The sequence below is a fragment of the Lagenorhynchus albirostris genome, chromosome 4 (genome assembly GCF_949774975.1).
Source record: "Lagenorhynchus albirostris chromosome 4, mLagAlb1.1, whole genome shotgun sequence".
In the NCBI taxonomy this organism is placed as follows: domain Eukaryota; kingdom Metazoa; phylum Chordata; class Mammalia; order Artiodactyla; family Delphinidae; genus Lagenorhynchus; species Lagenorhynchus albirostris.
Genome location: NC_083098.1, coordinates 84424963 through 84555515, shown reverse-complemented (window position 1 = coordinate 84555515; position 130553 = coordinate 84424963). Strand labels below are relative to the sequence as shown.

The window sequence follows — 130553 nt, the reverse complement described above, 5'->3', positions numbered from 1 at the left end:
CAACCACTTAGGGTGATAGAATTAATTTAAGGGATATGGCATGCTACTGTAAAAGGAATGAAAGTTAAAATATGGTTAAAATTTAGAATGTATGGGACTTCCCTGGTGGTCCAGTGGTTAAGACTCTGCACTCCCAATGCAGGGGGCACGGGTTCGATCCCTGGTTAGGGAACTAAGATCCCGCATGCCGTGCAGTGTGGCCAAAAAAAAGAAATGTAGAATGTATGATTTTTTAAATTTATGTGAAAGTATCACCTCTATCTGAATGTATAATTGGTGTAGTTATGTTTGAATGGAAATTTCTCCTCTATTAGGTAAAATTTAAAAAGAAATGATACATTCATCGACTTTTTGGCCAACACTAGTTGAAGATGCAAAATGGGAGCCTTTAGAGTAACCTACACCTGGCTTTGCCTGCTGCTGTTGTGGAATTGGGCCCCTCAATTCAACCAATTTTTCAAGGATATTAGGCAATTTGCCTGGTTCACAGATAGATGTTACAGAATTGAAGATCATGGCTCAGTAAGGAAAGCTGTGGTTTGGTGTCCAGCAGATAGTAAAATTCTCATGAGGGAAAATAAGAACAACTTGGTCCGGGGAGCTAAATTATAGGATGTATTCCTGTCAGTGATAGAAGAATTAGATACAAGTAAATGTCCTACTTTTTGAGTGTGTACTGACTCTTGACCAATGGATATGCAATTTGGTCTGGCAAGTGGGCCATAGATAACTGGATGATAAAAGGGGTACTGCTCTTTGGAAATCTTTATGTAAATTCTAAGAGCAAACCAAAGTGGGACATGTGAATGCTCAGCACAGAAGCCTTATGCAAGGAATCAACAAGTTGATGACTTAGCTTGACCACTTGAAGTGGCAACCTGGGTCCATGAAATGAGTTGACATGGGGGAATTCAAACCATGCATCGATGGACCAAATGACAAATATACCAGTGCCCCTTACTGAAGCTTAAACCATTAATAATAATTATTCTGTTTGCTATCAGAAAAGCAGTGTTTGCAATTAGCCCTGGGAAGTATTCCCAAGGGAAAATGTCCAGTTCATAGCTGGCAAGTAGGTAATATTGACCCTTTATCTATTGCCCTAGGGGAACTTAGATGGGTATTGACAGAATCTGATTCATATTCTGGGTTTGGCTTTGCATACCCAGTGACTGAAGCCAATGTTTTCAATACTATCAAAAAGTTAGAATAGGGCTTCCCTGGTGGTCCAGTGGTTAAGACTCTGCACTTCTACTGCAGGTGGCATGGGTTCAACCTCTGGTCGGAGAAGTTCCACATGCCACGTGGTGCAGCCAAAAAAAAAAAATGTTAGAACAAAAATATTGTACCAGTTTGGCCCTCCTAGTCACATTTCCTTGGATCAAGACACTCACTTCTCTGCCCACATGGTACTAAAATGGGCAAAGAAACATCACGTTCAATGGACTGGACTTATATTCTTTATCACCTTCAAAGTGGTAGATTAATAGACAATTGAACTAAACACAACTGCTTAAAAAGATGTAGGGGTGACGATGGATTGAAGGATTGGTCCACAAACCTATAGTTTGTAGTTTGCAACTTAACACGAAGTTGACAAATGTCATGTCTCCATTAGATAAATTGTTATGCTTTTACAGTGGAAGTAGGGAAAAGAGAATGAGGAATGATGCAGGAATTTAAATACAAGTCTTCCATAATTTTCTTGATTTCAATGCTGTCTTAGTCTGTTTGTGCTGCTATAACAAAGTGCCATAGACTGGATGCTTTATGAACAACAGTTCTGGAAGCTGGCAGTTGGAGATCACGGTGCTGGCATGGTCAGATTCTGGTGAGGACCCTCCTCCAGGCTGCAAACTGCACCTGCTTATATCCTTACAAGGCAGAGAGCAGAGAGCAGCAAGCTCCCTCGTGACTCTTATAAGGACACTAATTCCATTCTTGAGAACTCTGCCCTCATAACCTCATTTAATCCTAATTACCTCCCCAAGACCTCACCTTCTAATACCATCACGTCGGGAGTAGGGGTTAACATATTAATTTGGGGGGGTTACACAAAATTCAGTCCATAACAAATGCCAAATTCGTAGTCTCTAGACTAGGTGTGTAATTAAGAGCTCCAGAGGCTGATAATGTAAAACAAGATACTGTAGCTATTAATTTGAACATAATGCAAGAATTCCAAAGAGATTGGTGGGATAGATTATCCCTTCCCCCACTTTGCCACATTGGGGGTAACTGTACCAATGTTTTGTTGCTGGTGGACAGGATAGCTCCCTTTTCTCTACTTACCCAATCTGACCCCCTACAATTAGGTATGGACTGAAAGGGAAATCCAGCCATGTCTCATCTTGCTACAAGTCAAATGGACTAGCCCAGTGGTTGAACCACAGGGATCCTTTCCTCCCTGAAAGGTTTGGATTTAAATTAATGATTAATGAAAGAGAGGTGAAATTATTGCTGAGAGGAAAGGAGCCAATAAATGTGTTTTACAAAAGGGAAAATCCAGCAATTCTGATGAGGCTTAAAACAAAAGAATAATATTCTTAGCTTGGACTTCAATGCCTGTTGGGGAGAAAGACCCTGAAAAAACCTTTTCCATTTTGAAGAGCCAAGAAGTGAGCTGAATGAAAAACAAACATCCAGAAGTAGTCTACATTCTCAAAATGAATGAAAAAGGAGATCTCTAACTATGACTACATAGAAAAATACTAATGTGGCTATGTCTTTTGATTTTTGTTTCATAGGACATTATTCTTATGGAGAAGAATTAGCCTAAGGAAGATGTTAACTTAATTAATGGTAGATTGATCATGGTTCTTAATCATTCAGCAGATGTATTCCTTAAAGTTCAGATAGCTATAGATCAGGGAGGCAAAAGAATTATAAAATCATTATGAAAGTATGAGAAAAGTTATGCTGTTCTTATTGAATGGTTTAGTTTCTGTTTAAATCTGTACCAACTCCTCACTGATTATTGTAAATGTTTAGAATCTGTGTGTGCATTCTGATTGTAAGGCAAGTTAATTTCTATCAAACTAAGGATAATTGTTTTGTCGTAGAAAGGTCTTGACCACAGATTAGGGTGGTGACCCTTACTGTGACAGGTAAACCTTACTGTGAACCTTACTTCCAACAGGTCAGGAATCAGCCTGAACTGTTTTGCTAAAGTTCCTGCATGGCACTGACCCTGGTCAAGGCATGAAACATATTCATTAACAGTGTTGTTTTGTAACCATGGGTCAGAGGAGTTTCGGGGTAGTTGCAGTTTGTACCACTTTGTCAACATTGATTATTAATATCAGTGACATCAGTGTTTTACACCTGGTTTCAGCTCTGCTGTTGAGACTGGTTATTTGGCAGGAATTTGTCTATGTGACCAGAAAATACAAAAAACTCCACCTAAGACTCCATTTGGGGCTTTCTGCTTTCAAGGTATTCTGTGTTCACATCAGTGGTTCCCAACCACCACTGCATCTGACCTCAACTCTTAAAGAAGGTGAACAAGGCAGCAAGACCTGGCCTCTCTGGACCCCTTACAGTGAGTCAGCATTTGCAGGGATGCAATCCTTACTTTAATGTCATTGATATATTCTTTTCCTGTAATAAACTGTAAATTTATATTTTTATCTTTTTAAAAATATTTATTTATTTATTTGGGTGTGCTGGGTCTTCATTGCGGCATGCAGGATCTTTGTTGTGGTATGTGGATCTAGTTCCCTGACCAGGGATCAAACCTGGGCTCCCTGCATTGGGAGCGCAGAATCTTAACCACTGGACCGACCAGGGAAGCCCTTAAACTGTAAATTTACAAGCATTGTCATTTTGAGTCCTTTGAATCTTCTTTAGCAATAAAACTCTATTTAACTACTACTGTTAGGGCACGTATAGATATTACACATTAAATAAAGTATTCTAAGACAATAAGCCCATACAGGTTAGGTTATTATCAGGGGCTCTGTTTAAAAGATAAGAAAGGATGACAAAAGGATATAATATTACCTAATTAGGAGAAAAAATAATAGGCAGAATATTTCGACTCTAGACCCGCCACTACTTAAGAGGAGAGTCAACACTGGCTGCTCCAATTCCAGTCAGAACCATCTTCAACACACAGAAGTTTATTTGAAATTAAAATACTTGGCTAAACTTTCAACTGCTATGATATCACAGTGTGGTTGGCCAAGAGTATGGTCAGATTCCAACAAATGATTTTATGATATTTAAAACATATAATCCTACAGTCTCCCCTAACTCCGAGCTAAGGACACCATGGTTTATGTCTAAAATGAGACTCTGATTGGAATTCCCTGGCGGTCCATTGGTTAGGACTGTGCTTTCACTGCTGTGGGCCGGGGTTCAATCCCTGGTCAGGGAACTAAGATCCCACAAGCTGCATGGTGTGGCCAAAAATAAATAAATAAATACACGAATTAATTAATTAAATTAAATGAGACTCCAGGGAAGTTTAAGGAGAGGTATTCATGAATAAGTTGGTATGTCTGATGAAATACTTTGTAGCATCCAACATGAATTGAAATGGGAAGAAGTTGGAAACAGATACCTCCCACAGAACTCTCAGTTCTTGAATGTAAGTTATCTAGGGCTAGGGCAAAAGTTTTGAGACAGCATAAGATCAGTCAGATCCAAATGACAAGAATGAAAAAGAGATTATATGGGCAATAGTTTGAAAGTACAGTATAAGAACAAAGAAGTCTTACTCTAAAACTATAAAAACCAAGGTATTTGTATTTGAACCAGGAACAAGATCTAGGATGCAGTTTTCTGAGCAGACGATCTATACGGGCGGAGGCCTGCTTTCTCTACTGGAAGACTGACCTGACTTACAAACATAATTTGGGTCCAGATATCATTTTCAACAATTAAATCATAGATACTGAGTAATATAAGGCCAAAGACAAGACACTGTGGTTACTTAATGACTGAATAAACATGACACAGAAACAGAACACAGAGTCCTTGGCTTTGATAAATAGTTCTCCACCCAAATACTGGAAATCACATAAGCAGCAACTGCCATTAAATTATGGATGACCATGTCCACGAATTACTTGCAAATGAAGTAGATAGATCATCAGGGACAGTCTAAAATAAAACCTAACAGTCACTAGCCAGCAATAGCTGAACATTTTTGATGTCCGGCTTTCACGCTGTGTGTAATTCTCACAATAATGCAATAGAGAACATTATTACCTTTTTACAGATGAGGAAACTAAGAAATTTAAAACTGGAATTTAAAACTTCCACTCCAACTTTCTGACTTCAGAGCCAGAGCTTTTAATCTCTGTTCTCTAAAACTCTTGTCTCTACATTGTTTCAGGCCATTGTTTCATGACCTGTGCTGAATGGCTAGGGGCAACAATGGAGAAAGAATTTCTGAAAATAAAGCAGCTTACTAGACTTTAGTTACCCAAAAGTGATTACTTCAAATGCAGAATTCATCATAAAGAATTTATTCTACCTCTTTTTTTATATAAGTTGTGCATAATTTATAGGTAACAGCACCAATTAAATTTCCACTTTTATAAAATAGTTTCTTCATCATCATCATCATCATCCAGTGTTAATTGTAAACTGTGCATGGCATAGATGCTAGAATCTTAAAGAATCAATCAGTCAATAAATCAAAAGTTTCATTAATTCCCAGTGTGATTCCTGATGCTTCCTAGTGTGCTGGGGATTTTATCAGGTGCCCATTCCCTTCAATGAAGCAAAACAATCCCTGCCTACACAAATGTTGAGAAGGCATTGCATGATAAAATTAGATAATGCAAAATAAAAGTTTTTAAAACAGAGGCTGAACTGTCCGATAAAGAGGTGCTTCTTTGCCCTTATCTTACTTATATGCAAAATGTACACATTTAAACTCATATTCTGAGAGGAGAAAAGCAACAGAAGAACCACTAAATTCACATTACATAAGGTGGACTTTTTTCCAAATGCAAACTTTTACATTTTAAACAATTTTGTCATATTTTTAGTAAATGTTTTAAACAATGTTTCTGAAGACAGCAGTATACTCAGGAGATGCTTCCTAGTGGTTTTACTAGCACAAAAATAACTTTTAGTTTCAAAAACAATTTTTTAAATATGACACCAATGTTTGAGTTTAATTAAATCCAGAGTTCTTCAAATGTTCTTGCTTTTGGTTACACTTTTCCCTATACATAAAATGTGCTTTCTTAGCCAAATTTTCCATCATAAAAAAAAAAATCAATCAACAGATAATTACTGAGCATTTGCCATATATATGAGACTTTGAAGGACATTGTGAGAGAGGAAAGGAAATAAATGACATGGCATATTTGCTTATGAAGAACTACTGAGTTGGAGAGGTAAGAAAAAACAAATGAAAAATAAACTCTTTTGCCTCTCTCATGGCTACAGAGAAGCTTTTACTACCCTGGTTCCACAAATACCTGCCTCTCTGGCCACGCCTCACTTTTTTTGCTGGCTGCCATCACTAAGCATTGACCCTTTAATGTAACTGCTCCTCAACGTTCTCTTGTTCTTCTTACCATACAATGTCACCCTACATGATCTCAAATTCTGCCAAGTCTTCAAATTAACATCAGTGCAAATGATTCCCAAATCTGCAACTCTTTGTGCTCTGGAATCACATTTCCAATTGCCTACTGACTCATTCCAGTGGACTTTATCTCCTCTATATCCATTACACCCTAGTTCCAGAGGCAGGTTTCATTGGTCTAAGAATGATTCTATGGTCTAAGAATCCTATCCAACCACCTTGCCAGTAACTGGTTTACATGAGCACAAAGAATTCTTCTGGCCTCAGGGACTGATTAATGCTGGACATGAGATTCAATCTTGGCTTTGACAAATGAGGAAAGACCAATTCAGGGGGAGAGATGGCCCTTTTTTCTCCAGTATAGTCATGTGCAGGTGTGAGGCCAGAATAGTTGCAGTTTTCTTAAAAACCAGCCTAAGGAAGTAGCTGACATAGGGAAGAGAGCAGAGCCAAGAGAATCACTGGGAAATGGAACTGGAGACACTTTAGGTCGACCCTAAAGCCAATCCCACCTCTGGATTTCCAATTTGTGAGACAAATACTGTCTTTATCATTTCAGCCATTTTGAATAGGGGTTTTTGTTGTTTGTGGCCCAAAATGTGTTAATTGATGTATTCATGTAAATAGGCTCCTTACTGTAAATAGGCTTACTTACACAAAATTTCAAGATATCTAGAAGTGAGTTCATCAAAGCTTCTCCCAAACCTGATCCTCATTCTGTATTTCCAATGTTAGTTAATGGACTTATTATGGTCCTAATCACCTAAGCCAGAAATCCAAGTCATTTTGGATGCCTCCCTCTTTCGCAATCACATTGTTCTGTTGTTTCTGCCTCCACAATATATCTCACCTTGGTTCCTCCTTTCCTCCCCAATTCCCATTCCCCACTTCCATCACCTCTCATCTACAGCACTGTAAAACCTCCTAACTGGAATCTCTCTAACCTTTCCTCTTCCTTAGATTCATTCAGCATGTTTCTTTCAGTAATCTTCCAAACCATAAATAGATTCATGTCACAATCTTGTAGAAACTCCAATGGATTTCCATTACCTATAAAAGCATTTCCTAAAATGTGTTCCATAGAATAACAGCCCCAGGAAATTATTATTTTCAAAAAAGATGTTATGATCAAATAAATTTAGGAATTTCATCTGCGGTAGCCAAATTCCAGGCTAGTCCCCAATAATCCTTGTCTCTTGGTATTTACTCCCTCTGTAATGCTTTCCCACAATGCATCAGGGTTGGTCTATGTGACCATGGCAGAAGTGATGGTATGCCACTTCAAGGTTAGGTCATAAAGGCTCACTTCTTTGTTGGTCTTTCTTGGATCACTCACATCATGAGAAGAGGTCCACTTGGCAAAGATTTGAGGTCTCCAGTCAACAGCCACAGTCCACCTGCTGGGCTTATACCCTATCTCTACTGGAGTGCTTAAAAAGAATATGGTAGAAGAGCCCATTCCTTCTCACTACCCTGTCCCTTCAGCCTCCACATATAAATACAACAGACTCTGCTGGAATAGGAATTAATTAGTTATATAGAAAATCATACTATAGTAGAGGCAAGAGTTAACATATCAACTAACTTCAACTTTCCTTTGCATTCCAAAAGGGAAAGCACCCAAAGATTTCATTAGGAGGGAGTCCTCTTTGGGCCCTCCCCTCCATTCCTAACAGGAAATTCCAGGCTCTGCCCCTTCCCCTACCCCAAGTACCCCCTCTTTAAGACACTCAGTCCTACAAACTTTACCCTATTTCTGGGGGGGGTGAAACCTGCTCTTGTTCCTTCCATAGGAAGAGATTCATCCCCTGGACCCTTCTCCCTTAATCTTCCCTAGTCTAGCCCTATGGTCTCAAAGAGGGACTACAAGAGCAGAAGAAAGGCAGCACAAATCACTATAAGAAGGCTGACTATATTGCACATCAATACTAATTTTCTCTTGCTGGACAAGAACTTTCTGAACTTCAACTAGGTGAGCATTAACACTGCCAGTCCCTTGGTCATATATGAGGTGAGAATATCTCCCAAGGACTTGCATTAATGATTTTTCTTGAAGGCACCAAAGTCTAAATTCATACTGAAGAAAGAATGTGTCCTCTGTCATCAAGACCCCCAGTTGAGTTAATAACTTCCCAATTTTTTTTCCTACTCCTCCAAGGAACTTGAGGGCACCACAAATTTACTTACTGGCTATTAACGTCTCCTCTCTCCCTCTAACTCAGAGATTGGCACCAGTCTCAATTATGTTCTTTGGATTCAGACACTCTTCCTGATAAAAGGTGAGAAAGAGATTGTTAATTAATACTTTCCAACATAAGAGCATGGTTCAATGAAAGCAAGGACAAAAAAGATTGGAGGAAAACAAAACAAAACAGTTGATAGCCTGAATGCCTAACTCCAGGAGAATGTTTTCATGTTCATTCATTCAACTACCATTTATTGAGTGCCTGATATATACTAGGCTTTGTGGGTACAAAGACAAGTTGAGGTGTATAAGATGCAAGACATGATTCTCTGAGAGCTCATAGCTTAACAGAGTATTTATTGCTGAGAAATTTTTTGGCCAGGGGTTTTAACCTCCAATCTAAATGTGTTAAATGAGGCACTTCGATTTCCTTGTTCTCAAAGCACAGTTAGTAAAATTTCCTGAGTCTCAATCAAACATGATCGCCTTGGCCCTTAAATGTACAATACTTGATTTGACAAATGTGACTTTCAGTTCCTGTTTACTTTTCTAAGTTGATTTCAAAGATAGATTAGTAGAAGCCAACCTCAAGATCACTCTTTAAAACTAGGTCAGATCCTCAGCAGCCAGGCAGCTCTGTGCTGCCTCCTCCTGGATTCCTTTAATTGTCAAGAATTAAAAGGTGGGGATTTCCCTGGTGGTCCAGTGGGTAAGACTGCAATCCCAATGCAGGGAGCCGGGTTGGGGAACTAGATCTCGCATGCATGCTGCAACTAAGAAGTCTGCATGCCACAACTAAGGATCCCGCACGAAGACCCAGTGCAGCCAAAATAAATACATAAATATTTTTTAAAAAACAATTAAAAGGTGAAGAAGGCATCCTTTCAGAGGAAGAGAGAAAAATAAAACCACCACCACCAACAACAACAAATGAACCTCAAGCTATTGTGAAACCTTAAGTCCCCAAAGTTAAATTTTTAAAAAAGCCTCTAACCAAATAGTCCAGGACTGTTTAGTTCTCCATTATTCACAATCCCCTCAATTTTTTTTGTAAGTCTGAACCAATTGTTCAGACACAATTTTTTTAGGGAGGGGTAAGTAGGACATTTGTCTACTTTCCTTCCTACAAGCCAGTACTATCAAAACAGCACTCACATTTCCACGGTTAATTCCAAACCCCTCAGTCACTCTTGTCTTCATTATAGATTCTGATGCATTCCCAGTATCCTCCCTGCAAGGTGCAGTTAAGAGAAAAAGGATGGGTGAGAAGATTGGGAAGGGAAGACAGCACAGACCTAGAGAGCCACTGATTAATTATAAATTAGGGTTTTTAAATATAACATGACAAAGAGTTATGACATGGAAAACCGTTCCCATATTATATTGTATAAAAGAAACTTGTTTTGGGCTCCCCTGGTGGCGCAGTGGTTGAGAGTCCGCCTGCTGATGCAGCGGACACAGGTTCATGCCCCGGCCCAGGAAGATCCCACATGCCGTGGAGCGGCTGGGCCCGTGAGCCATGGCCGCTGAGCCTGCGCGTCCGGAGCCTGTGCTCTGCAACGGGAGAGGCCACAACAGTGAGAGGCCCGCGTACCGCAAAAAAAAAAAAAAAAAAAGAAAAAAACTTGCTTTGACCTCATTTTCTTCTCATAACTGTCTTCCCCTTTATTGTCTTTTGCAGCTTTTTTGTTTCTGTCTTCTTTTTATTGGATTTACGTTTTTTTTTGTTGTTGTTTTGTTTTGTTTTTTTGCAGTACGGGGGCCTCTCACTGCTGTGGCCTCTCCCGTTGCGGAGCACAGGCTCCGGACGCGCAGGCTCCGGACGCGCAGGGAAGCCCTGGATTTACGTTTTTTCTTTGTGTCCTTTATATCACTAGTTCTCCTTTTCCCTTTTCTTTACACTGCTTAGTACATTGTAGAAATGTATATTTTAAAGTTTCTCACACTGCATTTTTTGTTCTTGAAAAGGAAATAGGCAAGAGGAGGAGTTTAGGACACAAGAAATTTGTGGTAGAACATTTTCTGCCTCAGTAGAGAAATAGTGCCTTCTAGTGTTTGCAATATTTTGTGTTTGCACCATTTCAACACATCTGAAAAGTAAAAGTATTAACTTATAATACTTTATAATGTTTTTACTTTTTATAATTTTCCTACCATATTTAAAAATATATAGATGGCATTATTATTCCTATTTTAGCGATTTAAAAGCCAGAATCATAAAACATTGATTTAATGTTGAATTGATGATAGCACTTACACCAAACATATGAAATGATTAGAAAAATGTGTTCTATTTAATGGATTCCCTATCCAGCTGCCACCAGTCACCAACCAGTGAAGAGACAGATCATGAAAATATGATTCATGATATTGCCAAGTCCACTAAAAAGAATGCCATAGATAGAGCATTGCAAAAGCTGGTTGCTTGAGGCCACCACGAATAGGAAAGGTTAAAAAAGAGTTGCTCAAACTTTCTATCCCTCAAGGTAACCCTCTTAGGAATGAGTTGATTGACATGTATTCTTTGGTTCTGCTGCTCCTAAGTCACCTCTACTTCTCCTGGAACTAGCCATGTTCTTCTGGAGAACAGCAGTGCTCTCAGAGAGGCGGATATATTCTTAAGAGGTTTATCAGATGTGAGACGTTAACTGTTGCTCAGTATTTCCCAACTTCTTGTGGATTTGCATAAGCATTCCTTGAAATGGATACTTACTTGTTGACTATTATGAAAACGTGAGGAATAGGTATGTGCACGTGTATACCTCTGGTATGATATTAGTGCTCTGCTGAGAAACAGAACCGTTAGGATGTGTGTGTGTGTATAATTATTTATAATTATAAAGAGACTTATTACAAGGCATTGGCTCATGTAATCATGGGAGCTGACAAGTCCCAAGATCCGCAGGGTGGGTGAGTAGTTAAACTGGAAGTCCAGGAGAGCTGGTGTACTTCCAGTCCACGTTCAAAGGTCTGAGAACCAGGAGAGTCAATGTCTCAGTTCCATTCCAAAGGCTGGAAGGCTAGAGACCCAGGAAGAGTTGATGTTTCAGTTTGAGTCTGTAGGCAGGAAAAATTCTCACTTACTTGAGGGAAGGTCACTCTTTTTGCCCTATTCAGGCCTTCAACTGATTAAATAAGGCCCACTCTCTAAATTAGGGGGAAATCTGCTTTATTTAGTCTACTGATTCGTATGTTAATCTCATCCAGAAACACCCTCACATACCCAGCTAGAATAATGTTTGACCTAATATCTGGGCATCCCGTGGCCCAGTCAAATAGATACATAAAATTAACCATCATAGGTATTATCAATATATATAAATTAAAATATGGGGACTTCCCTGGTGGTCCAGTGGATGGGACTCCACGGTCCCAATGAGGGGGGCCCGGGCTCGATCCCTGGTGGGGGAACTGGATCCCACATGCATGCCGCAACTAGGAGTTCACATGCCGCAACTAAGAAGCCCACATGCTGCAGCTGAGGGATCCCACAGGTTGCAACGAAGATCCTGCATGCTGCAATGAAGACCCAGAGCAGCCTAAATAAATATTTTAAAAATAAGAATAATTAAAAAAAATTTTTTAATACGTTTAATTCTTTGTCCTGCATACTCTTTAAAATGTTTCCAGCACCACTGTTTTATAACAAGGGTATCATTTCAATATTTGAGTCTTACAAATTTCTTTATTCAAAGCAGTACACTGTACAATCTCTACAAGTTATAGATGGTGACCTTGCTTTGCAAATAACCAGAAGGAATTTGAAGATAAAATTTATTGAACACCAACTGTCTATTTGGGATTAGCTATGTACTTATACATTTAATTCTCACAACAATCAATTGCAATAGGTAAGATTACTATCATTTTGAAAATGAAGAGACTGAGACTCTGAGAAGTTAAATAACCTGACCCAAAATTTGCACAATTAGGGAGTGGTGGAGCCAGAATATGACTCTAGAAGCCCATGCTCTTTCTACTCCAACTTGTTATAATTAATAAGCTATGTGACTGGAGGCAAACTTTTCCAGGCCTCAGTTTTCTCATTTGCAAAATGAGTATGAATTAGATAATTTCTTAGGTCTCAATTGCTAGGCAGAGATTTCAAATTGTCTACCCAATATCAATTAACCTATTCTTTCTTACCAATAGAATGGGGATAAACTCATTTGGCATTCATACTTCCTTTTGCTTTTCACCTTTACCCTTATTCCTATCTAGAATGCATGCATGATGTTAGAGAGAAGCATTATGTCCCAATTCCTTGGTGCAGTGTTTGTTTTCTACTGTTCTCCTAGTTAATGACCTTTTCAACTCAATCCCAGAATGCAATGTTGACCTTCAAAATAGAGTGTGTCCACCCCAGGGTAGAAGCAAGACAATTATAAGTGTAAAAAAGAAATATACATATATTTAAAGCTGTAGGTTTTTCCTGAATACAGGGAATACTTTTTCATTGAAGTAAATTGAAAAAAACTGAAAAGTAAAAAAATAACAATCTTGTTATTCCATAACTAAGAGAAAGAGAAAATCATTTTTGAAATGTTGCTGTATTTGACTTCCCCTTCTGGTCATAGTGAAGAATATCACATAGTGCAGTGAAGATCCCGAGTGCTGCAACTAAGACCAGGCGCAGCCAAATAAATAAATAAATAAAATATTTTTTAAAAAGTTAACATACGTAAAGCACTTAGAATAGTTATTGTTACACAGTAAGCACTATAAATGTGCTACCATTTTTTTTTAATTAATTAATTAATTTTATTTTTGGCCACACAGCTTGCGGAATCTTAGTTCCCCAACCAGAGATGGAACCCAGGCCTTTGGCAGTGAGAACTTGGAGTCCTGACCACTGGACTGCCAGGGAATTCCCTATGCTAGCATCATTAAGCAACATCTACAAGCACATTATTAGTCAAGCATCTTTAGGCCACACCACTAAAAACTACATTGGCCATTGCCATTTCTTTGGTTCTACTACTTAACTTCAGGCAAGTTTCTTAAACCACTCTGAATTTCAGTTTCTATAAAAGTAAGGATTAAAGAAGATAGCATACTTGAAATAGATTAGTATAGAACCTGACGCATAGTAGACATTCAACAAAGCTTAGTTCCTGTTGCCTCTCCCTTTTTCCCTAAATTATCACTCCAGGCTGACTTTCCCATCTACATCAGCTAACCAGTTTCAAACCTTACTTCCCTCAGAACCAAATTCTCTTTGTGTGGACATCAGTGTTCCTGAAGTCCAGCTTCTCTGTTATCCTCATGATTTCATGAACCATTCTTCACATTCGGAGAGCCTATATACTTCCATTTTACCTAAAATAATTTTAGTTGGGTTTATATCACTTATAACCACTAATATATCCCTCATATCTAAAGTGGCAGTTAATCTCCTAAGGTAAATTAGTTTAAATTACTTAAACTACTTGAATTAAATAATTGAAATTGAACTTCACGGCCAGAGTTCTTTCAGAAATAATTTAGTCCAGGGGGCTTCCCTGGTGGCACAGTGGTTAAGAATCCACCTGCCAATGCAGGGGACATGGGTTCAAGCCCTGGTACGGGAAGATCCCACATGCTACAGAGCAACTAAGCCCGTGCGCCACAACTACTGAGCCTGCGCTCTAGAGCCCGTGAGCCACGACTACGGAGCCTGTGTGCCACAACCACTGAAGCCCGCATGCCTAGAGCCCGTGCTCTGCAACAAGAGAAGCCACCACAATAAGAAGCCCACGTGCAGCAACGAAGACCCAACACAGCCATAAATAAATAAATATATGTAAAAAATAATAACAAATAATTTAGTCTAAACTTTCCTCCCTACTTCTCTTGAATTTCAAGATTAAGGAGCTCCCAGAAAGGTTCACCAACTTGCCAAAGTCACACGGGTAATGATTGCTCGGAGCCAAGACTAGAAGCTGGGATCTTAAGGCTATGACACCACTATTCTATGCTACAGGAAGTGGGAACGTAACTCAAAATCAGACACCTCTCTTTGCATTCTATTTGTAGGGCTGTAGTTGCTGTTTAACTTTCATACAATACTGAATGCTCATTTTGATCTTGTAGTCAAGAAGACTTTCCTGGGTTTTTTTTTTTTTTTTTTTTTTCACTTGATATACAAGTAAATCCAAGCCTCACCATTCTGTTTTTAGGCAGCAGGGTTTTTTTTTTAAACACGCAACTCAGTTTTACATTAACCCGTATTAAATTACCTTTTGGATCAGCCTTTTTAGATCTTCTGGATTCTTCATTCTGTCATTTAGCTTATCAACTATTAAACACTCCCCATTTGGTACTATCTGTAAACTTGATAATGAGCTTCCAGTATGCTCATTCATATTAAGTGATTCATGAAGATGTTTAACAGGATGGGGCTACGGAGGGCTTTGACAAACTGCTGGACACTTCTATTTCACCCTTGTAGAAATCATTTGAACTTCCAACAAACTGTGCTATCATCCAGCCCTCCTTATTTGTGAAGATTTGTCAAATGCCTCAAAAACCAAGGTTCAGACCATTTTCTTGATCTACCACAGTAGTGAGAGTAGTGATGAAAAATAATAGTGATGAATACTTACTGAGTGACCAGTCTAAGCCTTTTTCATATATTATTTTAAATATAGTCCTTTCAAAAACTCTGTGAAGTAGGCATTATTATTTTAATTTTTGCTGTGGTAGAATAATTCAGGCTCCCCAGGGCATACATGGATGTAGTTTGGTTTTGGCTAACCACGTATTTTTCTAAGTATTGTTCTTTTACTGACTGGTGGGAAAGCAGATGTATAAGTGGAGAAGCTGTGGAGTATCTTTGTTGTTGTTGTTCTTTTGAGGGAGTTAGAAGTGAAGGAGATGATGTAGATTCCCTAGGGGGAACTTAGGGAAAGGGCCAGGTTAGATAAGGGGATTTTTATGAAGTTTTTGATGTGTCATATATAATATAATCCCCATTATTTACCAATGCCTTCAAAGTTTGGATTGTTGTTGTTTTGTGGTATGACCATGTGTGTGAGATTGGTCTCCAAGAAGGCCCTGGATGAGAGCAGAGTTAGCCCAAAGAAGCTCCATTACATTTGGGTTACATGACAGGCTCAGAGAAGTTGTGTCCAAGCCTCACTTTTGGTAAGTGGTGGAGCTGTGTTTGGAAATTCAGCCTCATTCCACTCCAAGGCCCACTTTCTTCCCTTGTACGACCATGCAGGGGTCAGACCAGGGAGAGTAGGAAACCTATCAGCAACATCCACCTATTTCTTAGTGAATTCAAGCTGGGCCTTGTTTTTACCACTTTTCTAAAGATTCACAAAGCATTTGCTTAATTATCCGTTCCAGAATTTTGCCAAGGAAAAATGTGCTCACGGGCTTACAGTTTCTTTTTTTAGAAAATGAGGGGAATTCCCTGGCGGTCCAGTGGTTAGGACTCTGCATTCTCACTGTAGAGGGCCCAGGTTCAATCCCTGGTTGGGGAACTAAGATCCCACAAGCTGCATGGTGCGGCCAAAAAATAATAATAATAATTCCCTCTTTCCCATGTAGGTCCTACCCTTTCCAATTTGAGGATAGTTCTCAGTGATGGAAAATGAAAGCAAAGTAGGAGCTGATGAATTCTGCTTTTTCCTCTGTCATCTGTTATCATTACAACTTCTGTTCCTCGTTCTTCTTGCTCAGAACATCAGTTTTCTGTATTAGTGCTGTTAAACACTATTATTACAAGTTAGTATTTTGGGATTAATTTATTAAAATACATCATAGGCAGCTTAGTACAAAACCTTGCTTTTAAAAATATTTTACCTATTTCAAAGCATTTTTATAGCTGTTCTTTTATGAAATAATAACTATATTCTATTTATAACATTTTCTCTAAAATGTAGAGTATCAGACAGCAATTCAACAACTTTATTGTTAAAATGGAGGCCTTTTTTTCCCAGCTTTATTGAGATATAATTGACATAGAACTCTGTATAAGTTTAAGGTGTACAAGCCTGATGATTTGATACATTTATATATTGCAAAATGATAATCACCATAGTGTTAGCTACCACCTCCATCCTGTGCCATAATTACCATTTCTTTTTTCTGGTGAGAACACTTAAGATCAACTCTCTTAGCAACTTTCAAGTACATAATATGGTATTATTAGCTATAATCACCATGCTGTATATTAGATTCCCAGAACCTGTTAATCTTATAAATGGAAGTCTGTACCCTTTGACCACTATCTCCCCATTTCCCATATCCCCCAGTCCCTGTTAACCACCACTCTTCTCTCTGTTTCTCTGCATTCGGCTTTTTTTAGATTTAAATGGAAGCCCGTTTAAATGGTAGAAATAGAAATTGAGTTCCATCTCTCAGAAAGTACAAAATGATAATACAGGAAAAATAAGAAATACTATTGTAGGGCTTCCCTGGTGGCGCAGTGGTTGAGAGTCTGCCTGCTGATGCAGGGGACGCGGGTTCGTGCCCCGGTCTGGGGGGATCCCACGTGCCGCAGAGCGGCTGGGCCCGTGAGCCATGGCCGCTGGGCCTGCGCATCCGGAGCCTGTGCTCCGCGGCGGGAGAGGCCACAGCAGTGAGGGGCCCACGTACCGCAAAAAAAAAAGAAAAAAAGAAATACTATTGTATATTAATAATAGAAATTTTGTTTAGACCATTTTCCCCCCTTGCAAGTTATTCATTCTCTCTGGAGAGATAAGATAGCCTTGCAATTTAATACTTGATTTGAATATCCACAGGTTTTCTATTTAAAAAAAGACATTTACATAATTTTGTATTTCCCCAAATAGCTAGCAAGAAACCCTCTTCAAAGTAAGTGGTTAGATTCTACGTTCAGTTGCTTCATTTATGTGATTTTTTAAAAAATTATATATGCTGGTCATACAAGTTTTTTGTTTTTTGGGTTTTTTTTAAATTTATTTTTGGCTGTGTTGGGTCTTCGTTTCTGTGTGAGGGCTTTCTCTAGTTGTGGCAAGCAGGGGCCACTCTTCATCGTGATGCACGGACCTCTCACTATCGCGGCCTCTTTTATTGTGGAGCACAGGCTCCAGACACGCAGGCTCAGTAGTTGTGGCTCACGGGCCTAGTTGCTCTGCGGCATGTGGGATCTTCCCAGACCAGGGCTCGAACCCGTGTTCCCTGCATTGGCAGGCAGATTCTCAACCACTGCGCCACCAGGGAAGCCTCATTTATGTGATTTTGAAACTCAAAAGAGGTGACTCAGAGCTGACTCTTTGGGTGGGCATCTTAGGATTCAGCTACTGCAAAGTTTATGTTCAGCATTTTATGTCTTCTCTGCTTTTCCTAAATTCTCTTAATATGGCAGGATTTTCAGTTCACTTCAATGAAGTGTTCTAGAACAGCTGCCACACATATTGCCTGTCCTTCGCATCGGATTATAACTATGAGTCAGTCTCTGACTTTAAGGCACTCAAAGCCTAGTTGGGAAGATAGCCTTGTCAATAAAAAATACAACAGTGTGTGATGTGTGAAACAAGTGAAGCATGTGCAAGGGAGTGAAATAGTGCAAAAGAGGATATTCTCATTGTGAGGTTCAGGAAAGTGTCACAGAACACCAGTGAATGTTGCAGTCACAGATATGAAAGAGTGAATAAGTATGCAGCAAGAAGGTGGAAAGGACATTCCAGACAGCAGACACGCCATGTAAAGAACATGATGTGTGTAGAAACAAAGATGACCAATGTTCTAGTGCAGTGTGCAAATGGAGTGTGAGGTACAGATCATGATGCCATATATGCCGTGTACACGAATTTGAACCTTGCCCTGGATGAGAGGGTTTTGAGTGGGGAAATGACTGGTCAGAGAAAGATCTCTGAAAATCATCCTGGCAGCAAGATGAAGGATGACTTGTAGAGAGCTTGACTCAAGGCAGGATCACCATTTAGGAGATTATTAGTCTAGGTCCTGACCGAAGTATTATTACTAGATTTCTGGTTTGTGATTTGGATAGCTGTTTGAGACTTCCTAACTAATACCCCTGCTTCAACTCTTCCCACTCTACTGTCTCACATAGCAGTCTGAGTGATTTTTTTCCTCTATTCTGTAAATTTCAGTTGAAAGACTAGTACCATTTATACTGACATAGCTTTCCTCTGGATGCACCATGTGCTAACTTTTTGCCACATTTGTGTCTCTCCTCCCCCCGCACCCTCTCTCCCTCTGGTCCTCTGCATTGGATTTGTGTTGTCAATTTAGCTAAGTTACATTTCCCAGAATTCACCTCTGTGCATAGTGTTACAAACTGTAGAGGCTCAGATTTTGCCCACACAGTTCATGGATCTAGCAGAAGACATGAGACTCCCAGGTTACAGAGGATTTTATTACTCACAGCATAGCAGGCTGCATAGCTTCTTGTTCATACAGCTTATTTTGTACCCCACCCCCCAACCAAAACAGAAAACAAAAAACCCCTCCCAATCTTTTATAATGGGCTGCAAGCAAATCTGCCCAACCTTTGCCTTGGAGAGTGACAGTATCATATTATTGTCTGATTATACTGCAGAGGAAACAAATCTGCCCTCTGCCCCAGAGGAAGACACTATCTCTTTCTTCCAAGGCTGTTCACTATACAAATATCTTTTAAAAGGTATTCTTCCCATTGCATGCGGGATCTAGTTCCCCGACCAGGGATCAAACCCAGGCCCCCTGCACTGGGAGTGCGGAGTCTTAACCACTGGACCACCAGGGAAGTCCCTGTATGTTAACTTTTTAATAGCTTTTAATTCTGAAATAATTGTAGATTCACAGGAAGTTCCATTACAGAGTCCCACATATGCTTCACCCAGTTTTTCCCAATGGTTACCTCATATAATTATTGAACAACAACAAAACCAGGAATTTGACATCAGTACAATGTGTGTGCATAGTTATATGTCATCTTCTCACACATATGGAGAAAATTTATTGGTGTTGACATTTTACCTTACCTCCCTTTATGTACCTTTATTCTCCCCAGTTTATAATTGCCTTAATGATTTCTTCTACATACATTGAGAATGACATTAGACAGTGTTATAATTTTTGCTTCAACTGCCCAACGTAACTTTGAAAACCCAAGACAAGGAAAGTCTACTGTATTTACCTATATTTTTGCTCTTTCAGTGTTCTTTTTTCCTTCTTTTTTTAAAATAAATTTATTTACTTTATTTATTTATTTTTGGCTGCGTTGGGTCTTCGTTGCTGCGCATGGGCTTTCTCTAGTTGCGGCGAGCGGGGGCGACTCTTCATTGCGACGCGCAGGCTTCTCATTGCGGTGGCTTCTCCTGTTACAGAGCACCGGCTCTAGGGCGCAGGGTCAGTAGTTGTGGCGCATGGGCTTAGTTGCTCTGTGGCTTGTGGGATCTTCCCGGACCAGGGCTCGAACCCGTGTCCCCTGCATTGGCAGGTGGATTCTTAACAACTGCACCACTAGGGAAGCAAGCCCTTTTTTCCTTCTTGTTGTTCCAAGATTTTTTCTTTTATCATTTTCTTTCTGTTTAGAAGAGAACTTCCCTTGACCATTGTCTTAGGGTAGGTTTAATTTGGTGAATTTGGTGTCATATTCTATTGGTTTTCCTTCATCTGAGGTTGTCTCAATTGATCCTTCATTTCTGAAGGATATTGTCTCTGGATGCAGAATTCTGGGTTGACAGTTCTTCTCTTTCAGCACATCAAAAGTTTTGTGAGCCTTCTTTTTGGCCTCTGTGGTTTCTGATGAGAAATCTGCTATTATTCCAATTGTTCTCCTCTATAGGTGTTTCATTTCTCTCTGACTGCTTTCAAGATTTTTCTTTGTCTTCAGTTTTCAGAAAATTGATTATGATGTGCCTTGACATAATTTCTTTAAGTATCCTGTTTGGAGTTCAGTCATATAGTCATGAACTGCATGTTTATGTTTTTTTGCCAGATTTGAAAGATTTTCATCCATTATTTCTTCAAATGCTTTTTTAGCCCTATTGTCTTCCTCCTCTCCTTCAGGGCTCTGATGGTATGAATGTTAGATTTTTTGTTATAGTCTCACTGGTCCTCAAGATTCTGTTAATTTTTGTTGTTATTGTTGTTTTTCATTTTTACATCTTTATTGGAGTATAATTGCTTTACAGTGTTGTGTTAGTTTCTGCTGTATAACAAAGTGAATCAGCTATATGTATACATATATCTCCAGGTTTCATCTGTTAATTTTTTTAAAAATCCATTTTCTCTGTTGTTCAGGCTAGGTTATTTCTTTCAAATTTCCATTCTTCTGTTGAGCCCATCCATCAAGATTTTTATTTGGGTTATTGTATTTTTTAGTTCTAAATTACCGTTTGGGTCTCCTTTATAACCTATTTCTTTTCTAAGACGTTCTATTTCTTTGCTGAAACTTTCTATTTTTTCATTTGTTTCAAGTATGCTTATAATTGCAATTGATGGCCACTTTAAAATCCTTGTTAACTAATTCTAACATCTGTGTCACCTTCGTGTTGGCATTTGTTAATTGTCTTTTTCTCATTCGCTTTGAGATTTTCTTGGTTTTTGGTATGATGAGTGATTTTTTTACTGAAACCTGGGCATTTGGGATGTTCTAATAAGACTCTAGATCTTATTTAGAGCTTGTGTTTTAGCAAGGCTCCTCTGACGCTGCTCTGGTGGGTAAAGGAGATTGCTACCTCATCACTGTCAGGTGTGAGAAGAAGTCTTGGCTCTCCTCTGTGATACCCTCGGTGGAGGGAGGGGCATTTCATTACTGCTGAGTTGGGGTGGGAGTTCTGGCTCCCTCTGCGGCCTCTGCCAACTCCGTGGAGGGGCATATGGCATTGTTACCACTGAGAGGTGGTGAAAGTCCTGGCTGTCTACTAGGCTTACTCTGACATCACTGGACAAGGAGGAGGATGGGTGCCTTGGGTGCGGATGAAAGTCCAGGCTCGCCATAAGGTCTCCACTGGGAGACCTTAACTATGGGGCGGGGAGGATCTGGTGCTCTTTACCACCAAGCAGAGATGAAAGTCATGGCTCTCCATTTGGCTTTCTCTGTTACTACCCTGGCAGGGGGTGTGGAATGACTCATTACAGCCTGGAAAGAGTGGAAGTCTTGGCTCCCCACTGGGCCTTTATGGGAGATTGTGTGGGTGGAGCCTCAGTTCTTTTCTGTGATGTTTGCCTAAAGTAAAGCAGTTATTGTTTAAAGGTTTTCTGTTTTGCTAGACTGCCCCTTTCCTGGTCCTTTGGCTGGAGAGAGCAGGTTTCTCTTGGGGCTTTTTTTTTTTTTTTTCTGTCTGAAACCATTGGTGTTTCCAGGCTGCTGGCTTCTCCAGTATCCAGACTGGAATATATTTGGTGAAAAGAAAACCCAAGGAGCTCACCACTATATTCCTCCTTGGGTCCTGACATCTTTAGCTGGTCTGCTTTCCCTCTACATTTCTTAGAGTTTCCTTATATTTTGTTTTATATAGAATATCCAGGGATTTTAGTTGCATTTAGTGGAAGGAATAGGGAAAAGTACATCTGCTCCATTTCTCCCAGGAAGGAGAAGTCTGTGCTAGATTTTAAATCTTCATAACAATCCTATAAGGTAACAATTATAGCAATTTCAGATGAGGGAGCTGAAATACAGAAAGGTTAAGTCATTTTGTCCAAGATCACACAGCTAGTAAGTGGTGAGATGAGATTCAAACTGAGGTAATTTTGTTTCAGAGCCAATGACCACGTGGGCTTATGACAGCCATTCATTTATTCGTCACTTCATTCACAGAGGATATTTTAGGCCAGTGAAACTATTCTGTATGATACTGTAATGGTGGCTTCAGTTCAGTGTGAAAACAAATAGACCATGACTACAAATATATTTATATCCATGAGAAGGAGGAAGTTGTATGAAATACATTTGCCAGAACTTGAATGGTCCATCGGGCACTTCAAAATGTCTGGGAGCAGTACAAACAGACTTCATTGGGTTGTACTTCGGATAAATGGGACAAGTGAGTCAGGCACTTTTTGTGGCCCTGTTAATGTTTTCCCATCAATGGTGATTCAAGAAGGCTGTCATGGGGCTTCCCTGGTGGCGCAGCGGTCGGAAGTCCGCCTGCCGATACAGGGGACACGGGTTCGTGCCCCGGTCCGGGAAGATCCCACATGCCGTGGACCAGCTGGGCCCGTGAGCCATGGCCGCTGAGCCTGCGCGTCCGGAGCCTGTGCTCCGCAACGGGAGAGGCCACAACGGTGAGGGGCCCGCGTACCGCAAAAAAAAAAAAAAAGAAGGCTATCATTTTGTCAGTAGACCAATGGTTTAATTCATGTCCGGTGGTGAGGAGTGGAAATTTTAGAGTCTCTGATAGGACTGGGTTGTTATTTAGTCCAAACCAGAGCTTTTTCTTTTTTATCAAACCAACAATTGTTGAATTTCCAATCTTGTTTTTCCTTTTCTGAGGCCAATTGCTGGCCTTTTCTAGCCAGTTTTTCGAAGTTATCATTTGGGGTAATATCCCTATGGACAATGACAGAGCTTTGGCTGCTGTTGGTCCCTTTAAGGGCAGCATTCCTTGTGGAAATATCAGCAAGGTAATTTCCCTTAGCTTCCGAAGAGTTAAGTTTAGAATTCCCTGAAATGTTAGTAATTAATAGCTAAAGGGGCAAGTAAAAGTATTGCATCTAATAATTCCTGAACTTAGGGACCATTTTTATTTTTGTAAGGAAGGAAGCCACATTGCTTCCACAGCATTCCAAAATCATGAGTTACTCTGAAAACATATCTACTATAAGTATACATACAGGCAGTTTTATCCTTGGCTAAAATACAAGTCCATGTAAGAGCATATAATTCAGCGTGTTGGGCTGAAGTAGCCTTAGGTAAAAATGCTGCTTCAGCAACATCAAAGGAGTTGCAATGGTATACCCAGCACAACATTTGCCATCATTTGACCTTTTAAATAAGAACCATCCGTGAACTATAAAAAGTCAGCATTACCTACAAGAGTTTCTTGTAGATCATTATGAGGAGTCAGGAGGTGATCCATCAGCATTAAGCAGTTGTGAGGGACTTCATCAGTGACAAAGGGGAAAATAGTAGCAGGGTTAAGGTCACTACATTGTAAAAGAGCTTTGTGAGGAGCAGTTAACAAAAGGACCTCATAGGAGGTAATGTGGTTGATGAGAAATGTTGAGTGTGATAAGAATTCGGGAGAATTTCTATTTCATAAGGTATAAAAATAGTTAAAAGGGATCCCACGCTGATTTTCTTGGTCTTAATCAAAAGGGCGGTGGCTGTAATTGTTCTAAGGCAATGAGGGAGGTATCCGTGTGTTCCCTATGGCTGGCTATAATACTCTACGGGTTGATGGTGGTCCCTGTATTTTTGGGTGAGTACCCCAAGGACATTACTTTATTTTTCTTTCTTTTTTTTTAAGTAATTTAATATTTTATTTATTTATTTTTGGCTGGGTTGGGTCTTTGTTGCTGCACACAGGCTTTCTCTAGTTGTGGCAAGCAGGGCTACTATTCATTGCAGTGCATGGGCTTCTCATTACAGTGGCTTCTCTTGTTGTGGAGCATGGGCTCTAGGAGCGCAGGCTTCAGTAGTTGCAGCGTGTGGGCTCAGTAGTTGTGGCTCGTGGGCTTAGTTGCTCCCAGGCATGTGGGATCTTCCTGGACCAGGGCTCGAACCTGTGTCCCCTGAATTGGCAGGCAGATTCTTAACCACTGCGCCACCAGGGAAGTCTCTACTTTTCATATACAAAAAGGAAAAGGGGAATCTGATCATTGGGATGCCCAGGGCAGGTGGGTTCATCAAACTCTCCTTTAAGGCCTGTGGTCCCATTCTTCCCATAAAATTGGGTCGAGGTTGTTATTGTTCAGTAAAATAGAGGTTTTGCCATAAGAGAAAAATTTGGAATCCAATTTCAGCAATAACCAAATAGCTCAAGAAAACCTTGCAGTTGGTGTTTAGTTTTGGGTTTGGGGACACTTAGAACACCATGAAATCTATCTGGATCTAGGTGGAACCCTTGTTTTGATTTCAGATGCCCTCAGTATCAAACCTGGGTTTGGGCAAACTGTAATTTTTCTTTGGCTATCTTATGTCCCTTTAAAGCTAAATTTTTTTTGTTTTTTTTTTAAGGCTAAAAATTTTAGTAAATGGGGCTTCCCTGGTGGCGCAGTGGTTGAGAGTCCGCCTGCCGATGCAGGGGACACGGGTTCGTGCCCCGGTCCGGGAAGATCCCACATGCCGCGGAGCGGCTAGGCCCGTGAGCCATGGCCGCTGAGCCTGTGCGTCCAGAGCCTGTGCTCCGCAACGGGAGAGGCCACAACAGTGAAAAAAATTTAGTAAATGAATGCTGCCTTCCTGTGAGGAGGCTTGAGAAGGAGAGCAAATTATCCACATACAGCAACAAAGTAGGGCCTCTAGGGAACTTTATATCGTTGAAATCAGCCTTCATGATCTTCGAGACATAAGTATTCTCAGTAAAACCCTGAGTCATCACTGTCCAAGTGAATTGTTTTTCTTCCCAAGCAAAGGCAAAAAGATATTGGCTAGCTTCATCAACTGAAATACTAAAGAATGCACTGCATAAATCAATTACAGCAGAGAATTTACATCCTGTGGGAATGCAAGTTAGTAACAGTATCAAGGCTGTGAAAAACAGGGTGTTGATAACGATGTTGTTTATTGCTTGGAGGTCCTGGACAAACCTGTACCCTCAGCCCTTAGGTTTTCTCACTGGTAAATTGGGAGTTGTTACAGTGGCTAGTACAAGGGATAATGAGGCTGTGAGCCTTAAAATCTTCTATTATTGGCTGTATGCCTTGAAGGGCTCCTTTACACACAGAGTATTAATTAATTCTGCGAAGAGGTTTTGAGGGATCTATTTGAATGGGGATGGGAAGTGAGCTATGAATTCTGCCAACATCAGCTGGAAATTTTGTCCATTAGGAAGGTGCTTCCAGAATCTGTTCTAGTACTGTCAGAGATAGAACAAATTAAAAATGTCAAAGGATCATTTAATTCACCTGGTGGGTTATTTTGATAACTACTGTCAAATTCTAGAATTATTTCGCACTTTTGGGAGAGAGAAATTCTGGCACTATATTTCTCTAAGAAGTCTCAAGCCTAATAAATGGGTAAGGGTGGAGAAATTAGGAGAAAAGGGTGTGTATCTCTCAAAGGGCCTAAACAAATGGGAACAGGTTCAGAGACAGGTATCTCTTGAGGTTCATTAGTGATCCCCACTATTTGAACTGTTTTAGTACTCTGAGGCAGGGGCTGTTTTATAGCAGTGGGGTCAAGCATCAAGAGTGTGGCTCCAGTGTCAGTTAGAACTGAAAGAGATTAATCCCCAATCTGGAGAAATGTTTCTCCAAGCTAATTAAAAGGGAGAATTGGGAAGAACCCTTGTAGTTCCTCAGAACCCTGTCATTGAGAATTGGGAGGATGTTGGAAAGGCTGATTAGAGGACTGAAGACACTTAAAGTGCTTACATTTGTAACACTCTCTTTTCCAAAGTCCTTGCTCCTTGCAATAATAGCAGAAACTAGGAGGGTTTGGGTTTCATTTAGAAGCATTCATTTGCTGCAGTTGAAGATTAAGATTTTTGGTGGTCTTCCTTTCAGGTGACTCATCTAGAGTGTGAGAGAGCTGATTTGACAGATTAACTAAATATGGAGTGGATATAGTTTTCCATTCCATCCTGGTCCTTTTTACTAGAGGGAAAGGTCCTGGTTTGGCCAATTAATAAACATAGAATTAAAAGCTACCCAGGTGGAATCAACATCTGATGGAAGACCGGATTTTCAAAAATAATATGAAATCAATTGTGATAGACATGAACAGATTCATCAGACTTTTGTGTGCAAGTCTGAATTTTGTTCCAATCAATGGGCTTTGGAAAAGTTCTAGGAACTGCTTGGTGAAGTTGCCTAGCAATTGCCCAAACCTGATTATATAGTAAGTTAGCAGACTGGTCTCCTGGTTGTAATTCTAGAGAACTTTCAGGATTTTCCCAATTAGCAGTTTTCATCTAATTGCTGGGCCTGTCCTTCACCAATAAGCATATGAACTAGCTGATATATGTCAGAAAAACCAGGTCAATAAGTTTGAATGACAATATTAAATTCCTCAGCAAATCTGTGAGGATCTTCAGTTACTTTGGGAAAATATTTGACTATGGCTTGCAGTTCAGTTTTAGTCTAGGGAATACAAGAAATGAAGGATTTGGCATTTGGATCCTCAGAAGGCTTAATTTTAAAGGGATAGGTTCTGACAAGTTCAGGGAGTCGGAAAAGTTTCAGAGAAAAGAGGAAGTTTGGTGACAGAGTTTGTGTGGGGGAATTTGAGGGTATAGAGGAGGTATAGGTGGCATAGAAAGGAAGTGGGAAGATGGCACCAGAGGTGGAGCAGGAGAGAGACAAGACGGCACTGGAGGCAGAGCCTGAAATAAAGAAGCCAAGGAAGAAGGGCCTGAAGCTTTGGGAGTCATTTTGTCTTTAATTGTTTGCCTTATTTCATCTTAAAATTTTATTTCACCATCACCTTGATACCAAAACCAGACAAGGATGTCACAAAGAAAGAAAACTACAGGCCAATATCACTGATGAACATAGATGCAAAAATCCTCAACAAAATACTAGCAAACAGAATCCAACAGCACATTAAAAGGATCATACACCATGATCAAGTGGGGTTTATTCCAGGAATGCAAGGATTCTTCAATATACGCAAATCTATCAATGTGATAAACCATATTAACAAACTGAAGGAGAAAAACCATATGATCATCTCAATAGATGCAGAGAAAGCTTTTGACAAAATTCAACACCCATTTATGATAAAAACCCTGCAGAAAGTAGGCATAGAGGGAACTTTCCTCAACATAATAAAGGCCATATATGACAAGCCCACAGCAAACATCATCCTCAATGGTGAAAAACTGAAAGCATTTCCACTAAGATCAGGAACAAGACAAGGTTGCCCACTCTCACCACTCTTATTCAACATAGTTTTGGACGTTTTAGCCACAGCAATCAGAGAAGAAAAGGAAATAAAAGGAATCCAAATCGGAAAAGAAGTAAAGCTGTCACTGTTTGCAGATGACATGATCCTATACATAGAGAACCCTAAAGATGCTACCAGAAAACTACTAGAGCTAATCAATGAATTTGGTAAAGTGGCAGGATACAAAATTAATGCACAGAAATCTCTGGCATTCCTATATACTAATGATGAAAAATCTGAAAGTGAAATCAAGAAAACACTCCCATTTACCATTGCAACAAAAAGAATAAAATATCTAGGAATAAACCTACCTAAGGAGACAAAAGATCTGTATGCAGAAAATTATAAGACACTGATGAAAGAAATTAAAGACGATACAAATAGATGGAGAGATATACCATGTTCTTGGATTGGAAGAATCAACATTGTGAAAATGACTCTACTACCGAAAGCAATCTATAGATTCAATGCAATCCCTATCAAACTACCACTGGCATTTTTCACAGAACTAGAACAAAAAATTTCACAATTTGTATGGAAACACAAAAGACCCCGAATAGCCAAAGCAATTTTGAGAACGAAAGAAGGAACTGGAGGAATCAGGCTCCCAGACTTCAGACTATACTACAAAGCTACAGTTATCAAGACGGTATGGTACTGGCACAAAAACAGAAAGATAGATCAATGGAACAGGATAGAAAGCCCAGAGATAAACCCACGCACATATGGTCACCTTATCTTTGACAAAGGAGGCAGAAATGTACAGTGGAGAAAGGACAGCCTATTCAATAAGTGGTGCTGGGAAAACTGGACAGCTACATGTAAAGGTATGAAATTAGATCACTCCCTAACACCATACACAAAAATAAGCTCAAAATGGATTAAAGACCTAAATGTAAGGCCAGAAACTATCAAACTCTTAGAGGAAAACATAGGCAGAACACTCTATGACATAAATCACAGCAAGGTCCTTTTTGACCCACCTCCTAGAGAAATGGAAATAAAAACAAGAGTAAACAAATGGGACCTAATGAAACTTAAAAGCTTTTGCACAGCAAAGGAAACCATAAAGAAGACCAAAAGACAACCCTCAGAATGAGAGAAAATATTTGCAAATGAAGCAACTGACAAAGGATTGATCTCCAAAATTTATAAGCAGCTCATGCAGCTTAATAACAAAAAAACAAACAACCCAATCCAAAAATGGGCAGAAGACCTAAATAGACATTTCTCCAAAGAAGATATACAGAGTGCCAACAAACACATGAAAGAATGCTCAACATCACTAATCATGAGAGAAATGCAAATCAAAACTACAATGAGATATCATCTCACACCAGTCAGAATGGCCATCATCAAAAAATCTAGAAACAGTAAATGCTGGAGAGGGTGTGGAGAAAAGGGAACCCTCTTACACTGTTGGTGGGAATGTAAATTGATACAGCCACTGTGGAGAACAGTATGGAGGTTCCTTAAAAAGCTACAAATAGAACTACTATATGACCCAGCAATCCCACTACTGGGCATATACCCTGAGAAAACCATAATTCAAAAAGAGTCATGTACCAAAATGTTCATTGCAGCTCTATTTACAATAGCCCGGAGATGGAAACAACCTAAGTGTCCATCATCGGATGAATGGATAAAGAAGATGTGGCACATATATACAATGGAATATTACTCAGCCATAAAAAGAGACGAAATTGAGCTATTTGTAATGAGGTGGATAGACCTAGAGTCTGTCATACAGAGTGAAGTAAGTCAGAAAGAGAAAGACAAATACCGTATGCTAACACATATATATGGAATTTAAAAAAAAAATGTCATGAAAAACCTAGGGGTGAAACAGGAATAAAGACACAGACTTACTAGAGAATGGACTTGAGGTTATGGGGAGGGGGAAGGGTAAACGGTGACAAAGCGATAAAGAGGCATGGACATATATACACTACCAAACGTAAGGTAAATAGCTAGTGGGAAGCAGCCGCATAGCACAGGGAGATCAGCTCGGTGCTTTGTGACCGCCTGGAGGGGTGGGATAGGGAGGGTGGGAGGGAGGGAGACGCAAGCGGGAAGAGATATGGGAATATATGTATGTATATAACTGATTCATTTTATTGTGAAGCTGAAGCTAACATACCATTGTAAAGCAATTATACTCCAATAAAGATGTTAAAAAAAAAACATGCAAAAGAAAAAAAAATTTTATTTTACAGAGGCAAATTTAGACTCCTGATAATGTTGGGAAGCCTCAAAATACCAGATGAAATAACCATTCCACTCAGTTCTTGAAATTTTTGAGCTATTTTAATTAAATTTGGTTTTAAGGAAATTAAGTTTGAGAATTTCAAGAGCTCTCCATAATGGTCACTGATATTCTAAATTGCCTTTGGTCAGGTCAGTCCATTTAGTTAGAAATGAGCATGGCAAGGACCATTGTTCTTAAACATAAAATCAGCTGGAAACCTGTGGAGGGAGCACCCTCAAAATATTTAGATAACTTGGATTTCAATTCTCAGAGGTTAATTTTATTTTTTTTTAATTTATTAAAAAAATTTTTTTATTATTTATTTGGTTGTGTCAGGTCTTAGTTGTGGCAGGTGGGCTCTTTAGTTGCAGCTCACCAGCTCCTTAGTTGCAGCATGCATGCGGGATCTAGTTCCCTGAACAGGGATTGAACCTGGGCCCCCTGCATTGGGAATGTGGTCTTATCCACTGCGCCACCAGGGAAGTCCCTAAAGAATAATTTTAAAACAGCTCAAACACCTTACAGTTCAAACAGCTCAGTTCAAACTGTTTGCAAGTTAATCACAGTCAATTCTAAGGAAACAGCTTGGTCCTGGAGGAGCCAGACCAAAGGCTTTTTAAAGCCAGTTTCCAGCTGAAAAACCTGGCACAGTTTCCATGAAGCAGCCCCTGTTTCCAAAGGAATGGGCTGAAGGCATTGTCAGCCACCTTTGATTCAAACAGTCTGATCTAAAAATCAGAACAAAGTGCCAAACAAGTACTCGAATACAGAACCAGGACTTAACTTGGAAGAAAAAAACCTTAAAAACCTGGGGACCTTCAAAATGCAAAAAGGGTGTGAGCTTGGATCCTGGAGAAAGATGTACCTCCAAGCTTCAGGGTCGGTGACAAAAGCAGTGAGTACAATGGGCTCAATTTGTAGGAACTGCACCTCTTTGCTCACCAGCCCCAGAGTCTTCTGGGGTCTTCTCTGGTCCCTATATGGGCCACCAAAATGTTAACCTAAAACAAGTATTCTGCCAGATATCTCTTCAGCAAAGATGGGTTTATTTGGGATCAGCAGAGGATTGCAATTTGGGATCTGCAACCATATGCAGTCCCCCTCATGGCAAGGGAAGAACACTTTTATAGGATGCAAAAGGATTTGGGAGGGTTGTAGTAAACAGAGAGTCCATAGCTTTTCACTGGCTGAGTCCTTGCCGGGGGGAAAAAAAAGGAGTCTTCCTCCTTCCTGTTGGGTTCTGTTATCATTGCAGGGCGTGAGAGTTCCCTATTCTGATCTCCCAGTTCTAGTTAGTTGAGATTTACACTAATTAATTTTTTACATGTACTGAATTCAATATTTCCAAAAAATTTTCCAATTGATACTTTTTCTTTCTTTTGTAAACAGTCAGAGCATGTACAAATAATTATAATCTTGTCCCTTGTTTTCTGATCACTGTAATTTAAGCATTGAAGTTAAGGGTGTAGGCTCTGGAGTCAAAGACCTATGGGAATCCTGTCTTTTTCACTTCCTAGTATTTAACTTTGTGTTGGGCAAGTTACTTAATTTGCCATGTTTCAGTTTCCTCATCTGCAAAATGAGGTTATTATAGATTAAAAGTTAATTTACATTTTTTTTTTTTTTTTTTTTTTTTTTTTGCGGTACGCAGGCCTCTCACTGTTGTGGCCTCACCCGTTGCGCAGCACAGGCTCCGGACGCGCAGGCTCAGCGGCCATGGCTCACGGGCGCAGCCGCTCCGTGGCATGTGGGATCTTCCCGGACCGGGACACGAACCCGTGTCCCCTGTATCAGCAGGCGGACTCTCAACCACTGCGCCACCAGGGACGCCCTAATTTACATTTTAATAACATAATCACATGTGTAAAGTACCTGAAGCATGCCTAACACTAACTAAGCACTCAAAATGTTCCTTTTATTCCTTGGAATTTTGAACTGTTTAGAACTTCCAGATCACTGTTAAATAGTACCCTCACAGTCATGAGTTCCACCTCAGTGTTATAACCCAGAGGCAGGGAAAAAGGAATGACCCTGCTTTAAGTCCTTTTGAAGAAAGCTCCTTCTATCTCAGACCCCCCACAGATTTCCCTTCATTGCTCACTGGCCAGAATTATGGCACATGCTTATGCCTAATCTAATTAAGATTAGGTCGCCGTTTAGGTCTTAGGAGGGACCTAGACTCCCTTGAGCACACGGCTGCGTGGAGGATGAACGCTTGAACAAAAAGGGACTTGGCTAAGAAGGAGGATGGGGCAGGTGAGGGAAATAAATTTGGATAGGCAATTAACAGTGTTCGCTTCATAAATCAGCTCAGAATGTAAACATTTGAACTCCCTGTCTTCTTCCTATACCTGCATCTCTTTCTCGCCTCCTTATTTCTGTTAATGATACCAAAGGAAATCTGTGAATTTTCTTTGCTTCCTTCCTTCCTCTTGCCTTTATTTTCAAATAGCTGGCTGGAAATATATTACCTACACATCATAAGCTTTTCTTCATTCACATTATTACCACTTTCTTTCAGATACCCATTACTTTTCTCCTAGAGCAGAAATATTCTCAGTATTTTCCTGCATCAGAATCACCAGGAGGATTTATTAAAACACAGATTGCTGGACCCTAATCTAGAGTTTCTGATTCTAGCTCGGAGGTGGGAACCAAGAATTGCATTTCTAACAAGTTCCTAGGTGATACGGACACTGTTGGACAGAATTTGGAAACTACTGTTCTAGAATATTTTAACAGCCACCCAAGCAGGCTTCCCTCTTCCAGTCCCTCTCCATTCCAGTCCAGCCTACTGAGAGCCGCCAGTATCAATCTTCCTAAAACACAGTTTTAGTATTTCATTACCTTAATCAAAAACTTTCAATAATTACTCATTGCCTCAGATATTAAAAATTCACACTCTTTTGCACTGTTTCTGATAGGATTATATAAACCTAAGAGAAACAGGTCATCTGGCCCAGACTATAGTTCTTTCTGGATTACTATCTTTTCTTTCTTTTTTATTAACTGCTTTATTGAGATGTATATGATCTCATATGATAAAATTCGTATTTTTCCCTAGAGAGATGTGGTTGGTGAGGTTTTTTATTTGTGTTTATTTTTCAAATAACATCTTTATTGGGATACAATTTGCATACCACACGATTCAACCTACAATCACCATCATAATCAGTTTCAGAATATTCTCATCACCCCCAAAACAAATGCCATGCCCATTAGCAGTCACTTTCCATTCCTCCCTTCTGTTCCTCCACTATCCTCCATACCTAGGTAACCAGTAATTTACTTTGTATGGATTTCCCTATTCTTGACATTTCATAAAAATGGAATAATACAATATGTGGTCCATTGTGACTGGTTTCTTCCACTTAGCATAATGTTATTAAGGTTTATCCATGTTACACCATGTGTCAGTACTTTCTTTCTTTTAATTACTGAATACTATTTCATTGTGTGTATATATATATCCACATATTGTTTATCCATCAGCTGATGGACATTTGCATTGTTTCTATTTTTATTGGTTGATATGAAAAATTCTGCTATGAACATTTGTGTACATACTGGTAACTTCATATTTAAAATCCATTCCTAAAACCACAACCTCTGAACTCTCGAGACATGTAATTTCTGTGTCATTTATTTTAAAATTAGCATGTGCTATCCTGTATTTGTAGTTGTCTTTTAATGAGATATTCTATCTTCCCCAACAAATTGATAGTTTCAGGACCAGAGTCCATATCTTATTTCTCCATGTACCCCTTGTGTCATAGTTACTTGAGCATCCATAAATACTGATAATTATAGTGTCATTTCTTCAAATATATGGCTTTGCCTGGGAAGAAAGATAAGAATAACCTTCTGTGGTTAAAAGCTTGAGATGATTTTTGACAAGTCCAAGGCCCTTCAACAGGGAAAGGACTGTCTCTTCAACAAATGATACTGGGAAAACTGGATATCCACATACTATAAAAGCCTTGGAAGAAAACATAGGGGAAAATCTTATGACAATGCATTTGACAATGATTTTTTTAGATATGACACCAAAAGCATGGGTGACAAAAAAAAAATTGGACTTCATCAAAATGTAAAACTTTTTGCATTAAAAGACACTATCAAGTTAGTGAAAAGTTGACCCACAAAATAGGAGAAAATATTTGCAAATCATATATCTGAATAAGGGATTAATATCCAAAATACATATATATATTTAAAAACCTCCAACAACTCAACAACAACAAAACAAACAACCTGATTCAAAAATAAGCAATGGACATACATAGACACTTCTCCAAAGAAGATATACAAATGTCAATAAGCACATGAAAAGATGCTTAACATCACTAATCACTAGGGAAATTCATATCAAAACCACAATGTGATACTACCTCACACCCATTAGGATAGCTATTACCAAGAAAACAGAAAGTAATGAGTGTTGACAAAGATGTAGAAAAATCTGAACCCCTGTGAACTGCTGGTGGGAATGTGAAATGGCACAGCCACTGTGGATAATGGTATGGTGGTTCCTCAAAAAATTAAATAGAATTACCAAACGATCCACCAATTTTACTTCCGGGTATATATTCAAAAGATCTGAAGCAGGGTCTCAAAGAGAGAATTGGCACACCCATGTTCATAGCAGCATTATGCACAGTAGCTAAAAGATGAAAAAAACCCAGTTGTCCTTTGATGGATGATGAACAAATAAACAAAATGTGACATATATGTACAATGGAATCTTAAATTTTTCAGTCTTAAAAAGGAAGGAAATCCTTATACATGCTACAGAGTGGATGAAATTTGAAAACATTGTTAAGTGAAATAAGACAGACACAAAAGGACAAATATTGTCTGATTCAACTTACATGAGATACCTAGAATGGTCAAGTTCATAGATACAGAAAGTAGGATAACGGTTACTGGGGGCTGCAAGAAGAGAGGAATGGAAAGTTATTTTTTAATGGATGTACAGTTTCAATTTGGGATGATGAAAAAGTTCCAGAGATGTATGGTGGTGATGGTTACACAATGTGAATGTATTTAATGCCACTGAACAGCACACTTAAAAATGGGTAAGAGTAAGGCTTCCCTGGTGGTGCAGTGGTTAGGAATTCGCTTGCCAAAGCAGGGGACATGGGTTTGATCCCTGGCACAGGAAGATCCCACATGCCATGGAGCAACTAAGCCCCTGCACCACAACTACTGAGCCTGTGCTCCAGAGCCCGCGAGCCACAACTACTGAGCCCGTGTGCCACAATTACTGAAAACCACACGCCTAGAGCCTGTGCTCTGCAACAAGAGAAGCCACGGCAATGAGAAGCCTGTGTACCACAACAAAGAGTAGCCCCCTGCTTGCCACAACTAGAGAAAGCCTGTGCACAGCAATGAAGACCCAACACAGCCAAAAATAAAAACAAATAAATATTTTTAAAAAATGGGTAAGAGTAAATTTTATGTTTGTATATTTTACAAAAATTTCAAAAAATAAAAAAGCCTGAGATGAGGGGTTGCAAGGAAGCCTAGCAAGAACCTGTATAGAAATCTGGGACTTCCCTGGTGGCGCAGTGGATAAGAATCCATCTGCCAAGGCAGGGGACATGGGTTCGAGCCCTGGTCTGGGAAGATCCCACGTGCCACAGAGCAGCTAAGCCCGTGGGCCACAACTACTGAGCCTGCACTCTAGAGCCCGCAAGCCACAAATACTGAAGCCTGTGTACCTAGAGCCTGTGCTCCACAAAAAGAGAAGCCACCACAACGAGACAACCGTGCACTGCAATGAAGAGTAGCCCCCGCTCGCTGCAACTAGAGAAAGCCCACGGGCAGGAACGAAGACCCAATGCAGCCAAAAATAAATAAATAAATAAATTTATTTTAAAAAATAAAATAAGGGGCTTCCCTGGTGGCACAGTGGTTGAGAATCTGCCTGCCAATGCAGGGGACACGGGTTTGAGCCCTGGTCTGGGAAGATCCCACATGCCGCAGAGCAACTGGGCCCGTGAGCCACAACTACTGAGCCTGCGCGTCTGGAGCCTGTGCTCCGCAACAAGATAGGCTGCGACAGTGAGAGGCCTGCGCACCGCGATGAAGAGTGGTCCCTGCTCACCACAACTGGAGAAAGCCCTCACACAGAAACAAGGACCCAACACAGCCAAAAATAAATTAATTAATTTAAAAAATAAAATAAAATGACAGAAATCTAAAAATCTAATTATCCAGTGTGAAGAATAAGGCTTTGTGTTTTTAAAAAATAATTCTATTTAGCAGTAAGTGTGCTCAGTCTACATACTAGTCTACACATATTTGAAACTCTAATTGTTGTAGTAGCTAAGTGCTTTCCTGTACTTTTCATTTGGGAAATGTAAGAATGTAGCTTCCTTAATCAAGAATACAAAACTGTGGAATACTGGGACTTCCCTGGTGGTCCAGTGGTAAAAAATCCACCATCCAATGCAGGGTACATGGGTTCGATCCCTGGTTGGGGAACTAAGATCCCACATGCTGCAGGGCAACTAAGCCCGCAAGCCACAACTATTAAGCTTGTGCTCCTCAACAAGAGAGCCCACATGCTGCAAACCACAGAGCCCATGTGCTCTGGAGCCCGTGAGCCACAACTTGAGAAGAGAAAACCCACACACCACAACTAGAGAAGAGAAAACGTGCACACCACAACTAGAGAGAAGCCTGGTGCTGCAAGAAAGAGGCTGTGCACTGCAAGGAAAGATCCTGCATGCCTCAATGAAGACTCGACGCAGCCAAAAAATAAAAATAAAAAATATATATATTAAAAAATGTAAAAACTTATTAAAACAAACAAACAAAAAAGAAACAAAACTGTGGAATACTAAGTTACAAAATGCTACTTTAAACTATTTTTTCTTTAACTTCCTTCCTAATGTCAACTTAATAAAATGTTATGCTAATAGGTTAGAGATGTATAAGAACTCATACTACTGTTAACACATCAAAATCACTTTTTAAAATTAATTATATTAAGACTTTATTTTTATTTTTTGGCTGCACCGTGTAGCATGCATGATCTTAGTACCCCAACCAGGGGTCCAACCTACACCCCCTGCAGTGGATGCGCAGAGTCTTAACCATTGGACTGCCAGGGAAGTCCCCATCAAAATCACTGTAAAAAGAATAAAATGTAGTTGCATCAAATTCTGAGCACAGAATCCTGCAGCCTGTGGAACAAAAACCACATTCACAGAAAGACAGACAAGATGAAAAGGCAGAGGGTTATGTACCAGATGAAGGAACAAGATAAAACCCCAGAAAAACAACTAAATGAAGGGGAGATAGGCAACCTTCCAGAAAAAGAATTCAGAATAATGATAGTGAAGATCATCCAAGACCTCGGAAAAAGAATGGAGACAAAGATTGAAATGATGCAAGAAATGTTTAACAAAGACCTAGAAGAATTAAAGAACAAACAACAGAGATGAACAACAACAAACAGAGATGAACAATACAATAACTGAAATGAAAACTACACTAGAAGGAATCAATAGCAGAGTAACTGAGGCAGAAGAACGGATAAGTGACATGGAAGACAGAATGGTGGAATTCACTGCTGTGGAACAGAATAAAGAAAAAAGAATGAAAAGAAATGAAGACAGCCTAAGAGACCTCTGCGACAACATTAAACGCAACAATATTCGCATTTTAGGGGTCCCAGAAGGAGAAGAGAGAGAGAAAGGACCAGAGAAAATATTTGAAAAGATTACAGTCGAAAACTTCCCTAACATGGGAAAGGAAATAGCCACCGAAGTCCAGGAAGCGCAGTGAGTACCACACAGGATAAACCCAAGGAGAAACATGCTGAGACACATAGTAATCAAATTGGCAAAAATTAAAGACAAAGAAAAATTATTGAAAGCAGCAAGGGAAAAACAACAAATAACATACAAGGGAACTCCCATAAGGTTAACAGCTGATTTCTCAGCAGAAACAATACAAGCCAGAAGGGAGTGGCATGATATACTTAAAGTGATGAAAGGGAAGAACTACAACCAAGATTACTCTACCCAGCAAGGATCTCATTCAGATTCGACGGAGAAATCAAAAGCTTTACAGACAAGCAAAAGCTAAGAGAATTCAGCACCACCAAACCAGCTCTACAACAAATGCTAAAGGAACTTCTCTAAGTGGGAAACACAAAAGAAGAAAGGGACCTACAAAAACAAACCCAAAACAATTAAGAAAATGGTCATAGGAACATACATATCGATAATTAGCTTAAACGTGAATGGATTAAATGCTCCAACCAAAAGACACAGGCTTCATTAATGGATAGAAAAACAAGACCCATATATATGCTGTTTACAAGAGACCCACTTCAGACCTAGGGACACATACAGACTGAAAGTGAGGGGATGGAAAGAGATATTTCATGCAAATGGAAATCAAAAGAAAACTGGAGTAGCAATACTCATATCAGATAAAATAGACTTTAAAATAAAGAATGTGGGCTTCCCTGGTGGCACAGTGGTTGAGGGTCCACCTGCCAATGCAGGGGACATGGGTTCGTGCCCTGGTCTGGGAAAATCCCACATGCCGCGGAGTGGCTGGGCCTGTGAGCCATGGCCGCTGAGCCTGTGTGTCCGGAGCCTGTGCTCTGCAATGGGAGAGGCCACAATAGTGAGAGGCCCACGTACCGCAAAAAAAGAAAAAAAAAAACAGGTAAAATAAAGAATGTTACAAGAGACAAGGAAGGACACTACATAATGATCAAGGGATCAATCCAAGAAGATGTAACAATTATAAATATATATGCACCCAACATAGGAGCACCTCAATACGTAAGGCAACTGCTAACAGCTATAAAAGAGGAAATCGACAGTAACACAATAATAGTGGGGGACTTTAACACCTCACTTACACCAATGGACAGATCATCCAAACAGAAAATTAATACAGAAACACAAGCTTTAAGTGACACAATAGACCAGATAGATTTAATTGATATTTATAGGACATTCCATCCAAAACCAGCAGATTACACTTTCCTCTCAAGTGCACACGAAACATTCTCCAGGATAGATCACATCTTGGGTCACAAATCAAGCCTCAGTAAATTTAAGAAAATTGAAATCATATCAAGCATCTTTTCTGACCACAATGCTATGAGATTAGAAATGAATTACAGAGAAAAAAACATAAAAAACCCCACAAACACATGGAGGCTAAACAATACGTTACTAAATAACCAAGAGATCATTGAAGAAATCAAAGAGGAAATCAAAAAATACCTAGAGACAAATGACAATGAAAACACGATGATCCAAAACCTACGGGATGCAGCAAAAAGCAGTTTTAAGAGGGAAGTTTATAGCTATACAAGCCTACCTCAAGAAACAGGAAAATCTCAAATAAACAATCTAACCTTACACCTAAAGGAACTAGAGAAAGAAGAACAAACAAAACCCAAAGTTAGCAGAAGGAAAGAAATCATAAAGATCAGAGCAGAAATAAATGAAATAGAAACAAAGAAAACAGTAGCAAAGATCAATAAAACTAAAAGCTGTTTCTTTGAGAAGATAAACAAAATTGCTAAACCTTTAGCCAGACTCATCAAGAAAAAGAAGGAGAGGACTCAAATCAATAAAATTAGAAATGACAAAGGAGAAGTTACAACAGACACAGCAGAAATACAAAGCATCCTAAAAGACTACTACAAGCAACTCTATGCCAATAAAGTGACAACCTGGAAGAAATGGACAAATTCTTAGAAAGGTATCATCTTCCAAGACTGAACCAGGAAGAAATAGAAAATATGAACAAAACAATCACAAGTAATGAAACTGAAATTGTGATTAAAAATCTTCCAACAAACAAAAGTCCAGGACCAGATGGCTTCACACGTGAATTCTATCAAACATTTAGAGAAGAGCCAACACCCATCCTCCTCAAACACTTCCAAAAATTTGCGGAGGAAGGAACACTCCCAAACTCATTCTATGAGGCCACCATCACCCTGATACCAAAATCAGACAAGGATACTACAAAAAAAGAAAATTATAGAGCAATAGCACTGATGAATACAGATGCAAAAATCACAAAATACTAGCAAACAGAATCCAACAACACATTAAAAGGATCACACACCATAATCAAGTGGGATTTATCCCAGGGATGCAAGGATTCTTCAATATACGCAAATCAATCAATGTGATACACCATATTAACAAACTGAAGAAGAAATACCATATGATCATCTCAATAGATGTAGAAAAAGCTTTTGACAAAATTCAACACCCATTTATGATTAAAAACAACTCTCCAGAAAGTGGGCATAGAGGGAACCTACCTCAACATAATAAAGGCCATATATGACAAACCCACAGCAACATCATTCTCAATGGTGAAAAAGTGAAAGCATTTCCTCTAAGCTCAGGAATGAGACAAGGAGGTCCATTTACACCACTATTATTCAACATAGTTTTGGAAGTCCTAGCCACGGCAATCAGAGAAGAAAAGGAAATAAAAGGAATCCAAATTGGAAAAGAAGAAGTAAAACTGTCACTGTTTGCAGATGACATGATACTATACATAGAGAATCCTAAAGATGCCACCAGAAAACTACTAGAGCTAATCAATGAATCTGGTAAAGTTGCAGGATACAAAATTAATGCACAGAAATCACGTGCATTCCTATACACTAATGATGAAAAATCTGAAAGAGAAATTAAGGAAACACTTCCATTTACCACTGCAACAAAAAGAATAAAATACCTAGCAATAAACCTACCTAGGGAGACAAAAGACCTGTATGCAGAAAACTATAAGACACTGATGAAAGAAATTAAAGATGATACCAACAGATGGAGAGATATACCATGTTCTTGGATTGGAAGGATTAATATTGTGAAAATGACTATACTACCCAAAGCAATCTACAGGTTCAATGCAATCCCTATCAAATTACCAATGGCATTTTTTACAGAACTAGAACAAAAAATCTTAAAATTTGTATGGAGACACAGAATACCCCGAATAGCCCAAGAAGTCTTGAGGGAAAAAAACGGAGCGGGAGGAATCAGACCCCCTGACTTCAGACTACACTACAAAACTATAGTAATCAAGACAATATGGTACTGGCACAAAAACAGCAACAAAGATCAATGGAACAACATAGAAAGCCCAGAGATAAACCCACGCACCTACGGTCAACTAATCTATGACAAAGGAGGCAAGGATATACAATGGAGAAAAGACAGTCTCTTCAATAAGTGGTGCTGGGAAAACTGGACCTACATGTGAAAGCTACATGTGAAAGAATGAAATTAGAACACTCCCTAACACCATACACAAAAATAAACTAAAAATGGATTCAAGACCTCAATGTAAGACCGGACACTATAAAACTCTTAGAGGAAAACAAAGGAAGAACACTCTTTGACATAAATCACAGTAAGATCTTTTTTGATCCACCTCCTAGAGTAATGGAAATAAAAACAAAAATATACAAATGGGACCTAATGAAACTCCAAAGCTTTTGCACAGCAAAGGAAACCATAAACAAGACCAAAATACAACCCTCAGAATGGGGGAAAATATTTGCAAACGAATCAACGGACAAAGGATTAATCTCCAAAATATATAAACAGCTCATGCACCTCAATATTAAAGAAACAAACAACCCAATCCAAAAATGGGCAGAAGACCTAAATAGACATTTCTCCAAAGAAGACCTACAGATGGCCAAGAAGCACATGAAAAGCCGCTCAACATCACTAATTATTAGAGAAATGCAAATCAAAACTACAATGAGGTATCACCTCACACCAGTTAGAATGGGCATCATCAGAAAATTTACAAACAACAAATGCTGGAGAGGGTGTGGAGAAAAGGGAACCCTCTTGCACTGTTCGTGGGAATGTAAATTGATACAGCCACTATGGAGAACAGTATGGAGGTTCCTTAAAAAACTAAAAATAGGATTACTATATGATCCAGCAATCCCACTACTGGGCATATACCCTAGGACAACCATAATTCAAAATGACGCATACACCCCAATGTTCATTGCAGCACTATTTACAATAGCCAGGTCATGGAAGCAACCTAAATGCCCATTGACAGACGAATGAATAAGGAAGATGTGGTACATATATACAATGGAATATTACTCAGTCATAAAAAGGAACGAAATTGGGTCATTTGTTGAGACATGGGTGGATCTAGAGACTGTCATACAGAGTGAAGTAAGTCAGAAAGAGAAAAACAAATATCGTATATTAACGCATGTATGTGGAACCTAGAAAAACAGTACAGATGAACCGGTTTGCAGGGCAGAAGTTGAGACACAGATGTAGAGAACAAACGTATGGACACCAAGGGGGGAAAGCTGCTGGGGGGTGGGGATGGTGGTGTGATGAATTGGGCAATTGGGATTGACATGTATACACTGATGTGTATAAAATTGATGACTAATAAGAACCTGCTGTATAAAAAAATAAATAAAATAAAATTTAAAATTAAAAAAAAATGCTGAGCACAGTGCTTTTGCTGAGATATTTATATGATAAATATGTCTCCTGCTGCTTTCAATTATGATTTTCATTATGTTACTGTAGGGTCTCCCGAGAGTGTCTGAGTCATGGTGCTTGCTAACTTCAGAGGGTATGGGGGAATTCTTTTGTATATGCTTCCCTAAGCCTCTAGGGAAAGAGATAAAGCTGGATTGTTCACCCTGGAAAGGAGTCACTCCCTAGGATCGTACAGTTGAAATGCCCAGCTATAAAGAGGTGGAAGTCGGTGTGAATCGCCACTACAGGGAGCACCAATAAAGGGAAAGATATTTATCTATTGTTCTTAGGGTAATACCTCAGTTGGCCCTTCAGAGTTTCACCTTAGTGGGGAAAGCTATAACTCTGAGCTCCTCTAAGTAATCCTGATGTAGAGGCTGTAGAGCAGGAGAGATCAACAGGCAATTTTTCTCAATAATAACAACATCCAGGAGAGTAAGAACTTATGGTTTTACCTTGGTGTATCAGACAGGATCCTGGCTGGAAGCCGGTGGATATTGAGAAGGGTTTGTTAAGAGACTGTTTACATGGGGCTTCCGTGGTGGCGCAGTGGTTGAGAGTCTGCCTGCCGATGCAGGGGACACGGGTTCGTGCCCCGGTCCGGGAAGATCCCACATGCCTCAGAACGGCTGGGCCCGTGAGCCATGGCCGCTAAGCCTGTGGGTCTGGAGCCTGTGCTCCGCAACGGGAGAGGGCACAACAGTGAGAGGCCCGCGTACTGCAAAAAAAAAAAAAAAAAAAGAGACTGTTTACAAAAGTTAAAGGAAGCTGGCAAAGGCTAACAACAGCAGGGAGCTCTTGGCACCTCTAGGCTTGAAAGGATAGGGGAGCATGATTACTGGGATCTTGAAAGAGCTATAGCAGTAGCTGTAGCTGCAGTTGAAGGAAAGAGCTATCAGAACTGCGGGCTTTGGTAGGGAAAGGTAGCATTGTTAACCCTTGGCTTCATCTCCTGCCAGAGCCTTCCACTGGCCATGCTCAACTGGAATCCAGATGGTAAGAAAGCTTTCTACATGTAACAGCTACTTGGTAGCGCATACTTCCAGCATCTAGGCACACAAAGTAGAAAACATTGGAGAGTGGATTTGGAGGAGCAAACAAAGAATATCTGGCCAATTTGATGAGGCTTATATGATTTGTGAAAATCTGTATTCTAAATGAAAGATAAATGATTGACATAAGTGGGACTTCCCTGGTGGTCCAGTGGTTAAGACTCCATGCTCTCAATGCAGGGGGTCCAGGTTTGATCCCTGGTCAGGGAACCAGATCCCGCATGTGGCAACGAGGAACCAGAGTGCCGCAACTAAGACCTAGCGCAACCAAATAAATAAATATTAAAAAAAATAACTGACATAATTGAGGGGCTGAGTAGGTAGAAACTAGTTGTGGATTTTAATTAGCAGGAAGTCCCATGTTGACTAGTTCATGGCCTTTGAGACAACCAGAGGAAGAGGATTTTGAAGAGTAGCTTCTGGAGGATTGGGAGTTTTGCATTGGGGCTCCAGTGATTCTAGGCTCTAAAAGAGAGGCCTCTGGTTTAGAGGACAGAAAGGAATTCATGAACTCAGCAAAAACAAATGGGATGATCAGCAGAGGGCAGTCTACCAGAACGGTGGCTGGTGTATTGACTGTGGAGTATGAAGGTCCTATAGCCATGTCCCAGTTGTAGCTGCATATTCCTTGGACAGAGTGGAATTATGAGGTCCTTTCCTAAAAAACCTCCCACCTAACGAACTTCTGTGCATGACAGGAACAATAAGTAATTTAAGGCAAGGAAGCATATTCTGTGCTACTGAAACAAGCTTTCTACTCCATGCTGCAGATATTCTGAAAGCCACAATGGTGGGGTTTCTGATCTATTCTCTATATTTGGGATAATACAGTGTGCATTACAATCAATATGCAGTTTGACTGCAGATCTAAATGCTGCTTTCTACTCTTGCTGCTAGAGCTCCTCACCCCAGCTGGGGTGGGTAACAAGGAGAGGAGCTAACAAGATGGGAACCATAAGGACTCAGTGAAAGTGGAGAAAAAATGCAAAATGACTTTAGAGTTATGACTGAGTGTTTCAAAAAGAGAGTTAAATGACAGACTTGGATAGAATAGGCATTGGTAAGAGACGCAAGAAAAAAGTCTCAAAAAGCTGGCAAAACACAAGGTCAGGAAAGGGCTGTAGGAAAAAAAAATATTGCTCTGCATTTAGAACAGGAAATTTGAATCTGTAGAGCAGTAATAGTAACTATCAGAAGCTACAAAAAGTAAGACTTGAACAGTTCCAATGTAGGCGAGTATTATCAGGGGTCAGCTAAGCACAATTATCCCTTGTCACATTTCTTTTTATGTGCTTCAACACATCAAAACACATTGTTCTGTTAGAGACATCAGAAGAGTTACCAGATGAACTTTCCTCCATCCATCTAAAGCCAATTTCACAACGTTCACATAAATAATGTTTACATATATTATATATTCTGAAATTGGGAAACTTTTTAGATCTAAATCTCATGCTTAAGCAGCACGGTATACTCAGATGTTCTCCTTTACACTCTTCAAAAATATTGAGGATTCCAAAAAGCATTTGTTTATGTGGGTTAAACAACATTGTGTTAGAAATTAAAACTGAGAAGTTATTGAAACATTTATTAATAACTATAATAAAATCCATACATGCTTATATAAATAGTATAACTTCAGTGAAAAATAACTATATTTCCCAAACAAAATCTCTTTAATGCCTGGCTTAATAGAACACAGCTGGATTTTCATGTATGTCTTTGCATTCAATATGTTGCACATGTTGTTTTGGTTGAAGTACATGAAGAAAATCCAGCCTCACGCAGATACGTAGTTGGAAAGGGAAAGAATATTTTAATAACTTTTTTCAGATAACTAAATCTAGGCAAATGGTAGTTTCTCAAAGGTTAGGTGCAATATGGAATCTGAAATGTTATGAATGAACTTTTTGTATTCTGTTACATTAAAATCCATTGGTCTGTCTTGATCCTTGAATGGATGTTTTACCCATGCATGATTTTGTGACATCATGCATTGGTCATTTGGAAACTATTGCCTCACTAACTTATGCAGAGCTTCCAAACGTTGACATACGTCATTGCATAATTTCTAGCAATCACATTTATTAATATCACCCAACTTAATCAGAAAGGTCTTTAAGCATATTGGGAAGCTGTCAAGTCACAGTGGCAGATATGTTTTCTAAAACTCTAATTTTCTAAGCCTTAGGAGTTAGGAAAAGAAAATATTAGAACCTATTTGCCTTTGTATCATTTAAAAAATATCTGTGTGGTTTATAATGTACATACATTATATGTGTAGAACTTCCTGTATATAATTTGTTAAAAAATAAGACGCATATTAAAAAGTTTTCTTATGGGTTAAAAAAAAAACCCTCTAATTTTCAGTTGAAAGCTTGAATTTTATCATTTCAACAAATTCTGCCAGTTGTTTTCCTTGACATGATAGGCTTACCTTGTTCATTTTTGATAAAACGCCTGCCAAATACCCAACTCTTAATAAACATAGTTTGTCTCAATCATTATTTTAAGTAAAAATGGTGTTCCATGAAAAAAGTGGCTAAGTTCAGCTTGCAACGCAACCATTTGCACAAGTGCTTTACTATGAACTTTGGTATGCAGAAGTCCTTTATGTACCTTTCCTATGTATCATATAGAATATTGACATGTACTTTGAAGTCGAAGTTTAATAAAATAATTTCTGGGGCATCCCTGGTGGTGCAGTGGTTAAGAATCCGCCTGCCAATGCAGCGGACATGGGTTCGAGCCCTGGACTGGGAAGATCCCACATGCGGCAGAGCAACTATGCCAGTGCGCCAAGACTACTGAGCCTGCGCTCTAGAGCCTGAGCCTATGTGCCACAACTAATGAAGGCCGCGTGCCTAGAGCCCGTGCTCCGAGAAGCCACTGCAATGAGAAGCCCACGCACCGCAATGAAGGGTAGTCCCCGCTCGCCACAACTAGAGAAAGCCCGCGTGCAGCAATGAAGACCCAACGCAGTCAAAAAAACAAATAAATAAAATAAATAAATTTAAAAAATTCTATTGCTTCACTGAAGACATTCTAAAGTGAAACTGGCATTTTCAAATAGTGAGTGTATAGCATTAGTAAAATTATTACTAGTAATTTTTTGCACACTACTGCTTCTACATCATCAGTGCATATGTCAACACAGTAAAAAGGCAAATAATATCTTAGTTTTATTATGATAATAGTTTGGGCATTGCACATTGACTCCTGAAGACATCTCCGGGACCCCCCAGGTGCCTTCAGACTATACTTTGAGATGAATTTTTCCTTATCCTTGCTAGAATGCAAATCCTTTTACGATTCGAGGGTTTTTTTGGTCTTGTTCACTAGTATGCCTCCAGGGCTTAGATTATGCCTGGCACATAGTAGGCATTCAATAATTATTTGTTTAATTTATTATGTAATGAAGTAAGCAATCAGAACTAGATCATAATAGTGAAGAGCTTATAATCTGCATTACTGGAAACTCATTTTTTAAAAATTAGTTTTGAACAGGTAAAATTTACAATGGGATACATGATGAAAAGTCTCCCACTTTGCCTTCCCCAAGGAACTTAAGCTGTTTTCTCAGAGATAACCACTGCTGTCAGTTTCTCTTTTTTTCTTTTTAATGTTCTGTACATTTTTATTTTATTTATTTATTTATTTTCATTGGGGTATAGTTGTTTTACAATGATGCTGTCAGTTTCTGATGTATTTTTCCAGTGATATTTTATGGATTCACAAGCATATTCCTTTCTTCCATCACATACTTTGTGGTATACTACACACAATCTGGACTGAATAGTGGTTTTTTTAAATAAAATTTTTCTTTTGGAATAATTTTGTATTTACAGAAAATTTTAGAGAATCTTGTATACTCTACTCACTTCTACTACTGTTAGAATCTTACACAATCATAGTACCATGTCAAAACTAGGAAATTAACATTGCTACAATACTACTAACTAAATTACAGAATTTATTCAGATTTCACTAATTATGTCCTTGTGGTTCTAGGGTCCAATCCAGGATACCACATTGCTTTTAGCATAATGCTCTTTTTCCCTTAGAATGTATTTTGAGGATCGTCTCAGGTCAGTTTATATGCAGTTGCCTCATTCTCTGGAAGGACTGTAAAAATGGACTGAAAGTGGAATTTCAGGACCAGTGATTATGTGCATTTAAAAATTACCAAACCTCTCTTCCCCACAGAAATTAGCATACCCTTCTAATTAGTCTCCCAGTGATTTGAGTGTTGTAAATTTCTTTGAAGTTCCAAGATTAATACTGGGGACTGAATGAAGGTGATAAATGTAAAGTATTCAAAAAATTTTTGCACACTTCGAAATTACTATTTTTAATGTACTAGCACAAATTCACATAGCATTGCATGATTTACACATTATACCAATAATTTATTGGGCCATGACCCACATGTATAGTCGGTTCCTGTTAGGACCACTAGGGGGCTCTGCTGGAAGGGTTTTACAGTTAATTAGTCCATTTACGGGAATGTTTCGAGATGATGTTTTAGATTTCTAAACTCTTAAAACTTGAAAGAGATCATCTCATCCAGCTTCCTTATTTTGCAGAAGAGGAAACCAAGTTTGGCCGAGAGAGCTGGTATGGAGGAGAGCTGGAATTTAAAATCCTCTCTTGGTTCCCGCGGCAGGAGTTCAATAAATTCTTTTTTGCCATGTGCCTCCACTGAATGATTCACCCCCCAGTGGCTATTTTCTTTTCTACTGCCACAATTTTGGTAATTTTTGCTAAGACGGTGTATTTATGATATTCTTCTAATAGGACACTTTACTGATTGGTTAGGTGAAAGAAATTCAAGAAATATAAACTCCTAAATAAACGTTATTAGTTATTACAAAATGTTCTCTATTCAAAGCATCCCTCAGCATCAAAACCATATTAGTTACTGGAAGCCCTAGCAACCACTTTCAAATTTACTTTCCACTTAAAACATTTTACTCTTATCTTTACTCATTTATTCATTCAATATTTATTGACTGCCTACTAGCTCCAGACACTGTTGTAGACCCTAGGCTTACAGAAGCTGCCCTTCGTCCCCAAGAAGCAACTATTTCTCCATTGTTCACTTTATAAACTATTTTTACAGGGCTTAGTTCAGTGGTTCTCATAGTGTGGTCCCTGAACCAGCAGCAGGAGCAGAAGCACCTGGGAACTTGTTAAAAATGCAAATTATTAGGCCCACACTACACTCCAGCAATCTTTTTTTTTTGTTTTTAAACAAGCTCTCCAGGGATTCTGATGTACATTCAAGTTTAAAAACTATGGTTTTAGTTCCACGGCTTGACATCAATTATCTAAGTAGGTCAAAGATCAACATCCGGCTTCTGAACTCTCAGGCATCTCTGTGGAGTAAGCGGTCTTAGATACAACTGAGACCCAACAATGACCATACTTAATTTAATGATTTGTTATACCTGGAAAGATCCTGGGATGATTGTAGTAACAGTATTATAATGGCTTCAGAACAAAAACGAACCGCAGTAGATTTTCTTTACCAATAGAAAATGGGCCGGACTGAGTTCCGGGACAGTGTTTTCAGACACTAGACACACACGACTACATTAATCCCGTGGGTTCTGGGTCTGGCTGAGTCAGGGCGGCGCTCTGAGCCGAGTGGGGCCGCGTGAACCGGTCAGGTTGGATTCGAACCTTCGGTTAGAGGCTAAATTCTGGAAGCCTCGACCATATCACATTGGTTCGTACGGAGGAGGAGGCGCCGGAGCAGACCGGGGAGGCCTGGGTAGCGCCGGCCGGCGCAGAAGCCGCACCCTCCTGGCCCCAAACGCCGGCAGGGCGGAGCCACGCGGCCGCAGCTCGGGCAGAGACGCGAGGCGCGGCGCAACGCGGCGCGGGTTCGCGACTGTGGCGTAAGGGGCTACGACGGCAGCGGCTGCGCCGCCCGGCCGGGTCAGCGTCGTGCGCATGCGCGGACCCGGCGCCATTTTGGTGGCCGGGCGCGGAGGTGATTCCACGCTCAGGAGAGCGCGGCGGCAGGGGTGGCGTTGGCCGCGTTCGTGTGCACCGGTGTGACTCGCAGAGGGAGGAGGCGGTGGAGGAAGAGGTGGCGGCGGTGGCGGTGGTCGTAACGGTGGCGGAGGAGGCGGGTACGAATCAGCTGCGGGCGGAGACATGGCCAACATCGCGGTGCAGCGAATCAAGCGGGAGTTCAAGGAGGTGCTGAAGAGCGAGGAGGTCAGAAATGAACTCCCGGACGTCCCCCACCTCAGCCCAGGGCGGGAGGGCCCTTCCAGTGGCGACCCCAATATCCCTGGTAACCCCCGGGTGGCCTGCTTTGCTGCCACCCTTCTGCTTGTGGGGAAGCAGCAGTCTCCCCCTCCTTCCGCCGTTTTCCCCTCCCCTCCCAGGGCCCTGGGATGGACGGTCTCGCGGGCGGGTGGTTTGGGGAGGAATACGGCTAGGGGGGCGGATGGAGGAGGGGCGCTTATCGGCGGGGTGTGAGCTCTAGAGAGAGCCCCAAGGCAGTGGCAACAGCTGGAAGTGTGGCTCTAGGGTGGGGAGGGAGCAGGCCGAGCCTGAGAAAGCCCGGGAAGTGGGTTGGGGGAAGGGGAAAGGTGGTAACTGGATCCGGAGAGCCGCGCTGCCCAAAGGCCCACTCTTTTTAAGGGTATTCTGGGTTATAACTGGTCTGGCCGCCACGGTCCTTTCCTTAAGGAAGGAGCGATGCGAGTCCTTAGGTATTGATGAAAGAAGGACGTTCAGAGTTACTCCCTCTCAGTTCGGTATTGGGAGAGAAGAGAAGGCATAATGGGGTGCTGTCTTCTTTGAGTTGGGGGGGGATAAGGGAATTTTCACCTGAGATAGGAAATTAATTCCATATTAGACCGTTATCTCATTTCTACTTACCCCGACGTCTAGGCCTCTTTTCGATTGACATCTAAAGCTTTTTGACTGGGTAAAGGCAAGTTGTTTGGTGTATTAAAGGCATTTAAATATTTTTAGCTAGGATTAGGATAAAATAATGGAGTGTACGAGAAGCTTATTTCAAAATACTGTCTACAAGTTACAGAGTGTCCCAAGACAGTGCCTCTGTGACACTGTTGTGTTGTGCCATGAAACTTCACTATGATGTCCCTCATAGTTGTCATTATGATGTCCCTCATAGTTAACTTGATTCTTACTTTTGAAGAACATCCCTATTAAAAAACATGAGGTTTCAGCAGATTAATACATTGTTATATTTCCTTTTTAAGTAAGTAGGTTTATCCCAACATATTTATATCTGAAATGATTAAAAAATTTTTGTCTTAACCTGCCCTTGAGTCCTTTGGAAATTTTAGATACTCTTGTATTAGCCGCACTTATTAATGTAAGATATTTAAAGTGTTTTAGTAATTTGACTCAAAATTATGAACGAATCAGTACAGTTTTTTTTCCATACCCAAATCAAGAAGAATGCTAGGTTGTTTTCCTCCTTGGATTCAACAAAGAGAGTTTAAAAATACTGACTGGTTATTTTCAAGATGTCACATATCATTATTGGATGTATTATTGCTATTTGTATTTTACTCTTACATTGGTACTTTAATGATCTTAATGATTTGTGAAATTCAGCATTTTAAGTATGTGATGAGTTATTAACGTAAGTCTGATAGCAGTTGAACTTTATTGGAGTCTAAAGTGATTATGTATTTTTCCAGTTAGACATGGAGAAAATTCTTTAAAATTATTTAAAAATGCCAAGTCCTAGCAGATTTACTGAATGTAATAGTATATAAGTAATGATTGGTTTTACAGAGCATGTGTATGTACTCTGACCTCTGTATTTGTTCAAGTGCCAAAACTCTGAATGGAAGGATGACTTTGTATTTTTGTGGTACAGTGCAGAAAAAGAGTCGTAAATGCCTGTACTGATATACAGTGAAACAGTGATTCTAAGTTTTTCTCTAATAAGAAAATATATTCCAGGACAGTTGACATATATCTTCCTAATGAAAGTTTGCAGCTAATATTGTTGCCAGTAGCCTAAAACATTTCTTCTATGATACGGTTGTACAAGCCTGACACTTAATATAAGACTTTAATGCGTTATTTTCTATTAATTAAAAGTGGTAAGTTACTGCTCTTATAATTCATATAGTCTCTGCATTATGTGAGTTGACTTTTCACCATGATATTCTTAGTACTTAAATTGATGCTTAAAAGAAATCTTGTATTGCTATAGTAATACATATTGTTAAAATAATACAGCTCTATATTGAGTAAGGGATGATGAAGCCTTGCTTCAAGTGACATAGTGTTTCAGAGGAAGAAAACAGAAAATACAAACAGGAAAATTTATTTTTTTAAGGACAGTACCTTTATAAATCTGGAATGAAACTTATTCCAGAAAGTAAGTGAAAAGAACATTTAGGAAAGGGTCAGATATTGGAATATATAACCAGTAAATAGCTTTATTTTCGCCAATATTTTATTTAATTGATATTTTACTAGGTCCAGTTCTATAAGTGGATTATGTTGATTATTTTCAACTCATTGAAGAACTTGTAGTACCGTCCACGTGTTTCCTTTTTATGTAGGTAAATGCAGTATTTGAGTGGCTGGTCAATTAATCAAGTATTTCCTCATGTAAATCTCCATTTTACCAAAGTTTATTTCATATGCTTGTGTTTACTAAGACTCCTGATTGATTTTAAGGATTTTTTTTTTCCCCTTTTAAGTGCCTTAGTAAAGATAGCTGACATTTGCTGAATTCGGGCCATAAGAAGTTGTAAGTGGCCACTGTTGGAGCGTGTTGTTAGTTAAAATACAGCCTCCAAGATAAATTAAATGTGAAAAGCACAGTGCAGAATAGTGGGAGGAGGCCACCCTTTGTATCAGAAGTGGGAGAATAGGTGTATTTGTCTGTATAGGTGAAAGGATTAATGAGAAATTGGTAACATTGATTGCTTCTCTGTCATTGGGTGTCTTGGGCAACAGGCATCAAAAGATCCCTTTTGAATTTTGAGTCATGCTAATACTTTATTTACTCAAAATAAATAAACCATGTAGGCCTTTTTTCCTGAAACTGTTTGGAAGTCTGTCCTTTATGTGTCAGGTTTATTTAAATCTGAGTGTGAATTTTAAGTAATGTTTCAAAGTTGCTAGGCATGGAAAATTGATTTAAAGTACACTTTATGGTTATTTTTTGAGTTGAATTACATAAATGAGTTGTTGCTTATGAGGATAGAATAAAACTATAATCTGTATTCATAGGTTGTATTATTATTTACTATCAATTATTATTGGTATTAACAATTAACCACCATTTGTAGAGGAGCTCTCAGTTCCATTTGTTTATATACATTATTGCTAATTCTCAAGAACAGGTCTTTGAATTAGATTTCTTATTTCTTAGATGAGAAAATTGAGATTCAGAGAAGTTAAATTATTTGTCCGCAAATGTGTAGCTTTGAGATGTAGATCTAAGTCTGCTTGTGTTTATACTGTACTATGCTGTCATGACTTGCCAAAGGTAGGCATACTTTTAATTATTTAAAAATAATTGAACCTGGTTTGTATTACTGATTAAAGGATTTAAACACAACCTAATTTGTTAGTTTAAACATTAAAATAAGTGTTACCTGTAATTAAAGCTTTACTTGCATTGCAATATGGAAAATATTTTTAAATTTGATGTTCAGTGAAGTAAAATGCCCTTAAATCAGTGCACATACTCTTGCTTGTTCTTGTGCTGTATGGTACCTGTAGTTTTTTTCATATTGTAGCTGCACTTTGCTAGCTAGGATTTTCTAGGATTCTCATAGGGAATATTTAAATCTATGGCATTAACAAATTGGTTTCATGAAAACTACTATTGTATACGTTTTCCTTAAGTATTTAAATGGATTTTTGTATCTTTTATTTTAAATTTTATATATTTGATTATTCTGTGTAGAACTAGTTGCAAATCTTTAGAAGAAAGTCTCTTGATTTCTATAGACCATGCAACCTTGGCACTATGTGGGGCAGATAATGAATTCTTTGTTGTGGGTGGTTCTCCTGTGCATTGTAGGATGTTTAGCACTATCCCTGACTAATAGCACTAGATGCCAATAGCACAGGCAATCCTCCCTCCACCTCCCTACCCTCTCCCTGCCAATCATATCAACTAAAAATGTCTCCAGACTTTGCCAAATGCTGAGAACCACTGCTGTAGACAAAACTCTTTAGAAGAACATTTAAGACTGTTAACTAGGTAGGATGTGTAGTATAATTTCTCTAAAAGTTGAATGAATGGGAAGTAAAGGTACAAAAAATTATATAGCATGGCTCTACTAGGTTTGAATGTTCTGTTTTTGTTTTAAGACTTTGACCCTTATCAATTAATTATCATCATTTTCTTTTAAACGTTTTCCTTTTTGATGTAAGGAAAAGGCTGAAATTTCCTGCTATAAACTAATGTTACCAGAATTTGAACAGTTTTTTACTAATAGAAAAGTGGTATGTTTTTACAGTTATGTAAATTATAGATCAGTTTAACTTATTTAGATAGTGTGCCTTAAGAGGTTCTGGGTGTAGGTTGAGCAAGGAAAGTGTTATAGATTTGAGGTAAAAAAAAAAAAACAACAAAAAGCCTGTCCAAGTAATACTCTTTGGGGTGCATCTCTCTTCTCTCTCTCTCTTTTTTTTTTTGGTTATTATAAAGGCTTTGATCTCTGTCTGTCAGGCACAGAGTTAGATGCATTTGGGATCCCTTTGCAGGTCACCCCTTTGTAAAGAAAATATATTCTTATTTCTCAGTAAATATGTTATCAGCAGTTATTGAACATATTGACAACAGCCCTAAAAGACTTACCTGGTTGGAGGAAGATAAAAATGTTAGATGCAAAAAATCAATGCTATGGGAGTTCTGAGGGTATGTGTATGTAGGGAGGTTCTTGAGCTAGGTTCCGAAGGAAAGTTAAGACTGACTTCGAATTTCAGGAGACAGTAATAAAGGAATTACAGGAATACTGTAATTTACAAGTAAATGATCTCTTCTGTAGATGCCTGAACTGGAACTAGGGAGCAGGGTTATGGACAAAATTAGGCAAGAAACACATTTTTATATATATGTGTATATATATAAATATATATATATTTATATATTTATTTTAACATGTTTATTGGAGTATAGTTGCTTTACAGTGGTGTGTTAGTTTCTGCTTTATAACAAAGTGAATCAGCTATATATATACATATACCCCATATCTCCTCCGTCTTGTGTCTCCCTCCCACCCTCCCTATCCCACCCCTCTAGGTGGTCACATAGCACCACATTTATATATTTATAACAAAAAGGTTACACAGCTCTGATATACACAAACATAGTTGTGGAATTAGAACACATAAGTTTTCTTTGGAGAAAAAAACCACCTTTTTCATATCAAAATAATAAATGGTAATATACAAAGTACATACAATAAAGTGTGACCAGCACCCAAAACAAACAGAATATTAATATTACCAGCACCATCAGAATCCCCACACCCCACCCCTTTCCAGTCATTTTCTTGGTTTTTAATAGCACAGACTAACTTTGAGTATGTTTTTTTTGTTTTTGTTTTTTTTTTTGCGGTACGCGGGCCTCTCACTGTTGTGGCCTCTCCCGTTGCGGAGCACAGGCTCCGGACGCGCAGGCTCAGCGGCCATGGCTCATGGGCCCAGCCGCTCCGCGGCATGTGGGATCCTCCCGGACCGGGGCACGAACCCGCGTCCCCTGCATCGGTAGGCGGATTCTCAACCACTGCGCCACCAGGGAAGCCCTGAGTATGTTTTTTTGTTTTTTGCTTTGAGTATATTTGAGTAAAAGGATAGACATAAGAGCATATACTATATGATTTCATTTTAAAGGTTTTCAAAAGATGACTTTCAAAGTCTTTGTTCAAAGCATGCATTAACAGTGTCTTAGAAAATGTGTTGAATGTTAAAGTTGAAAGAGACCTTAGATCTAGGTCAAAAACTTCATCTATAAGATCAGGAAACTGAGGCCTAGAGAGATTGATTGTTGCTCAGTGACTCAGATCTGGTTAATGGTGAACTTCACCCAAGCTTTTGGCATACCAGTTTACTCCAACCATTATATATGGTTGCTTTATGGGACTGTACTTTTCATAAACAATATAAAAGCTGAATGCTAATAAAACTAAGTACAACCATGGGTGACAGTTCAATATTGAGTATTGTATTTAAATATATTTTGCTTTTCTCTATTACTGTGAGAAAAGTCTGCCAGGAGGCAGAGATACTTACTTCCCCAAGCATGATGTAGTGAGTTTAGCTTAGTGATTAAGAGTGTGGGCTTTGGAATTAGATCAGCGTTCAGTCCTGGCTTTTCTGCTTAATACCTACAGCACTGACTGTTTCAGCTTTCTTATCTGTAAATAGGGAGATCAAGAGAGGCTTTACAGTGCTTAGAGCAGTGCTTGGAACATTCAGTAAATGGATAGCTGCTAAGATGTCAAAATTAACTGTACTTTCATACTCTGCTTATTGTTGTCCTTGGACCATAAAGGTTTCCTTCAATGGTTTAGTGATAGCTCTACGGGAATTTGCCTCCAGAAAAGGCTTAATAGCATGATGAGGGACTTTAGTACTGATATTGTTTCTTTGTGTGCAAATAACCTTTGGGGGCTGGTGGCCAAGGGGAATACAAAAGAATGTATGTGGGCTTTGTTCTGAAGATGTTGGTTAGTCTTTCTTTAGGAGACAGTTATAAATTGGAGAGAAGTTTGTGTTAAAATGACCTTTCTGAGTGAAAAAGAAGTAGATTATTTGGGAGCCTTTCATATAATATGGAGTAATGGGATTATTTTGGACTTCTTGACATGGCTCTGGTCTCCTTTAACTGGACCGTGGAATCCATATGCTAATCCTCTGGTGTGTAATCTTGAATTCCTTTGTAAAATCCCTATTTTAAAGTTGGGTCTTGGAAACTAGAAAGTCGTGGTCACATCCATGTGACATCTGTCGTATGTTCTGTTATGTAATTCTGAAAAGGTGAGACAAGTTCATTTCATTCAAAACCCTTGTCCTTTTCCTCCCTTAGTTCTTTACTTTTACTGCAAATTTAACATTTATTTATTTATTTTGGCTGCTCCGGGTCTTAGTTGTGGCACATCATCTTTAGTTGCGGCATGTGGACTACTTAGTTGTGGCATGCATGCGGGATCTAGTTCCCCGGCCAGGGATTGAACCCGGGCCCCCTGCACTGGGAGCATGGAGTCTTACCCACTGGACCACCAGGGAAGTGCCTTTACTGCAAATTTAAAACAGTAACTACCTGTAGTTGAATGTCTACTATCCGATATTTTATATATATCACAGCCTTATGAGATGGGTGTTATTCTTGTTTTATGGATTAGAAAGTTGCAGCTCTGAAGAAATTAAGTAAGTTTCCTCAGTGTCGAGTAACTTGGTGGAACAGGGGTTTAAAACTAGGTCTCTGACTCTGTTTACTGGTTATGGTGGAAAGAATAGAGTATAATCATATCTGCTGCTTGCTTCCTATCCATTATCTTTAAAGATGTTTAAAAAAATTATATTTTAGACTTAGAAGTTAAGAAATAATATATGAACACCTTTATATCCATGGTCCAGATTTAATAGATCTTAACTCATACTGGGTTTAGCCCTTCCTCCACCTCCCCAAGAAATAAAACAAAACATACAGACAAAGCTCATTCTGTTCTCTTTCCTTCTTTAAGTAACCACTATGCTGGGGTTGAGTATATCCCCCCATTCATATTTTTGTTTTTACTATTGATAAACACAGTATTTTTGAGTGTAAAATCACTTTTTAGTATTTTAAACTTAAAAAAAAATTTTTTTCATAGATGGTTTATAATATTCTACATCTCCTGCAACTTTTCTTCTCAGCGTTGTTTTTTGAGATTTATCTGTGACGATGCATATGCTCTAGTTCTTCAATTTTATTTTTTTAAATTTATTTTTTTTTAGTTCTTCAGTTTTAAACTACAGTTGACCCTTGACCAACATGGGTTTGAACTGCATGAATCTATTTATATGCGGATTTTTTTCCATAGTAAATACTGCAGTACTACACAATCCACTGTTGATTGAATGTGAAGATGTGGAGGAACTGGGTATATGGAGGACCAACTATAAGTTATACTTGGATTTTTGTCTGAGCAGGGGGTCGGTATCCCTAACCCCCCTCGTTGTTCAAGGGTCTACTATGTAGAGTATTTCGTGTCACAGTTTTAAAAATTCATTCTCTTATTGATGGCGCATAGTTCCAACTTTTAGAGATTATAAAAAAGGATGCATTGAACATTATTATAGTTGTTTTCTTGGGCACATAAGGGTTTTATAGGAAGTAGACTTTCAGGATCTGAGTGTATTTGCATCTTCTACATGACTTGATATTGCATCATTATTCTCCCAATGATTGTATCAATTTACACTTGCTCTAGAAGTAAGTAAGAATTCTAGGGACCTGACATTTGGAAGGTTTAGATTTTTGTCAGTCTGATGGATATGAAATGATAGCTTATTTTAATTTTCATTTTCCTTGTCAGTAGAGATATTAAGCATGTTTTTGTGTTTATTGGCCATAAGGCTTTCTTTTGTAAAATTAGTGTTTGCATTCCTTACCCTTTTTTTTTTTTTTTTTTTTTTTTGCGGTACGCGGGCCTCTCACTGTTGTGGCCTCTCCCATCGCGGAGCACAGGCTCCGGACGCGCAGGCTTAGCAGCCATGGCTGACGGGCCCAGCCGCTTTGCGGCATGTGGGATCTTCCTGGACCGGGGCACGAACCCGTATCCACCGCATCGGCAGGCGGACTCCCAACCACTGCGCCACCAGGGAAGCCCCATAAAACTTTTCATTGTATATTTAAAAAATATTTATTTATTTATTTTGCTGCACTGGGGTCTTAGTTGTGGCACGTGGCATTTTCGTTGTCGCATGCCGGATCTTTTAGTTGCAGCATTCAGGCTCTAGTTCCCTGGTCAGGGATCAAACCTGGGCCCCCTGCATTGGGAGCGACGAGTCTTAACTGCAGGATCACCAGGGAAGTCCCTCATCCTGTATATATTTAAGTGCACAATTTCAGTGGCATTAAGTGTGTTCACATTGTTGTACAACCAATACCACCATCCATCTCCAAGACTTTGCTTTTTGTAAAATTGAAACTCTGTACCCATTAAACACTAACTCCTTACTTCTCAATGCTCAACCCCTGGCAGTTACCATTCTGTTTTCTTTCTCTATGAATTTGATTATTATACATTATTTGTTCTGCTGGCTTATTTCACTTAATTTTATTGTATCTTTGATCTTACTGAGTTTACTTCTAAAGTAGCCAAATTTGTCTGTCTTTTCCTATATGGTGTGGTTTTTGTATTTTGTTTAAGGAATCTTTTCCTACTCTGGTTATCATAAAGATATTCTCCTGTATTTGGTTCTTAAAAGTTAATTCATTCCTTAACTTCTGTACTCAGGTTTCTTCTATCTCTATCATATCATATTGAAACTACTTTTTCAGGCATCACCAATATCTTCTAAATTGTGAAACAAAAAGTAACTTTTCAGCAATTGTCCATTTTGTACCTCTTTCTTCCACATTTCCAATTCCATCTTAGAGCTTTCCCCTTTCGGTTACTCTGATACGACTTTTCTGGTTTTTCTTCAACTTCTCTTACTGTCCTTTGTAAGTTACTGATTTCGTCGTCCTCCATCATCCATTTATCTCCTGAGTCTTTGTTTCCGCTTTTGCATTTTTCGTGAATCATCTTAGGTCAGGTTTTCATTTCTCAGATGGACTATTTATATTAAAGTAGTTTGCTTATTTACATTTAGTTCTCTGCCTTTGGTCTGTCCCAACTTCTAATTCAACTGGCGCCATGCCACTGGATTTAATTTTTTTTTTTAACCTTCCAAAGAAGTGCCTTTATTACAGGGTTTAGGAAAGGAAAAAAGCTCTAGAAAAAGGAAATTTCCAAAATAGGTCTTCAGCAAGGGTGGGTGCAGTGACAAGTCCAGGCTGGAGTCTTGATCTCACTAGAGGTCACTTCCAGGTTGTGAGGACGGTTGTCCTGGAGTCTCTCGATCGGCCCCCCTCTGGGCCCCAGCGACTGGCCCGGTGGACTTCTCAGCCCTTGGTCAGCCTTGTCGCCTTGTGCCAGCTCCTCGTCATACAGAATTTCATAATTGCCAAGGACTTCCTTTGGGGGTGACTTGTTTCATTTACAGTCTGGAATTTCAACGTTAGGGACCGCGATGTTGAGGGTGTCATTAATCAGGTTATACTTAAGGATTTGGTCGTTGGCAGTGCTGGAAGTGAGGGATGGGGAGCATTCACCTCGGCGTCGATGATGATGTCGTAGCCGTAGCACTCAAAGCAGTGTTTGTCGTTGTTCATCATGGGTGCCACGGCCTTCAGGGACTGCATGAAGATCCAGTGGATCTCGTTGAACAGCTTGCTGGTCACCTCCTTGCCTCAGATGCTCTCCAGGTAGAGCCACAGGTTGTTCACGGTCCACGTGCCCCCGTGGATGTGGTTGTAGTCCTCCCCTTGTTTCTGAATGGCAACGTTGGTGAGATGAACAAACATGTTATCCAGCTCACTGGTACTCGGGGTGTATTTTACTGTGCAAAAGCAGCAAAATCCAAGTTTATGCATGTAGTAGCGCAGTGGGCGGTACGTAGACACCAGAATATACAAGCGCAGGTCAAACTTCCTGCCGCTGATTAGTAACGGGTTGTTAATGTACAGAGAGATCAGGTAGGCTTCCTTGGTACTGAGTCATGAATGAAGATGTTTTGCTGTCCCAGGACCACTTTTTGATTTGTGAGAGCTTGTTGATCAGAAAGATGCCCTTTCCCTGAGCTTTGCCACAAGGTTTCATGATCCAGGTGCTAGAAGGGCTTTTCCTGAACTCCACGAACAGGTTGTAGTCGGCGGGCAGCATGTAGGTGACAGGGACGAAGTCCAGGTAGAGGTGTTTCCCACTTTCGTCCTTCTCTGCTAAAGGACTCCCTTTCTTCTCCAGCTCTTTCCAGTATCTCTTGATGGTTTTCACCATCAGATCCTTCTGCATCAGTTCATAGTGGTTCGGGAAATGGTTGACTATTTGATCATTTGAGAGCTGGTAGCCAGTTTTGACACTAAAAACATTGCGGATGGTTTGCTTGCTCTTCCAGTAAAAATTCCAGTCCTCGTTTTCTGTCACTTGGACCCATCCTGTCTTTTCAGAGTTATTTATCAGCAATGACTTCTTTTTTTTTGAGGTACGTGGGCCTCTCACTGTTGTGGCCTCTCCCGTTGCAGAGCACAGGCTCCGGACGCGCAGGCTCAGCGGCCATGGCTCACGGGCCCAGCCGCTCCGCGGCATGTGGGATCTTCCCGGACTGGGGCACGAACCCGTGTCCCCTGCATCGGCAGGCGGACTCTCAACCACTGCGCCACCAGGGAAGCCCAGCAATGACTTCTTGATATCAGTGACCCATTTCACTTTTCCTGCCATAATCCATAGGTACTTAAGGAGCCAGTGGGAACGTCCAACTTCTTTTCAGTTTCACCCAGTTTTGACTTGGATTCTCATCTGATGTCAGATTGTTTTCCTGTGACTTCCTCCTGTGGGGCTCACAGCGCGGAGGAACGCCCAGGAGCGCAGAGGACGGTGGCCCCGCACCGCGGCCCAGCCCTGCCTCCCTGGATTTAATTTTTAAAACGTTATTTTGTCATTTTCCTTTACACTGTCTACGCCCTATTGCATGAAGTCAAAACCTTTTTACTGTTGTTCTAGCCTACCTTTCCTTATTTCCTGTCAAGTCTCAACTTAAGTTGTATGCCTGAACATACCTCAGACCCTCACTCTCCCTCCAGCCTTTAGCTATATTGAGTTGTTCTGTCTGCTTGGAATAAGTCCTTAACCTCCTTTCTTTGCCTTTTGAAAAACTTACTTCTCCTAAAATGCCATTTCTGATAAGCTTTTCTTTTTTTCCTTTTTTAAAATTTATTTATTTGTTTTTGGCTGCAGTGGGTCTTTGCTGCTGCATGTGGGCTTTCTCTAGTTGTGGCACGTGGGCTTTCTCTAGTTGTGGCGAGCGGGGGCTACTCTTCATTGCGGTGCGCGGGCTTCTCATTGCGGTGGCTTCTCTTGTGGAGCACGGGCTCTAGGTGCGAGGGCTTCAGTAGTTGTGGCTCATGGGCTCTAGAGTGCAGGCTCAGTAGTTGTGGTGCACGGGCTTAGTTGCTCCGTAGCATGTGGGGTCTTCCCGGACCAGGGCTCAAACCCGTGTTCCCTACATTGGCACTGCACCATCAGGGAGTCCCTGATAAGCTTTTCTTGAACCCACAGTTTACTTTTTTTTCTCCAGTATCACTTTGTTGGGGTTTTTTTTTTTTTTTTTTAAAGACTAGTCCTTTGTTTTATTAATTAATTTATTTATTTTTGCTGTGTTGGGTCTTCGTTTCTGTGCGAGGGCTTTCTCCAGTTGCGGCAAGCGGGGGCCACTCTTCATCGCGGTGCGCGGGCCTCTCACTGTCGCGGCCTCTCTTGTTGCGGAGCACAGGCTCCAGACGCGCAGGCTCAGTAGTTGTGGCTCACGGGCCTAGTTGCTCCGCGGCATGTGGGATCCTCCCAGACCAGGGCTCGAACCCGTGTCCCCTGCATTAGCAGGCAGATTCTCAACCACTGCGCCACCAGGGAAGCCCCTGTTGGGGTTTTTTTTTTTTAGAGCAGTTACTATATTTTTGGTAATTGTATATATGTCTTTTTGCTCCTGCTAGATCATTGGGCTCCTTAAGGATTCTTTTTTTTTTTTTTTTTTTTTTTTTTTTGCGGTACGCGGGCCTCTCACTGCTGTGGCCCCTCCCGTCGCGGAGCACAGGCTCCGGACGCGCAGGCTCAGCAGCCATGGCTCACGGGCCCAGCCGCTCCAAGGCATGTGGGATCTTCCCGGACCGGGGCACGAACCCGTGTCCCCTGCATCGGCAGGCGGACTCTCAACCACTGCGCCACCAGGGAAGCCCTCCTTGAGGATTCTTATTCATCTTTTTCTCTTCAGCATCCAGTATGGTGCCTGAAATGTAATAGGCTTAGTAACATTTAAAGTATGCCACACCTGCCCCCCCCCCCCGCCCAAATCTTTGATAGGTGTCTAATCTTTTGGAGCTATTGCTGAAAGTGCTCTTTGCCTAGGTTTAGGACAGGTCTGTGTTACTCTGTTCATTATTTTTAGTCTTTGTGTGATTATGGATTTTTCTAGTGATTACAAATGCAGGGCTAACTAGCATATGTAGCCATTTCTCTCAAGTGACTGTGGAGTGCTTTACTTTTAGGTTTCTTTGTTTCATGTGAACCATCCTATTTGGGATTGGTGTACTTAGTTGTGGGTTGTCTGATACTATTGCTTTTCAGCAGTGATATAAAACACTTTGTGCTTCATTTTTCTTAAATCATTCTGTACTAGTTCCTTTATTTTTAAAATATATGTATAGAATATACTGCAGTTTATGCATCTGTGCGTTGGATATTTGGTTATTTCCAGTTTCTTGCTGGTACAAATGTGCAAGAATTTAGTGTGTATTGCTAGATGAGATTTTAGAAGGTTATATATGTCAGACTTTTTTTAACGTCTCTTGGCTTGGTCATACTTTGATTATATCCTTAGGTGTTTACTTACGTGCTTTATCTCCATCTGTCTGATGGAACTGTGAATGTGTGTCATTGAGGACATAGACCTGTCTTACTGATTTTTCCATCCTCCATTGCTTAGCACATTGCCTGGTGAGCAGGAGGCATTTGTTTTCCTGAATGAGGTTCAGTATTTCTTAAGCTCCAGGGAGCTAATCCCCAAGCACTATGAAAGTAATACCTTTCATCCTGCTTCTGGTACTAGGAAGAATTGAATATGTTGATAAAGGTGGCCGCCAGTGAAGTTGGGTTTCTGTTGATAATGTAGTCAGGTCCTGAATTGGGATGGTATACTGTCCAAGCCCAAAACTGGGGAAATAAGATGGTGGGAAGAGAATCTTTTTTGCTTTATTTTGTAGTTTTCCCCTTTGAAGATCTCAGGGGGCATCTATTTAGTATTATATATGACATCATCTGTATCCTATGGTTTAGTTTAAACTCTTTAGTTAACTCTACATTTTTCTTCATTTATTCAACAAATATTTATTGAATGCCACCTGTGTTTGTTAATAAGCTAGACATGGTCCATGCTGTTATGGAGTAAATTATGGTCCAGTAAGATGGTGAGACATTGAACAGCTAGTTATGTTTGTTGAGTTTAAGTAAGGAGAACTGTGAGGGTGAGGTAACCTAAACTCAGGGAAAGAGTTCCTTGGGAATAACCCTTAAACTAATACTTGGGAGGATAAATTGGAATTAACTTAGTCATATATTAGGATGATCAACTCTTACATGCACATAGAAAGCTAATAATTATATAGTCAAGAATGTAAACCATTTAATTGCTTTTCTCTTTTAAATAAATAGTCAAAATTCTGTGAATATAAAAGTAAGAAACTTATTAAACTTTGAAAAATACCGGGAACTATATTATAAAGTAAAAATTATCGGTAATCTCACTCCCAGAGATAATTCTTTTCTTTAAAAAATGTTTGTCTATGAAATATTTCACATATACAGAGATACATCTTAATTTTGGTTTTCCTTTTTATCTATTTATGTACATATATATACATATTTAGAGTTTTTTGGGGTGGGGGAGCATTGAATACAATTCCCATGGGACTTTAAACCGAAATCTGTAATTTTTAATCATTTGAAGTTGTTTTTCCCTATTAGACTCCAAGCTTCTCAAGGGTAGGCATCATGGCTCATCCATCTTTGTATTATCAGTACCAAGAGCTCTTTAACAGATATTTGAGGGCTCTCTCTATGGTAGGCACCATGATATGTGTTGGGGATATAGTAATGAGTGGGATAAGGGAAGACAGACAAATAAGTAATAAATGCAGTGCAGAGCTGTATAATAATATTGTCCAGATGAAATTAATTGGTTGTTTTTGATTGGGTGTTCAGAAAAGGCTTATCCTAGAATTGTAAACTTAAATTGAGATCTGAATGATAAAAGCACGTCACTGGGGAAGAACAGTCCAGATCAGAGGAAACTGTTAGTGTAAAAGCTCTAAAGTGGGAATGAATTTGCTCTGTGTAAGCAACCAAAAGGAGGTTGTTGTGGCTGGAGTATTGTGGGTGAGGGAGGAGAATGGTGCAAGATGAAGTTGGAGATGTAGGTGTGAGCCAGATCACACACAAGCCATTTGAGGATTTAAAGCAAACGACAGAATTTGTGTTTTTAAAAGATCACTTTGGCTGCTGTGGGGAATGAATTGACCCTGAAGATAGTGAGGAAACGTTTACTACTTAAAGGTTGAGTTTTGCTGGATGTAACAAAAGAAACAGTAGTAGTGATTGAAATAAATAGGAAAAGTCTGGAGGGGAAGTATCCCAAAGTTGTTTGGTTAGGGGCTTTATAGTGTTAATAATCTACTTCTAACTTTCAGGTTACTATTCTTAGGAGTTTGACCCTTGTCCCTAAACTCTCAGAATGGCTATCAGAGGACCAGGCAGCCTATCTGAATTGTAAAAAGGGAAAGGCACCAGGCACCGCCAGCTGAGTTCACTCCCTTTAAAAGAGATATCTGAGGTTCCATTCAGTAACCTCTCTTTTTATTTTTTTATTCACCACAGTGTCATAATCACTTCTTGGTTTAAGGTAGGCTAGGAAATGTTTATTAGCTGAGCACATTGCTCCCCAATTAAAATGAGGGTTTTGTTAGTAAGGAAGGAGAAGGAAATTTGTTAGGCACTTCCCATGTGGGGTTGGGGATAGGAGGCAGGAATGAACTCGGGAAGCCTTTCTAGGTAGCCTAGGCAAGAGATGATTGTAGCTTGGGGTTAGGGTGGAATAGAGGAGGCTTAAGAGAAGTGTTTGGGTTATGTTTTAAGAGTGGAGTCACCAGAGCTTGCTGATGGTGTAGAGAAATAATGAAGAAGCTGGAAAAACACCTAGATTTTTGTCTTTGCAACTAGATGGATGGTGGTGCTAATTTCTGAGTTGAGGAGTGGGAAGAGCACACTGGAGGTGGGGAAGATAAGAATTTAAGCAGTTGTTATGTGAGTCTGGAGGTTAGATCTGAAGAGAGATTTGGCATCATAGATACATAGATGGTATAATTTGATGCTTAAACTGGGTAACTTAACTCTAGGAGAATTCGGTTAGAAAAGGAGGGGTCTAGGACAAAATCTGGTTTTTGTCCTGGTTCCGTAGCACATGTTGAAGTTGAATTGACGAGAACCAACAAAGGAGAGCATGGTGTCATTGAAGCCAAGAGAAGACAGAGTTCCAAGAAGAAGGTGGTCAACTTTGCCATGCTGCTTAAATGGGAGAAATGACCGTTGAATTTGCAGTGTGATCATTGTGAACTTGACTGGAATATTTTCATTGGAATGGTGTGCATGTGTTATTGGGGTGGATTGTTAAGAGGAATGAGATGAGGAACTGGCAACTATGGTCAACTTTTTAAAGGAGTTTTGCTTTTACAGGGAAGGAGAGAAGAGGGGGAGCTGGAGAAGACCATGGCTTCAGAGATCTTTAAAAAAAAATTTCTAGTAGATATTAGAGTATGTTTGTATGTTGATGGATGGGAGAAATTGATTATGCTAGAGAGAGGAGTAACTGAAGGTGCAAAGTCCTTGAGAAGAACAGGGGGTGGTGTTCCTAACATAAGTGGAAGGATTAATCTTTAATAGGAGCAGAGACACTTAGGGCAATGTTAAGTTTCTATTTGGGATTTGTGGTTTTCACTTGAACATCAGACCACTTAATGGTGGTTGTTCCCTGCTCCCTCCCCCAGCAGTGCTGCTTGGGGCAGACACAGGAAGTTTTTTTAAATTTTTTTTTAGTTTATTGGAGAATGAGTTTAATTAGCATTAGGGCTTTGCCATATGAGTACACTGCAGGAAGAAAGGTATCAAGGTTGTCAAGAGTATTTGCAAGGGAGTGATTATAATGAATGCCCAAGGAATCTAAACTGGCTAAGCAGGAAGTGAGGACCTTAAAGGTGACTGATAATGAGGGAGAGTCAGGGAGAGTGGTTCTGTTTTGATGAAGCCAGCTAATAGCTGGGTTTGGAGTACCAAAGTGAATTTATTTGATCCACGGAGGTTGGGAATCTGAGAAACTTGAAGTGGATTTCGGAGAAGGTGCAGGTTTAGGTAACGACAAAATCAAGAGTATGATTATGGGGATAAGAGCTTACAGTCTGTTAGTATTTGTCGGGAACACAGGCATTCTTAATCCTGTTTCCTTGCTCTTCTATGAGAATTGAGAAGAAATGTACAAAGATGACAAATTAGGCAACAGTCTCTCATCAACCACAGATAGCTGTTGATATAAACATCCTTTTAATCAAATCAAGATCTTTGTATGTATACTGTTTTATATCTTTTTCCTCTTAATATATCTTGTGTTTTCTTCAGGGCATTAAATATTCTTTTTAAGTATTTAGTGTTTAACTTGAGTATTAGAATTAAATAGTATTTATATATTAATATTTAGTAGTGCCTGACTAAACCATTCTTTTGTCAAATATTTATAAGTTGTTTCTATTTTTTCTTGTTATAGCCTTTCCTGCTGAAAGGCATATCTTTACATAATACTTTTTTTTTAAATAAATTTATTTATTTTTGGCTGCATTGGGTCTTCGTTGCTGTGCACGGGCTTTCTCTAGTTGCGGCGAGCGAGGGCTACTCTTCATTGCGGTGCGCGGGCTTCTCATTGCGGTGGCTTCTCTTGTTGTGGCTTCTCTTGTTGTGGAGCACCGGCTCTAGGCGCACGGGCTTCAGTAGTTGTGGTTCGCGGGCTCTAGAGCGCAGGCCCAGTAGTTGTGGCGCACAGGCTTAGTTGCTCCGCGGCATGTGAGATCTTCCCAGACGAGGGATTGAACCTGTGTCCCATGCATTGGCAGGCGGATTCTTAACCCGGTGCGCCACCAGGGACGTCCCATAATACTTTTTTTTTTTTTGCGGTACGTGGGCCTCTTACTGTTGTGGCCTCTCCCGTTGTGGAGCACAGGCTCCGGACGCACAGGCTCAGCGGCCATGGCTCACGGGCCCAGCCGCTCCGCAGCGTGTGGGATCTTCCCGGACCGGGGCACGAACCCGTGTCCGCTGCATCGGCAGGCGGACTCTCAACCACTGCGCCACCAGGGAAGCCCCCATAATACTTTTTAATCTGAGTTTATTTCCCTAAGATAGATTACTGGAAGAAAATTACTAGGTCATAGTATCTGAACTTATGACCAAGGTGTTTTCTAGAAAGTTGGGTGTAAATTGCTCTAGCACTGGCACTGTATGAGGCAGCCCATTTCATCATATTCTCACCATTAATACAACCTTTTTTTAAAAGTCAGATAGAAAAATTAACTGTTCCATTTTATCTGTTTATTTAACTTTTTTTTTTGAAAAACATTATTTAGATAAACATTTGACCAAGCCCTAGTTTATCCAGTGAACTTGAGCAAGTTCTATGAAATAGATATTCTATGGGCAAGTAAGTGGCAGAAAAAATAAAACAAATAATTCATTTAACTTTTTATTAAGAAAATTTTCAAGTGGAAGAGTTGAAAGAACGTATGCTTCTGTCATCACTGCCTAGATTCAACAATTGTTAATGCTGCTGTTATGAAGATAATTCACTACCAAAAGCTGAGCATGCATCTCCTCTAAATAGCATTCTTTTACATAACCAGAGTATCATTATTCTACGTAAGAAAATTGTTAATTCCTTAGTATCTAATATTCATATTTTCCCATATCTCCCATGTTACTTAAAAAAATGTCTTTTATAGTTTTTTGGATTTTTGTTTTGAAGGATCCGCTTAAGGTTTACACATTGCATATGAATGTGGTTTTTTTGTTTGTTTGTTTGGGGGTTTTTTTTTGGCTTGCGGGATTTGGTTCCTCAGACAGGGATTGAACCCTGGTAATGGCAGTGAAAGCGCTGAGTCTTAGCCAGGGGATTCCCTGAATGTAGTTTTTAGTCTTTTAAAATTTATGATGGTTCTCCTGCACACACCTCCATTTTTAATCCTGGAGATTTCCTCATGGTGATGCTTTAATTTGTATTTCTTACAAACTGGGAGTTCAGGTATAAAGGTTTGACTGGATTATCAGGTTAAACATTTTTGGCAAGACTCCAAGTGTAATGTCAGTACTTCATATTGAATTATGTTAATATATGTGTAATATCAGGTTTTCTCACTGTTCGTGATGTCGGGTCAATTGTGTAATCACTTGATTAAGGTGAGAGCCACAAGATCTCTTTGTGAAGGTACGTTTTATTCCTTTTGCAGTTCGCAAGTAAACTGAAGTTAATGCTTTGGTCCTTTGCAAATATCTTACTCTTTAGTATCCTTTCACCTGAAAAGGATCATCATCCATTGATTTTCCTAATTGTCAACTTCATATTTACCTAGCTAGAATTCTTCTAGAAAGAAGAGCTTTCCATCATTAACTGGGATGAAAATTGCTTATTATCAGAGTATAGATTTGGTTTAATAGTCACCTCCTATGGCAACAAATGATTTTCCTCTTTCTCTTTTTTTAAAATTTTTTAATTTATTATTTTTGGCTGCATTGGGTCTTCGTTGCTGCATGTGGGCTTTCTCTCGTTGTGGTGAGCGGCGCTTCTTCTTGCGGTGGCTTCTCTTGTTGCAGAGCACGGGCTCTAGGCGTGCGGGCTTCAGTAGTTGCAGCACAAGGGCTTCAGTAGTTGCAGCACGTGGGCTTCAGTAGTTGTGGGCTCTAGAGTGCAGGCTCAGTAGTTGTGGCGCACGGATGTAACTGCTCTGCGGCATGTGGGATCTTCCCGGACCAGGGATTGAACCCATGTCCCCTGCACTGGCAGGCAGATTCTTAACCACTTCACCACCAGAGAAGTCCCCTTTTCTCATTTTTTAATCAGTGTGTGGATGTCTTAGCCCATGCTGCCACAGCAAATTACCATAGACTGGGTGGCATAAACAGAAATTCATTTTCTCACAGTTCTGGAGGCAGGGGACATCAAGTCATAGCTGTGAAAGTAATTTGAGATTGGTTTCTGTTTGAAATTATTGTGGTTAAAATACGTTTATGGGGGCTTCCCTGGGGCGCAGTGGTTGAGAGTCCGCCTGCCGATGCAGCGGACACGGGTTCGTGCCCCGGTCTGGGAGGATACCGCGTGCCGCGGAGCGGCTGGGCCCGTGATCCATGGCCGCTGGGCCTGCGCGTCCGGAGCCTGTGCTCCACAACGGGAGAGGCCGCAACAGTGAGAGTCCCGCGTACCGCAAAAAAAAAAAAAAAAAAGTTTATGCAAAATAAATTTGTCTATGTTTGATTTTATAAAAGAGTTTGTGTTTAGATGGAAGGATTACTATAAGTAGTAGCAGTGATGGCAAATATTCTTATCCCTTTTTTTAAGGAAAACATAGTTTTGCCTCAGTTTTAGATATATATCCTTTGTTACTTTAACATCTGTATTTGTCAAATAAAGGCATTTCCAAATACCTTTTTGATAAAATTTTTCATGGAATTGTATTCTTGAATTCTTGGAATAAACCCCTCTTGGTCATAGTGAATAGTACTTAAGTTTGTTATGGTATGTTAACCAAGATTTTGTTGAGAATTGTGTATCTTTCTAGTGAGACTAACCTGTGTTTGTTCAGAATTGTGCTGGCTGAGTTTGGGGGATCAAAGCCATTGTTTGTCCTATAAAACGTGTTTGTAATCATTCTGTCCCTTTCATTGTTTTGAAACAGTGTGGGATCATTTTTTGTAAAGTGGAATGTATGTTTGAGAACCAGGTGGCTTTTTAGAGAGTGGTTGCTAAATTTTTATCAGTTTCGGTATTAAAAAAAAATCTCTTGGGACTTCCCTGGCGGTCCAGTGGTTAAGACTTCGCATTCCAATGCAGGGGGGTGTGGGTTCAATCCCTGATCGGGGGAGGTAAGATCCCACATGCCTTATGGCCAAAAAACCAAAACATAAAACAGAAGCAGTATTATAACAAATTCAATAAAGACTTTAAAAATGGTCCACATCAAAAAAAAATCTCTTATTTAATATATTACATTTCACTTATTATTTATGATCTGTTTTTAATGTGTAGTAAACACAGGATATGGTTTATCTCTCTTTTTTTTGGTTTATCTCGTTTTTTAAAGGTTTTTAAAAAAATTATTTATTTATTTCTACTTTTTTTTTTTTTGGCTGCATCCGGTCTTCATTGTGGCATTCGTTATGGCACTTGGGCTTCTCTCTAGTTGTGGTGCACAGGCTCCAGGGTGTGCAGGCGCAGTAGTTGTGATACATGGGCTTAGTTTCTCCACGGCATGTGGGATCTTGGTTCCCCAACCAGGGATCAAACCCACGTCCCCTGCATTGGAAGGTGGATTCTTTACCACTGGACTACAAGGGAAGTCCCGGTTTATCTCGTTTTTTAGTTTCCTTTCTCTTTCCTGCCTTTAGTTTACTTATTCTGTATTTTAGCAGTTAAGCCCATGACTTTTTGGTTTTATTTTATTTTATTTCATTGAGTCACTGGTTCCATCGTTTTTCTTCCTTTTTGTTTGGTTCAGTTGTTTAGTTTTTTTTTCCTTTTTGCTGTCAGTAGTTTGAACCCTTTAAAATTCCTTCTTAAATTTTCTTAGGTGACATAGGAGTTTGGAAGGTTAAAAGAAAAGTTGTTTTAAATTACTTAAGGGTACAGAGTCTCATTGTTAAAATTTTTCAATTAACAGAAATATACAGAGTAAAAGTTTTAGTTACCCATCCACCCTTTCCTTCCTTCCTTCCCTCAATCCTAATCCTGTTTTTCAGAAGGAACCTTTAATAATTTTTTCTATGCATCTACATATTCAGAAAACATAGGAACTTCTAGTTTGTCGACTGAAAAAAAATACACAGCCTAGAAGTTGAGAATTACATTTTGTTTGGCGGGTTTTCCAAGGACTTAAGCCTGGAAGATAGCCTCTCAGATTGCTCTGAGGAACTGGTCCAAAGAGGTAAGGGAGGAGCCAGGACTTACAGGAGTTTTGCAACAAAAACCAGGTAGTCGGAACATCAAAAGATTACCATTAATTAAAGAAAACCAGACATCTCAGGGTAATGAATTTAACACTTTTCTATGCATGGGAAGATGGGAGAGTTTGGACTCATTGAAATCGTTCCTTTGATATGCACCTTAACTATTTAGGGCCTGTATGTATCCTGCTTTTTTCCATCCTGAGTCCCCTAAGGGTACACTGTCAGGACTGGGTGCAGTGGCTGAATGCTAGATGGCTGCAACATCCTTTGTTTACGAATACTGCAAGCAGTATTTTTTGTCTACAAGTTTATGAACTTTCATAAATACAAACAAGAGTACAGACACACTAAAAGTTATTTTAGCTCTGTGTGATGATAGATGTTGTAAAGGAAAGCTTGTGCAGTATCACAAGACTTTTGAACAGAGATCTAAGAACAGCCTTCTGACACCTGATTAGTTGGTAAGAGAGTTTTATATAGTCCTTTAGATTTTGACAAGAGAATGCCATTGATAAAAATTTAAAATAAGTTTTTATTTTGCAGTGTTTTATTATGATATTTCTGAACAAATTACTTGAGTATTTTTGTTTTTGTTTTTTTGCGGTACGCGGGCCTCTCACTGTTGTGGCCTCTCCCGTTGCGGAGCACAGGCTCTGGTCGCGCAGGCTCAGCGGCCATGGCTCACGGGCCCAGCCGCTCCGCGGCACGTGGGATCCTCCCAGACTGGGGCACTAACCCGTGTCCCCTGCATCGGCAGGCAGACTCTCAACCACTGCGCCACCAGGGAAGCGCTGGATTTTGATTTTAAGATACATGGTGACACATTTGAAGAGTTCAGCAACGTGTAAATTTATTGTTGGAATTCGTAACTTTGTGCTTCCATTTTATGTTTATCTTCATTTTTATTTGCATAAACTTTAACAAACAACTTTCAACTTTGACAGAATGCCTTTCATTTCCATGAACTAATTAAACTTCTAGTTATTTAGATATATTAATATTATTTAACGGTTAATATTCTAATATTTTTGTCTCTCAAACTTTTTATTTTAAGCCTCTGTTGTGTCTGTGGATATGGTAATTGATTGACAAATAATTTTGGATCCTCCAGGTCTAGGAAATACTTTAGTGGCCCAAGGATAATTTTCATCTTGCCTTTTCTTTATTCGGGAATTTTAAAGCATATCTAGGTTATCTTGTCTCTATAGCTTCACATATAAATGTCTTTGATATTCTCAGCATGTATTAATATCTTTAAAAATATATTCTTACACAGAAGTACCATTATTACATCTAACAGATTAACCAAAACATGTCGATATCATGTAATAAAGTCCATATTCAGATTTCTCCAGTTGTCTCAGAAACATGCAAAGGCTGTTTTTCATTTTTACAATCTTTTTAGTTTTTATTCTGCAAATTTGTGTAGTTGGTAATTATAGAATAAATACTTTCTGTTCTATTTTTTTCTTTACATATCGTGAACACTTGAATGTTTAGTACTCATTTTTTTAACTTGAAGACTTAGAAAAGAAAAATAGCTGTCACGTTCACAGCAAAATTGAGAGGAACGTACAGAGATTTCCCGTATACCTCCTGCCCCCACACATGCATAGCCTTCCCCATTATCAACATCCCCCACCAACATATATATCTTTTACAGTGGTTGAATCTACATTGATATGTCATAATCACCCAAAGTCCATAGTTTACCTTAGGGTTCACTCTTGGTATTGTTTATTCTGTGAGTTTGGACAAATGTATAATGACATGTATTTATCATTATAGTATTGTACAGAGTATTTTCACTGCCCTAAAAATCCTCTGTGCTCTGCCTGTTCATCCTTCCCTCTCTCAAAACACTGACAACCACTGATTTTTTAACTGTCTCCATAGTTTTGCTTTTCCAGAACGTTATAGAGTTGGGATTGTGTAATATATAGCCTTTTCAGATTTGCTTGTTTCACTTGATAATGTGTATTTAAGTTTTCTCCATGTCTCTTCATGGCTTGATAATTATTTTTATTGCTGTATAATATTTCATTGGATGTAACAGCTTGTTTATCCATTCTCCTGTTAAACGACATCTTGTTGGCTTCCACGTTTTGGCAGTCATGAATAAAGCTGCTATAAACATCTGTGTGCAGGTTTTTGTGTGGACATAACTTTTCACATCCCTTTGGTAATTACCAAGGAGTGTGATTGCTGGATCATATGGTAAGAGTATGTTTAGTTTTTTAAGAAACTGCCAAACTGTCTTCCACAGTGGCTGTATAATTTTCTATTCCCACTAGTAATGAATGAGAGTGCCTGTTGCTCCACAACCTTGTCAGCATTTGCTCTTGTCAGTGTGCTGGATTTGTGCCATTCTAATAGGTGTGTAGCGGTATCTCACTTTAATTTGCATTTCCCCACGACTTGACTAGGGTGTCTTTTCATATGCTTATTTGCCATCTGTGTGTCTTCTTTGGTGAGGTGTCTGGGTCTTTGGCCTTTTTTTTAAAAAAAATAAATTTATTTATTTATTTTGGCTGTGTTGGGGCTTTGTTGCTGTGCGCAGGCTTTTCTCTAGTTGCGGTGAGCAGGGGCTACTTTTCGTTCAGGTGCGCGGGCTTCTCATTGTGGTGGCTTCTCTTGTTGTGGAGCATGGGCTCTAGGTGTGTGGGTTTCAGTAGTTGTGGCTTGAGGGCTCTAGAGCGCAGGCTCGGTAGTTGTGACGCACGGGCATAGTTGCTCCGTGGAATGTGGGATCTTCCCGGACCAGGGCTCGAACCCATGTCCCCTGCATTGGTAGGTGGATTCTTAACCACTGCACCACCAGGGAAGTCCCTTTGATCCATTTTTTTTTTTTTTAAATCTTTTGAGGAACCTCCATACTGTTTTCCATACTGGCTGCGGCCAATTTATATTCCCACCAACAGTGCACAAAGGTTCCCTTTTCCTACGTCCTTACCAACACTTGTTATTTATTCTCTTTTTGATAATAGCTGTAGAATGCATAAATTTATTTTTATTTTTATTTTGCGGTACGCGGGTCTCTCACTGTTGTGGCCTCTCCCATTGCGGAGCACAGGCTCCGGACGCGCAGGCTCAGCTGCCATGGCTCACGCCCCCAGCCGCTCCACGTCATGTGGGATCCTCCCGGACCGGGGCACGAACCCGTGTCCCCCACATCGGCAGGCGGACTCTCAACCACTGCGCCACAGGGAAGCCCGCTTTGGCCCATCTTTAAATTAGGTTGTTATCTTATTGTTGAAGTTTAAGAGTTTTTTGTGTATTTTGGATAACAGTCCTTTATCGGATATTTCTTTTGCAGGTATAGTCTCTCAGTCTGTGGCTTGTCTTCGCTCTCTTGACATTGTCTTTTGCAGAACAGTTTTTTATTTTAATGAAGTCCTACTTATCAGTTATTTCTTTCATGAATTGTTCCTTTGGTGTTGTATCTTAAAAAATCATAGTCATACCCATGCTTTATACTTTTATATATTATATTTATGTTTGTGATCCATTTTGAGTTAATTTTTGTGAATGGTGTAAGGTCTGTGCCTAGGGTGTGGTTTTTTTTTGTTGTTGTTTTTTTGAGGGATCTCAGTTCTCACACCAGCGATTGAACCCAGGCCATGGCAGCAAAAGCTGAAATCCTCACCATTAGGCCACCAGGGAATTTCCTGCATGTGTATATCTTATTGTTTCAGCACTGTTGTTGAAAAGACTGTCTTTGCTCCATTGTATTGCCTTTGCTGTTTTTTTTAAAGATCAGTTGACTGTATTTATGTGGGTCTCTTTCTGGGCTGTCTATTCTATTGCATTGACTTATTTGTTAAATCTTTGGCCAATATTACATTGTCTTGAGGTCTGTAACTTTATAGTAAGTATTGAAATTGGGTAGTGTCCTTTATTTTTTTGGTTCTTCTTTGATATCATTCATCAGGGTTTTGTAGTTTTCCTCATATAGGTTTTGCACATATTTTGTTAGATTTATACGTAAGTATTTTTTTCTTTTTTCTTTTTTTAATTTCTGATGTTAATGTAAGTGGTATTATGTTTTTATTATTATTATTATTATTTTTGAGGTATGCGGGCCTCTCACTGTTGTGGCCCTCTCCCGTTGCAGAGCACAGGCTCTGGATGCACAGGCTCAGCGACCATGGCTCATGGGCCCAGCCACTCCGCAGCATGCGGGATCTTCCTGGACGGGGGCACGATCCCGTGTCCCCTGCATTGGCAGGCGGACTCTCAACCACTGCGCCACCAGGGAAGCCCCGGTATTATGTTTTTAATTTCAAATTCTGCTTGTTTACTCCTGGTATGTAGGACGGCAGTTGACTTTTGTATGTTAACCGTGTATCCTGCAACCTTCGTATCATCACTTACTTGTTCTAGGAATTACTCTGTTTTTTCAGATTTTCTACAGAGATGATTATTTCAAACAAAGACAGTTTTATTTTTTCCTTCCCAATATGTACACCTTTTATTTCCTTTTCTTGTTTTATTACATTGGCTTGAACTTCAAGTATGATGTTGAAAAGGAGTGGCAAGAGGGGATATCCTCACATTGTACCCGATCTTACTGGGAAAGTGTTGAGTTTCTCACCAATTAGTATGATGTTTGTTGTAGCTTTTTTGCAGATATTCTTTATCAAGTTGAGAGAGTTTCACTCTATTCCTGACTTTCGGAGAGTTTTTATTGTGAATGAGTGTTAGATTTCATCACATGGTTTTCCTGCACCTTTTGATATGATCATGTGGTTTTTGTTTTTTAGCCTGTTGATTGGTTGGATTACACTAATTCTATTTTTGAATGTTGAACCAACCTTGTATATACCTGGGATTAAATCCCACTTGATGGGGATATATGTATACATATAGCTGATTCACTTTGTTATACAGCAGAAACTAACACAACATTGTAAAGCAATTATACTCCAATAAAGATGTTAAAAAAAATCCCAGTTGATTGTGGTGTATAATTTTTATATGTTATTGGAATCAATTTGCTAATATTTTGTTGACGATTTTTGCATCCCTGTTCATGAGAGATATTGGTCTGTAGTTTTCCTTTCATCTGTGTTTGTCTCCTTTTAGTATTAGGGTAATGCTGGCCTCAGAAAGAATTAGGAAGTATTCTGCAACTATTCCGTGAAAGAGATTGTAGGGAATTTCTTCCATAAATGTTTGGTAGAATTCATCTTTGACACCATCTGGGGCTGGTGCTTTTTGTTTTGGAAAGTTATTAATTATTCAACTTCCTTAATAAATACAGTCCTTATTCAGAGTATCTATTTGTTTTTGTTTTGACGGAGTGTGTCTTTCAGAGAATCAGTCCACTACATCTAGGTTATCAAATTTGTGAGCATAATCATTTGCAGTACTCTTTTATTCCTTTGTCTGTGGGATTAGTAGAGATGGCCTCTTTCATTTCTGATATTTAGTAATTTGTGTCTTGGCTCTTTTTTGTTGTTGTTGTTAACCTGTCTGGAGGCCCATCAATATACTTGATTGTTTCAAAGGACCAGCTTTTGGTTTGGTTGATTTTCCTTTGTGTTTTCAATTTCATTGATTTCTGCTCTAATTCTTATTTTTATTTTTTTAGGCCGCACTGTGCGGCATGTGGGATCTTAGTTCCCCAACCAGGGATTGAACCTGTGCCCCAGGGAAGTCCCTCTGCTCTAATCTTTAAATTAATTTTTCTTTTGCTTCCTTTGTATTTAATTTTTTCTTTTTCTAGTTCCGTAAGGTAGAATCTTAGATTATTGGTTTTTTCTTCTTTTCTAATACATGCATTCGGTGTGAATTTTGCTCTAAGCACTATACTTCATGAAATCCCACAAATTCTGTTAAGTTGTACTTTTGTTTTCAAAGTTGGAAATGTTAAAAAATTTCTCTTAATATGTCTTATTTCACTCGTGTTATTTAGAACTGTGTTGTTTAGTATTTTGAGGTTTTCCTGCTATCTTTCTGTTATTGATTTCTAGTTTAACTCCATTGTGGTCTGAAAGCATGCTTTGTATGATTTCTGTTCTTCTGAATTTGTAAGGTGTGTTTTGTGGCCCCAAATATGGTTTACCTGGTAAATATTTTGTGTGACCTTGAGAAGAATGTGTATCTTGCTGTTGGATGAAATAGTCTATGGTTATCAATTAGATCCAGTTTGATTGTTGGTGCTAATTAGTTCAGCTGTGTCCTTACTGTCTTTCTGCCTGTGGATCTGTCAAATACTGGCAGAGGAGTGTTTTAGTCTTTTGCTGTAATACTGGACTCATCTAACTCTCTTTGTAGTTCTATTGCTTTTGCCTTATGTATTTTGAAACTCTGTTGTTATGCTCATACAGTTTAAGTTTTTTGTTGTTTTTGTTTTGTGTTTTTGGCCATGCCGAGCGGCTTGCGGGATCTTAGTTCCCCATTGAAGTCCTCAGGGAAGTCCCCAGTTTAAGTATTTTTAATGTCTTCTTGGATAATTGACCTGTTTATCATTACGTGATGTCCCTCCTTATTCCTGGTAATTTTCCTTGCTGTGAAATCTGCTTTGTCTGAAATTAAAATGACTACAATTTTTTTTAAATTAATTAATTATTTATTTATTTGGCTGCATTGGGTCTTAGTTGTGGCACACGGGATCTTTGTTGCGGCATGTGGGATCAAACGTTGCAGCTCATGGGCTCTTCATTGTGGCATACGGGCTTCTCTCTAGTTGTGGTGAGTGGGCTCCAGAAAGCGTGGGCTCAGTACTTGCAGCGCGCAGGCTTAGTTGCCCCATGGCGTGTGGCATCTTAGTTCCCCGACCAGGGATCGAACCACATCCCCTGCATTGGAAGGCAGATTCTTTACCACTGGACCACCAGGGAAATCCCCACTACAACTTTCTTTGGATTAGTGTATTTTTCTCCGTCCCTTTACTTTTTTTTTCAAAATTGTGATGTTGTAAAGTACACAGAAAAGTCACCATCTTAACCATTCACGTTGCTGTGAATCCACTCTCCAGAGTGTATTCATCTTGCAAAACTGAAAGTCTATACCCAGTGAACAATAACTCCCTTTTCCCTCTACCCCCAGCTCCTGGTAACTACCATTTTACTTTCTGACTCTGTAAGTAGAATCATAAAGTATCTTTTTGTGACTGACTTATTTTACTTAGCATAATGTCCTCAAGGTGCATCCATGTTGTAACGTGTCAGATTTCCTTCCTTTTTAAGGCTGAATAATCCATTGTATACACCACATTTTGTTTATTTATTCATCTGCCAGTAGGCACTTGGGTTCTTCCACCTTTTGGCTTTTTTGAATAATCACGAACATGAGTGTGCAGATTATCTTATTTGAGACCCTGCTGCAGTTCTTTTGAGTATGTACCCAGAAGTGGAATTGCTGGATCACATGGTAATTCTGTTTTCCTTTTTATCTTTGTGTGTGTGTGTGTGTGTGTGTGTGTGTGTGTGTGTGTTTTCAATTTTTTGATGAATTATATTGTTTTCCATTGTGGCCACACCATTTTATATTCCCACCAGTAGTGCACAGAGTTCCAGTTTCTTCACATCCTAGCCAACACTTGTTATTTCCAGTGTTTTTGATAGTGGCCATCTTAATGGATGCGAGGTGGTATCTCATTGTGGTTTCGATTTGCATTTTCCTAATAATAGTTGCATAGTGAATTGAGCATCTTTTTATGTACTTGATGGCCATTTGTATATCTTGTGGAGAAATGTCTATTCAAGTACTTTGCCATTAAATTTTTTTTTAATGGTTTCCCTATTATTTATTTTTTAAAACATTCATTCATTATTTATTTATTTATTGGCTGCGTCGGGTCTTAGTTAGGGTGCACGGGCTCTTCATTGTGGTCTTAGTTGCAGCTTTTCTCTAGTTGTGGCACGTGGGCTCCAGTGTGCATAGGCTATGTAGTTGCGGCATGCAGGCTGTTTAGTTGTGGCATGTGGGCTTAGTTGCCCTGCAGCATGTGGGATCTTAGTTCCTTGACCAGGGATCGAACTGGCGTCCCCTGAATTGCAAGACAGATTCTTAACCAGTGGACCACCAGGGAAGTCCCACTTTGCCATTTTTAAATTAGATTGTTTGTTTTTTGTTGTTGAGTTTAAGAGCTCTATATATTTTGGATATTAACCGCTTGTCATTTATATGATTTGCAAATATTTTCTCCTATTCCATAGGTTACCTTTTCACTCTGTTGATTGTATGCTTTGATACACAGAAGTTTTTCATTTTGATGTAGTCTGTTTTATTTTTACTTTCGTTGCCTGTGTTTTTGGTGTTGTATTTAAAGTGATTTTTTATAGACAACATGAAGTTGAATCCGTTTTTTATCTACTTCAACAGTATATTTTAATTATTTAGACCATTGACATGTAAGATCATAATTGATAGCTGGATTAATGCCTACCATATTTTTAAATGGTTTTCTGTTTATTGCCCTTGTTCTTTTTTTGTCTTTCACTCTTTTCTGCCTTATCTTGTTTTTAATTGATCATTTTATATGATTCTAGTTTTAGTTTTTTTCTTCTCTTAGCGTAGCAGTTGTGCTTTTAAAAAAAAAAAACTTTACCCTTGAATTACCATACACACTTACTTAAAAGTGCTCTTCTAGGAATTCCCTGGTGGTCCAGTGGTTAGGACTCTGCACTTCCACTGACGGGGGGCCTGGGTTCGATCCCTGGTTGGGGAACTAAGATCTTGCAAGCTGTGTAGCACAACCCCCCCAAAAAAATGCTCTTGCAGATAATACTACATTACTTCATGGGTAGTGCATATTTTATTTCATCTTCATTTATTCCTTTCCTAATGCTGTTGCTTTCTTTAAATACATTCAAAGTGTCTGATCGATATCATTATCCTTCTTTCTAAAGAATTTCTTTTAACATTTCTTGCAAGGCAGGTCTGCTGGCAATAGATTCCCTTAATTTTTGTTTATCTGAAAAGTCTTTATTGTTGATTTCTGAGGGATAATTCCATTGGATATAGAAATCTAGGTTGGTGGGGCTTTTTTTTTTTAACATTTTAAATGTATCACTCTATTCTCCTCTAGCTTCCATGAATCCGAAGAGAAGTCTGATGTAACTCTTATCATTGCTCCTGTATAGGCAAGGTGTTTTTTTTCCTCTGGCTTCTTTCAAGATGTTTTCTTTGTTCTGATTTTCTTCAGTTTGAATATGGTATGCTTAGGTATAGATTTTGGTTTGAACTCTGAGCTTCCTGGATCTGTGATTTGGTATCTGTCATTAATTTAGGGAAATTCTTAGTTATTGCTTCAAATATTTCTTGTTTTCTTCTCCTTCTGGTATTCCCATTACTCATATGTTACACCTTTTGGATATTCTGTTGTCTTTTTCATGTGTTTTTCCTTTGCATTTCAGTTTTGGAAGTTTCTATTGACACTTCTTCTAGCTCACTGATTCTCCACATTTATGTACTAATGAGTCCATCAAAAGCATTTTTTTTTTCTGTTACAATCTTTTTCATTTCTAGCATTTCCTTCTGAAATGCTAGATGGACTCTTAGAGAGTCCATCTCTCTGCTTACATTACCCATGTGTTTTGGATGTTGTCAACTCTTTCTGTTACAGCACTTAGCATATTAGTCATAGTTTTAAATTTCCAGTCTAATTCCAACATTTCTGCCGTATCTGAGTCTGGTTCTGATGCTTACTCTGCCTCTTTAAACTGTGTTTTTTGTCTTTTAGTATGCCTTGTAATTTTTTTCTTGAAAGCCAGACATAATGTACTAGAAAAGGAACTATACAAGTAGGTCTTTAGTGTTACCTTTTATGTTTATCTAGCTAGGGTTTAGGCTGTGTTTACGATTTGCAGTAGCTATAGGTGTCAGGCTAGAGGGGGCTGGAGGGTATTGCCCCTCCCTCAGGTTGGTTAGATCTGTTAAAACCCCAATTGATGTTATGCTCTGGTGAAATAGTTTCGCTTGCGGGCAGGCTTTGTTAAGAAGAATCAAATACTCTGGGCTTATTTCTAAATAAAAGAAATGGCTACTTTCTCCCTTCTCTTGCCAGAAGCATGAGGGGATTTTTCTCTGATCTTCACTGTGAAAACCTTGTAGGAATCCTGGAGGTGAAAATTCACAAAAGTGGTAGGGCCCCCTGGGAGTTTTTCACTCTCAAATTTATCCCCACTGTGCCTCCAGCAATGTCAATTACAATTTAGGTTTTCATACTCTGGTAGTGGTTCAAGCAGAGATGCTTGTGAGCTTTTGTTCTGGTTTGTCTTTTTCTGCCCGGTTGTCTCTCCAGTTATGGGGGCTGTGGTTGACCCTGTGACTTCAAGTCTCTGATGGATCTAAGAAGAGTAGTTGATTTTCAGTTTGGACAGTCATTTATTCTTCTCATTTCGGATTTCACCCATTCTACCCCATTCCATCTTCTTCATTACATTATCTGCCATCCTTACTTTTAACGTCTAACTCTACCATAGCTGTGTCATGAGCATTTAAACATACTGTTGAATGGCTATGTTATAAAGAAACCCCACCTTCTGCCCTCTTTCTTCGTCCAAACTACTGCTTTGTTTCTCACTTCCCCCTTTATAGCCAACATTTGGAGTTCTCTCTAATCATGCTCTCCATTTCCTCACCATTCATGACTATCCAGTTAATAATAGTGGGTGTTTTTATCTTTTCACTTTGCAAAGACCTCCCTGCTGCTCAGCCTTTTTAAAGTGTTTCAGTCAGAGCGAAAGTTACATGTGTATGTGTTTAAAATAATTTTCAAACAGCACCATGGTCTCCCATTTACCTCAGATCCATAGTTCTTCGTTTTCCTACCCTCAGAGATCCACCATTGCCAGTTTCTTGTATGTGTTTTCGGAAGTTTGTGTGTGTGCACATTCAGGGCTTTCACTGTGAAGAAGATAATTTTTGCTTATATTTTCTTTGTGCAGTCTTAATAGTAATATATGTAAAGTCTAAAGTCTCTTTGAGTTAAGTGTAAAATAAAAATTCTAAATGGTAAATATTGTGTCATAGTGTAAATGGTGGTATGTATTTCTTACTGGGCAGACACTGGGGCATCCTATAATTGATGGTATCTTAAGAGTTGGTGAAATAGAATGTATATGCCTTGGCTCCTGCATTGTCTTTAGAACCAGGCTTTTCTGATTATTAGCTGTGTGTGATCTCTTTGTGTCTTAGTTTCCTTATTGGTAAACACATAAAGTTGTGAGGGTTAAATGAATTATTACATATAAGTCAGTTAGGATACAGCTTATATGGTGTATTAGTTATTATTATTAATCTCTCAGCAACATTAACTACTCTGCTTTTTTTTTTTTCTAAATTATTTACTTTTGGCTGCGTTGGGTCTTCGTTGCTGCGTGCGGGCTTTCTCAAGTTGTGGCAAGCAGGGGTGCTCTTCGTTGCGATGCGCGGGCTTCTCATTGCGGTGGCTTCTCTTGTTGTGGAGCAATGGCTCTAGGCGCGCAGGCTTCAGTAGTTGTGGTGTGCGGGCTCAGTAGTTGTGGTGCGCGGGCTTCAGTAGTTGTGTGTGGGCTCAGTAGTTGTGGCTTGTGGGCTCTAGAGTGCAGGCTCAGTAGTTGTGGTGCACGGGCTTAGTTGCTCTGTGGCAGGTGGGATCTTCCCGGATCAGGGCTCGATCCCGTGTCCCCTGCACTGGCAGGCGGATTCTTAACCACTGCACCACCAGGGAAGCCCTAACTGCTCTTCTCTTTGAAACATTTTTCTTTCTTTGGTGCCAGTGATAACAGAGTATCCTGGATTTTCCTCTTGTTCACCATATCTTCAGCCAAGCTCACTCCTGAACTCTAGACCTGAGTTTTCAACTGTCTACTTGGCCTTTTGGATTTTTGTAAATATCTTTTTTCAACATGTCCAAAGCTGAATTTTTGATTTTCCCTCTTCCCCAAACTCTGACCCCTCAATTTCCCGTTTCCTTATCTTAGTTATTGTTTTACCATCCACCCAGTGGAAAATCAAAACCGTAAGAGTGATCCTTGTTCCCTCCTTAAGATCATACAGTTTTAGTATATAATAACTAAGTTCTATAAATTTCATCTCCTGCCAGTCTTAATTCATCTGCTTCTCTTCATCTCAGTGTACTTTCTAATCACTCTCACTGGATTCCTAACCTTCTTCTCTGTATCTGCTTTAATCTCCCTCCAGGCATTTCCCTCCCACTGCAGCCAGGATGTTTTAAAAGACCCAAATCTGTTTGTCTTGTCACAACTATTTTTTCTTATTGTTCTTCATGACCCTGCGTAATCTGGCTCCTGCCTACTTTCCCTCCCTCATTTCTGCTCTTTTATTCTGTGTATTCTGGTCACATTGGTGGCTTTTCAATTTCTAAACATGCCAAGTCCTTCCTCGCCTCTACTTTGCACAGGATGAACTTTCTGCCTGAAATGCTGTCATTGCCTAAGTTAAATCGTTTAAAGGTGATTTCCTGAGGGAATCCTCTTCTTAATCATGACTCATGATATCCTATCCTTCATTTAAAAATTATATAATTTGTTGTTTAATACCTTAGAATGAAAACTCTATTTATGGGGATAAGGTAGGTTAGAGAACATTTCTGGTTGATGATTTTACCACCAGTACCTATTTGCCTTGCAAATGGTGGGTACTTAATAAATATTCATGGAATTAGTAGGTTCAGAACTGTAATTATTCTGTATTCTAGATTGTGTGAAGTGTGATGACAAAAGTCCAGAAAGTAAAATTTTAATGGCACACTGTTTCTGTAATTGGAGAGGCTATTATTTCCTGGTTCTTTGGAGCTACACTGTCCAGTACTGTACCCACTAGCTATGTGTGATTTTTTCTTTTCCTTCAAGTTTAAAAAAAATTATTCTTTTTTTTTTTTTTTTTTTTTGCGGTATGCGGGCCTCTCACTGTTGTGGCCTCTCCTGTTACGGAGCACAGGCTCCGGACACGCATGCTCAGCAGCCATGGCTCACGGGCCCAGCCACTCCACGGCATGTGGGATCCTCCTGGACCGGGGCACGAACCCGTGTCCCCTGCATCGTCAGGTGGACTCTCAACCACTGTGCCACCAGGGAAGCCCCAAAATTACTCTTTTAAAAAGTGTATTAGTCAGTGGTTTTTAGTATATTCACAAGGTTGTGCAGTTATTACAAGTATATAATTCCAGAACATTCTTGTCACCCCCAAAAGAATCCCTGATTAACAGATCCTTCCTATTTTCCCCTCCTCCCTGAGAAACCGATATTTTACTTTCTGTTTCTGTGGATCTGCCTATCACATGTGGCTATAGAACACTTGAAGTGTGGCCATTCCAAATTGCAGGTGCTGTAATTGTAAGTTAGACACTGAATCTTGAAGACTTAGTATTATAAAATGTGAAGTATCTCAGAAATTTTAATTACATATTAAAATAATTTTTAATATATTGGAGGTAAATATTAAAATTAATTTCTCCTGTTTCCTTTTACTCTTTTTAATGTGATTACTAGAAAAATTTAAAAATACATTTGTAAAACACTCCCTCACACCATACACAAAAATAAACTCAAAATGGCTTAAAGACTTAAAATATAAGACATGACACCATAAAACTCCTAGAAGAAAACATAGGCAAAACGTTCTCTGGCATAAATTGTACCAGTGTTTTCCTAGGTCAGTCTCCCAAGGCAATAGAATTAAAAGCAAAAATAAACAAATGGGACCTAACCAAACTTAAAAGCTTTTGCATAGCAAAGGAAACCATGAACAAAACGAAAAGACAACCTGTGGACTGGGAGAAGATATTTGCAAATGTTGTGACCAACAAGGGCTTAATTTCCAAAATATACAAACGGCTCATACAGCTCAATAACAAAAAAATCAAACAACCCAATCAAAAAATGGACAGGAAACCTAAATAGACATTTCTCTAACGAAAACATACAGATGACCAGCGGGCACATGAAACAATGCTCAACGTCATTAATTATTAGAGAAGTGCACATCAGAACTACAATGAAGTATCACTTCATACCAGTCAGAATGGCCATCATTAAAAAATCTACAAATTTTAAATGCTGGAGAGGGTGTGGAGAAAAGGGAACCCTCCTATGTTATTGGTGGGACTACTATGGTAATTGGTGCAGCTACTATGGAAAATAGTACGGAGGTTCCTTAAAAAACTAGAGTTGCCATACGATCCAGCAATCCCACTCCTGGGCGTATATCCAGATAAAACTATAATACAGAAAGATACATGCACCCCAGTGTTCATAGCAGCACTATTTACAATAGCCAAGACATGGGAGCAACCTTAATGTTCATCAACAGATGAATGGATAAAAAAGATGTGTATATACATATACATATACACACACGATGGAATACTAGTCCGCCATATAAAGAATGAAATAATTCCATTTGCAGCAACATGGATGGACCTAGAGATTATACTAAGTGAAGTAAGTCAGAGAAAGACAAATATCATATCACTTATATGTGGAACCTAAAGAAATGATACAAATGGGGAATTCCCTGGAGGTCCAGTGGTTAGGACTCAGTGCCTTCACTGAGGTGGCCCGGGTTCAAGCCCTGGTTGGGGAACTAAGATCCCGCAAGTTGCATGCCCCCCGCCCCCCCAAAAAAGATGCAAATGAACTTATTTACAAAATAGAAACAGACTTACATAGAAAACAAACTTATGGTTACTAAAGGGGAAGGGGGTGTGGAAGGGATAAATTGGGAGTTTGGGATTAGCAGATACAAACTGCTATATATAAAATAGATAACAACGTCGTACTGTTTAGCACAGGAAACTGTATTAAATATCCTGTAATAAACCATAATGGAACAGAATATGAAAAAGAATATATATGGGGGCTTCTGTGGTGGTCCAGTGGCTAAGACTGTACACTCCCAATGCAGGGGCCCTGGGTTTGATCCCTGGTTAGGGAGCTAGATCACACATGCTGAACTAAAGATCCGGAGTGCTGCAACTAAGACCCGACGCAGCCAAATAACTAAATAAATATTTTTTTAAAAAAGCATATATATGGGCTTCCCTGGTGGTGCAGCGGATGAGAATCTGCCTGCTAATGCATGGGACACGGGTTCGAGCCCTGGTCTGGGATGATCCCACATGCCGCGGAGCAGCTAGGCCTGTGAGCCACAACTACTGAGCCTGCGCGTCTGGAGCCTGTGCTCCGCAACAGGAGAGGCCGCGATAGTGAGAGGCCCGCGCACCGAGATGAAGAGTGGCCCCCGCTTGCCACAACTAGAGAAAGCCCTCGCACAGAAGCAAAGACCCAACACAGCAAAAATAAATAAATTAAAAAAAAAAAGAGAAAGAGAAATGGTCATATAATTACCATTTTTAAAAAAATATATATAAGTATAACTTATATACTTATATATACTTATATAACATATATAAGTATAACTGAATCACTTTGCTGTATACCAGAAGCTAACACAACATTGTAAATCAACTATATTTCAATTAAAAAAATACAATCACTTATGAATAACTGGAAAAAAATAAAGTACATTTGTGGCTTATGTTATATTTCTATTGGATAGCACTGGTCTAGAATTTGGTTTTTAGTAAGGACCACAAATGTGTCCCCATGGCCTCAGTTTCCCATTTTTCTTCTAGTCTCTTAGTTTCCATGTCAGCCCTGCTTTGGAAATGTGAATGTCCCAAGTTTCAGGTTTTTAACTGCTTAGGAGGTGGAAATGTTTCTTCTTGAGCCCTAGAATAGTAGGGGAAACATAAGTCATTTATGTTAAATTATGAGAAAGTAATGGCAAGTGTTAAACAAGCCTCATTTCCAACAAATGAGGAAAAATTGAATTTCACATTTATTTACATGATAATAATGAGCAGTGTTCCTGAATTTTGGTAGTAGTGATTTGACTAGGAAACAATAGTTTTTTTAATAGCATATGAGAATTATCTATAACTTTAGGAGTCATTTAGAATTATATTTGCTTATCTGAAATTTGGATTTAAATTATATTTTAGAAAACTTTTTCCAGAATAAATAGAAGAGAGGCTAAAGTGATAAATTATTCCTTTAAAGTATAATATTTGCTTTATGTAGAAGTTTTCTGCTCCAACATCATTATCAAAAGTCAACATATTGAAGTGTTAAATGGCTACTATACATTCAGCATTTACTATTTGGTAGGCATTAATATTGTATTCATTAAATTCCCCCATGAACTGTATGTGGTAGGTACTATTATAATTCCCAATTGACTGAGGATGAAACTGAGGTATGGAGTGGTTAGTTAACTTGCTCAAGGTCACATAGGTAGTACGTTTTAAACAGGTTAAACAACAGTAGCTTATACTTAGTGCTTTCTCAATAAAATCTATCAATTTTTAGTTTTTCCCAGGAGAATGTAAGCTCCAAGTGGGTAGGGACTTAGTTTTGTCACTTAGTTGTTTCACTGACAGTTGAGATTGCTTTCTGGCATGTAGTAGATCCCAGGAATTATTTGAAAGAATTTTGTGATGATGATTATGTCAGTTCATCAAGAGACTTGGCCTTGAGAATCTACTAGAATTGCTTTAAATTTTGCACTGTTGCTTATTAGCAGTAATGTTCGTTTATCTACCACTTCCAAATTAACTTCAGTGTTATGTACTGTTTGGCATACTTTATGCATGTTATATCTTAATAAAATATTTAATAAAAAATTGTTTACTAGGAGCTGTAGCTTTCGTTCATCTCTTTTCCTTTTATGTGTTGGAAATGCATTGGAGCCACAAGGAAACGTAAGAAAAATCAAGACTACCAGAGGTCCCACTGTGTGTTCAGATAAGTTGGGAGAAGAAAATATAGTAAAGCAACTTTCCAACAGTTCTTAGAAAAAATAGTATAGTGATAAAACAATTCAAGGTTTCATCCGAAAGCCTCAGCCTCCCTGGTTGTTGCAGTCATTAAAATCGAAAACACATTATTTTATTTATTTTTAGAAATTACAGTTTCCATTCTTAGTTTGGAAACAGACCTGTGAAATAAATTTTATAAAATAGGGCTTTGAAATCAAAGGTTTTTGTAATTAATAGTGGTAGGAGAAGGGTAACTATGCTACTTCTATCCAGGAAATTTTCATTTAATTCTGAGGTGTATTCTCATTTTACAATAATAAAATTGAGAGTTAGATGGTGACTTACCTGAATTAACATCACAAATAAGTGGCGGAACTGGGAATCACCTCACATCTGTCTGACTTCCAAGGCCATGATTTTTTAAAATACTGTCTGTCATTTTGCTGTTTTCCATTTTTTCCCCTTTCAGTTCTTGAGTCTTAAAGTAGGATTTTAAGTTATTTTGTGTGGGGTTGGAGTTTTGGATTGTGGAAATACTGGATGTTTGAATTAAAGTATGGATGTAATAAATGATAATTGTTGCGTGATAGAAAAATTAAGCTGTGAAAAATCTGTCTTTAACTTTCCATTTTCTTTTTATCTTTGGTTATCTGTGGATAAAAACCCTACCGTAGAACATAGAATACTTTATAATGGGATTCATCATGGTGATTGTATTTTCTTGAGTTGTTTAGTAAATTTTTCATACACGAATAGTGTTCTTTCCCTAGAGTGAAAAAAAGACTCACTTTTCTCTGAATTACAATTTTGGGGGAATGAGGACAGAGGTAATATTCGTTTATTAATATTTGTTTACTTAGCATTTTACTAAACAAACAGTTGGGGACAATCTAGCAGGCAGCTTTTCTAATTTGTTACTTCTTTCTACCCTTCCCCAAACTTCAGTGTAGTAAGTGTCCTTTAGTATCCTGCCATTTTAGGATTATTTACTTCTTTTGGGGAAGGGGATATTGTGGGAACCTTATAGAGAACTTTGAAAGCATTCACGATTTGCAAGATTCGGTTACTCTTGTTTCCCTTAGAAATCGTAGGGGAGAAAAATAGATGTCTGTAAGTTACACTTTTGGTTTCTTAAATTGGTCGGTGAACAAACGTCTGGTGCCTATGATTTTCATTTTAACATTAATTCCTGTGCTTACTGGAAAAAGTATTTTACCATTACTAAAATTGTACATTTCATCCTTTTCTGAAAATACCAAGGATGATAATGATTTTTTTAGGGCACAGGAAGAAGTTCCCCGTTATGCATATTTATAATTAAATTTAATTTGGGGGTAAGATTATCTTCAGAAAAATATGAAATACTTTAATCCCAAATGTAGAAAAAGGTTATGAAATAAACCAGTACTAGTTAAAATGCATAAAGTAAGTTTTTTAATCCTATGTTCTTATTAAAAGATAAGATAAATTAGGAGTCATTAAATCTTTAAAATTTGAGTTTTAAATTATGTATTTTTTCTGTACTTAACGTTCGGTACTAAACTGTTTAGTACAGAGAAAGTGAAAATGATGGTATCTTCTCCTGGGGGTGAGGGAAGGAAGTCAGGGACCTTAAAACAATAATTCCTACACTGTTTCATCCAGTAAGCAAGTTTAAGAAGGTGGGTTCAAAAGCAAAAATTTACTTTTGAAATCTTGTCGGGCTTTCTTTCATAAGAGTACATGTGTCACTTAGGTATAAAGTGTAAAGTACAAAATAAGTAGATGTAGATAAATATAAAAATCCTCACCAAAAAATGAAAGGAGAGCTTTGTATATTAAGGATTTATGTTTTAAAAAATTGAGAAAAGGGGAGGATCATTGTGTTTGGTGAATAGACCAGTAAGATACTGGGGTAGGTTACATAATGTAAGCGGAGAGCCCATTTGCAGGCAGGTACTTGGGAGCGTTAAAGGGAATCCCACTGGAAGGTTTCCTGAATCATGATCACTGTTTACTATGAGAAGGGATTGTTAAAGATTATTGAGAGATTGAAGTGATAATATTGATATGACAGTACTTTGAGAAGTGTAAAGTACAAAATAATTAGCTGTAGATAAATACAAAAATCTGTTTTGAGAAGTAAGTAATTGCCATTGAAGTAAACTAAGCAGAAAAACAGTTTGAGGAAGGCATTAGAAGATTCTGTTGAGGCATTTAGGCTTTAGGAATTATTGTGGAAAGCGATATTAATTAGACACTTAGAGCTTTCATCATCCTGGTTGATGGTGTAGTATTTCAGTTAACCTAAACATCTAGAAATTTAAGTGAGAGCTTATAGCCTAAATAGTTTTTAATGATCTTGAATTTTCTGTTGGGGCTAGAACCCATGTAGCCCGGGGGTATCGAATTGCAGAGTTCATCTACAGATGAATAGAATTATCACTTTGGACCTAACACACATGAACTCAGCAAATATAAAATAAAGGTGTCTGCTAGTTTTCTCAAAACATTCCTGTAAAGTCAACCAGACATTGTACTGTTGTTCAAAGTGGTGTTATGTCATTAAAAACATTGCAGTTAAAATTTGTTAGTATTTTTGTTTTAAATATTCAGATTGGCTAATTACGTTCTAGAAAAGCAGACTATTATTTTTACTAGAGCAGATAAGCTTATGAAAGAGCGTGTTTCAAAATTTTTTATAGGTAATACTTTAATAAAAATAGGCCTTTTTCTTGCTGATATAACTAACATTTATTTTCTGTTTATTTTTAAGACGAGCAAAAATCAAATTAAAGTAGATCTTGTAGATGAGAATTTTACAGAATTAAGAGGAGAAATAGCAGGACCTCCAGACACACCATATGAAGGCAAGTACTTTTTTCTGTATCAAAATATTGTGCATATTAGAACTTGTCCGAAACATTAAATCAGAATAATCTCAAGCATTTATAAACTACGTGAAAGGTAACTTCATTTGGCTTAAGGATATATACAGCAGTTTTTAAATAATAAATTTAGATACTTATCTAGACTGATTTTTCTTACTGAATTTTAGCTAATTTTTTTCTTTTTCCAAAGAGCCAAGTTACAGGTTATATTATGTTAGAATCTAACAGTATAAAACAAATAGCATGTTAAGACTTTAACTTATATGGACTCTCAGTTACCCTTCATATGGTATCTGTAAACAAACCTTGCCTTAAATTTCTGACTTATGTTAATTTTTAAAGAAAAGCTTCTCTCCCCTGTTTGTCATTTAGCATGTAATTTACTCATATGTCTTCATACAGGCTGTATTCCAAATATTTAATTTTCTTTATTCAGGAAAGCTTTGAGTGATTGTTTCAAGACATATAGAAAGGAGACAGTTTTGCTGAACTCTGTGTTTACAAACTAAGTCTATAGCTACTTTAGACCATGGAATTGGGTGGTAATATACAGAAAGAAGCTTTATAGCTTTTTATTTCCTCATTAGGCAGATCTTCAGTAGTGAGTGTTACTGTAAATTTGGATTATATAGCATAACCAAGATTCTTGCATATAATAAGCATTCAAATATTTGTTTAATGGAAATCATGTCACGGAATTTGTAGTAGTAGCACTTACTGAGTTCTTACTTGTTAGAGGTTTACGTGTACTTTCTCATTCACTCCTTATAACCAATCTTAAGAGGTAAGTACGGTTATCACTGTTTCATAGATAAAGAAACTTAAGCTCAGGAAAGTTAAGTAACTTGGCTAAGACATCTAAGCAGCACAGCTGGGATTTGAGTCCTAATAGCCATTGACTCCAAAGCCTGTGTTTCTAATCACTTTCTGCTCTTGAATAAATCAGGATTGATTGAATATTGGAAGTGGTGGTTATGTCTCCTTTGAATGTAGTGGTTCTACAATTCTGTAATGAACAGTTACCCAAAATTTTTCAGAAAAATTCAACGTTCTAGACTGTGTTTCTCTTTTCATTCAAAGTTTTAAAGACCCTAGAATGTCTTTAGCACATTCTACCAAATCTTAAATGACAATATTTTATTTTCTGTTTTATAGTTCATATGAGCCATTTCTAGACTTATTTAATTTTGTATATTGTTTTATGAGTGCCTCCCGTATGCCAGGCCTCATCTGGATGCTTTCATGGATGCTATTCATTTAGTCCTTTTGACAGTTGTTAGATGGAGAAGAGATCTTTAGTTATCTTATAAAAATCAAGTTCGTCCTTAATAGCAGATATTGTTTGTAATGATATACAAGCTTCTTCTTGAAGGCATACATTATAAATATTCTTGAATTACTTTTTAGGTTGTTTAGATGTATTTTTGAAAGATATTAGGGCAGTAGCATTATCACCATGGAGCTCTTCCAGTAAATTGGTATTTATAAACAAGAGATCTCCTGAACTAGGCAGAATGTTTATTACCTTCTTAGCAACCCTTAATAAAGGTACATGAATTTTTAAAAAATTGGACAATACTTATTTGTAGGATGATTAAATTATAACTATACCACATTCATTAGTTAGAAACAAGTTTGGTCATTTTTAAGTGCTTATGTCTGCTGCTGCCACTAATGAGACATTAATGTTTGATAAGATTAGTTTTAATATGCTTCTTGGGTATATATTTGAAGTAGATAAACTTAAATTGTATTCTTTTTATCATAAAACTATTGAAGTTTTTCATTTTGTTTAAGAAAAGCACATTTGAGGGCATAAACTTAGATACTTTTTTTGAAATACGAACAGGGGTAAAATATTTTGCTAATATTTATCTCAGGACTCTTGCTAAATTTTGAGGGATTTTTTTTTTGAAGGTTTTTGTTGTTGTTGTTTTATCTCAATAGCCAGGGCAAAAGTTTACATGTGGAATGTTAAATTGTTAATAACATCATTAAGAAATCAGGTAGCTATTTTATGTAGTGTTAAAAGTAATCAGATTGAGTTAAAATGACCGTATTGTACATGTTTTCTTCTTTTGCCTTAACGGCTCAGTGGCAGAGGAACAATTTAGTTCTTGAGGCTTTGTACCTAAGAGTTGTTTTAAATTTATGGAATCATTCTTGGTATTTTTTGAAAAATTCATCCCTTCCCCATTTAAAGATTATAAATGTGTAGTAGTAAAAGCTGTTCTTCAAGAAGTAAATGTTTTATAGTGAAAACTGTTATAATAATAATGTAGTTATCATAAAGCTCCCTTTGTGTTACTCTGATATCAAATAATGCTGTGGTTAATGCTGTATTGATTATATATTGAAGTTGTCAAATAATGCAAGACAGAGCATACCAATAGCATATGGAGTAGAAATAGGATTTGGGGGACTCTAGGGTCCAGCATTATTTATATAGTATTTCAGGGCTCTCACACTGCTCCTAAGAGATTGTTTTGGACATTCAAGAAGGAAAAACTTTATATGAAAGGTTATAGAGACAGTAATTTGGAATTTAATGAAAAAAGTAAGATTCATAGGAATGAAAAAGAAGAATGTACACATTACTCAGGCTAAATTTATTATACCTATATTTGAAGCTAGCATTTATAACTCTGAATATAAACAGTTATCTCTGTATACACAAAAATTTCTTGAGGTACTCTTCTCTTACCTGTCTTTTTTTGTTTCTTTTTTTTTTTACTTCTTTCCTTTATATTTCACTGCTGCTGTATTCTGTGTGCTTCAGGCATCTAGTTCAACTTGTGCATTAGTCAGTATGGGATTCTATTAAAAGGAATAAGCAAGAAAAGAAGAATTGGCACCAAAAGGGCTTGAAGAAAGTGGTACCAAGTGAATTGCTCTTTTGTTTTTTTCTTAGATCCACATTCATCTGTTCTAACAATGAAGGAAGTGGCAGGATATACTGAGAATTGAGTGTACGGAATTTTGAAGTCAGTAGCGTTCCTAGAGCACAATTACTGTTTTTGTTTTATTACTTTTTATTATGGAAAATTTCAGATATATACAGAAGGCAAAAACCTCCAGGCACTCATCAGCCAGCTTTAATAACTATCATTTCATGGCCAGTCTTTGATGTAATTCATCCCTTGATTATTTTGAAGCAAATCCCAGGCATAGTTTCATATATAAATATTTCACTAGCTCAGTTTTATTTGCTGTATTTTGGAATGATAAATATTCTTTGGTAATGGATCATAAAATCTTAGAATTGGAAGGTTCCGTAGAGTTAGGATTCAAATCCAGTCTGCCATCCAGTGCAAGATTCCCCCTTCAGAGTTTCCTGAGAAGCAGTTATCCTCCCCCTTTAATATCCTAGTTATGGGAAGCTAGATAAACTTAAAAAAAAAATACTTATTTAGCTGCTAGTTGCTCAAGATAACTTCAGACCAAAATGGAATGTTGCCTACTGTTTATATGTTACTGGTTAGAACAGTCTCTTTGTATACCCATTTACAGGAAGAGACTAGGTTTTTGTCTTTATTCCTGCCTCTTGTCTTACTATTGAATTTTGTTTTTTAAATTTTAACAAGAAGTGTTGGCATTTAATTTAATGTCCCAGATTAAAACTTTGGGACATTTTTGCATTTGAGAGAACCAGCTAGAAGTAGATTTTTCAGTTTTTGGCGTAATCTGTGTATCCTTTTTCTTTGTACCACCTATGCCTTTATACTTCCCTATCTTCTTTCTTTTTTTCTTCTTTTCCTTTTTTCTTTCCATTTTTTCCTGTTATTTAGCAACACTTATCAGTGTGGACTAAAGGAAACTAAAAGAGATGGAACCTGTGCTACGTAATTGTTCCAGTGAAGTCTTTGGCATTGGATCGTCTGTGGATTTAATGTATTCATCCATCTCTCCAATTATTCACTGATAAACTAATAACAGTTTAAAATGGGTATTCTGTATGCTTTAAATAACCTTTGAATTAAAAACTAGTGCTTTTGTTTATTTCCTTTTTGGGTTTCAGCTTTAAAATGAATCTGTTGTAATTGACTATAAAATAGTATATGTTTTGAAAAGTTCTATCACTATATTTGGCTTTACATATTTGAGGTGAGCAGCACTGTTAACTTTCTGTTTTCCCCATTTTTTAGGAGGAAGATATCAACTAGAGATTAAAATACCAGAAACATATCCATTTAATCCCCCTAAGGTATTGTAAGCCTATTTTTGTGCATGAACTTTTTCTTGGCTCGTTTAATTAATATGTACTTTAGTGTTTATTAAAATTACAAATTTTTTAGTTGTTTACTGTGTAAATTTAGCATGGACAAGATGTCAGGTAATGACAGATGGTTTGCTTCTGGAATTAGAATGAAAAGTAAGCTTACTCAGAGGCAGCTAGTAATGGCTTTAGACAGGAATAGGATGTGTATCTGACAACGGCTTAAATTCTGGGTCTGGAAAAACTTATAGTGTTCCCAAATTTAGAGAATCCTTATACAAGTCCTTATTTGCCTCAGAGAAGTATATTTTTTAGGGAAGAGAGTACTTTGACTTTATTCAACAATTATTTGAGTACTTTGTGCCAATATAGCAATAAGTAAGACTTACACTGCTGTCCTTGCTTTCATGGAGCTCATGTTCTAGTGGGGGGAAAAATGAACAAATCATTGCAACTGTGATGAATGTTAAAAGAGGAAACAATAATCTAGGATTGTGTATAACAAGGGGAACTAACCTAAACTTATTTTTTGACTGAATTGCTTCCTTTATGTCTTTACTTTTGCTATCATCACCATTTTAGTTTAGGCATTCAGCTTTATTACTGCGCCTGTTTTGCCTATTATTTGATCACCCTTTCATCTTTGCCATACTATTCATTCTTTGCACTGTTGTTCTATAAATCTTCCTAAAGTGCAGTTTTGATCATGTTTCTTTTCTTTCCTTGTTAATAGTCTGAACTCCTTAGCTGGGCATTTAAAAGCTCCTGTAACCTGACCTTAGTCTTTTTTTCCATCCTAATCTCTTGCTGCCCTCACCCACAATATGAGTTTCTTTTTCTCCAGCCTAGATTATTTGCTGTTTGTAGGTTAATGCTTATTCTTTCACACTTCCCTGTCATTTTCACTTGAACCATTGTCCCTGTCATTTAAAATTCTACTTTTCTTTTGAGGTCTAGGTAAAGTATCACTTTCTCCATTACGCTGTGCCTGTCAAAATGTTTCTCCCTCTACTTCCAATAGCATTTTATGTAATTTATATAGTACCACCACAATTACAGTACCAATTAACGTATTGTATTATTTGGGGATATGTATCTTTCACTAGCTTTTGTGCTCCTGAGGTCAAAGACCACGGCTTAATACACCTTTGTATTTTCTATGGCTCCTGAAAGTATAGTGTCCCTTGAGCATATGATAGTAGTCACTCAGAAAATGTTCCAGAATTCATTCATTCAGCCTACTGGTTGTCCCCCATTTAAGAATATAGACACAGCAGTGGAAGTTCCAGGGTGAAGTTGAGTCACCTACCAGTTTGAGGTGCCTGTTATCCTGTTGTTTATATATATCTATTTTCTGATAAGCCTGGTTGATGTTTTTAAATTGTGGTAAAGTATACATAACATAAAATTTACTATTTTAACCATTTTTAAGTGTGCAGTCTAGTGGCACTTAAGCACATTCACATTGTTTTCTGTGTATCACCATCCATTTCCAGAACATTTTCATCTTCCCTACTGAACAATAACTCCCTGATATTCCATGCTGGTAACCACTGTTATATTTTTTCTCTATGAATTTTTCCTACCCTAGGTACCTCATTTAAGTGGAATCATACGATTTTTGTCCTTCTGTACCTGGCTCATTTCACTTAGTATAATATCTTTAAGGTTCATCCATATTATAAGTTGTGGCAGAATGTCATTCCTTTTTAAGGCTTAATAGTATTCCCTTGTACATACCCACCACATTTTGTTTATCCCTTTAACCATCGATGGACATTTTGGTTGTTTCTACCTTTTAAGCCTGGTTGATTTTTTTTTTTTTTTGCCTTTTATAAAAGTAGTTTGTGTTTGTTGTAGAAATTTTTTTTTTTAATAAATTTATTTATTTTATTTTTGGCTGTGTTGGGTCTTTGTTGCTGCGCGTGGGCTTTCTCTACTTGTGGCAAGCAGGGTTACCCTTCGTTGTGGTGCATGGGCTTCCCACTGTGGTGGCTTCTCTTGTTGTGGAGCATGGGCTCTGGGTGCACGGGCTTCAGTAGTTGTGGCTCGTGGGCCCCAGAGCGCAGGCTCAGTAGTTGTGGTGCACGGGCTTAGGTGCTCCGCGGCATGTGGGATCTTCCCGGACCAGGGCTTGAACCTGTGTCCCCTGCATTGGCAGGCGGATTCTTACACTGCGCCACTAGGGAAGCCCCTGTTGTAGAAATTTGAATAGTGAAGAATTAAAAGAACATTTTTTTTTTTTCCAGTATGACCACTTGGAGATGACCACTATTAAGCTTTCCTCTTACATTTGTGACTTAATTTTCATCTTTACCCTAGTTACCCTCCACTAGGTAATCTTGGTTGTCAGTGTGATCATTAGAATGAGTAGTAGTGACTTGAGGTTACTTTAATTATAGAATACTGTAAATTTAAGAAAAGAGGATTTTAAAATGTTTCGAGATAAGGATGACCTCAAAGCCTAAAAAAATTTTAATGGAAATGAGGGAAGAAAGAAAAGATCTCAAGAGAGACTGCTCTCAACCACTATATTTTTACTATTAAATAATGATAGTAGCAGTTGTCACTTGTTTTGTGCTAGGAATTTTATATGCCTTTCCTGAAAGTCTTCATAACAGTCTTAATGAATGAGGGAACTGAGGCTTAGAGGTTAAATAGAAACTAGATCCTGTAAGGCCCACTGTGCTCTACTTCTTGTTTCTAATGAGGAAGGAATAAGGGCAAAATCTCTGAAACGGTCAATATGACTCTACCAAGAACAAAAAATAATCAACCACAGTTCAAATCTTACTTCTGGCATTTAACTGGCTTCTTGATTTTAGGCAAGCTATCTAACCACTGTGTGTTTCCTCATTTGTAAAATCCTTTGAAAGGATTATGACGATTAAAAGAGTAGTCCATTTAAAAAACAGTACTTCAATAATTCTATGAAATATTTTTTCATATTTTTAACATCTCTGAAATCAGGATATATCTTTCAGTGGATGAGATGTTATAACTTAATTGGCAGAGTTTTTTTCTTTCTCAAGGTACATAAAATAATGGTGTATTGAATAATTGATGGTACCTGAGATTCAGTGCAATACAATAATTAGAACAGTGCCTGCTCAGACTAAGCATGCTGTAAATATTAGCTAGCATTAACCAGTGACTACCACCCTAAGAGGGCCTTCTTGAAGTAGTCTGTTGGCTTCCCTCTGCAACGTTGTAAAATACAGTAGCATTGATGCTTAAATTTCCTCTTTAATTTGAAATTCTCATACGTTACTGGTAGGAATGTAAAGTGTTGGAGCTGGCTTTGAAAAATATTTTGGTCAAAATGGTAAACGTAGAGTTACCTTATGACCTAGCAGTTCTACTTCTACAACACTTATTTCTTTTTTAAATTTATTTTTTATTGAAAAAAAAATGGTTAGATGCCACAAAGTAGGTGTCAGTGCTTTAACCATATGCATGTTGTCAGGCCCGAGAGCTTCTTCCATCCTTGTCGAGGGCAGTGCTAACCTTCTCTCCTTTCATACAACACATAGCAGTTCTACTTCTAGATATCTACTCAATAGAAACGAAAACGTGTCCACACAACTTGCACACAAATGTTCATACCAGCACTATTCATAACTGCCAAAAAATGGAAGTGCTCTAAATGTGCATCAACTGAATGGAAAAATTAAATGTGGTATATCCATACCACATTTGGTTATAAAAGTGATAAAAGTGCTGATATGTGCTACAAAATAGATGAACTTCCAAAACATCACGCTAAATGAAAAAGCCAGGCACAAAAAGCCACACATTGTATGATTTCATTTATATGAACATTAGAAGAGGCAAATCACAGTGAAAAAAAAGTAGACTGGTGGTTGCCTAGGGCTGGAGGAGTGTGGAGGAATGGGGAGTGACTGCTGTTGGTTACGTAGTTTCTTTTTTTTTAAATTAATTCATTTTCAAATTGTTTATTTACAGTTTATAGAAATACAATTCGTTTATTTTAATTTAATTTTATTTTTAATTAATTTATTCATTTTTTCGCTGTGTTGGATCTTCGTTGCTGTGAGCAGGCTTTCTGTAGTTGCAGTGAGCGGGGGCTACTCTTCATTGTGGTGCGCGGGCTTCTCATTGCGGTGTCTTCTTTTGTTGTGGAGCACGGGCTCTAGGTGCGTGGGCTTCAGTAGTTCTAGCACACGGGCTCAGTAGCTGTGGCGCACAGGCTTAGTTGCTCCACGACATGTAGGATCTTCCCGGACCAGGGCTCAAACCCGTGCCCCCTGCATTGGCAGGTGGATTCTTAACCACTGCGCCACCAGGGAAGCCCAGTTGTTGTTGTTGTTTTTTAAATAAATAAATAAATATTTTGCTGCGCCGGGTCTTAGTTGCGGCTTGCAGGATCTAGTTCCCTGACCGGGGGTCAAACCTGGGCTCCCTGCATTGGGAGTGTGGAGTCTTAACCACTGGACCCCCGGGGAAGTCCCTGTAGTTTCTTTTTGAGGTGTTGAAATGGTCAAAAATTAGATTTTGGTGATGGTTGCACAACTGTGAATGTACTAACCACCATGAAGTTGTGCACTTTAAATGGGGGCAAATTATTGTCTCAATAAAAGTGTTTATTTCCCTCTGTAGTCTGTAAATGTAAATCAAAAGTGATTGCATAGTTCTGGTTCTGTCTTAGGCACTTGATACATTATTTCATTTAATCTTTGAAATCACTATTGTATTAACACTTCCTCCTCCCACCTTTTTCAGAAAAGCAAGAAAAATGGACTAAAAACATAAGAACTGAGGTCTGTCTGATGTGTTTGCTACTAGTTCATGTTGCTCTTCAGGCCACTACTGTCTTAATTCCAGCCATACCATGTTGAAGTAACTTCAAGATTTAGAAAGGTCTTCCTTCAGTCAACCCACATTTGTCTCCCTCTGGCTTCTACCAGTTAGTTTTACTTGGAATTTAGTATTCTTTTAAATATGGTACTCCTCCCATTTATGGCCGTAAGCTTTTGGAGTAGATGCTAATTAATGTTGATAAATATGTTCTAGATATTTACTATATTAGATTTGAATTTTGACTGGTAGATAATGATGGAAAGAGTGGGGAATATTTGTGTAAATTTCTTGCATAATTATGTTCACATATGTTTAATATGTAGCCTCAGGTTTAATTTTAAGCCTTCTGAGGTAAAAGTAGTGACGTTAACTGTCATGTTCTCACTACTGTGCAGCTAAAATTGCACCCAGTTGAAAACTTACATTGTTTTATCTTAACATGGTTACAGAGTATTTTTTATTACTCTGCAATAAACTATTGACCTGAAGAGCAGAAGGTTTACTTCTGAACAGAGAAGATGTATCTTTGAATCAGCTGAGTATAGGATAGAAGAAGTTTGATTCAATGCATACTTTATTTATTTTTAAAATTTATTTTATTTTATTTATTTATTTTTGGCTTCATTAGGTCTTTGTTGCTGTACGCGGACTTTCTCTAGTTGTGGCGAGTGGGGGCTACTCTTCATTGTGGTGCACGGGTTTCTCATTGTGGTGGCTTCTCGTGTTGCAGAGCATGGACTCTAGGCACGTGGGCTCAGTAGTTGTGGCTCGCGGGCTCTAGAGCGCAGGCTCAGTAGTTGTGGTGCACAGGCTTAGTTGCTCCACGGCATGTGGGATCTTCCCGGACCAGGGCTCGAACCCATGTCCCCTGCATTGGCAGGCAGATTCTTAACCACTGCACCACCAGGGAAGCCCACATACTTTATTTATTTATTTTTAATTGCTTTACAATGGTGTGTTAGTTTCTGCTTTATAACAAAGTGAATCAGTTATACATATGTTCCCATATGTCTTCCCTCTTGCATCTCCCTCCCTCCCACCCTCCCTATCCCACCCCTCCAGGCTGTCACAAAGCACCGAGCCAATATCCCTGTGCCATGCGGCTGCTTCCCACTAGCTATCTACCTTACTACGTTTGTTAGTGTGTATATGTCCATGACTCTCTCTCGCCCTGTCACAGCTCACCCTTCCCCCTCCCCATATCCTCAAGTCCGTTCTCCAGTAGGTCTGCATCTTTATTCCTGTCTTACCCCTAGGTTCTTCATGACATTTTTTTCCCTTAAATTCCATATATATGTGTTAGCATACGGTATTTGTCTTTTTCTTTCTGACTTACTTCACTCTGTATGACAGACTCTAGGTCTATCCACCTCATTACAGCTCAGTTTCGTTTCTTTTTATGGCTGAGTAATATTCCATTGTATATATGTGCCACATCTTCTTTATCCATTCATCCGATGATGGGCACTTAGGTTGTTTCCATCTCCGGGCTATTGTAAATAGAGCTGCAATGAACATTTTGGTACATGACTCTTTTTGAATTTTGGTTTTCTCAGGGTATATGCCCAGTAGTGGGATTGCTGGGTCATATGGTAGTTCTGTTTGTAGTTTTTTAAGGAACCTCCATACTGTTCTCCATAGTGGCTGAACCAATTCACATTCCCACCAGCAGTGCAAGAGTGTTCCCTTTTCTCCACACCCTCTCCAGCATTTATTGTTTCTAGATTTTTTGATGATGGCCATTCTGACTGGTGTGAGATGATATCTCATTGTAGTTTTGATTTGCATTTCTCTAATGATTAATGATGTTGAGCATTCTTTCATGTGTTTGTTGGCCACGTACTTTATTTTTAAGTAAGTTGTAATAATATTCTACGAATGAAAACCCCATTAAATTAGGAAAACTCTAGCTCAGTGATTTGTCGAACTTACTATTGGAGATTAGGTTGTGAATTTTCCTCTTTTTCCTTTGTGTTATAAGTACTTTTATATATGAAATTGAGTATAAATACCGATGCTAATAGCCTTCAATGAGTCTTCCCTTCTGCACTTGCATATTTAAAATAAAATAGCATTTTCTTTTGTACAATAAGTTAGTTAAAGCAGGTTTAATATTGTAACTTCCTTGAGTTCCAAGCTTGAAACTGGAAATTCCTGATGGAAATAGAGCTCACATCTACCATGAGGTGGAAGGTAAAATATTTGTTGAACTAAAGAGTGCATAAATATAGGCTGCATCCTGTGGGAGGAGATAAGATTACTGATGATGGTGTACCAATATAAATAACTAAGAATCGTCCCCTAAGAATCGTCCCCTTCCTTTATTTCAGTCTGGTAACACTGTGTACATAGTGTTAAGATTTTTGTTTCTAAATTCTTTGAGTGCTCCTCAAAGCTAATGAGTGTTGTCAAGTTACCCAGACAGTGCTAGTATTAGTTTCATTTGTGAAAATAAGGAAACTTGAATTGTTATTGATATAAGTATTTTAGTACTGTAAACCATCTCATATTTGAGTCAAGTATGACTCAAGTAGGTCATAATAAATGTCTTTGTATTGTTACTTTTATACTTCATCCCTTCCAAGTTCTTTGTACATTTTTGTTGCTATAGGTCGGGGATGGTAGTACTCTGGGAGAATGTGATGAATACAATGGATATGAATTGAGCGTAGAATGATGGGGTATATGTGGTTACCATTGGTAATATTAAGAGTTGAGAAAGAAGTGAAAAATCTAAGAAAGGAGATAGTTGATGATAAAGAATGACAAAGAGAGGAATAGATAAAAGAGTGTAAAACCACACAAAGAACTACTTATAGAAGTTACTTACATCTGTACTGGTAGATAATGGAGTGGCCTCTTGAAAATTAATTTCTTTATTAGATTATCTGCAAATTCAAAGTTATTTATTTCTAACTGTAGATTGTAGTACAAAGAAATAGTTTAATAATTTCCTTGGTCCTGCATATAAGCATATTTGTTTTTCATGTAGAGTCTTCAGAGAATCATGTATTGAAGATTCTTCTTTAAAAAGCAAGAACAATTCACACATCCTTAGATCATCTGCCTAAATTGTAAACCTTCTGACATCTTCAGTAGTAATTTAAAATTCTGTTTTCCTCGGGACTTCCCTGGTGGTCCAGTGGTTAAGACTGCATTTCCACTGCAGGGGGCACGGTTCAATCCCTGGTCGGGGAACTAAGATGCCACATGCTATTTGATGTTGCCAAAATATTAAAACAAACAAACCAAAAATATATATATATAATAAATATTATTGCACATTCATTCAGTGTGAGGCACTTTAGATGCTTGGAATGCTCTACTAAGCAGGATAGACACCATGCATTTTAGAGAAGACCAGGCAAATAAGAAAGAGATGATAGAAGTGTGATCAAGTACTGTGACACAGGAGAAAGTACAGGGTGCTATAGGACAGGTCAGGAAGAAGTGATTATGGAAGCTGAAACTTAAATGATAAGTAGGAGTTAGCCAGGAGAAGAGGATATCAAGGTGTGTTATTGAAAGAAGAAATGTATGAAGACCCTGAGTCCAAAAAAAAAATTTTTTTTTTTAAAAATATGACTTGTTGAGCACTTGTATTGAATGTAGGGTAGATGTGAGATTTGAGAGCGAGGCTAGAATCAGTTTAACAGTGTGGGCTTACATAAACGGAATGAGAAGTCGTTAAAGGGCCTTAAGTAGAGTAGTGACATGAATCAGGTTTGTTTTAAAGGGCTCTCTGGTTTCAGTGTGGAGAATGGATTGGAGGGAAGAAAACTGAAGGCAGTAAAGTCAAAAACTGTTCAGTAACCCAGGTGAAGAATGATAGTCTCCTTTAAAGACATGGTGTTCTGTGGATGGAAAGAAGTAGATATCATTGAAAGCAGTAAGGTTATTTTAAGAATTAAAAAGGATCAAGGAGTGGAAAGTCTCCATTAGTTTTAAGTGTTTTGAAGTCATTGGTGAATGGAAGTGCTTTTTCAGATGGCTTGTAAGTTAGTGAGTGAATATGTGAGGAATTAAGAACAGATAGTATAGACAAGTCACAGGGAGAGAAGTGGAAGCATGATAATTCTTTTAGCTTCTTTTCATAAATAGCTTACATTTGGAGCATATATATTTTTTGAATTTTATTTTTTTATACAGTGGGTTCTTATTAGTTATCCATTTTATACATATTAGTGTATAATGTCAATCCCAATCTCCCAGTTCATCACAGCATATATTGATGAGTTAATTTTTGCAAGGTACTAGAACATAGCTTGGTTCATAGTAATTAATCTGTTAAATGTTAAAGAATTTTGACCTAGATGACTATCATATATATGTGTCAGGTATAATCCTCCTCCTCCTCCTGTTCCTCCTCCAAAAGCTCATAAGTAAGAGCTGATGAAGTAGATTTCATTTCAAGGTGATGTGATAGAGTTAGCATTTTCACATCGTTGATTTCTTATTCTTTCATGCTTAAATAAGTACACTCAGAATCTGAAATTAGATTGTGTGAGTTTGTATCTTCTTTTGTAAACTACTTACTTGATATTGGGTAAATTTCTTAAACTCTGAGCCTCAGTGCCTGGCAAATAATAGTAGGCCTTTAAATATTTGTCAAAAATTTTTTTAAAGTATTTAAGAAAAAAAGTGCTACAAAAAAATCAGGAGTAATCTTATAGTCACTTTCTACTTGTGTTTCCATGTACTGATTTTGCTTACTTTTTCCTTCAAACCTATTCTACACCCTTCACTCTAGAAAAATTGCCATTTACTATCTATATTTTGATTTTCTGTACTACTTTATCTACCTGAATGGATCTTAGTCCATGTTAAATTTCTCATAGCATCTAACACTATGCTAGGTAATTTATAAACACCTAGTTAATTGTTGGGTTTCTTTGAGCATTTATTAAAAGGTTTAAAAAGAATGTATGTCATTGATAGCATTTGGCTCACTGAATGCTTTGTCTCCTACACCCTTCCCTTCACTTAGGCAAAATGATGTAAGTATGAGCATTTTTTTTAGCTCGAGGATTTCATTTTCTTATAGTTCTACTTAAACTATATATGTTTTACTTCTGTACTTTAAAACTCAAATGTGCTTTATATTCTAGGTCCGGTTTATCACTAAAATATGGCATCCTAATATTAGTTCCGTCACAGGGGCTATTTGTTTGGATATCCTGAAAGATCAATGGTAAGAGATTTTGAATTCACCTTCAGCCCTCTCTCATATGAATTCTAAGACTGTTTAGAGTGTTAAATGTGTACTTGCCTCAAAACATAAGCATATATTATACTTTTATTTGGCAATAATTTTAAAACTAGATGAAGTCTCTTAAGTACATAAGAGAAAATATGTTACAGTTGAAATTGGAATCTATATTTAAATAGTGATTTATTAGGTAATGTCAGATGCTAGCTTTCCATCTTGAAAAATCTTGGATTTTATTTGTCGCTTTGGTAAATTTGATTTTTTGCTATCTCAGAAAGATATTTGTGAAAGACTAAAATAATTTAAGTATTGTAGTAATCAGCTCTGACTTGGATGGAACGTAGACAACGAAAACGTTAAAACGTATTAATTGAGTGCGATTAAGGTTCTAAGATTCCAAGAAGTACCTTTGTAGGTGGTATCGTCATTTGTACAGTGCTTTCACATGTTTTGTATGATTTTATCTTGGCAGTATAGTGTTTAACCACTAGGTTAAAATCGTGGCTCTGCAATTTACTCATTTTTGTGGTCTTGAGTAAATTACCTGGTCTTTTGCCTTCGTTTCCTTATTGGAAAAAATTGGGGGTTAATACCTATTTCATAGGGCTGTTGAGAAGAGTAAATGAGTTGTTTTATGTATTTCTCTTAGATTAGAGCCTGGCATATTCTAACAGTATGGATTGAACAACCAAGACGAGATATAAAAAGACATTGGGGTGGAAGAAAACAATAAGTTATGTGTTTGATTTGTTAAGAAAGGGAAAGAAATGAACCTGAATAAGCTGAAACAGGATGACAGCATTTAGCATATGGGTCACTTGGTATATTTAGTAATTGGATAAACAGACAAGAGTTGCTGGTTTTGTTTTGTTTTTCCATTCTAATAGCACACCTGAGTAAAGCCTCTCCCTCAGTAGATCATCTCTTGGGATCCAGTTTCTTGATCTGTATTCCATACTGTTAAACATTGAACATTGTGGACTAGACCTAACTTTATCTTCTGTCATTCTTTTGATTTGTGACTTTTCATAATTTATTGAATTTCTGTGCCTCCATGTTTTTATCTATAAAGTCATCTCGAAGACCCCTTATAGCTCTGTTGTTCAGTGATATTAATGAAAATTTGCAGTATTAGAGACATTGTCCTTTTTTTCACTTGGTTTCTAGGACATCAGTTCTTCTGTTCTCCCCTTCCTTTTCCCACTCCTAGACTTCTCAACTAGTTCCTCCCTCATCTCCTGGAGCTTTGTACATGAGAATACCTCAGGGCTAAGTCTGCTTTTTTCCAATGTATACTCATTTCCTTGGTGAGCTCATCTGATTTCATAACTTCACCGTTTATATACTTGCAACTCACATTTTCTGAACTCTAGACTCATGTCCTGCTGCCTGTTTAACATCTATACTTGAATATGTAATGGACATCTCAAACTTAAACATGTTGGAAACTGAACTATTTCCCCAGCCCAAAATTTACTTCTTCCCCATGTAAGTTTTGGCAGCTACATCCTTGCAGTTGCTAAGGCCAAAACTTCATCGTGATTCTTGTTTCTTCTTTCTTCTTTCTCTGGTACCTTTATACCAGAGAAATCTGCAAATCCTCTTGTTGAAACCGCCAACATTTTAGCAGCAGTTCATTACTACTACCTTGGTCCAAAGTTGCATTGCCTCTTGCCTGGACGGTTACAGTAGCCTGTTCTTCTGCTTCTGACTTTACTCAGGCTATTCTCAGCAGACAGAATGAAACCTCCATCCCTTTGAAAACAAAACTCCACACTAAAATTTTCCACTGTCTTCTCTTTTTGCTCAGAGTTAAACCAGCAGTACTACCACTTCTGATTATCTTCCTATAAATAGTTGAAAGATTATGGTGTATATAGAGAACTTGAAATTTTGTATCAGAACACTTTTTATCAGCTATTCCCATTTCCTAAGGCAGGTCAAATAGCTGAATTTAGTCTTTTCATATCTATATCATTGAAATACTAAAAGATATCAGAGACATCAGATAAAATAGGTGAGATTGGATATCCGTGGGTTTGTCAGCCCCCCCCTTTATTGAAGTAAATTGACATTCAGTGGATATCCCCCCCTTTATTGAAGTAAATTGACATTCAGTGGATATCTAAATGTCAATGTTTAGGCTAATTTGGAACAGTTATCTTAGAAAACAGTTTGTTAACCTTGGTCTTTATTAATACATGTGGATGGTGATTTACCTTTAATATTTAACAACTTACGTTAGTATGGGTTATTTCTTAACTTTGTAACTTACCCTGTGTGGAAACCATATTATGTTTTTCTGCGACACCTCTTATGACTAAAGGTGTCTGTTTACCTGGGGAAGAAAATGACAACACATAAAAATTGCACTCATTGATACTGCTCTTCCAAAAGACACAAACGGGCATTAAGAGAATATCTGTATGGTTGATAAGCTGCGCTCAGCACCATTAGTCATCAAGGAAATGCAAATTCGAATCGCAATTAGGTGCCACTACACACTTGCAAATGGTTCTCATGCATTGCTGGTAAGAATGTGGTTCAGCCACTCAACCAGCAGTATCTGCCAAAGCTAAATAAGTATACACCTTCACTATTGGCACAGCAGTTCTACTCCTAGGTATATATCCAAGAGAAATCCGAGAGAAATGAGTGCATATGTCCACCAAAAGACTTGTACAAGAATATTCATAGCAGATTTATTCAAACTGCAAGTCACCCAAATGTCTGTAAACAAGAGAATGGATATATAATGCTATAATCATGCAGTGGAACACTACATAGCAGTTAAAAAAAAAAAGGCATGTTGACACAAACAACATGGATGATTCTCATAGACATGTGGAGTGGCAACAACCAGACACAAAGGAGTACATACTGTATGATTTCATTTTATGAAATTCAACATGAGTCAAAGCTAATTTTGGGTGATAGAAACTAGGACAGTGGTGGGTAGGTAGGGTCGTGAATAACAGGGGCAAGAGTGAGGCTTTCTGAGTGCTGGAAGTACTACGTATTTTGATCTAGCTGGTGGTTACCACGGGTGTATACATATATAAAAATTCATCTAGCTGTCAAGCATTTTACTCTGATTATACCTTAACAAAAAAATATAACAAAAAAGCTGCCGTTATTTTTAAGTAGCATTCAATAATGAACATAGATTATTAATGATTTTCTGGAAGATCCTTAACAGACAAGTTAGTCAACAATACACACAATTTGCTGCTTACTCTACATATTAAAGGCCCCACCTATCCATATGAATGAATATTAGCCATATTAACTGTGCTTATTGATTTTTGAGATCTGAGCAAAATTAATTTACTGAAGATAGATTTATAAAGTACTCACTTATTTTTATCCACTGATTAATTAAAATTAGCTAACACATTTTGAAATTTCATACTTCTGTTTGCCTTTTAGGATTTGTTTTTAATAGATTTATGCTAATTTTACACATTAAATGCTAAAAATATTAATGTAGTATGAATTTAATCAGTTTGTGAAAAGCAAAATAAATGGAATAGAAAGTTTTATTTTTGTTTGTGTATTTTTTCACATTACCAAGTTTAGGTTTTAAAATTTATGTAGAACAAAAAGTGTACACATTTCTTTATACCATCAAAGATGTTATAGTTTCTATAGTATTTACGGTCAAAAGAATAAGTTTTGTTTTAATGTTAATTTTATTACAGCTAATTATGAAAACGTTGTCATTTTTGCCATTGGTCTTGTGTTCAGCTTTTAAAAACTTTTCATTTAGGCTTCTTTTTAGCTAATTAATTCTTAATGGTTTATGAATACCTCCCTTGCATTTATTATGAAAGTTTTCAAGCATACAGAAGACTTAAAACTTTGCTCATTGAGATTGTTACGAATTGAATCTAAAGTTACAGCTCTAGATTTTTCCTTCAGTTTTGAGAATAAACTGTCCCTTTGCATTCCCACCAACAGTGCACAGGATTCCAATTACTCCACATCCTTGCCACCGTTATTTTCTGTTTTTTTGACAGTAGCTGTCTTAATGGATGTGAGATGGTATCTCATTGTTTCATTTACATTTTCCTAATGATTAGTGATGTTAAGCATCTTTTCATGTGCTTATCGGCTACTGGTATATCATCTTTGGAGAAATGCTTGTTTAAGTCCTTTCTTGGTCAGGTTTGTTTTTTGTTGTTGAGTTGAAGGAGTTCTTTATATATTTCAGGTATTAACTCCCTTGTCAGATCTATGATTTGTAAATATTTTCTCCCCATTCTGTGACTGTATTCTATTCTTTTCCTCTATTGACTTTCACTCTATTGACTGTATTCTCTGCCTAGGAAGATTTAAAAAAATTTTTCTTTTTCTATGCACAGGAGTTTTTAATTTTGATGTAGTTATAGACCAGTTTCTCTATTTTTTTCTTTTGTTGCCTGTGCTTTTGCCTGTCCTTTGATATCCAAGAAATCATGGCCAACTGCTGCGTCGTGGACCTTTCACCCTATGTTTTCTACTAAGAGTTTTATAATAAGTTTAGTCTTGGGAATTCCCAAGAGGTCCAGTGGTTAGAACTCAGTGCCTTCACTGCCGGGGCCCTGGTTGGGGAAATAAGATCCCACAAGCCATGCGGTGCAGCCCCCCTGCAAAAAATTAGTCTTACGTTTAGGTCTTTCATCCATTTTGAGTTAATTTTTTTCTGATTTTTTTAAACATTGAAGAATAGTTAATTTACAATGTAGTGTTAGTTTCAAGTGCACAGCAAAGTGATTCAGTTATACATATATATGTATATATTCTTTTTCTGATTCTTTTCCATTAAAAGTTATTATAAGATATTGAGTATAGTTCCCTGTGTTGAGTTAATTTTTATATATAAGGCATGGCAAAGGTCCACCTTCACTCTTCTGAGAGCTCATTAAGTTGTTGTTTGTTTTTCCTATCATAGTAGCTTTATTTATTTATTTATTTTAGCATCTTTATTGGAGTATAATTTCTTTACACAATGGTGTGTTAGTTTCTGCTTTATAACAGTGAAGTAGCTGTATATATACATATATCCCCATATCTCCTCCCTCTTGCGTCTCCCTCCCACCCTCCCTATCCCACCCCTCTAGGTGGTCACAAAGCACTGAGCTGATCTCCCTGTGCTATGTGGCTGCTTTGCACTAGCTATCTATTTAATTTAATTAATTTATTTTTAATTTCTTGGAGTATAGTTGATTTACAATGTTGTGTTTCAGGTGTACAGCAAACTGAATCAGTTATAGATATACATGTATCCCACATTTTTGGCAAATTAAGAAAAAATGATAATGTTAGGAGAAATTGGGAGCTTCCTCCTTTTTCTTTTTTAATTTTTTTTTACTTGAAGAAGAATATTATTTTCTCTCCTTGTGCCAATGCTTTTCTTTTTTTTTAATTTTTTAATTTAATTTTATTTTTCTATACAGCAGGTTCTTCTTAGTCATCAATTTTATACATATCAGTGTATACATGTCAATACCAATTGCCCAATTCATCACACCACCATCCCCACCCCTCCGCGGCATCCCCCCCCTTGGTGTCCATACGATTGTTCTCTACATCTGTGTCTCAACTTCTGCCCTGCAAACTGGTTCATCTGTACTGTTTTTCTAGGTTCCACATACATACGTTAATATACGATATTTGTTTTTCTCTTTCTGACTTCACTCTGTATGACAGTCTCTAGATCCACCCACGTCTCAACAAATGACCCAATTTCGTTCCTTTTTATGACTGAGTAATATTCCATTGTATATATGTACCACATCTTCCTTATTCATTCGTCTGTCGATGGGCATTTAGGTTGCTTCCATGACCTGGCTATTGTAAATAGTGCTGCAATGAACGCTGGGGTGCATGTGTCTTTTTGAATTATGGTTGTCCTAGGGTGTATGCCCAGTAGTGGGATTGCTGGATCATATGGTAATCTTATTTTTAGTTTTTTAAGGAACCTCCATACTGTTCTCCATAGTGGCTGTATCAATTTACATTCCCACGAACATTGCAAGAGGGTTCCCTTTTCTCCACACCCTCTCCAGCATTTGTTTGTAGATTTTCTGATGATGCCCATTCAGACTGGTGTGAGGTGATACCTCATTGTAGTTTTCATTTGCATTTCTCTAATAATTAGTGATGTTGAGCAGCTTTTCATGTGCTTCTTGGCCATCTGTAGGTCTTCTTGGAGAAATGTCTGTTTAGGTCTTCTGCCCATTTTTGGATTGGGTTGTTTTTTTTTAATATTGAGGTGCATGAGCTGTTTATATATTTTGGAGATTAATCCTTTGTCCGTTGGTTTGTTTGCAAATATTTTCTCCCATTCTGAGGGTTGTCTTTTGGTCTTGTTTATGGTTTCCTTTGCTGTGTAAAAGCTTTGAAGTTTCATTAGGTCCCGTTTGTTTATTTTTGTTTTTATTTCCATTACTCTAGGAGGTGGATCAGAAAGGATCTTACTGTGATTTATGTCAAAGAGTGTTCTTCCTATGTTTTTCTCTAAGAATTTGATAGTGCCCGGTCTTACGTTAAGGTCTCGAATCCATTTTGAGTTTATTTTTGTGTATGGTGTGAGGGAGTGTTCTAATTTCATTGTTTTACATATAGCTGTTCAGTTTTCCCAGCACCACTTATTGAAGAGACTGTCTTTTCTCCATTGTATATCCTTGCCTCCTTTGTCATAGATTAGTTGACCATAGGTGCGTGGGTTTATCTCTGGGCTTTCTGTCTTGTTCCATTGATCTTTGTTGCTGTTTATGTGCCAGTACCATACTGTCTTGATTACTATAGCTTTGTAGTATAGTCTGAAATCAGGGAGTTTGATTCCTACCGCTCCGTTTTTTTCCCTCGACTGCTTTGGCTCTTCGGGGTCTTTTGTGCCTCCATACAGATTTTAAGATTTTTGTTCTAGTTCCGTAAAAAATGCCATTGGTAATTTAATAGGGATTGGATTGAATCTGTAGATTGCTTTGGGTAGTATAGTCATTTTCACAATATTGATTCTTCCAATCGAAGAACATGGTATATCTCTCCATCTGTTGGTATCATCTTTAATTTCTTTCATCAGTGTCTTATAGTTTTCTGCATACAGGTCTTTGTCTCCCTAGGTAGGTTTATTGCTAGGGATTTTATTCTTTTTGCTGCAGTGGTAAATGGGAGTGTTTCCTTAATTTCTCTTTCAGATTTTTCATCATTAGTGTATAGGAATGCACGTGATTTCTGTGCATTAATTTTGTATCCTGCAACTTTACCAGATTCATTGATTAGCTCTAGTAGTTTTCTGGTGGCATCTTTAGGATTCTCTATGTATAGTATCATGTCATCTGCAAACAGTGACAGCTTTACTTCTTCTTTTCCAATTTGTATTCCTTTTATTTCTTTTTCTTCTCTGATTGCCATGGCTAGGACTTCCAAAACTATGTTGAATAATGGTGGTAAGAGTGCACATCCTTGTCTTATTCCTGATCTTAGAGGAAATGCTTTCAGTTTTTCACCAAGGAGAATGATGTTTGCTGTGGGTTTATTGTATATGGCCTTTATTATGTTGAGGTAGGTTCCCTCTATGCCCACTTTCTGAAGAGTTTTTTTTTTAATCATAAATGGGTGTTGAATTTTGTCAAAAGCTTTTTCTGCATCTATTCAGATGATCATATGATTTTTCTCCTTCAATTTGTTAATATGGTGTATCACATTGATTGATTTGGGAATATTGAAGAATCCTTGCATCCCTGGGATAAATCCCACTTGATTATGGTGTGTGATCCTTTTAATGTGTTGTCGGATTCTGTTTGCTAGTATTTTGTTGAGGATTTTTGCATCTGTATTCATCAGTGCTATTGCTCTGTAATTTTCTTTTTTTGTAGTATCCTTGTCTGGTTTTGGTATCAGGGTGATGGTGGCCTCATAGAATGAGTTTGGGAATGTTCCTTCCTCTGCAATGTTTTGGAAGAGTTTGAGAAGGATGGGTGTTGACTCTGCTCTAAATGTTTGATAGAATTCACGTGTGAAGCCATCTGGTCCTGGACTTTTGTTTGTTGGAAGATTTTTAATCACAGTTTCAATTTCATTACTTGTGATTGTTTTGTTCATATTTTCTATTTCTTCCTGGTTCAGTCTTGGAAGATGATACCTTTCTAAGAATTTGTCTATTTCTTCCAGGTTGTCCATTTTATTGGCATAGAATTGCTTGTAGTAGTCTTTTAGGATGCTTTGTATTTCTGCTGTGTCTGTTGTAACTTCTTTTTCATTTCTAATTTTATTGATTTGAGTCCTCTTCCTCTTTTTCTTGATGAGTCTGGCTAATGGTTTGTCAATTTTGTTTATCTTCTCAAAGAAACAGCTTTTAGTTTTATTGATCTTTGCTACTGTTTGCTTTGTTTCTATTTCATTTATTTCTGCTCTGATCTTTATGATTTCTTTCCTTCTGCTAACTTTGGGTTTTGTTTGTTCTTCTTTCTCTAGTTCCTTTAGGTGTAAGGTTAGATTGTTTGAGATTTTTCTTGTCTCTTGAGGTAGGCTTGTATAGCTATAAACTTCCCTCTTAGAACTGCTTTTGCTGAATCCTATAGGTTTTGGATCGTCGTGTTTTCATTGTCACTTGTCTCTAGGTATTTCTGATTTCCTATTTTGATGTCTTCACTGATCTCTTGGTTATGTAGTAACGTATTGTTTAGCCTCCATGTGTTTGTGTTTTTTTTTTATGGTTTTTTTCCCTGTAATTCATTTCTACTTTCATAGCATTGTGGTCCGAAAAGATGGTTGGTATGATTTCAGTTTTTTAAATTTACTGAAGTTTGATTTGTGACCCAAGATGTGTTCTATTCTGGAGAGTGTTCCGTACGCACTTGAGAAGAAAGTGTAATCTGCTGTTCTTGGATGGCATGTCCTATAAATATCAATTAAATCTATCTGGTCTGTTGTGTCATTTAAAGCTTTTGTTTCCGTATTAATTTTCTGTTTGGATGATGTGTCCATTGGTGTAAGTGAGGTGTTAAAGTCCCCCACTATTATTGTGTTACTGTCGATTTCCTCTTTTGTAGCTGTTAGCAGTTGCCTTATGTATTGAGGTGCTCCTATGTTGGGTCTATATATATTTATAATTATTATATCTTCTTGGATTGATCCCTTGATCATTATGTAGTGTCCTTCCTTGTCTCTTGTAACATTCTTTATTTTAAAGTCTATTTTATCTGATACGAGTATTGCTACTCCAGCTTTCTTTTGATTTCCATTTGCATGGAATATCTTTTTCCATCAGCTCACTTTCAGTCTGAATGTGTCCCTAGGTCTGAAGTGGGTCTCTTGTAGACAGCATATATATTGGTCTTGTTTTTGTATCCATTCAGGAAGCCTGTGTCTTTTGGTTGGAGCATTTAATCCATTCACGTTTAAGGTAATCATCGATATGCATGTTCCTATGACCATTTTCTTAATTGTTTTGGGTTCGTTTTTGTAGGTCCTTTTCTTCTCTTGTGTTTCCCACTTAGAGAGGTTCCTTTAGCATTTGTTGTAGAGCTGGTTTGGTAGTGCTGAATTCTCTTAGCTTTTGCTTGTCTGTAACGCTTTTGTGATTTCTCCATCGAATCTGAACGACATCCTTGCTGGGTAGAGTAATCTTGGTTGTCAGTTCTTCCCCTTCATCACTTTAAGTATATCATGCCACTCCCTTCTGGCTTGTATTGTTTCTGCTGAGAAATCAGCTGTTAACCTTATGGGAGTTCCCTTGTATGTTATTTGTTGTTTTTCCCTTGCTGCTTTCAATAATTTTTCTTTGTCTTTAATTTTTGCCAGTTTGCTTATTATGTGTCTTGGCGTGTTTCTCCTTTGGTTTATCCTGTATGGGACTCTCTGTGCTTCCTGGACTTGGCTGGGTATTTGCTTTCCTATGTTAGGGAAGTTTTCGACTATAATCTCTTCAGATATTTTCTCTGGTCCTTTCTCTCTCTTTTCTCCTTCTGGGACCCCTATAATGCGAATGTTGTTGTGTTTAATGTTGTCCCTGAGATCTCTTAGGCTGTCTTCATTTCTTTTCATTCTTTTTTCTTTATTCTGTTCCGCAGCAGTGAATTCCATCATTCTGTTTTCCAGGTCACTTATCCGTTCTTCTGCCTGTTATTCTGCTATTGATTCCTTCTAGTGTAGTTTTCATTTCAGTTATTTTATTGTTCATCTCTGTTTGTTTGTTCTTTAATTCTTCTAGGTCTTTGTTAAACATTTCTTGCATCTTCTCGATCTTTGCCTCCATTCTTTTTCTGATGTCCTGTATGATCTTCACTATCATTATTCTGAATTCTCTTTCTGGAAGGTTGCCTATCTCCACTTCATTTAGTTGTTTTTCTGGGTTTTTATCTTGTTCCTTCATCTGGTACATAGCCCTCTGCCTTTTCATCTTGTCTATCTTTCTGTGAATGTGGTTTTTGTTCCACAGGCTGCAGGATTGTAGTTCTTCTTGCTTCTGCTGTCTGCCCTCTGGTGAATGAGGCTGTCTAAGAGGCTTGTGCAAGTTTCCTGATGGGAGGGACTGTTGGTTGGTAGAGCTGACTGTTGCTCTGCTGGGCAGAGCTCAGTAAAAGTTTAATCTGCTTGACTGCTGATGGGTGCGGCTGGGTTCCTTCCCTGTTGGTGTTTGGCCTGAGGCAACCCAACACTGGAGCCTACCTGGGCTCTTTGGTGGGGCTAATGGTGGACTCTGGGAGGGCTCAGGCCAAGGAGTGCTTCCCAGAACTTATGCTGCCAGTGTCCTTGTCCCCTCGGTGAACCACAGCCACCACCCTCCCCCCCCCACCCCGGCCTCTGTAGGAGACTCTTCAGCACTAGCAGGTAGGTCTGGTTCAGTATCCCCTGGGGTCACTGCTCCTTCCCCTGGGTCCCGATGCACACAGTACTTTGTGTGTGCCCTCCAAGCGTGGAGTCTCCGTTTCCCCCGGTCCTGTCAAAGTCCTGCAATTAAATTCTACTAGCCTTCAAAGTCTGATTCTCTAGGAATTCCTCCTCCTGTTGCCGGAACCCCAGCTTTGGGGCTCAGAACCTTCACTCCAGTGGGTGGACTTCTGTGGTATAAGTGTTCTCCAGTCTGTGAGTCACCCACCCAGCAGTTATGGGATTTGATTTTACTGTGCTTGCGCCCCTCCTACCGTCTCTTTGTGGCTTTTCCTTTGTCTTTAGATGTGGGGTAGACATGAATTCCCATGTCTTCCTGTCGATTATTGTCAAGCAGCTAGTTGTGGTTCTGGTGTTCTCACAAGAGGGAGAGCACGTCCTTCTATTCCGCCATCTTGATTCAGGGCCCTAGCTATCTATTTTACATTTGGTAGTTTATATATGTCCATCCCACTCTCTCACTTTGTCCCAGCTTACACTTCCCCCTCCCAGTGTCCTCAAGTCCATTCTCTACGTCTGCGTTTTTATGCCTGTCCTGCCCCTAGGTTCTTTAGAACCGTGGTTTTTTTTTTTTTAAGATTCCATATATATGTGTTAGCATACAGTATTTGTTTTTCTCTTTCTGACTTACTTCACTCTGTATGACAGACTCTAGGTCCATCCACTTCACTACAGATAACTCAATTTCATTTCTTTTCATGGCTGAGTAATATTCCATTGTGTATATGTACCACATCTTTATCCATTCATCTGTCGATGGACACTTAGGTTGCTTCCATATTCTGGCTATCGTAAATAGTAGAGCTCATTAAGTTGTAAAGAATAATGTTTATTGCCTTGTTGAGTTGTAAACATATTTGTTTTTATTGTAAATTAAAATTATTGAGTTTAATAGTTGTTTTAGTATATACAATTAAATACTCTTTGAAGATTTTTCTTCCATATTCAGATACATTTCCTTGAAATAATTTTATTTTATTTATTTATTCTCTTGGCCATGCCACGCATCATGTGGGATCAATTAAACATTTTATAACTTAATATTTTGTTTAAAGTATTTTTATAGATTTCTAAATTGCGGAACTTCCCTTGTGGCCCAGTGGTCCCAATGCAGGGGGCACGGGTTCGATCCGTGCTGCTGGTGTGGCCAAAAAAAAAAACAGATTTCTAAATCAGGATGCTTAATTCCACTGGGATATTAGAGTAGCCGGCTTTGTATATCCTATTTCTGTGATATTTTGTACTTTTGTCCTTTTTTGAGTGGTTTAAGTCAGCTTCAAGGTGATATATCTGGGCAGCTCTTGATGTGCATGTGCCTTTAAACATTCTCTATACAATTACCCAAATATAAAATGAAGTTAGAGTAAGTAAGTAAGAAAGATTTCATCTTGTTAATAGTGATAATGAATGGTAGAACAAGAATTAACATTTAAGGACTAAATTTGGAATTTTATGTTTTGATTACTGTCTTAAAAGAATATTGTCCATTCTAAAGATTTTAAAACTTCTGGTTGAAAATAAGTTGTGCACACTCTTAGGAAATTTAGAAATTTAGTCTAGAAAAATAATTTCTATTTTCCCAGCCCTGTTTCAGAATTAGAAATTTCCATTACACAGGACTGCCTTGGCAGTCCAGTGGTTAAGACTCCATGTTTCCAATCCAGGGGGCGCAGGTTTGATCCCTGGTTGGGGAACTAAGATCCCATGTGCCGTGCAGTGCAGCCAAAAAAAAAAAAATTTCCATTTCATATAACTATGTGTAGTGGTTTAAAAAGTTTTTAAAATTTTCTTTTCTTTTCAATGCTAGTTTAGCATTTCACCTAATTTTAAAACATCATAACCAAAGTTTTTCCTATTTCTGTAGCTTCTCTAAAAGGATGAGTTGATCAATAAAATTTTTTATTCTGATAGCTTTGTTTTTTAAACACAACTTTAAAAAATGCTTTTTGAGGTGTGATTTATCTTAAACTGTACACATTAAAAATGCACAATTTGATAAATGCACAGATACCTCCATGAAGCTATCACAAATCAAGATAGCGAACATAACCAACATAGACAAAAGTTTCCTAGTGAGTGTCCCTTTATAATTGCTCCTTCCCACCCTTTCTGCTCCCCCATTCCCCAGCAACCACTGATCTGCTGTCACTATAGATTAGTTTGCATTTTCTGGAATTTAATATAAATGACAATTCTGATAGCATTTTAGATTAAGAACCATTTGTATTGTAATTTTTCTCTAGTAGATAAAATATAGACATGTTTGTGATACTGGTTTAATTATATTGGTTTAGAACAGCCTTTCTCAATTCGCTTTAAGCTGTAATGCACTGAAGTAGTATTTCTCAAAAATTAGTTTGCATCAGAATCACTTGGAGTATCTGTTAAGCCACCCCAGAGTTTCTGATTCAGTAGGTCTGGGACAGGGCTAAGAATTTTCATTTTGTAGAAGTTCCCAAGTGATGTTGCTGCTACCGGTTGCAGAAGGCGCATTCCTTAAGACATTTGTTGCTGATAATAAATTAAGTTTTTTCCTAAGCATCCAGGATGGTACTATTTATATACTATCCTTGGGGAAATTGAGAAAATACTTAGTAATTTTCTCTGTTCTGTGGTTAAAATGAGGAATCCAGTTCAAAAAGACTGGTTTAGAATTATCTAATTTGTGTGGTGAAAATGGGCATGTTCTTTAGTAATCTTTAACATTTAGCAGAAGCAAGAAGAACTACAATTCTGCAGCCTGTGGAAGGAAAACCACATTCACAAAAAGATACACAAAATGAAAAGGCAGAGGACTTTGTACCAGATGAAGGAACAAGATAAAACCCCAGAAAAACAACTAAATGAAGTGGAGATAGGCAATTCCAGAAAAAGAATTCAGAGTAATGAGAGTGAAGATGATCCAGGACCTCATAAAGAATGGAGGCAAAGATCGAGAAGATGCAAGAAATGTTTAACAAAGACCTAGAAGAATTAAAGAACAAACAAACAGAAATGAACAATACAGTAACTGAAATGAAAACTACATTAGAAGGAATCAATAGCAGAATAACAGGCAGAAGAACAGATAAGTGACCTGGAAGACAGAATAGTGGAATTCACTGCTGCGGAACAGAATAAAGAAAAAAGAATGGAAAGAAATGAAGACAGCCTACGAGACCTCTGGGGCAACGTTAAACACAACAGCATTCTCATCATACGGGTCCCAGAGGAGAAGAGAGAGAGAAAGGATCCGAGAAAGTATTTGAAGAGATTACAGTCGAAAACTTCCCTAATATGGGAAAGGAAATAGCCACCCAATCCAAGAAACGCAGAGTCCCAGGCAGGATAAACCCAAGGAGAAACACACCAAGACACACAGTAATCAAATTGACAAAAATTAAAGGCAAAGAAAAATTATTAAAAGCAGCAAGGGAAAAACGGCAAATAACATACAAGGGAACTCCCATAAGGTTAACAGCTGATTTCTCAGTAGAAACTCTACAAGCCAGAAGGGAGTGCCATGATATATTTAAAGTGATGAAAGGGAAGAATCTACAACCAAGGTTACTCTACCCAGCAAGTATCTCATTCATATTGGACAGAGAAATCAGAAGCTTTACAGACAAGCAAAAGCTAAGAGAATTCAACACCACTAAACCAGCTCTACAACAAATGCTAAAGGAACTTCTCTAAGTGGGAAATGCAAGTAGAAAAGGACCTACAAAAACAAACCCATGGGCTTCCCTGGTGGCGCAATGGTTGAGAGTCCACCTGCCGATGCAGGAGACACGGGTTCGTGACCTGGTCCGGGAAGATCCCACATGCCGTGGAGCGGCTAGCCCGTGAGCCATGGCCACTAGGCCTGTGCACCGGGAGCCTGTGTTCCGCAACGGGAGAGGCCACAACAGTGAGAGGCTCACGTACTGCAAAGAAAAACAAAAAAAAAAACAATCAACAAAATGGTAATAGGAACATACATATCGATAATTAGCTTAAACATGAATGGATTAAATACTCCAACCAAAAGACACAGGCTTGCTGAATGAATACAAAAACAAGACCCAAATATATGCTGTCTATAAGAGACCCACTTCAGACCTAAGGACACATAGAGACTGAAAGTAAGGGAATGGAAAAAGATATTCCATGCAAAGGGAAATCAAAAGAAAGCTGGAGTAGCAATACTCATATCAGGTAAAATAGACTTTAAAGTAAAGAATGTTACAAGAGACAAGGAAGGGCACTACATAATGATCAAGGGATCAATCCAAGAAGAATATTTAACAATTGTAAACATATATGCACCCAAAATAGGAGCACTTCAGTACATAAGGCAACTGCTAACAGCTATAAGAGAGGAAATCAACGGTAGCGCAGTAATAGTGGGGGAATTTAACACCTTACTTTCACCAATGGAGAAATCATCGAAACAGAAAATTAATAAGGAAACACAATAGAAGCAGATAGATTTAATTGATATTTATATCAGTTAAATGACACAATAGACCAGATAGATTTAATTGATATTTATAGGACATTCCATCCAAAAGCAGCCGACTCTACTTTCTTCTCAAGTGCATACGGAACATTCTCCGGGATAGATCACATCTTGAGTCACAAATCAAGCCTCAGTAAATTTAAGAAAATTGAAATCATATCAAGCATCTTTTCTGACGACAATGCTATGAGATTAGAAATCATTTATAGGGGAAAAAAGTGTAAAAAACACAAACACATGGAGGCTAAACAATATGTTACTAAATAACCAAGAGATCAGTGAAGACATCAAAGAGGAAATCAAAAAATACCTGGAGACAAATTACAACGAAAACACAACGATACAAAACCTATGGGATGCAGCAAAAGCAGTTCTAAGAGGGAAGTTTATAGCAGTACAAGCCTACCTCAAGAGACAAGAAAAATCTCAAACAATCTAACCTTACATTTAAAGGAACTAGAGAAAGAAGAACAAACAAAACCCAAAGTTAGCAGAAGGAAAGAAATCGTAAAGATCAGAGCAGGAATTAATGATATAGGACAAAGAAAACATTATCAAAGATCAATATAACTAAAAGCTGTTTCTTTGAGAAGATAAAATTGCTGAACCTTTAGCCAGACTCATCAAGATAAAGAGGGAGAGGACTCAAATCAATAAAATTAGAAATGAAAAAGGAGAAGTTACAACAGACACAGCAGAAATACAAAGCATCCTAAGAGACTACTACAAGCAACTCTATGCCAATAAAATGGACAACCTGGAAGAAATGGACAAATTCTTAGAAAGGTATCATCTTCCAAGACTGAACCAGGAAGAAATAGAAAATATGAACAGACCAATCACAAGTAATGAAATTGTGATTAAAAATCTTCCAACAGGGCTTCCCTAGTGGAGCAGTGGTTGAGAGTCCACCTGCCAATTCTGGGGACACGAGTTCGTGCCCCGGTCTGGGAAGATCCCACATGCTGTGGAGTCGCTGGGCCTGTGAGCCATGGCCGCTGAGCCTGCGCATCTGGAGCCTGTGCTCGGCAATGGGAGAGGCCACAGCAGTGAGAGGTCCGCGTACCGCAAAAAAAAAAAAAAAAAACTTCCAACAAAAGTCCATGACCCGATGGCTTCACAGGTGAATTCTATCAAACATTTAGAGCAGAGCCAACACCCATCCTTCTCAAACTCTTCCAAAACATTGCAGAGGAAGGAACACACCCAAACTCATTTCTATGAGGCCACCATCACCCTGATACCAAAACCAGACAAAGATACTACAAAAAAAGAAAATTACAGATCAATATCACTGATGAACATAGATGCAAAAATCCTCAACAAAATACTAGCAAACAGAATCCAACAACACATTAAAAGGATCATACACCATGATGAAGTGGGATTTATTCCAGGGATGCAAGGATTCTTCAATATACGCAAATCAATCAATGTGATACACCATATTAACAAATTGAAGAATAAAAACCATATGATCATCTTAAAAAATAATCTTCAGCTTTTCGAATAGTTCACTACTATGCTATTTCACTATTGTATTCAGAAATATTTGTATATTAAGTGGTCAAGTAATTTTTTAACAGAAATGCTAAGAGTCCTTTTTGGTTAGGTAGATACCATTTTCTAGATAAATACTTGCTTTATAAACACATTTAGAGGCATGAATATTATGTATATGAAGCAAAAAATTTTCCCTTTTCAGAATGTTATAGAATGATTTTTTAATTTTCTTTCATTTTTTATTGAAGTATAGGTGCTGTACAATATTATATAAGTTACAGGTGTACAATTTTATGTTAATTACAGGTATACAGTATTATAAGTTACAGGTGTACAATTTTTAAAGGTTATATTTTTAAAGGTTATATTCCATTTATACTTATAAAGGTTATATTCCATTTATACTTATAAAATAATATAAGGTTATATTCCATTTTTTTAAAGGTTATATTTTTAAATATATTTTTAAAGGTTATATTATATTTTTAAAGGTTATATTCCATTTATACTTTTTAAAGGTTATATTTTTAAAGGTTATATTCCATTTAAAGGTTTTTTTAAAGGTTATATTCCATTTATACTTATAAAATAATATATATTTATTATTATTATAAAGTATTGGCTGTATTCCCCATGTTGTACAGTATATCCTTGTAGCTTATTTTATAGTTGATAATTTGTACCTCTTACAGCCCATCCCTATATTGCCTCTCCCTCCTTCTTTCTCCCCACTGCTCACCACTAGTGTGTTGTCTTTGTCTGTGAGTCTGCTTCTTTTTTGTTGTATTCTCTAGTTTTATTTTTTAGATTTCATGTTTAAGTGCTATCATACATAGTATTTGTCTTTCTTTATCTGACATATCACTTAGCATAATGCCCTCCAAGTAATTTTATGCTTTCTTGAAAATAAAGGATATTTGCTTGATGGTATCTTGTTTTTAGAATTGCAGAGAACGGAAGTTTCACATGTTACTTTATCACTTTATTTTAAGTTTGTGTCTATAGAAATGGATAGAAAGTAAGTCAGTAGATAAAGCTGACCAGAAGGATATGTCAACAACACGGGCAATACGAAAAAAACTAAGCCAATTAAGGGCAATTTGAGGTGTCTTAAGAAATAGAATGACGCATTTGTTGTAAAAAAAAAAAAAAAGGGTAGGCAGATATATAATTATAAATTTCTAAGACTTAATTATATGATTAAGATAAACATCTAGATTATTTTTAGCTTCAGTAGTTTCCATGTTTTATTCAGAAAACCTCTATTTTGGTTTGTTCTTAACTGGGATATCTTCCTATTTTGAATTTCAGGGCAGCAGCAATGACTCTCCGCACGGTATTATTGTCATTGCAAGCACTACTGGCAGCTGCAGAACCAGATGATCCACAAGATGCAGTAGTAGCAAATCAGGTAAGGTAGCTGCTTTTGAACGACTTTCTTGTACTTACCTATGAGTGTTTACTTTAGTGGTTTGCAGTGGTTAGAACAGAAGCATACGTCTATTGAAAGTAAATTTGGAAATGGTTTCCTTTCTTGCTGTGAGATTATTGTATCAGATGTAATAGTGAAAACCTAATTTTGTGATTTTTTTTAACACAGTAGTTTGTTTATATGGTAGATGCTTTTTTCCTAACATATTATGAAGTTTTCAAAAACACAATGTTGAAAGAATTACACAGTGAATACCCACATATCTACCTACCATCTTGATTCTATGATTAACATTTTACTTCATGTGCTTTATCATGTGTGTATCCATTTGTCTGTCTCTTAATTCAGTGATGATCCTTCCCTCATGATAATGTTAATCAGCTCCAGCTGTGGCACTGAGTAGTTGCATGGTGAAGGTTATCAAAAACCTTGTAATTGCCAAATGGAATAAATATTTTTCAGTTGTGATCTTTGATTTCCAAGGCAGAGGTTAGCAAATTACTGCCAGACTGACTGTTTATGTAAATAATGTTTTATTGGAACATAGCCACCCTCATTTGTTTACAGCTACAAGTGGCAGAATTGAATAATTATGACAGAGAAAGTATTGTCTGAAAGCCTGAATAATTATTTTCTGGTCCTTTAAGAAAGTTTGCCAACCCACACTCTAAACCAGTGGTTCCCAACCATTTTGGAACCAGGGACTGGTTTCGTTGAAGACAATTTTTCTTCGGACAGGTGGTGGGGGGTGGGGTGGAGATGGTTCAGGCGGTGATGCGAGCGATGGGGAGCGGCAGGTGCAGCTTTGCTCTCTCGCTGCTCACCTCCTGCTGTGTGGACCGGTTCCTAACAGGCCGAGGATCGGTACTGGTCCGCAGCCTGGGGGTTGGGGACCCCTGCTCTAAACCAGTAGGATTTATTGAGCCTTGTGTGGTTTTTTTTGCGGTATGCGGGCCTCTCACTGTTGTGGCCTCTCCCGTTGCGGAGCACAGGCTCCGGTCGCGCAGGCTCAGCGGCCATGGCTCACAGGCCCAGCCACTCCGTGGCATGGGGGATCTTCCCGGACCAGGGCACGAACCCATGTGCCCTGCATCGGCAGGCAGACTCTCAACCACTGCGCCACCAGGGAAGCCCTGTTATTTTTGTTTTTTAACCCAGAAATTTTTTTTTTCTTGACTTCTGAGATACTATTCTCTTTTCCCATCTTCGTAGTTGTGGTTGTTCCCTCCTACTTCCTACAGTTGTTTCTCTTCTTTCTCCACTCTGCCGCCCTGCGTTTTTGTCCCCAACCTGGGATTGAATCCGTGCCCCCTGCAGTGGAAGTGTGGAGTCCTAATTACTGGACCACCAAGGAATTACCTCTCCTCCCTTTTAAATATACTTTCTCAGTTCTTACACTGTTTCTTTCACTTTCCATTTTATACACTCACTTGGACGATCATATCCATGCTGATATTACCACCTGTATGTTGATAACGATATTCAGGCTTGACCTCTGTCCTGAGCCCAAGAGCCTGTTTGGAAGTGGAGAGCTCTATATGAATATTCCATGGGTACCTTAGTACAGCATTCCCAAAACTGAATGCAGAATCTTAAACCTGTGAACCTGTTCATCGTTCTGTAATATAATCAGCTTATTTATATATCCCAGTCACAGGCTTGGAGTACTTCTCTATGTCTCCTTCTCTCTCGTATCCCAGTATCTCTCTGTCGTAATACTTCTCTGATTGACTTAATTCACATGTTTAAAAATTTCTCATTTTACTGCTCTGATGGAGCTCCCTACCTCAGCCTCTTCTTCCCCTCATATTCTGCACTGATAGCAGTTAGCTTTATAAAGTGTAAATCTTATTTCACTTTACTGTTAAAAACCTATTAGTAGCTTTACTATCACCTACTTGATAAGTCCAAATTGTTTAGTATGAAGAGTTCCTCCATGATTTGAACTGTCTGTAAACCCAGTTTCATCTCCTAAATTCTTACTGTTCTTCAAACTCACGCTGTTCAAGATGGTATCATTCCTACATGTCATTTCACCCAGTCTGCCATTTTCCCTGTGCCTAAGAAAACATTTCCTCTTAGAAACTTCTTCCTTTCCTTTGAAAAGTTCATCACTCCTTATGTTGTATATATCCTTGTTAATGTGTTCTACTATTATTTGCCTTAGAGTGCTTAGAATTATGGTTTAACGTGTTATATATGTGCTATTGGTTCATTTTCGATAGTCAGAAACATGGCTTGAGTTCCAGCTTTGATTTCCTGTTGAGTTCTGAGCCTTAAAGGTTGAGGTTGGACTCAGTTTTCTTCTAACTCTGTTCAGTAGTTTGACTTATTTCCTTTTAATAATGGTGGAAACTAGATTTATCATTTTAATGTATAGAAATATTTAATGTGTATAAAACATCTTAAATATTAAAGTGAATTTAATATTTTAAATTTATACTTGGCTTTATTAATTAATGGTAGTCCCAGAATATTTGAGAATAAATTTACTTCTTTCCAATGCATATGGAAAATCTTACCTTTTGAAAAGTACTCTATGGTGAGTTCATAATCATCTCAAAACATGTGCTGTAAGTTAGGACTTTGCATATGGGGTTTTCTTAAATCCCTGTACACTAATACAGCTCTAGCAAAACAGCAAAGTCAAGTTGTATTCTAGCCTGAGCTATGATTGATACAGAAGTTGGTTACATTTATTAATGTCCACATAATTTTAGAAGCTAGTAATTCTGTTTATCTCTGTAATGTTTGCCACTGCACAGTGTTTAGAGACAACTCTAATAACTCCATTTAGTATTAGTTTTCTGCTACTTTGTTGAAATTGGGGATTAAAGTTGATAAACGTTACTTTTGTTTTTCTTTCCTCAGTGCAACTTGTGAATCACAGCTTCAGGTTAAACAGTCTTTTCTTGAGTGACATAGTGTGTTTGCAGTGGAAAGTGAATCAGTCACATTTTAAAAATTGAATCTACATTTATTTACATTTTACTTAGAAAAATCAGGTTTTTAGGCAATTAGGACATGAGTTAACTATATTGAATATTATAACTGCATTGTCATGCCAATCAATTTTTTTCCCCCATATAGTACAAACAAAATCCCGAAATGTTCAAACAGACAGCTCGACTTTGGGCACATGTGTATGCTGGAGCACCAGTTTCTAGTCCAGAATACACCAAAAAAATAGAAAACCTATGTGCTATGGGCTTTGATAGGGTAAGTACATAAAGGCATGTTGATTTTTACTTATTCATTAAATTATTGCTGCAAATCCTTGGCTGACAAAAGTGGCTCAAAAAAATACCCTAAATCTAATTTTGATAAGCAAACTTTGTTATTAAAACCAGTGATCTTTCTTTTTTTTTTTGGCTGATTCCAGTCATTGGTTTTAGAAGCTTCTTTTTATGAAGTGCAAGGTAACTTAAAAATGAAAAAACAAGGTGTGGTTTCTTAATATAAAGACAGTGGGTGGTGCAGTATTTTAAAAATATTTCCCTGAGATTTTATTTATTTATTTATTTTGTCCCCTTTTCTTTTCTACAGAATGCAGTAATAGTGGCCTTGTCTTCAAAATCTTGGGATGTAGAGACTGCAACAGAATTGCTTCTGAGTAACTGAGACATAGAGCTGCTGATATAGTCAAGCTTGCCCCTTCTTGAGGAGCATCAACATCTGTTATTTTTAGGATTCTGCGTAGATTTCTTTTAAACTGGCATTCTTGCCTAATGATGTTATCTAGGCACCATTGGAGACTGAAAAAAATCTCTGCTCTGTAAATAAAGCTAATTAAACGTCTCTGTAAATTTAAAAAGGGGAAATACTTTAATTTTTTTCTTACTTAATAGTGTAAAAATTCTTTGAGCTAAGCTAAAACCATGGAAAAAACATGCTACTTTAGTGTTTAGCAGTGTACCAAGACTAGCAAGAGTTCGCTTCAGGATTTTGTTGAATAATTAAGATAATATTTTGAGTGTGTCAGGGCCATTCAAATCGTTGGTGTTGCATCACAGCTACCTTAACTGTTTTTAACATGGATCCTCTGTGCCTGTGAATTTACTTGCATGCTTGTACTTGACTTCTTAGGATGGGTAGCTGAAAAGACCACCATTTTAAGCATTTGAGAATTCTTAAATATGAGATTATTCAGAATTGAAGATGGTGACCTATTCAGAGCCTTTTTGTCCTTGTCAGCAGACTGGGACACCATATCTGTTTTTCCCCTCTTACCACACACAGCTAATATTCTAATAGTAAATTTCTCTCTTTGGTGGGGAAATGTGCTGAGGGACAGTATCCCTTGCTCCATTTTTAGGTTGTCCATTTGGAATGTTTTGTCACAATTCTTCACTCTTAGAACTTTCATATATAAGTAATAATGTAAAAACGGAGCTGCCAGTTTCGTTTCTCTTGCAAAAACAGTAAAAACTTGATGTTGCAGTATTCCCAGATTTAATGAAAGAACCCAGCTTAATTTTTCAGTGAATTTAACATCTTTCTATTTTTAAACTGATGAAATTTTTCTTTGACAACTTGCAAGGGTGAAATCAACTGTTGGCAGTTTTTTAAGCCTAATTTTGGCTTTATAAGAGATTGCTTTATCAGATCCTTTAAAAGTCACTCTTGTGTGCATTTCCCCCAATTGACACATGAAAGCTGTGTTGGTGTTTTACTGTACATACTTCAGATGCACATAGGAATAGAAGTGTGTTATAAATCTAGCTTTCTTTATGATGTTTCTGATAATATGAGAATTGAAAACTTTACCTTCTCTTGTACATAGTCAGACTTTCTATACGTATTAAACTTACATTTCATTCTAAGTTCAAAAGTTTGAAAATTATTAGTTTTGCAAGCTCAAACACTAATGTGACCATTTTATGAAGGGTGAAATGGATTTGTGTAGGCTGTTCTATACGTAGAAACACAGTTATTATTACATATTCAGGACCAATGCAAAAATAACAAAAATGTAATGGAATCAGAGTGAATTAAAGTAAGGCTGTATACTGAAAGTCATATTATAAAAGGTTTGCTTTCTTCAAGTGTTACTTATCCTAAATTATAATGGTTAAGTGTTTGGAAAATAGTTTTGAACCATAAATTCAGCATAATTTCATTTGACTTCTCAATAATCTTAGAAGCAATAAAAGAACCATTATTAAATATATTGTAATGTTAAGATGTGGAGGTTCTTCCAACAACTTGTAAGGCTTTCCTAATCAATAGTAAACTCTTGTAGTTGATTTTATTGCATACTAAACACAAGTTGCTGTTTTTTTCCCCTATATGTTTGCTTAAGTATAAATTTCTTTATACAATCACCTCCTTTTGTTGTAGTTTAGTTACTTTCTAAAGATGCCAAAGGAAACAAGATTTTTCTTTATTTATTTTAAATAGCTAAAACCATGTACTTTTCTTTATATTTTTGAAGTAAGGTTGGAATTGTGTGAAAATGTGGACAGTTTTGTTCCATTGTTGGTTAGAATTAATTTTTATTTTTAGTGGCGGGTGGCTTGGTAATATTAGTAATATTTGGATTATTTTAAATATCAGACACCTCTACCCAGTTTACTATTTGCCTATTTTATCAGGGTATATTTAATTGTCCTGTGGTTTGACAAATGAGAGAGAAAGAACTGAGAATTTACTAAGGGTCAAGCATTATATACTTTGCTCTTGGAGGCAGCTATACCTTGCCTATGACTTTTATGCACATTAGCCCCTTAGGGTTTACTCATCTAACTACAGTTCAACATCCCCAATGCCCAGGAAATTGAAAAGTACAATATTTTGTATGAGAGGTTCTTCATAATGAATTTTTCATTTCTAAAATTTACCTCATTTACATTTAATGTGATAATCTCTTTCTGGTACATTTCCTACTGTCGCCTTCTGTTGTTTTGTTTGTTTGTTTTTTTCCTATTTTTCTACAGGTAGATTTATTTCCCAAACATAGAAATAAAGGCAGTTGCTCTTTCCTGTGGTCTTATATATGTTCGGAAAAAGAACATTAAAAGTGCAGGTCTAGGGAAGAGGTACCCTGATGGAAATTATTTTTATAATTCTCAATCATTTGTGATTTGTCAGTTGTGAAGGCCTCAAAAATTATGGTAAAAAATATAAATAGTTTTATCCCATTTAGGGCAGACAGATTTGCTACAAGTCACTGATACTCCTATAGGCTTTTACTGTAATCAGGTCTGTTTCCTGAGTATGTGCCTGACCTTTAAAAGAACAAATAATTAGTTATGTAGTATTTCAGTACAGATGACTAAATGAATGAGTAGCAATTTGTGACCCAAATAAGTATACGGTAAGATATATAAATATTTGAGAAACTGGTACTAAATCAGATGCTCTGTGTTGGCTCCCCCAAATGTTTGGAATTGTGACTATGATTTACTTAAACACATAACACGTTCAAGTATATATGTGTGTGTTTGTATTCTGACCATTTTGCTTCTGAGGAGAGTTATCTATGGAATGAAATACATAATTTTTCTTTTTTTGGAAGTATTTCACATTTGTGATTGCTGGTGGTGCTTAAAACTATGCAAAATAATTTTAAAGTATAAGAAAAAATTGGCAGATAAAGTGGATATTGCTTATTTATGCACTACAGAATGCAGCATATCGTATTACTGCTGCTTTGTAAGTTTATCAATGTGAAAAGCAGTTCTTGGCTCTAAGTGTATGCCTGATTTGAGCTTTTAAAATTCTACAATAGGGGTATAATAATGTTCCACGATCCTT

General features: G+C 38.1%; 1 protein-coding gene, 1 non-coding gene and 1 pseudogene across 3 annotated transcripts; 1 reads left to right on the top strand and 2 right to left on the bottom strand.

Annotated features, from left to right (window-relative positions):
• Positions 1 to 49515: 49515 nt before the first annotated feature.
• Positions 49516 to 129121, top strand: UBE2K (ubiquitin conjugating enzyme E2 K). Of its 2 annotated transcripts, XM_060148314.1 has the most exons (8): positions 49516 to 49757; positions 89156 to 89212; positions 91141 to 91234; positions 95401 to 95459; positions 105401 to 105483; positions 123677 to 123776; positions 126888 to 127016; positions 127344 to 129121. In XM_060148314.1, exons 1-8 carry the CDS (start codon positions 49695 to 49697, stop codon positions 127416 to 127418), a joined length of 660 nt encoding a protein of 219 aa, XP_060004297.1. In that variant the 5' UTR covers positions 49516 to 49694; the 3' UTR covers positions 127419 to 129121. The 2 variants fall into 2 exon arrangements, with proteins under 2 accessions (XP_060004297.1, XP_060004298.1); XM_060148315.1 differs by lacking the exon at positions 89156 to 89212 and having other exon boundaries at positions 49520 to 49757.
• LOC132519374 (polyglutamylase complex subunit TTLL1-like) lies at positions 59575 to 61048 on the bottom strand (annotated as a pseudogene).
• Positions 98875 to 99000, bottom strand: LOC132520130 (U6atac minor spliceosomal RNA). The gene has a single exon (XR_009540492.1). It is a non-coding gene; the product is annotated as a U6atac minor spliceosomal RNA (small nuclear RNA).
• Positions 129122 to 130553: the final 1432 nt, after the last annotated feature.

Coding starts and splice junctions, on each gene's coding strand:
- UBE2K (XM_060148314.1), top strand. CDS start 49,695: ATGGCCAACATCGCGGTGCAGCGAATCAAGCGGGAGTTCAAGGAGGTG. Junction 123,777..126,887: donor ATGCAGTAGTAGCAAATCAG/GTAAGGTAGCTG, acceptor TCCCCCATATAG/TACAAACAAAATCCCGAAAT. Junction 127,017..127,343: donor GTGCTATGGGCTTTGATAGG/GTAAGTACATAA, acceptor TCTTTTCTACAG/AATGCAGTAATAGTGGCCTT.